The sequence below is a fragment of the Grampus griseus genome (assembly GCF_964374135.1).
Source record: "Grampus griseus genome assembly, chromosome: 3".
Lineage (NCBI taxonomy): Eukaryota > Metazoa > Chordata > Mammalia > Artiodactyla > Delphinidae > Grampus > Grampus griseus.
Window position 1 is genome coordinate 160661346 of NC_139019.1, and position 140251 is coordinate 160801596.

Sequence of the window (140251 nt, forward strand, 5' to 3'; positions counted from 1 at the left end):
TTCTTAGTCCAGGTCTCAAGATAGGTTACTGTTAATACATGAGGTCGTATCACCCTGATTTTTCATCTTGGCCAAACTGTTGAGTACATACAGGTGCTGCCTCCTTGTTCTCATTTCATTTCTTTCCAGGGAGATTTTCTTATATTTATTTTTAATTAGCTGGTTCACTTTTTTTTTATTAGACATTTGTCTTTTTCTCATTCATATATCATAATTCCTTTTTTTTTTAATAGGGACAACAAACTTGTTAAAAATTTTAATTGTAAACAAAAACACGTAACATAGGGACTTCCCTGGTGGTCCAGGTGGTAAAGAATCTGCCTTACAATGCAGGGGACGCAGGTTCAATCCCTTTTCAAGGAACTAAGATTCCACATGCCATGGGGCAACTAAGCCTGTGCGCCACAACTACTGAGCTCACACGCCTCAACTAGAAAGCCTGGTACCACAAACTACAGAGCCCATGCGCTCTGGAGCCCACGCATCACAACTAAAGAAGAGAAAACCTGCTGCCACAACTGGAGAGAAGCCCGTGCACCGCAACAAAAGATCCCGCGTGCCACAACTAAGACCTGATGCGGCCAAAAATAAATTAAATAAATAAATAATAAATCTTTTTTTTAAATCCTCAAGAAAATAATAATAAAAAAAACACGCATAACATAAAATTTACCATCTTAACAATTAATAAACTTTTGCATTGTACATTTTTTTCCAAATTTACCTTTCAGTTTTGTTTATGAGTAGTTTTGCTGTAAACATTTTATTTTTATGATTTTCAAACCACAGTTCTTTAAATGTCTCTCTTTTGTGCTTTTAGAGGCCCTTCCACAGTTGGCACAAATTCTCCCAGGGTTTTTTATTTCTGTTTATTTTTACCCACCTAGGACTTAATTTGGGGATGAAGAGAGAGGTAAGGATTGCCGCAACCTGGGCAATTCGATTGTTCAATGCTATGTACAGATTTGAAACACTCCTTCCTCCCTGAAAAACATCCCATGTGTGTCGTCGTTTGTTTCTAATTCTGTTCTAATCCATCGCCAACTTTTCTGGCCATCTCCTTGTTTTCGTTGGTATAGCTTTGTGTGCCTTAATAGCTCACCAGGCAGGTTCTTTCTCCTTAATTTTACTTTTTTCCTTCACAAAAAATTGTTTTTACATTCTGATTCTTCTTAGAGTTCTAGAATCTCCACGGAGGGGGCCCAAACACATGCGTAAGAAGCGCTGTCAACTTCTGCTTCTGACCAGATATCGGGCTAGAGTCCCAATAAAAACATCTAAAATTGCTGGGTAAAAATAAGTTACGTCTTGATTAACATAATGTAAGAGTTAAGTCTTAATTTCTGGTTGCTCAGTGAGCAACCAGAAAATAAGTAACAGTCAGAGGCCAGACCAGTGCAGACAGAAACCCCAGGAGGGAAGCGGCTTTTGTGTTAGACAAGGCAGGTTTGGTCTTCCGTTTTCATGGACCTTCAAGATGGTGTGTCTGATAAGTAAAGACCTCAAAGCATGAAGTAGAAATCAAATTAAGATCTTCCCAAGAATGGAAAGCAAACTTGGGCAGATGACGTGGTTTAAAGTAGTCCAGGATGAGTGGGTGTGAAGAAAAGGGAACCCTCTTGCACTGTTGGTGGGAATATAAATTGATACAGCCACTGTGGAGAACAGTATGGAGGTTCCTTAAAAAACTAAAAATAGAACTACCATACGACCCAGCAAATCCACTACTGGGCGTATACCCTGAGGAAACCATAATTCAAAAAGAGACATGAAATGCTGATGAAACTGCAGAACACTGTCAGGTGAAATGTGTAATGATTATGGCCAGTGCTTCTTTTTAAAACATTTTATTTATTTGGCTGCGCCAGACCTTAGTTGCGGCACACAGGATCTTTAGTTGCGGCATGTGGGACCTAGTTCCCTGACTAGGGATTGAACCTGGGCCCCCTGCATTGGAGCATGGAGTCTTAGCCACTGGACCACCAGGGAAGTCCCTAGGCCAGTGCTTCTTAAACTGAGAGCCACACAACACATTCTTCAGCATTTTTGAGTTCTGTAGGAGAATTTTTAGTTTTTAATTAGATGCTAATTTAAAAGTTAATACTAGCATATTTCAAATTATCTGATACACTTATTGTCTGTTGAGGAGACAGGCTGAAAAACTGCACTGACAAACAGATCAGAGGAGGGCTCCGTATTTATGATTGCATTTGTGCTGAGGATCTCCCAAAGAGTTTAGTTTTAAATGTGTTGGTAAGAATGTCCAGCCCTACTACACATCCTGACGGCAAGAAGGTAACACTTATCCCACAACTACTATTACACAACTCTTACTAGTTTCAAATACAGGAAAAAAATTTCACTCTTCTTTTTTACAGTGATAATTTGCAACTGAAAACCATTTTCATAGAATAAAATGTTGATTTCTTATTTAGTGACTATGATACTATCATTTGACAATGGTACATAAAAGACCCGTACTCAGAAAACTATAAGATACTGATGAAAGAAATCACAGATGACACAAACAGATGGAAAGATATACCACGTTCTTGGATTGGAAGAATCAATATTGTGAAAATGACTATACTACCCAAAGCAATCTACAGATTCAATGCAATCCCTATCAAATTACCAATGGCATTTTTTTACAGAACTAGAACAAAAGTTCTTAAAATTTGTATGGAGACATTAAGGACCCCGAGTAGCCAAAGCAGTCTTGAGGGGAAAAAACGGAGCTGGAGGAATCAGACTCCCCGACTTCAGACTATACTACAAAGTTACAGTCATCAAGACAATATGGTACTGGCACAAAAACAGAAATATAGATCAATGGAACAGGACAGAAAGCCCAGAGATAAACCCATGCACCTATGGTCAACTAATCTACGACAAAGGAGGCAAGGATATACAATGGAGAAAAGACAGTCTCTTCAATAAGTGGTGCTGGGAAAACTGGACAGCTACATGTAAAAGAATGAAATTAGAACACTCCCTAACACCATACACAAAAATAAACTCAAAATGGATTAAAGACCTAAGTGTAAGACCAGACACTATAAAACTCTTAGAGGAAAACATAGGAAGAACACTGACATAAATCACAGCAAGATCCTTTTTCACCCACCTCCTGGAGTAATGGAAATAAAACCAAAAATAAACAAATGGGACCTAATGAAACCAAAAATGTTTGCACAGCAAAGGAGACTATAAACAAAATGGAAAGACAACCCTCAGAATGGGAGAAAATATTTGCAAATGAATCAACGGACAAAGGATTCATCTCCAAAATATATAAACAGCTCATGCAGCTCAATATTAAAAAAAACAAACACAATCAAAAAAAGGGGAGAAGACCTAAATAGACATTTCTCCAAAGAAGACATACAGATGGCCAAGAGGCACATGAAAAGCTGCTCAACATCACTAATTATTAGAGAAATGAAATCAAAGCTAAATGAGGTATCATCTCACACAGGTTAGAATGGGCATCATCAGAAAATCTACAAACAACAAATGCTGGAGAGAGTGTGGAGAAAAGGGAACCCTCTTGCACTGTTGGTGGGAATGTAAGTTGATACAGCCACTATGGAGAACAGTATGGAGTTTCCTTAAGACACTAAAAATAGAGCTACCATGTGACCCAGCAATCCCACTCCTGGTCATATACCCAGAGAAAACCATAATTCAGAAAGATACATGCACCCCAATGTTCATTGCAGCACTATTTACAATAGCCGGGACATGGAAGCAACCTAAATGCCCATCGACAGCTGAATGGATAAACAAGATGTGGGACATACATACAATGGAATATTACTCAGCTGTAAAAAGGAATGAAATTGGGTCATTTGTAGAGACGTGGGTGGACATAGAGACAGCTGAATGGATAAACAAGATGTGGGACATACATACAATGGAATATTACTCAGCTGTAAAAAGGAATGAAATTGGGTCATTTGTAGAGACGTGGGTGGACATAGAGACTGTCATACACAGTGAAGTAAGTCGGAAAGGGAAAAACAAATATCGTATATTAACGCATATATGTGGAATCTATTAAAACAGTACAGATGAACAACTTTGCAAGGCAGAAATAGAGACACAGATGTAGAGAACAAACATATGGACACCAAGGGGGGAAAGTGGGAGGGGGTGGTGGTGGGATGAACTGGGAGGTTGTGATTGACATACATACATTAATATGTATAAAATAGATAACTAATAAGAACCTGTTGTATAAAAAACAAATAAAATTTTAAAAAGGGAGACATGTACCACAATGTTCACTGCAGCACTATTTACAATAGCCAGGACATGGAAGCAACCTAAGTGTCCATCGACAGATGAATGGATGAAGGAGATGTGGCACATATATACAATGGAATATTACTCAGCCATAAAAAGAAACAAAATTGAGTTATTGGTAGTGAGGTGGATGGACCTAGAGTCTGTCATACAGAGTGAAGTAAGTCAGAGAAAAATAAATACCATATGCTAACATATATGTGGAATCTAAAAGAAAAGGGGGGGTTCTGAAGAACCTAGGGGCAGGACAGGAATAAAGACGCAGACGTAGAAAATGGACTTGAGGACACGGGGAGGGGGAAGGCTAAGCTGAGACAAAGTGAGAGAGTGGCATTGACATATATACACTACCAAACGTAAAATAGATAGCTAGTGGGAAGCAGCCACATAGCACAGGGAGATCAGCTCGGTGCTTTGTGACCACCTAGAGGAGTGGGATAGGGAGGGTGGGAGGGAGACACAAGAGAGAGGGGATATGGGGATATATGTATAAATATAGCTGATTCACTTTGTTATACAGCAGAAACTAGCACCACATTGTAAAGCAATTATACTCTGGTAAAGATGCTTAAAAAAAATGTCTTAAGATTTATAGATTTTAAATAAATACTTATTGAACACATTAAAAAAAAAAGTAGTCCAGGATGGTGGTGACCCTGGGGGTCTACTGGCAGAAACTTCAACCCCAGTCTTAAAGAATCACCCCAGTCACATCCCAGGAAATTAGAGCCAGAATCAAAACTCACACCCTATCAATGCCAGCAGCAAAGACCTGGTATCTTTAATCCTGGTGTCTTTGCTCTGTTTAATCTTAAAAAGTGAACAAAGAGCAAGAGAGAGTAATATCTGTAGAAGAACCAAATAGAACTAAAAGAGAAATTAAAAAGCAAATAATCGGGTCAACCGTGGATTTGAGATAGCTGAAGAGAAAATTGGTGAACTAGAAGATGGAACTGAATGAATTCCCCAAACATGGGAAGAGAAAAAGATTAAGAGACAGAGGAGAGAGAGCAGAGGCAAACTGTGAAGGGGATAATGGTGGAGAATTGTCTAGAACTGATGAACAGTATCAATTCACCCGTATTCAGAAAGCCAACAAAATCCCAAGCAGGATATATAAAAAGACAAATGACAGTGCAGGATACCAAAGTCAACAAGAAAACAGACCAAGAGCCAGCTCCTCAGCCCCACAACGTGAAACTCAGGACACAGTGGGGCACCATCTAAATTGCTAATAGAAAATAGCAAGAAGTTCTCACGCAACAGAAACATCTTTGGGTGAGAGAAATGAATACCCTCATTGAAAGAAATTCTGAGGGAATATTTTTTCAGGCAGAAAGAAAATGATCCAGGTGGAAATGCTGACTTGCAGAAGGAAACAGCAAAAAAGCAGGAAAAACACTGGTGCAGCTAAAGAAACATCACCATCATTAACAAGAATTAGAATGTCCAATATGTAGGATGAAAACCTAAATGAAATTTAGGCAAAAATGGCCACTAATAAGAGCTGATTGGAGTAAGGTTTTAAAATCTTTATATTGTTTGAGGGGAGAGTAACATATTGCTTAGCTGAGCAGAGTACCAAATATTAATAGTTACAGTAAATACTAGGAGAATAGAACTAGTCTATAACTTCCAAATTAGTAGAGGGGGGAAAAATTAGAATGAAGAAGAAATAATCCAAAACAAGCCTTCCATAGGGAAGGAGGTACAAATAGCACAAAATAAGATAATGGAAATACATAAACATTTTCCAGTAATTAAAATAAATGCAAATGGACAAAAACCTCCAGTTAAAAGACAAGATTTTTTAGACTGTATTTTTTTAAAATTCGTGTTATGCTATTTACAAGAAACGTCTCAACATGAAGGTGCTGACTATTTACAATAACCAGGACATGGAAGCAACCTAAATGTCCATCAACAGACGAATGGATAAAGAAGATGTGACACATATGTACAGCGGAATATTACTCAGCCATAAAAGGAACAAAGTTGAGTTATTTGTAGTGAGATGGATAGACCTAGAGTCTGTCATACAGAGTGAAGTAAGTCAGAAAGAGAAAAACAAATACCGTATGCTAACGCATATATATGGGATTTTAAAAAGCGGTACTGATGAACCTAGTGGCAGGGCAGGAATAAAGACGCAGACATAAAGAATGGACTTGAGGGCACAGTGGGGGAAGGGGAAGCTGGGATGAAGTGAGCGAGTAGCACGGACATATATACACTACCAAATGTAAAATGGATGGCTAGTGGGAAGCTGCTGCATAGCACAGGGAGATCAGCTCGGTGCTTTGTACGACCTAGAGGGATGGGATGGGGGGGCGGGAGGCTCAAGAGGGAGGGTATATGGGGATATATGTATACGTATAGCTGATTCACTTTGTTGTACAGTAGAAACTAACACAACATTGTAAAGCATTTATACTCCAATAAAGATGTGAAAAATAAATAAATAATAAATAAATAAACATGAAGGTGCTGAAACTTTGAAACTAAAGGATGGAAAAAAATAAACCTGGCAAACACTAAAGAAAAAATTAAAGCTAATATACCCATACTAATAAAGTTATATGTTTGGTATAGTACTAGAAATAAGGACTATCAAATCGAAACTTTTAATTCACCAAGAAGATGTAACAGTTCTAAACTTGTATGCACGTGATAACAGGGCCTCAAAATAAAGTGAAGAACCACTGGAGGGAATAAGTTTATCTTAAAAAAAAAAAATCTATTAATAGGTTTTCTAACATTGATGCATCCTTACATTCCTAGAAAGAGCTCCACTCTGATTTTTATTTTAATAAGTTGTGTATGTGTTGTGGGGAGAGGGGGGTCTGGACTTTTGCACTCAACACTTGGTGGACCTTTTCCTGCCTTTCAGATTTCTGCTGGTGCTGTGTTTCTCATCACCCTCATTTAGCAGCCCAGCATGATGGAACTTCCACCATCTAGGACATCAGGTGGCAAGATGGGAAAGGGACCTGGCAAATCAGGCACCAGCTCCTAAGGGTTTCCACCATGCCACTTCCACTCTCCTTTCATTGACCAAAGCAAGTGACATGACTCTGCCTAATTCAGAAGATGAAAGGTATACTCCTCCCTTGTACGTGGAAGGAGGAGAATCAGAAATAGTGGTGAAAATCAATGAATAACCACTGACACGTCCCCCCAAAGAGATAGTTTTGTCCTGGCAGGAGGTTGGCAAACTCATTCTGTTAAAAAAAAAAAAAACACAGATGATTTTTTTTTTGGTGTTGTGGGCCATAGAGTCTGTCCAGACGTCAACTCTGCTGTTATAGCTGAACAAATGGAAGTAAATGGCTGAATTCCAATAAAACCTTGTTTACGGAAAGAACCCAGTGGGCTGGATTTGGCTTATGGGCTGTGGTTAGCCAACTCCTGGTCTAGGGCATTAACTCTGACTCTTTCCCATCTGCCTCCTAGAACAATTTGGGGCCTGAAGTTCCCCTCCCCCTCTTTCTCTTCTCTCTTTCTCTTTCCTCTCTGTGCCTCTCTTCTTCCTCTCCCAGTCCCTCCTGACAGCTGTCTGGCCCAGCCTCTGCGGAGCATGCGCTAAAAATATCCCGTCAGTAGCCGAAACACCTGGGGACCCTGGAGCATGCGGCAGGAGCCAGATGTGCGATCTTGACCTAGGCACCCACTCTCTGCGCTGCCTGCTCGTCGGCAGCCCCTCCCCGATACTCACCCAGAGCCCGATCCGCAACCGCCCCCTGATTTCTCTGTGTTGCTTCAACATCCACATCCTGCCTCCAGGCCTTTGCACCCGCGGTGTCCACTCCCTGGAATGCCACCATCCAGCCATTCATCAGTCAGCACATACTGGATGCTGCCCTCGCGGGGCAAACAGTGTCAAGTAGGGGAGTCAGACACATAGGTGGGGACAACAACCCACAATGACGGGTGTGATGGGTGGCACGGGGCGCCAGAGGAGCCCCCCAGGCCTGGGGGTCGGGGAAAGCTTCCTGAGGATACAAAGGATTAAGCCAATGTTAGGGAATGACAGAGAGCATGGCTGGCGGGGGGACCCGCAGAGGCAGAGGCTTGGTCTTTTAGAGGAACCGAGAGGAGACAGAAAATTGAAGCTCCCGGAACACTGGCAGGCCGGGGGCAGTGCCGGCCCTACAGCTGCGTGGACACCCCACCGAGCAGTTGGGACTTCCCCTTCAAAGGACTGGGAGTCAGGGAGAGAGGGGTCCAAGCTGGGGAGCTGTGAGCATGCCAGGGTTGGCACTTGGAGTTGGTAGTTCCCCCCCAAGGGGACAGAGATGGGGCTGGGGGGACCGGGTCCCTTGTGGGGCGTGGCCAGGGCACTTTTCTGGAAAGATGTGGACTCTTTGAAGGCCACGACGGAGGAGGAAGGGGTAGGCTTTCTCTGAAAGAGCAACGCAAAACCTCTATATCTTCCAAACCCCACCTGCTAGGGGCCCTTCTCCAGGAAGCCCTCTCTGTTCTTCTTCTGGTCCCCACCTCCAGCCCAGGCCCTTCTCTGGCTCTTCCTGACCCATTCCCTTTAAAATGCCACCCTATCCACCAGTGAGTCACCCTCTTGTGCTACCTTCTTGTCTGTAAGCTGTGTTGCTGCTGGGACAGGACAAGGTCGGCACCCACCTACACAGTATGTGCCGTTCCCCTCCCTGGCACATAGTAGGTGCTCAGGAAATGTTGGTTGTGTCCCAGCTTGGCATCACTGGGAATGTGACCTTGGAAACGTTACTTAACCTCTCTGGACCCCACCGACCCCCCACCCCACACACAATCTCAGAAAATTGGCCTGAACCTCCAGGGGCTGTATTGGAGGTGACTGGACACCTGAGTTTCCTTCCCCAACCCCAGACAGGCCTGTTCTGCATCCTGCCTTCCCCATCCTCACAGCGTCTTTTGGGATCCAAGGTCAGGACAGGTGAGAGCTTAGGCATCAGGGCACCTGGGTCAAGCCCTGCCTCTGACATGTCTTCACTCTCTGACTTCAGAGAGTAGTCTCTTGTCCACCAGCCTTGGTCCCTTCACCTGTAAAACAAGAATCAAAGCCCCCTTCCCAACCTTGCCCCTGGCCCAGGCTTGAGAGAGGCTTGTATGGGGGTATGAATGCAGTTCAGCCCCCACCTGGCTGGTGTGGATGGTGCCGGGCCTCCATGGATCTCCCAGCTTCTGGCACGGAGGGCGCCAAGCCTAACACAATGCCCCAGCCCTGGGGGTTATCACTGGGCTGAAATGAAGCCAGACCAGAGCTTCCATGCAGGAACTGAGAGCTAAGTTACCAGTCAGATGGGGAACTGGGAAGAGAGCACGCCAGCTGGAGGGAACAGCTGGAGGGAGCAGCAGGTGCAAAGGCCCTGAAGTGGGACTGATGGTGGTGGGACTGCCGCAAGGGATGTGTGGCCAGACTGGGCTGGCCTGGAGGGCTTGGTGCGGGGGCGGAGGGGGGGGCGGGGGTCTTTACTGAGGGTGCTGAGCACTCAGGCAGGGTTTGGAGCTGGAGAGGCAGGTGATCAGTTTCTGTTTGAAAACCCCTCTGTGGGTACAAGTTAACATCCTGAAGCCACTATACCTGTGCCCCTGAATGGAATAATTAAGCGAATGGAGAGCAGTTGGTGGGAGCTAGGTTTCTCACCACTGGAGTGGGAGGTTACAGACAGGCAAGGGAGGAGGCTAGGAGGATCCATTTGGTAATGGATTAGGTGTAGACATATCTGTATGAACTCATGTTTAACTTAATATAGATACAGTTACATATGGAAATATTTACAGATCTGTGTATATACACAGGTTAGTATACAAACATATATGTCCTTGCTCTGTCAGCCACCTAGAAGCAACTACACCCCAGTAGTGATGAGCAAACCTACTACCCAGATCTTGGTTTCTAAGAGTATTCTCCAATGAAAGGCACCAGGGCTGCTCCTTGGAGAAAGGCTGATTCTAGGACTGGGGCAGGAAATATACCAGATGAGCTTGGAGCATTTTGTAGTGACAACATAAGGGAAGTGCTAAAAAACAAACAAACCAAGGATGCGATGGATGGGGGCATGTCGAAGGGACATGAGAGCCAACTGAATGAGCTTCCGGGGGCCAAAGCTGAAACAATTTGAGTAGGAAAATCAATAAAGTAGTTTTGGATTATAACCCAAAATGTAGAATAAATATCCATGAGTCCGTACTGATATGAATGATTGAATAGATAAATAAATGGGGAGAAGAGACATATTTCCCATCAGAGGAATTCCAAATAATTTTTGCCCTCGAGGTGGGGGAGAGTGAATCCTTATCCCTTAGGTGTGGGCTGTAAATAGTGACTTCCTTCCAAAGGGTACAGCAGGGAAAGGGGGAAGAGACTAACTTGACAGTGGAGACACCTGACAGATGCTACCTCAGCCAGGTGAGCTCAACATCAGAGTGAAAATTCACGTTGATGGCATGTGCCCTGGAAGTTTCACCTCTGTGATCCTCTCCAAACCCATCCCCCCAGTCTAACCCAGAGAAAAACATCAGACAAATACCAATTGTGGCAAGCATATTATGGCATATAAATGTATCAAATCCATATGTTGTACACATGAAGTTTACACAATGTTATATGTCAAATATAGTTCAACTTAAAAAATTTTTTTTAAATCCTGATTGAGGGGCATCCTACAAAACACCTGACTAGTTCTCAAAACTGTCAAGGTCATCAATATCAAGAAATTCTGAGAAACTACTTAGCCCAGAGGAGCCTGAGAGACATGATGACATGATGATCCCTAACAGGATCCTGGGACAGAAAAAGGACGTTAGGGGAAACTGAGGAAATCTGAATAATGTATGTATTTTAGTTAATAATAATGTCTCAATATGGGTTCACTAACTGTGAAAAATGTACCATATTAATGTAAGATGTTAATAACAGGGAAAATTGGGTGTAGGACACACAGGAACTCTCTGTATTAGCTTCACAATAATTCTGTAAATCAAAAACTGCTCTAAAATTTAAAGTTTATTAAGAAAAAAACCCTATAGTTGCCATGGGGAACAGGGATTGTCGGGGGAAGAGGTGGAGGCAACAAGAGGCCCAAGTAGAAGCCCAGGCAGCAACCAGGCTGGAGATGACTGGGCCCAGGCCACTGCAGGGTACAGGAAAGTTAGCAAATTGGGGGTGTTTCAGAGACACAGGGCCAGCAGGACCAGTGTGGATGATGAAGGGAAGAGAAGGCTCTCAGGATCTCCCAGGCCTCTGGCCAGCCTCCTGAGCGGCCTTTCTAAGCTGGGGAGGCTGGTGGAGGAGCAGGCCTGTGGGCAGGCAGATCAACCAGGAGTGGAGGTTTGAATGGAGGACCGGCAGGTGCTGTATAAATCTCATTTTATGAGGACTCACTTGAGGGCGACCGGACCCTTTCAGACTTGTGACATGACAACATTCTTAAGGATGGTTCTCCCCACCTCTGGGACCAGATCCTGAGGCTGCCCTTATAAGGCTGTGGACTTGCTCTGTGGCCTGCAGGAGCCTTCTCTGAGCCTCAGTTTCCCCATCTGTAAAATGAGGATCAATAATGTCCCGCTCACAGGCTTGTAGAGGGAATCAAATGAGTCCTTCTCAATGCTTGGCACACATTGGGAGCTCAATAACTATAGTCACCCTTCCCACCCAATCTCAGGTGAAAGGAGCGGGACCTGTCGCTTTAAATTATGGAGATTTTTAAAAAAAGGAGCCGCTTCTCCGACTCAGCCAATCAGCGCGCTGGGCTGGCGGAGCTGGCCTCCTAAATGGTCCAATGGCTGGCCGCGCGCTCTCAGAGCCCGCCTCTGCCTCCAGGCCGCCGCGGAGGTGGGGACTCTCCAGGCCACGCCCCAAAGGCGGAGCCAGCTGGCGGCCGCGCCGCACCGCGGAGGGAGGGGAGGAGAGGGGAGGGGAGGGGCGGGGCGGGCTCGCGTGTCAGCGACCGAGCCGCAGGTGGCGGCGGGCGCGGGGCTCGGCCCGAGCTCGGGAGGTAAGTGCTGTCCACCGAGACACCCCCGAAACCCCCTGGCCCGCGCAGCCCCCCATGCGCACCGCGCCTGGCAGCCCGGCGGTCCCGGGGGTCAAAGGCGCGGCGGGGTGTGAGGGATGGAGAACAGGGGGTGGGGGGGGCTGCGCAGTGGGCTCCCCGTCCTTCCCCCCGCTCCCTCGTGATAATCGGGGATCCGCGGAGGGAGTTAGAGACCCCTCCCAAATCCTCCATCTCCTGGCCTAGAACTGGAGCGTGCAGCGGGGCAGCTATGAAGCGAGACCCCTCCCCAGATCCCTTTATTCTAAGCCTGGATCTGGGTCTAGGTTCCGGGGCAGAGATGGGGACGCCACTCTCCCTCCAGCCTGGGACCCAGGACAGCCGAAACGGGTCCCAATTTCCCTTTTCCCAGCTCTGGCCTGGGGACCAAGATGAGGAACCCCTTTTCTCTGCTATGAACCCCGATCATCAACCCCTAGATGAACCCCGATCTAGGCCGAGGAGCTGGGGGTCCCCTGGTCCCTCCTCTAGAGTGTCCTTTTCCAGCCCCCCCGAGCACAAGGATGGGCGGTGGTGGGGCCTTTCACTGGCGTCCCCTGCAGGGACCCCAAGTTTGGAATTCTAGCGAGGGGTCAGTGTGGGGTCCCTTGCCTGCCGGGCCAGGCTTAGAGAGACTTGGAGCATGGACTTGGTGGTGGTCCCTGCTTCAGTGGGGTTGGGCAGCGAGCATCTGTTCCCAGGGATTAAAATAAATCGTAAATTAGGATCTTGCTGGAGGCTGGCTGCAAGTGAAGTGCGGAGGAGTGTTGGGGGGTGGGTGGCCCCTCCATCTGCCTCAGATCCCAGAATTCGCCTGCCCCAGCCGCAGTGGGGACCTGGAGGTGGCTTTGGATGGACCTGACTCACTGGTGACCTTGGGCAGGTGACAGACCTCCCTGAGCCTTGATTTTTTTTTTTTTTTGAAAGTGGGCTTTGGAGCCTGTATTCTACAGATTCTGAAACCCACCCACCCCATCTTTTGCCAAATGTAACTCCACCCTTTTGCTAAAGATGTTGGTGGTTGGAGGAGAGAGAGCAATAGGTTTGGAGATCTCCCCATATGCCTTGCTGGCCTCTGAGCCTCAGTTTACTACACTGCAAAATGGGTTGATGTCACATTCTGGCATTGCTGGAAGGGTTGCTCTGCCAGACAGTAAAACATATTGCCAAGCTGCCATCATCAGAACAGGGGCTCCTCCACCCTGGTCGCACCCACTGGACTGCCCGGGGCACAGCCTGACCCACATACCTTCACCCACGCCAGGGGCAAAGCCGGTACCTGGGCAGGATCCTGGGCAGGAGGAGGTGGGAGGCACTAGGCCAGTCTAACCCCTATCCCTTGGGGCTCTTTCCCTGTGGTGGGGCTGGGAGTCCAACGCTCCCAGGTTCAAACCCAGCTCTCCTGTGCATGGCTTTGCCCCTCTGCACCTTGCTGTGTTCTTCTGTGAAATGGGCTGAATCGCCCTTGGAAGATCAGAGCAGACTGTGAGAATGGGAGTGCTGCAAGTGCAGACATGATCATTATAATACTACAATCATTATCATACAATATTATAATTATTATAATATTGTAATTATAATACTAATTACAATATTAGTGAGCATAAATGGGGTCAACAGCTGACTCGGGTTGGGGCAGGGGTAGGAGAGAGGGAAGTCTGCAAGGGTATTGCCTGCTGTGTCTCCAGAGCTCGGTAGTCAGGTACACAGTTGGTGCTCAATAAGTGTTTTCCAAGTGAAGTGATGGAGAGGGAGGAGACCAGGGCGGGAGGACTGAAAAGTTCCTGAGCATAAGCTCAGATGCCGTTCACAGCCCAGTCTGTGTGACATGGGGCCGGTGCCTTAGTTGTCTCATTGGGGTAATGGCTGAGATGAGACACTGCTTCCAAGTGCCATTGTGAGAATCAAGCCAGATTGTGTAAATGGGCACAGCCCTGGTGGTCAGCCTTAGAGGGGAGGAAGCACATGACAGAGCTGGTCCTTGAAACAGCATAGCCAAGCGGCCAATCACAGGAAAGGAAGAGAAAAACCCCAAACTGGCCCTACTGTGAGCAAATAAGAGTCCAAGGGGGAACAAAATGATATCCTGCTTCGCAGAACCTTAGAGGCCCAGAGAGGTCAGGGACAGCCCAGGGCCACCAAGTGAGAGGCCAGGAGCTCCAGACAACCCATCAGGAACCGGAGCCCTGCCTTCTTTGCTGACTTGGTTCCTGTCTTGTTTTATCTGCTCCGAGACCTGCTCTAATTCTGAACCGGCAAGAAGCCCCAAGGTTTTGGGAATTGGTGCTGGGGAGGGTAGATCTCTGGGCAGCACCCAGAGCCTGTGTCAGCCACCTCCCGGAAGGACTCTTCCCCACTTCCAGCAGCCAGAGGATGGGGACATCCAGGTCCACTGACAACCTGCTGTGTGACCTTGGGCAAGTCCCTGTCCATCTCTGGACTTTGCCCTGGCTCTCTGGAGGCTGGGAGACCTGGGTTCACGCAGGGCTGACTTCATCAGACACAGTGACCACCGTGTCTCAGGCACAATATTTTAGGGGTCTGTAAAGGTGTTTTAACTTCTTTTAAAATCAGAAGGGGGAAAAAAAAACAAGCTTTGGGGTCAAAGCAAACATTTAATATATGGTATTAATATATTCGTCTCTATGCCAAATGTAATTGTAAAATATAGTTTAAATTCTCTTTTTTTATTGGAGGAAGGGGCCCATGAAAGCAAAAGTGCCTCTGGCCTATGAGCGTCCTCAGGCGGCCCTGGGTTCGAGTTTTGGTGCTCCCATTCATGGGCTGTGCAACCTTGGGCAGGTGGACTCCCCTCTCTGAGTCTTGGGTTCTCCCCCAGTGAAGCAGGCATCATTGGTCCCCCTCAGAATGGTGAGGTGTGGAATGTTTAGCCCAGGGTTGGTGCTCAATTTGTGGGTACTATTATTTCACAATTGTTGTCAAGATTATTTGCTTGGTAATAATAGCCCCGGCTAGGGGCCTCAGTTTATCCGCCCAGGACCTGCACGGTGCCAGGGAGGTCCCATGGGTGCTGTCTGGAGGGGGAGGGGAGGTGGCTGTTGGGCCGTGGGCGGGGCAGGGTGAGCTTCCTGTCTCCGAGGCACAGGGGCCTCTGCTTGGTGCTAACGGAAGTGGCAGGGGCCACGTGGCTCTCTCCTGGTGCCTGCCCCAGCTGACAGGGGCTCTGGCCCCATTCACTGTCTGGTGAGTTTGAGCCCAGGCCAGGAGGCCCCCATTGCCCCTCCTTGCCCCGCTCAGGAGCAGAAGGGAGACCCTTCTACCTGGCCCGGGTTTCAGGAGAAACAGTAGGTGTCACTTCCTGGGCCGGGCTGGGGCCTGCGCAGGGCCACCCTTTGCTCTGCCACCCCGACCCCCATTACGGCCCTTGAGTGGCGGGAGGGATGGCAGGGTGGTCGGGGGAAGATGGAGATCCAGAGCCATGTGTGGAAGTTTCGAACAGGAGTTCTTTTGCAGACAGGTCAGGGACAAAATCATAGTGACCTGGGGCCAGTGAGTGACCTCTCTGTGGCTCAATTTCCTCATCTGTAAAGTTGGGATTGAGCCTTGCGGTGTGGTTGTGAAGGCTGAATGAATGTGTGGTACCTGTGAAGAGCTGGGCACAGCGCCACACACACACTCGTGCTCAGTGTATGTTGGGGGAGGGGCAATCTAATGGGAGTTGTAAAAACAGTAGCAAGATGCTTGGTTTCTGGGGAACTTGGGCCCGGTGGCTCCTAGGATCCTCCAGAGCAGCACTGTCTAGCAGGACTTTATCTGTGCTTTCCAGTTGGGTGGCCACCAGCCCCATGTGGCTCCTGAGCCCTGGGAACAAGACTGGCACAACTGAGGAACTAGGGGTTTAACTGTATATAATTTTATTTAGTTTAAAATTAAGTTGCCACATGGGACTAGTGGTTCCCTTATCAGTTAGCCTAACTCTAAGGGATTTGGAGATGCTCAGGGTCTAGGTCATGGCCAGGAACTAAGAAATGAGATGGGAATTTAGGGCTTTTCCCCCTTGGGATGTCAGCTTAGCATATCCCCAGCTGGACTGGGTTTCCTCAGGGGCTACACTAGGAGCTAGAGTTTCTCAGGGGCCCCAGCATCACCCAGCACAGGGTGGTGGTTGGGAATGTTTGTTGAATCAAATAATTGTTTGCCTGGTGAACACCTATTCATGCTTTAAAACCCCAACTTCCACGCCCCCTCCTTTAGTCCAGGTCCCCCAGTCCTTGTTCCTCCATTTGGTTCAGCTTTGACCCTGCAGGACTGGGGTATCTGTGTTCAGCTCTGTTTTCCTAGACTGAGGGCTCCTCAGGAAGCAGGCCCAGGGCTGAATCATCTCATGGACCCTGGTATTGTCCTGGCCAGGTAGGCACATGATGGGTGCTGAGTGACTTACAGAAGTCAAGTGACCAGGGGCTAGCTGATAATGGGTCGAATTAAACTCACTTTCAAGATTAGAAAACTGAGGCTCAGAAAGGGGCAGCCTTGTCCAAGGTCCTTGCTCAGTCCTTTCCTGGTGAGGCCCAGGGAGCTTTCCCATCCTGCAGTCACCAGCCCCGTCCCTGCTGCTACTGTGCCTCCTGGGCTCCCAGCTGCTGCTGAGCTGCCTGCGGGGTCATGAATTATGGATGAGGCTTGCGGGCTCCAGTGACAAGCCCAACCTCAAGTACATGCCAAGGACACCAAGTGTCCCTCCCTCTTCTGGTGGCTTGGCCCTGCCCCCTCTGCAGGGAGGCCTGGGGTCCTCCAGCAAGACCCCTTCTAGGCATTCCCTCTTGTTTTGCAGATGGGGAAACTGAGGCACAGAGCTGGACAGTGACTCAGATACCAGGTGAACATATTGGCTTCCAGGGGGTAAGGTTGGGACTCATAGGGGCACCAGTGTCAGCTGGGTCACCATGGCGAGGGATGAGCTGTCCATTACAGGAGTGTGCATGACATGGAGACTGTTGTAGAGGGATTCAGGAGACCCCGAGGGAACCTTAGGGGCACTTCAAGGACCCCGAGGCCGATCACAGTCCCAGTGTCCACCTCTCACCAGACCCTCTTCCCACAGGAGCTGCCCAGCGTGGGGCTGAGTGCTCAGGTTGGGACTCAGCTGGCACGAGTGCAAATCCACTGTCATTTCCTGGCTGTGTGACCTTGGCAAGTAGCTTCCCCTCTGGGCAGGGCTCAGTTTTTCCATATGTGAAATGGCCTAGAGCTTTTCCACCCATCCCTGACCATGAACTCCTATTCATGCTTTAAAATCCCAACCCCTATGCCCCTTCCTCTAGTCTAGGCTCCCCTAGCCCGTATCTCTTCATTTAGTCTGACCCAACAGGGCTTGGGCATCTGTATTCAGCTCTGTCCTCCTAGGCTGGGGGCTACTTGAGGACCATGCCCAGAGCTGTATCATTTCAGGGGCCCTGGCACACTCCCAGCCTTGGGGTTTTTGGTTCCTTCTCCATCCTCTTTCTCCCTCCTCCACAAGGAGAGCAGTTGGAATTTCCCTTCCTCAGGCCCGAGCTGGCTATGACTACAGCTCAAACTTGCCTCTCTCTTCAGACCACAGGCACCAGACGGGAGCCTTCGAGGGTCTCCATAGAGGCCATCAGAATGTCGTATTTTGGGGAGTATTTTTGGGTAAGTAAGATCCGCTGTTACTTTGGTGGGGGCTCCTGGAAGGGCTGTGGGGGCTTTTATGGAGATGGAGGGACCTGGGGGCTTGTGGGCAGAGTCTTGGGCAGATGGAGGATCTGCAAGGGATAGAAATTAAAGTGGGAAAAGTCAGGCTGGGTTTGAATCTATACCCCCAGATGTCATAGGCCTTATGATCTTGGGCAAGTCACAGGTTGAACAGGGAGACTGAGGCCCAGAGTAGGAATCTCTCACCCGAAGTTGCCCAGTGAGAAAGTGCAGAATCAGGGCTCAAACCCAGGGCCAGACTGAACTTTCAGGATCCAGGATCATTCCAGCCAGGGAATTTCCACATCTTCCCCATCCTGGAGAGTTGGGGGGTTTTCTTCACTTGACCCCTAGGGACCCGCTCACCTGTCTGCCCTCCAAGCTGGGGACCACATACTGTGACTCAAGGAGCCAAGTGAGACAGACTTGTTTTTATTCATTCACTCCCTCCCTCCCTCCCTGTCACCACTACCCCACACCCAGCCAACTCTGGGAGATGCTGGAGCTCCCAAGAGATTCCATCCAAGCCCTGACCCTGAGAAGCCTCCAGTCTGGGGGACACAGAGCCAGTAAGATACACCCAGCCCTGTAGGGTCAGAGCTGAACCCAGCCTTGGGTATGCCCACAGGAGGAGCAAGGACACAGAGCTGTGTTTGCCATGGGCTTTGAAGGCTGATTTTCCAGGATGTCAGAAAGGCATTCTGGGCAGGGGGAACAGCCTGGGCAGAAATCCAGAGATGTGACACTGGGTGGCCAGTTGAGGGCACAAGGACTCCTCCCGCAGAGCTAGGCTAATGGGGAGCCACAGAGGATGTGTGAACAGGAGAATCAGGCAAGGACCAGGGCAGAAAGCCCCTTCCTCAGTTGCAAGCCCAGAGCTTGCAGAGGAAGCTCAGTTGCTAGGCAACCCGTTGCCCATGGCAACAGGCCTTTCTCCCTCCCCAGCTGGGGCTCCTCTTACTAGCACTTGCTTTCTTAAAGGGGCTGCATCCCCTTGCCAATTGCGGAGTGGTGGCGGGGGAACGGACCTCCATCTCCTTCCCAAGGGTCAGAGTCCCTGGATTTGCCTCTGAATGGCTGTGTGACCCCATCAAAATGCTGCCACTCTCAGAGGCCCTGGTGATGATCTGTGTAAGGGGTGGGGGTTGACCGTTTTGAGGATCGGTGGTCGCCCAAGTATTGGAGCTCTGACAGCGGCACCTACATTTATTTTAAATTTCTCTTAATGGCATGCGGCACCTACATTTCTTTTAAATTCTTTTTCATTGTATGAGGCATGCAAGTTCGCTGCAGAAAATTCAGACCAGCAAAGAGAAAATAGAAGCCACCCCCAACTCCTCCTTCCAAAGATAGCCTGGTACACAGTGGATAAGAGCTTTGACTTTGGGATTTGAATTGGGCTCTTCTGGGAGCCCTTGGGCAGGTGGCTTTGCATCTCAAAGCCTCAGGTTCTGCATCTGGGAAAGAGGGATGAAACTCCTGCTTCCCCAGGACTAAGGTAGTACCCCTGGAATGTCTGTTTCTTTTTTAATCTATTGTTTGTATTGGTGACTCTTTGCTGGGTGACGCTGGGGCCCTGACTGGCCTGAAGGGGGCTCCAGTCAGGGGAAATCAAGCCACACAGGGATGCCCCAGTCTTGTTGGACCAAGTCAGGTCTAGAGGCATGGATGGCACTGGGGAGCCACGGGAGAAGTGTGAGCAGGAGAGGGACATGATCAAGCTGTATTAGAAAGATCTCTCTGGGGCTGGCGTGGGAGCAAGATTGGAGTCCAGAAGTTCTGAAAGAAGACACAGGCCCGAGACAGCCCCTCCCAGGACCCTCGGCTGCCAGCCCAGCCTGGGGGAGCCAGACACTGCTGGGGGCTTTGCCAGGTCTGGGAAACGGGCCAGCAGTTGGCTCTGAGTCAGCTCCAGATGCTGGCCTGGGCGGCGGTGCCTGGTGCAGCCTCACCCGAGGATCCCCTGGGCAGGGTGGGCGGAGGCCTGCTGGGGCTGTTTGCTGAGCCCTCAGCACTGTGCAGGAGGCCCTGTGTCTTGTACCAGCCTCAGCTCACCAAGACCTTTGGGAGGTGAGTGCTGTCATTGTCCCCATTTGTCAGATGAGGAAACTGAGACCCAGAGAGGCGAAGTCACTGGCTCAGAGTGACCCAGTGCATAAGAGGAGGATTTGACACTTGGGCCTTGAAAGTATGTTTCTAGGGAATTCCCTGGCCGTCCAGTGGTTAGGACTGTGTGCTTTCACTGCTGAGGGTGCAGGTTCAATCCCTGGTCAGGGAACTAAGATCCCGTAAGCCGAGGCCAAAGATAAAATTAAATTAAAAAAAAAAAAGAAGTATAAGAGAAAATGTATTCCTGGGGAGCTGGAGGGATCAACAATGCATGTTGGGAAGTGGGGGTCTGAGGAGGGTCTGAGAATGTTCCTGAAGGAGGAGGGCCTGGCAGTGATCCTTGAGAGGTGGAAGAATTTGGATGGGTTGAGAAAGTTGCAGGCTAGTGAGCCAGGTGACAGTAACAGCCCCAGCAAGGATACCGTGGTGGGAAAGAGCAGCATGTCTGCACCATTTGCTATTTGCTGGCGAGGCCAAGAGGCTGTCCTGGGTCTTCCCCAGTCTTGGCCTCCATTTTTCCATTTGCACAGCAAGAGGGATCATCTGGTGGTGACTTCTGGCTTTATCCTTCAAGCTTCCAGGTAACTGGGAGGGTGAACCCCTCAGGTTGGAGGAGGATGGAGGAAACCATCATTTCCAGAGGGTCTGTGAAGTGCTCCCAAAGGGATCACTTTAGAGATTTGTGTCGGGAATTAAATAACATTGGATCCCTCCATGAGCTTCCTCTTTCAGTCTAATTACAAGGCCCCACTTGGTGCTAAAATATCTCGACTTCCCTCCGACCACAGCTGATCACCCTTCTTAACTGACAGCTCAGTGTTCAGACATGTTGCCTTTCACGTGTGACAGGATCGGGCTGGCATTAAAACATAGTCGTTGCCTTATTTTTTCCCGTCCCCTTCATTATGGCAAGGGGTCCTGGCTTTCCACTTAGAATAGTGGTAGGGACTTCCCTGACAGTCCAGTGGTTAAGACTCCACACTTCCACTGCAGGGGGCATGGATTCGATCCCTGGTCGGGGAGCTAAGATCCCACATGTCGTGTGGTGTGGCCTAAACATAAGAAAACAATTTTTTAAAAAAAGAAAAAAGAGAATAGTGGTAAGCGTTGCCCTTTTAAATCAATATATTTGGAGAAGAAACAAGAGCCACCTTAAAGCAATGATAACTAAGTAATACCATGAATCAGCAGAAACTAGGGTTGCCTTTGGGGCTTTAGGGGACCGTGATGTGGATCATCTTGGTATTTACTTCATCCCCATATGAGAGGTAGGTGACTCCCTGCCCCCATCTTAATGAGGAGCCACTACAGGTTCAGAGAGAGACAGTGACTGATCTGGATCACACAGCACAGGCCTGGCCTCTCCCACCATGGTGACCCCAGAACTAGGAGGAAAGAGGTTTGGTGCAAGGCATCAGCAGGCACCAGGGTAGAGGCTCTGTTCCCACCAGTCCCAGGTAAGAGCAAAATAACTTTGTCCATCTATTCGACAAACTGAAATGCCCTTTCTGTGCCCCACCCTGTACTGGATATTGCTGAGTCCTGAGAGAGGTGTCAGACCTGCATCCTGCTTTGTGGGGTTCTCAGAGAGGGAGTTTTCATGTTGAAGGGAACAGAAAACACAACTACAGTGACTTAAGCAACAGGGGTCATATTAGTTCATAAAATGGAAAAGTTGTGCAGTAGTGTGGCTTTCAGGGTTGGTTTGATCCAGCAACTCTACTCAACACACTTTTTATTCAGACCCTCTCAGGTTCAGCTTCTTTCCAAAGTTCATGGTTTCCACTTGGTTTCCAGTATCTCCTGTGACCACACAATCATTTATGGAAAGAGAGAGAGAAAAACAGGGGAAGAGACTGTTAGAGAAAGGAACAAACAGAGGCAGAGGTACACACACACACAAAGACAGAAAGATAGTGACAGAGAGACAACCAGCGAGTGAGAATGTCTCTCCCTCAACTATGGGAGAAAAATCCCAGGATTCTTTCTTTTTTTGAATTTTTATTTAATTTATTTTTAAATTTTGTTATTTATGTATTTATTTGTCACGCCTCGTGGCTTGTGGGATCTTAGTTCCTTGACCAGGGTTGGAACCCGGGCCCCCTGACGTGGAAGCGCAGAGTCCTAACCACTGGACCACCAGGGAATTCTCCCAGGCTTCTTTCTGATTGGACCAAATTAAGGCCCATGAACCAATCCTTGTGATGAGGGGGAAATGCAACAGGTTGACTGGCTCAGGCCTGAACCAATCCCTACAACCAAGAGGATGGACTTCTTCTGGTTAGCTCCTCAGCCCAGCCCCTGTTGCTAGGTAACCTTGATGTCCTCTCCATCCCCTTTCTCAATCTCCACCCCCATTCCCTGCAGGGAGAGAAGAACCATGGCTTTGAGGTCCTGTACCACAGCGTGAAGCAGGGGCCCATCTCCACCAAGGAGCTGGCTGACTTCATCCGGGAGAGGTGAGGTCCCCAAGCCCCACCCACCCCATGGCCATTGTCCCACAGTCCACACAGCCATGCTCATCTTGTGCCCCAACCCTGGTGCCCCCCTTTTCCCTTGCCCATTCCATCCTTCCACCACACCACACCCTGCCAGAAAGGATCCAGGCCCCTGGGGTCTCCAGGAAGCAAATGGGCTTGAAGACCCTCCGAACCAATGGTTCTCAACACTATCAGCCCCATGCCCCATCTTAAATGACGATCACCAGGTTCTAACGCCTCCCCCTGAAGAGACGCTAATATGACCTACTTACAAGGAGAATTTTGAAAACTCAGTCTCGGGGCCCTGAGTATGATAAAAGAAAAATCATGTATAATGAAATAATCTGCATCTCAGCATGTCAATGCTCCGACGTCTGAGAAAACATAATAAACTCAAATGGCAAGGCAGCCTCTGCTCCCCAGCTTCTCAGCAGCTGAACGCCCGTTAAATCTGGGCAGAAAGTCCAAAGGATTATTAACCAGGTTTTTCTCTTTGTGGCTGTCACGTGGGACCTGTCGCAGCCATACAGGACAGGGGCCACTCTTTATTTTATGGGCCTTCAGACCCTGGATCCATCCACTGTTGCTTATGCTACCCCACGGGTGCCTCTCTCAGAAAATACCCCAATGGGTAACGGGTTTTAACTGGGCACACTGCTACCCCAAACAAAACTGAGGTTCTATTAGGATGAAAATGTGAGTGGATATTAGGTAGGCATTTAGCAGTGTCTAGAGGGAAAGAGGAAATACGAGTTTGTCTTCTGCAATTAAAGGAGACAAAGCATATAAAACATTTATATTATGTGCTTAAAAATTTGTTTATCTGCTGTTGCTACTGCTGCTACTACTACTGATGTTTTTACTTAAGGATTAAAACCTCTCCCATGAATTTCCAGAACACCTCCCCCTGTCAGGGGACTGTATCGTTCTCCTGGAGAGACACTGCTTAGATGCTTGAGATGGGGAAACTGAGGCCCAGGGGTGTGGGGCCTTTCCCAAGTGTGCTCAGAACCTTCCCCATCCTTACCTTGTCCTCCTACCCAGGGCCACCATCGAAGAGACCTACTCGAAGGCAATGGCAAAACTTTCCAAGCTGGCCAGCAACGGGACCTCGGTGGGGTGAGTGGGCTCTGGGTGGGGCAGGAGTGGCCAAGGGTGTGGTGCGCTGGGGGGGGCAACAGGAGCCTGCCCTTGGGTGGACATCTCTTCACGCTTGTGATATGTGGAACAGGGAGTCATCCCCCTGCTTACGGGGCTGATTGGACAGAGGAATATAGTTCATTCATTCACTAGTTCATTCATTCATTCACTGGATATTGACTGAGCACCTACTGTGTGCCAGGCATTGTTCAAGGCACCAGGGGGCCCGGGGCAATCAAGACAGATAAAGCCTCCAGTCACCTTCATGCCCTGTTCATAGGTGTACATCTGGGATGTGTGACGAGATGGTTGTTAACCACAAGCATGAACAAAGTCCTTTCCCAGGGAGAAAAGTGCTAGGAAGAGAACAGGAGCAGTAGAGGCTGGCCGCTATCTCTGGAGCCGAGACCTCAGTAATGCGAAGGAATCAGCCATGGGGGTGTCTGCAGGACAGAGACCCGGGCAGGTGGCTCAGCTAGTGCAAAGGCCCTGAGGCAGCAACGCACCGTACATGTTCAAGGAAGAGCAAAGAGGCTGGCATGGCTGCAGGGCCTGGACAAAGTGGAGATGAAGTAGGGGAGAAATAGAGGGAAGGGGCCACAGGGCCCCAATGCACAGGTGACTTTTAAACCAGGATGTGATGTGGTTCCATTGGCATTGCAAAGTTCCCTGCGGCTCCCGTGGGGCAAAGGTTCTGTCGGGGGCCGAAATGGCGGCAGCAGAGAGCAAAGGCAGGGGGGAGGCCAGAGGGGTCTTCTGTCGAGGTGGGAAAGCCCCTCAAACTTGATTTGGGCAGGTTGAGTCTCAGCTGCCTGTGAGTATCAGGCGGGGCCTGGAGTCCAGACAGAGGACTGCGGGGCCTCGGCCTGGGTTTAAATTCCAGCTCTGATATTCATTTGCTGAGGGCCCTTGGGTGAGTTATGGAGCCTCCCATGCCTCAGTTTCCCCATCTGCCACAGGCCCACCTCACACAACTGCAGTGGGGATTAAATGAATTCATATGTGTTCATGCTTAGCAGGGCCCGGCACACATTAGATGCCTGAGCCAATGCCAGCCATGCTGTATGAGGGGTCCCTGGGGGGCGGGGCCTGCTGGGCCCGGGATGTGTGACCCCACCTGTTTCCAGGACCTTCGCCCCACTCTGGGAGGTCTTCCGAGTCTCCTCAGACAAGCTGGCGCTCTGCCACCTGGAGCTGACACGGAAGCTGCAGGACCTCATCAAGGACGTGCTCCGCTACGGCGAGGAACAGCTTAAGGCACACAAGAAGGTGTGTGCTGTGGGTACCACAAGGCTGGTGGATGGGGGATGCCAGCGGCTCCCAGGATCCCAGGACTTCTGGGGCCTTGGAACCACCAGCCCCTGGTGTGTGCCTCTGAGAATTCTGTTAATTCCACGACATCAAACTCAGAATCTCACAGACCTGAGCATTGGTGAATTTCAGTCTCAAAATTCAAGAGCAGGGATCTGCAAACTACGGCCCACGGGCCACATCCAGCCCACCACCTGTTTTCGTGCAGCCCTCGAGCTAAGCATAGTTTTTCCATTTTTAAGTGGTTGAAAAAAAAACCAAAAGAAGAATATTTTGTGATGTGTGAAAATGACCCCTGATCTAGAGCATCAGGGGCTACAGATCTTGTTATTTGACGTTTCTAGACTCTGGAAGAGCCAGACCTTAGACTCTCAGGATCCCAAAATATTTGAAGCTTAGAATTCTAGAGTCATAAAGGCTTTGCATTTACAGATCCCTAGAATCTGCAGGGGTTTTTTTTGTTGTTTTGTTTTGTTTTGTTTTCTGGCCGTACCGTGCGGCATTCGGGATCCTAGTTCCCTGACCAGGGATCGAACCTGCGCTCCCTGCAGTGGAAGTGCAGAGTCTTGACCGCTGGACCGCCAGGGAAGTCTTGAGTCTGTGGTTTTTAACCCCCGTTAAAAAAGGGAGTTGGGGGCTTCCCTGGTGGCGCAGTGGTTGAGAGTCCGCCTGCCGATGCAGGGGACACGGGATCGTGCCCCGGTCCGGGAGGATCCCACATGCCGCGGAGCGGCTGGGCCCGTGAGCCATGGCCGCTGAGCCTGCGCGTCCGGAGCCTGTGCTCCGCAACGGGAGAGGCCACAACAGGGAGAGGCCTGCGTACCGCAAAAAAAAAAAAAAAAGGGAGTTGGTAGTACTTCATACTGTACAGTTAAAAATGGTTAAGATGGCCGCTTTTATTGTATATGTATTTTACCACAGTTTTTAAAAAATTGAGGAACAAGGAAGTTTTCTACAGGCTGATATGGAACAATCTTGGGAATGAATTATTAAGTGGAAAAAACTGAGTTTAACAGTACGGACTGTTGCCATTTTTCATAAAAAATGGGCACATTTGATGGTCCATGTGCCAGTTATTTCTGGAGAAGTATCATGGTAATAATGGGAGTTTTTTACCTGAACTCATCCCTTAAAACTTTCTGAAATGTGAATTATGTGTAAATATTACCTATTTAAAGAGTTAACATTTTTGAAATTCATAGAATACTCAGAAAAAGTATTCTCTAGGACCTGGAATCCCACAGAGTTTGGGAAGCTGGGAATTTCATGGCATACACCTGGGGTCTGCTCAGGTCCTGTACCCCAGCAGGGGCTTCAGGTGGAAGCCCCGCATGCTCTTCTCCGCTCCCACAGTGCAAAGAGGAAGCAGTGGGCACCCTGGACGCTGTGCAGGTCCTTGCAGGCGTCAGCCAGCTCCTGCCCAAGTCCCGCGAGAACTACCTGAACCGTTGCATGGACCAGGAGCGGCTGCGGAGGGAAAGCACCAGCCAGAAGGAGATGGACAAGGTGGGCACACAGCTGCAGGTCCCCAGCCACCGCTGGCCCACACAGGTCAGAGGAATTTGCCGGGGGTGACGGAGCTGCCTGCTGGGAGAGTGAAAACATATCACAGAGCGATGGTCATTGAACCTGCATGAACCACATACATGCTGGGCACCCCAAGGAGTCTACCTGCTGGGGGATGGGGCCGGGGGAAGTGCCCTGAGTGTCACCCTCTCAACTCTGTCCCCTCCCTGTGCCTCCTAGGCAGAGACCAAGACCAAGAAGGCAGCAGAGAGCCTGCGGCGTTCAGTGGAGAAGTACAACTCAGCCCGTGCCGACTTCGAGCAGAAGATGCTGGACTCAGCTCTGGTAAGAACCAGGCATCTGTACCTTAGAGACCTACACATTCCTGGGCCCAGGATGCTCTGGCCCTAGAAGTCCAGAACCTTCCAAACCCTCGACTCCAGAAGCCTTAGAATCACAGGCTTAAAGCCGTAGAATTCTAGAGCCACTTAGCTATTGTTACTGTTATTATTATTTCAAAAACCAAGTCAGTTTTGTGCCTTAGTTTCCCCACCTGTAAAATCGGGGCAGTAATAGTACCTGCCTCATAGAATTGTTGTGAAGATTAAATGAGTCACCATATGTGAAGTTTTCAGACAGTACCAGGTGCATAGAAACCACTCTATGAAGTATTAGTATTATTATTTTTATTATCACTGATGAGGTTTTTGAAGAAGACAGTGCAGAGTTTAGAAGCCAAGAGTCTCCTGACATGTCATGGTAGCTGAAAAGCCTGGATTCCTGGTCCAGCCTCCATCTCTCCCCAGCTCTGCCACCTTTGGCAAGGCACTGCACCTCTCTGGGTCTCTGTCTACCCAAATGTTTGAAAAGCAGATTGGGATCTCAGGATTAAGAATCAGATTTTTTTTTCTGATTTTGCAGTGATAGAAAGTTGCAAGTGATAGAAATCTTCATTCAAACTGACAAGGAGACGTATAGGCTCAGGGAACTGAAAAGTTCAGGGGGCAGAGCTTCAGGTACGGCTGGATCCAGGTGCTCCAATGGCATTGACAGGAAGTTGTGCCTCTCTGCTTCTCAAGTCTGTTTTTCTCCCTGAGGGCTTTACTCCCAGGCAGACATACCCTCCCGGATGTGTGTGTGTGTGTGTGTGTGTGTGTGTGTGTGTGTGTGTGTGTTGCAAAGTAGCCACCAGCAGCCCCCACATGCATCCACCAACACATTGACTTAGGGTATGAAAGTGTTTTCTTCCATGGTTCCAGCAGAAATCCCAGAGCTCTTCCCCAAACCAATCACTGAGGCCAGGGGATTGGAACATCTTTATTGGTCAGGCTGGGTCACATAGCCACTCCTTGTGGCCCCACCTTCCCATTTGCCCCTCCCCTCCTGCCTCAGCGCTTCCAAGCCATGGAGGAGACCCACCTGCGGCAAATGAAGGCCCTGCTGGGCTCTTATGCTCACTCAGTGGAGGACACCCATGTGCAGATTGGGCAGGTGAGTGGGGCCAGGGGTGGGGAATGAAGCTGGGGTTCTGGGAAAGAGGGCCTTGGCCCTGCCTGATTACACACTTCGTCCGCCTGGCCCAGGTACATGAGGAGTTTAAGCAGAACATAGAAAACATCAGCGTGGAGATGCTGCTGAGGAAGTTTGCAGAGAGCAAGGGCACAGGCCAGGAGAAGCCTGGTGAGTCTGGGTATCTGTGGGGGTTGGGCTGTGGAGCTGTAGGGAAGGAACAGGACTCAAGAGGGAAGAGAATGAACCTCTCTGGGCTTCGTTTTCCTCATCAGAAAAATGGGCTGATGACAAATCTAACTCAGCAGCCCACAGAGGAAGAGGATCTGCTGCCTGATCTTATGTGTAAATCTCTTACAACTGGATACCAGAGGGACCTTGAATGCCAAGCTCAGCCTTTCAGATTTTTCCCTGAGGGCCCAAGGGAGCCATTGAGGGTTGTTGAGCAAAAGACCAATTTGAAAATGTCCAGATACAGAGTTGAGGAGGAATTGAGAGCAAAAGTTTTGGGGTCACATCTGGGTTTGTGTCTTTTCTTTGTCGCTCATTGTGTGACCTTGGACGTCTGTCTTGCCTTCTCTGAGTCTCAGTTTCCTCACCTGTAAAGTGGGGATGATAATAACCGCCACCTAATGGTGTTGTGAATGTTCAGTAATTTGATGCAGATAAAGGGCAAAATGTGTACCTGGCACATAGTAGGCACTCAGTAGATGCTGGTACACAGTTTACGTCCCTAGCTCTAGTCAACCACTAGGGTCTGTCTTTTCTCCCTCCTGTCTCTATAGCCCAGCACCAGCTCAGGTCACCTCTCCTTGTGTGGGCCCCCACTCTTGCCCTTCACTGGCTCCAGGTTTGTCATGCCCTGCTCCTGCTTACATACCCTCTATGGCTCCCCAGCACCCTTGAGAGAGAGTCCCAGGTCATCATCCTGGCACCTGAGGCTCAGCCCATCTCATAGACTTATGGTCCATCCCCTGAACCACCCAACGCAGAAATGCTGGAGGTAGAAGAAGTAACTCAGGCAGTGCCCCCTCCGGTCCATCCCAAGGTGGCAACCATCCAAGGCAGGACCAGAACACTTGGCCCATCCCACTCATGACCATCTCTGGGGCTGGTTCAGCATCTTGGCTCAGGCCCTGGACCCTGACTGGTCTTGAGCTCAAATCCAGGTGCCATTGTGTGGCCAGAGGTATACTGCTACCCTTGCCAGGCCCAGTCTCCGCGCCCAGCTGAGTTTCTCAATCTTTTCTGTCTCAGGGCCTTTGGACTTTGAGGCGTACAGTGCAGCTGCCCTGCAGGAAGGCAAGTACGTCTGGGCCTGGATGCCCAGGCTGGACGACAGGGATGAGGGAGACAGAGCTGAATGGGAAGGGAACCCCCCCAGGGCTCAGCTGCATCCCCCTCATCTGTCCTCAGCAATGAAACGTTTGCGGGGAGCCAAGGCCTTTCGTCTCCCAGGACTGAGCCGGCGGGAGCGGGAGCCACCTGCAGCTGTGTGAGGAAGCACCCCAACCCAGCCCTGGCCCAGGCTAACCCAAGATCCCTCCCCCTGCCCAGGGTATCCCAGAAGGCCCCTGCTTAGGGTAGCCCAGGAGAATCGTATTCCAAGCTAGCCCAGGAGTCCCTCTACCCAGGCTAGGCCAGGAGCTCCTCTGTCCCAGACTGGCTCAATATTACCACTGCCCAAGCTAGTCCAGGATCCTCCTTTTGCCAAGACTAGACCAGGGCCTGCCTGTTCCCCCTTCCCGGCTGGCCCAGGATTTCTCCCTCTGTCAAGGCTAGGCTTACTGTTTCCCCACCTAATCTAGCCTGGCAATTCTTGCTCTGTTAAGATGAGCCCAAGAGTCTCCCTGCCCAGACGGGTATCACATTCCTCCCTATGCCCATGGTTTCCCTGGCTAGCCCAGGATTACCCTTGCCCAGGCTAGCCCAGGATTCTTTGCCAAGGCTAGCCCCATTATTTCCCTGCCAAGGTGAGCCCTACATTCAGACTAACTCCAGGGTTCCTCCGCTTCCAAGCTGACTGAGAACACCCCGTGCTCAGCTAACTCCAGATTCACTGCCCCGGCCCCAAGCAAGCCCCAAGTTCCCACCACCTGCAGGGCTAGTTCAGGACAACATAGCAGCCCAGGGGCTGGCCCCAGGTTCCGTGTCTGGTGTTGGGGGCGGAGGGGAGGGCCAGAGGAGGTGGGGGAGCTGACACTGACACCTCCTTCTGCATTCCCAGAGATTCCCTGGAGCCCGATTCAGGGGTGAGTGCCATGGGAGGGGCCAGGCCGGGCTGCAAGTGGGAGGGGTCCATCCCACCTTGGCCCCCCTGCCCAGACCTGGAAGCCAAGCCTGGAGCTCAAGGGGCAAGAGGTAGCACAGCTTAGGGACCAGGTTCAAATTCCACCGTGGCTGCAAACTCCCATGGACCACGTGGGAGGGACCAATGTCCCCTCTTAGCCTCGATTTGCCCCTCAGGACAGGTTGCGGCATGTTCTGTTCCTCCAAGAACCTGCCCACGAACTGCGAGAAGATCGTTATTGCCATTGGGGTTGTTTCTCGGTCTGAGTCAGGGCCCACAGGTGGAGGGGGGCATGGCAGGGTGAGATGGGAGGTTTGGTGCCAGAGAGACTAACTCACCACTTGTCCCCCCAGACATGTCCAGAGGTGGATGAAGAAGGTTTCACTGTCCGGCCTGATGTGACCCAGAACAATATCCTCCTGGCGCCTTCTGGGGGCAGTTGTTGGCACAGCAAGGACAGAGCTCTGTCCACAGTGATCCGCCCACCATTAGCAACCCTCTCTGTGTACATCCTGAGGGGAGCCTCCAGCTGTGAACCAAGCAGATTCAAATGCAGACACTCGCCCCTGCGGGGTCAGGGCTGAACAAGAGGGAGAGAGGGGAGCTTGGTTACCCCAGAGGGGGAGCCAAGGGGACTTCCTGGAGGAGGGGGTCACCGGTGTTGGGGTTTAGCAGCTGAATAGGAGTTTACTAGTTAGGACAGGGCATGCTTGTATGAAGGCTTGTGGGGGGAGGAGAATGGCAAATACATGGTGTCAAGGCAAGGGTGGCAAGTGGTGAGAGATGGAATTGTGCAGTGCCTCGAAGGGATGTGAGCAGGAAGAGATGGATCTGAGGGCTGACTGGAGGGAAACCCCGTGTTAGAATCCGCTTGGCCCCTTGACTGCAGTGCACGCACAGCGGAGCCCTCCCGCTTCTCATCCAGCGACTCCGATTTCGATGATGACGAGCCCCGCAAATTCTACGTGCACATCAAGCCCGCCCCGGCCCGGGCCCCAACCTGCAGCCCCGAGGCAGCCGCAGCACAGCTTAGGGCCACAGCTGGCAGCCTCATCCTCCCTCCTGGCCCAGGGGTGAGGCGTGGGGAGGTGCTGTGTGTGGGGCAGGTGGGGCTGGCTGGATGCCACCGACCTGATGCCACCCCTTTGTCCACAGGGCACCATGAAACGCCATTCTTCACGTGAGTAGCCTGTTAAGGGGTCTTCAGTTTGACGAGGAGCACGTGGAAGGGAGACTGGGCCTGGAGTGTGGGTGTGGGTTTGAATTCCAGCTCTGCTGTGTAACTTGGGGCAGGCTGCTTACCCACTCTGATCTCCTCTTATAAAATGGGGTCATTGTGAGAATTAAATGAGAGCCAAAAGGGATCGCTGGGGCTGGGAAAGAAGCCAGAAACTGGAGACAAGTGGGCTCAGGTTCGAACCCCTCTCTGCCTGATTTGCTGGTCACCTTGCGCAGCTGACTAGACAGCTCCAAACCTTGGTCTCCTTGGTGTGTGGAGTGGGAAGCAGTGCAGGCCTGGTGACAGAAAGGCTCAAGGAGGTGCATCTCTTGCAGGGGACACTGCTGGGAAACTACAGAGGCCTCGATCTGCCCCAAGGGCTGGCAGGTGGGTTCCATGGGAGATGGGGCACTGGGCCCACATGAGTGGGCAGGTGAGGGCCATCCCTGCCTCTCTCCTCCTCCCCTGCTGCCTCCCCATGTCTCCAACTCCCCTTCTCTTATCCTGGCAGGGAGTTAAGGGCGTGCCGTCTTTGAGGGACCACTCAGTCATTCACTTGATGAACATTTATTGAGCACCTTATGTGTACTTGTGCTATGCTGGGTTCTGGAGATAAATGACCAAGACAGGTGCTCCTCAGAGTCCCACTCTAGAGGCTCAGATTTTTTAAATACTAAATAAGTTAGAGCATATTCGATGCTTCCAAGTGCTGTGAAGAAACTGAAGCAGGCAATGTGATGGAAAACAGGAGTGGGTGGCTTTAGTTGGGGCCGTGGTGGAGGGGTAGCAGGGGAGGTGCGAGGACTCTGAGCTGAGCCCTGAAAAGGAGCAGGAGGTGGCCGCAGGGAGATCGTGGGGGACAGAGCTCAAGACCAAGAACAGCAAGTACAAAGGTCCCGAAGTGGGAGGAGGCATGGAAACGCCCCTCTTGTCCATTCCCTGTCCCCAGCTGTGCAGAGAAGCTGCAATCGGACGAGCAGGTTTCCAAGAACCTCTTTGGGCCTCCCCTAGAGTCCGCCTTTGACCATGAAGATTTTACAGGTGATGGGGTGGGGCTTCAGGGACACGGGCGGCCAGCAGGAGGAAGGGTGGGGCCACTGCAAGGACAGGAGGCTCAGGACCGTGGGCCAGGCCGGACGGAGGACTGTGGGGGTCCTTTGTGGGTCAAAGTGAGGGTGGGCGGGGCCATGGCACGAATGGGCGGAGCCGGCGAGAAGGTGTGGCCTTCGTGGGAGTGAGGATGACAATGAGTGGATAGGCAGGCATCAGTGGAGGTGAAAGTAGCCAGACAGCATGGCCTGGGGTGGAGGGGGGGTGGGGGAGACATCGAATGGGGGCGGACCTTCCTCGACATGGGCGTGGCCTGCGGGAGGATGGACGGGACTCCGTGTGAGTGGGGTCTGGAGCTGGCTGCCCCCTTCCCTCCCCCAGGCTCTAGCAGTCTCGGCTTCACCTCCAGCCCCTCGCCTTTCTCTTCCTCGTCGCCCGAGAACGTGGAGGACTCTGGCCTGGACTCACCGTCCCACGTGGCACCCGGCCCCTCCCCGGATTCCTGGGTTCCCCGCCCAGGCACCCCACAGAGCCCACCTACCTGTAGGGTGCCGCCCCCAGAGTCGAGGGGGACGCAGCCCCTGCTGCCATCAGACTCACCACAGCCCCTCGCACCATCCCCGGGTCCCTGGGGGGTGGAGGCTGTGGCTGGAGGAGGTGAGTTCCTCCACCCCTAGTCTGAGAGTTATCTGAGTCCTGGGGGAGGATTGAGCACCTAATGTGGCCAGGGTCTGAACAGGATGCTGGGGACACAGCCGGGACCCAGGCAGGCAGAAACCCTCACTCTTGCAGGGACAGTAGTGATACGGATATTTAACAAGGCAGGAGGTGGCAGGTGCCTGGTGAGGACTCAGAAGGGTAGGGCCTCCCTGAGGAGGGAACATCTGAGCTGGGATTTGATGGAGGTGAGGACGCAGCCATATGGACATGGCGGGGGAAGGGCATTCCCAGCAGAGGGTGCAGCCTGTGCAAAGGTCCTGGGGTGGAAGCAGGCAAGACCCTTTGAGGAACAGTTAGGAGGCCAGTGCAGGTGGAGCAGAGTGATGAAGGGAGAAGGAGGGAGTGGAGGGGGAGATGTCGGCAGGGAGATGGGATCAGGTGGGGGCTGGTGGTCCCAGGGAGGAATGTGAGTTTTACCCCTAGCAGGGTCAGAGCCACAGGAGGGAGGGCCGTGAGCAAAGAAGGGGTGGGACCTGCTCGGATTGAAGGCTCTCTCTGACCGCTTGGTAGGCAAGGATGAGAGCCAGAGACGAGGGAGGTGAGTCCAGGTAAGTGGTGATGGGGTAACAGTGGGGAGAAGGCCAGAAGACAGTCACGGGACCCGGAGAACAGAGGAATCAGGGCAGAGGGCCTGAGGGCAGCTGAAAGGAGAGGGAAGGGCCGAAAGAGCAGGGAAGATGGGGCGGAAGAAGCTGGGGTGGGGGCGTGTCAAGGCTGGGCCTTTAGACGGCAGGTGGATGGGGGAGGCCAGGCTGGAGCACCCTGTGGACAGCTGTATGAAGACATCAGCAAGCTGAAGTGGGATGGAAGGCTGCCCAGGGAGAGGGTAGGAGAGCGCCCAGGCTGGAGCAGGGGCAGGGCTAGAGGGGGGGAGGAAGGAGGGGATTGGCTACTGGTTGGCTCCTGGGGGCCTGAGTCAGAGAGACTGTGGGCTGTGACCACATGAGGTCCCCAGCAGTGGTGACGGGGTGGCGGGGGGTGGGGTGGGGGGCTTGGTACCATCCTTGGTTAAAGAAAGAGCCTGGTTGGAGCTGGTTCAAGGGAGGGCTCAGGGGAGTGAGTGTAGACCGTGAGTGTAGACAGATACAGTTGTCTGCGCTTTACTGTAGAACTAAGGTTCTCAACTGGGCCAGTTGTGCCCCTCAGGGGACACTTGGCAATGTCACCACTGTTACTTGATTGTCACCACTTGGGGGTGGGGTATACCTGACGTCTGAGGGGTGGAGGCCAGGGAGGCTGTTAACACCCTACAGTATGCAGGGCGGCCCCAGCATCATGAAGGATCCAACCCTGTTGAGAACCTTGGCACAGCCTGGGGTGTAGGTAGGAGGGGAGATGGGCGAGTAAGCGTTTGTAGATGGAGCAAAGCAGGGACACTAGTGAAGCAAGAGAGCGAGGGGAACCTAGGTGTTACACCATGATTAGTTAATTTAGAAGGGTGTGACTCAGACGCAAGCCAGGGTGGGAGACTACCCTTGGAACTGCCAAATGTTGGGTAAAATGCCTCTGCCAAATCCTCACCGCCCCCCCCCCCGTAGAGTGCCTACCTCCTGAGCATCCAGCCCTTGCTTGCATACCCCCAGTGATGGGGAGCTCACCCCTTATTGAGCCACCAGTGTAGTGTCTGGGAGACTCAGGGTTGCAGATGGTGTCTACAGTCCTGTCCAGCACCTTCTCTGTAGCCCTAGGACTCCCAACCATCAGGGGGTCTCCTCCTATAAGCCCAACTCCCAGTTTGGGGCTGAGTTCCTCCCCTGGGGAGGTTGGAGAGGCCCAGGCAGCAGCTCAGCCATGTCTGTTCTTATGCTCATTCCCCAGACTTGATGCCTGTACCTGCTGACCTTGCAGCCAGGGAGGGCCTGGCAGCCCCACCCCGGAGACCTCGCTCCAGGAAAGCATCCTGTCCCCTCATGCGCAGCAACGGGGACCTGGTAGGGTGAGGGGGGGTGGCAGGAGCCGGGCTGGGGGTCGCCTCCAGGGTCAGCATCGGGGCACTGCTGCTAGGGTGTTCACAGGCTGGCCTATCTTCTTCCCTTCCAGTCTCGTTCCCTGAGCCCCTCCCCACTGGGCTCTTCAGCCCCCAGCACCATCCCAGAACGGCCCAGCTTCTCATCCCAGACAGGACATGGTACGTGGGTCCTCTCTGGGCCTCAGTTTCACCTTCTCTGATCCGGGTGTGTGGCTTAGTGATACAATGGAGGCCGTGTCGGCAGAGGGCGGGTTCCGGAGCCTGGGACCTGTGCTCACTCTGCCTGTCCCTCGTTCCCTCCCTGCCACCCCCAGGAGTCTCCCGGGGCCCAAGCCCTGTGGTCCTGGGCTCCCAGGATGCCCTGCCCGTGGCCACTGCCTTCACTGAGTATGTCCACGCCTACTTCCGTGGCCACAACCCCAGGTACACAGTGGTGGGGCACAGTGCAGATGGTGACAGGCAAACATAGGGCTCCCTGGGGGCTGTGCATCTAGGTTCCGGCAGGGACAGCTTTCAGATGGGTTTCATGATCTGCTTTACCGTGGAACACTGAGCTAAACAACCAGACCCATCCTGAGGGCTGTAGGAACCATGGAAGGCATTTGAGCAGGGCTAGGCATTGATGTAGCCACGGTTTAGAGGAACTCCTCTGAGGCTGCTGTGGGCGTCAAACTGAAGGGAGCAAGACCAGAGGCCAGGCCCGTGGAGGGGGCAGGTTAAGGGTGAGTTGAGGGACCAGGGATAATCTGGGGGCGGTGCCCAGCCGAAAAGACCTTAAGATCAAGCCACAAAGAGGAGGAGAGTATTGGACCGGAAACCTAAGCTGAGGACAGTTACAAAACTGAATGTTTTGCTTTGAGCTTCCTGGTGGCCTGGGGAAAAGAGAACTGGAGAAGGGGGTGTTCCTGTCTCCTTCAGCCCAGTGTGGATTCTTCCTGGTGTCTGGATTGCTGTCCAGGCAGGGACACAAGAGGTGGAGGCTGGGGCTGGGAGGCTGGCCATGGTCAGAGCCTTGCTGATTCTGAGGGACCTGGTGAACCACAGGCTATAGTGAAACTAGGAGAGAGGGGAGCGTGAGGTGCCAGGCACAGCCCTGAGCCAACGCCCAGTGCCTTCACCACCCGCCCCCACCAGCTGCCTGGCTCGAGTAACTGGGGAGCTGACCATGACCTTCCCTGCTGGTATCGTGCGCGTGTTCAGCGGAACCCCACCCCCACCGGTCCTTAGCTTCCGCCTCGTGCACACGGCCCCCATTGAGCACTTCCACCCCAATGCTGACCTGCTCTTCAGGTACTGTTGAGGAAAGGGAGAAAAGTTAGGGGGTTCCAGGGACTGGTGGGGGCCAGGAGCACCCCGGCTCTGAATTCCTGTTCTGCCTCCCGGGATTTGCTGTGTGACCCTGGGCAAGCTGCTCTCTCTCTCTGAAACTCACTCTCCTTCTGTCTTTTGCTTCCCACCCTTGCCCTTCCCTGGGAGTTATGCTTTATTGGTCCCAAGGTTAGCCTGGGAATCTGCATCTTTAGGAAGCCCTTGGTGTAGGTTGGATGCTGGAGGCCCTTGGGACGGCATCTCCCGAGGGTTGGGGTGATTATTCCCGGTCTCTGCAGTGACCCCTCCCAGAGCGACCCTGAGACCAAAGACTTCTGGCTCAACATGGCGGCTCTGACTGAGGCCCTGCAGCGTCAGGCAGAACAGAATCCAGCTGCCTCCTACTACAACGTAGTGCTGCTGCGGTACCAGGTGGGCCAGGTGGATGGCGGGGGGCAGAGGGGGCAGGGAGGGGATGGTGGATGGGGACAGGGTGAGCAGGCAGCAGAAATGGAGGCTGATAGCAATGACCGTGGGGTGAGCTGTAGGCGGGGTGGGCAGTGTAGGGGGGCCTGGCCTCCACTAGTGCAGATGGCCCCATCGTGCAGATTAGAAGAGGTCCGATCCCAGGACCTGGCAGCTGGCACCTGTCCCCAAGACTTTGTTAGAATGGGGCACTCGTCTGCCCTCTGCTGGAGACGTGTTGTAACACAGCCTCTCATCAACAAAGAGCCCCTGGGGTGTCCTAGGCAGTGCAGTCAGGTCAGTTGAATGGCGGGTGGCATGGCAGGGGCAGTGTGGCTGAATAGTATGCGGTGTGGCAGGACAGGACGGCTCAAGCCGTGTCTTCTCTCCTGTTCTCCCTTCCCCTAGTTCTCCCGCCCCGGTCCCCAGTCCGTTCCTCTGCAGCTGAGCACCCACTGGCAGTGCGGGGCGACCCTCACTCAGGTCTCGGTGGAGTACTGCTACCGGCCTGGTGTCACAGCCGTGTCCACGCCACTCACCAATGTCCAGATCCTGCTGCCCATAGGGGAGCCTGTGACCAACGTCCGCCTGCAGCCGGCTGCCACCTGGTGAGGGCATGTGGGAGGCCTGGGGAAGCTCAGCAGTGCCCCCAGAACCTAGCAGAGCTCCCTTTGATACACCAACTGAAGGGTCCACCCTAGGCCTGACCATTCCCTGTGGGCTCACCTTGCTTGGAGCTAAGGGTGATGTTACTAGCAATAACAATGTCTGACACCGAGAGCTTCCTACATGTCAGGCTTGTTCCCTGTTTTCTGCACACACTGACAGGCTTGGGGCTTTTAGCAATCCCTCAAGGGGTTGGCCACCATCATCCCCACTTATGGAGGGGGAGCTGAGGCACACAGAGACTCAGTCACTTACCTAGGTTCCACCAGGATTTCAACCCAGCCACCCACTGGTGGTCCCTGGCTTTCAGTCACTGCACAATGTTGCCTTTGTTTTGTACAAAAGGTAGAACCTGCCACCAAGAAGCCAAATTTATAGGGCCAAACGCATCATCTAAAAGTGCTGCAAGGCTGTAGAGCCTTCAGGAACCAGCTGCTCCACACCCCACCCCCATTTCACACATGGGAAAACTGAGGCCAGGAAGGAGACCCGGCTTTCTCGGGTCATGTAGCCAAGGGGCAACTGAGCTGGGACCCTGGGCTCCCCATGTCCTTTCTGGTGGAGACCGGACCAAGCTTCTCTTGATGCCAGGAACCTGGAGGAGAAGAGGCTCCTATGGAAGCTTCCGGATGTGTCCGAGACAGGGGGTGAGTTATGATTGTGCTTAAGGTCTTGGGGGTCTCAAATGGGAGAGGCTTATTTCAGCTAGGGGAGAGGGAATTCCCTGGCAATCCAGTGGTTAGGACTCCACTTTCACTGCTGAGGGCGCAGGTTCGATCCCTGGTCGGTTAACTAAGGTCCCGCAAGCTGCGCGACACAGCTAAAAAGATTTTAAAAACGAACTAGGGGAGGATTGGGGATGTGCTAGAGCAGGGCAGTGTAGGCATCAAGGAAAGCTTGAAAGGGCTTTGACGAAGCTGGAGGAGAGGGCATCCCAAGGGGTGGGCACAAGAGGTGCAAAGGCCCTGAGGCAGGATTCCTTTGCAAACCACACACAGCCCCGTGGGGCCAAAGGAAAAGGGTGCAGGACACAAGAGGAAGTCAAACAGAACAGACAGAGCCACAGATCAAAGGGCTCGGGTGCAGGGCTGAGGAGGAGCCCAGGTCACAGCAGGACTGGGGTCGGGGAACAGGACACAGCTGACCTCAGACCTCCCCAGGCTCTGGCCGCCTGTCTGCCAGCTGGGAGCCACGCTCGGGGCCCAGCACACCCAGCCCTGTGGCTGCTCAGTTCACCAGCGAGGGGGCCACTCTGTCCGGCGTGGACCTGGAGCTGGTGGGGAGTGGCTACCGCATGTCACTGGTAAAGAGAAGGTTCGCCACAGGTACGCCCTCGCCCTGCCGCTGCGCATCTCCGGAGCCAAGACCAGGCCGGGCTCTGAGCCCCACTCCCTGCTTCTGCCAGGGTGCGGGGCTGGGGGAGGCATTTGGGGTGTTTGGAAAGGATAGGTGGGTGTTGGGGCCTGGAGACCCAAGATGGGAGGCACAGGTGGAGAGGGGTGGTCAGGGCCCCAATGACAGGGATCAAGAAGTGTCCCCTACAGGACTTCCCTGGCGGTCCAGTGGTTAAGACTCCGAGCTTCCACTGCAGGGGGCACGGGTTCGATCCCTGGTCGGGGAGCTAAGTTCCCATATGCCGCGGGTGCAGCCAATAATAGAAGAAGTGTCCCCTGGCCGGCATCCTTGCAAGAACCCAAGGCAGGGAGCCAGCAGCCCCTCTGTTGCACCCATCCCCACCCCCATTCTCCCGTCCCCACAAGGGGCTGCTGGGGTCCATGGGGCAGTGGGAACAGTGAGTTACAGGGGGGTGTTTTGAAGAGGATTGGGGGATCCCAGGGTAGGGGCAAGGGCCCCCCCCGCACCCCTCACAACCCTGCCTCCACAGGGATGTACTTGGTGAGCTGCTGAGCCTGCAGAGGCCGACCAGCACCACTGGCCCCAGCTCTGCACTGCGTCCTGGTGCTCGCTGACTGCTCCCTGGCCCTCCTGCTAGACCCGAGGGTCCCCCACCCTGGCCTCCCCTGAGGCCCTGACTCCATGGAGAGGATCCCAACACTCAGACTGGCTGAGCCTGAGATCCACTCCTGCTCATGCCAACTCTCATGCAGGTCCTTGGCCTTTTAATGTTCTTTAAATAAACACTCTATTTTCTAATAAAATAAATAACAAGCCTTTTCCTGCTCCAGGAAGTTTCCTTCACATCGCCAGAGAGGAGAGGAAGAAAAGACGGATGGGTGGGAGAAATCTAATCTCCTTAATAATCCTTAGCCCTGCCCCTCCACCCCCAACCTAGCCCGTGCGGGGCGATACTGGGGGAGAAAAAGCCAGACGTGAACACCCCCAGCCCCATGGACCCCTCCAGTCCCGTGGGCTGGTGGAAGAGAACGAGGGCCAGAGGAACCTAGAGGGGGATGCCAGAAAGACTTCCTAAGCAGAAGGCATTATAAATGGGGCTTTGAAGTTTGAGTAGGAGTTTGCAGGCTGGATATGGGCATGCCAGGCAGAAGGATGGTGAGTTGTGAGTTCTGTGAGAAAGCAATTAGTCCACAAACACTGATTGAGCACCTACTGTATGCCAGGCTGTAGAAACACAGCTATGAGCAGGAGAAAGCTCTTAGAAGCCGTGAGGCTGCAAAGTCAAAAGGTGTGGGTGTAGAGCCTGCCTGGCCCCCAGTGGCTGCGTGTCTGAATCAGTGACTTGACCTCCCCAGGCCTCATTTGTAACCCACCTCACTGGGTGGTTGTGAAGAGCTCACATACTTTGAAGAGTACCTGGTACAGAATAAGCACCCCAGAAGTGCTGGTATTCTTTTATTTATTGGGGGTCCTGGGGTGGAGGGTGGTCCTAAGTGCAGGTGTGCAAGGGGTAGCCCGAGGTGGGCCCAGGACAGGTGTGGTAATCCGCATGCTGTGGTGGAGAGCAGGTCTGAACTTGATGGAAAGTCCTGGGTCCCAGTGGACATGTGGGTATGCTGGGTGCCTGACCCTGAAGACCATGCAGATTCCAGGGACCAAGCCAGGGCCAGATGGAGCTCAGGAAGCAGAAAGCAGGATTTGGCCTGTGTGCTCTGATCCTCCCACCCTGTCCTCCAAAGTCAGGGTGTGTGTGGGGGGGAGGGGCCCGGCTGTACCTCAGTTTCCTCCTCTGCAAAATGGGGGGAAATTCTCTAGTTGGGAGAGGTCTGGGGAGCATCCTCCATTCAGAGCAAGTACACGATCAACACCGTCTGTATGAAGGGCAATTACACTGGTCTCTGCAGCAAATGGGGGCATTTCAGGCAGTGATGTCACCAGCACACACACTTCACTGCCTCCAACAGCTAGGACTTTGGAGCCACTGGAGGTGGGGCCTTTCCCTTTCCGGCCCTCAGCTCCTCAGCTGCAAGTTCATAGTCCACGCTCGCCCTATGGGGCTCTGCGGTTCCCTGAGCTCATGGGCCCCATAAAGCAGCTAGAATCAAACATCTGAGCCTATGGGATTGCCCCCTCCATCCAGGTCTTTGCACACACGGGTGCATGAGTGCATGCACGCGCAGTGGCTTTGAGCCCTCTAAGACGGTCCCTTTGCTGGTCCTGAGGCTGAGTGGCTAGGGTGCCGTATCCATGCTGTGGGCCACTGAGTGAGGAGACACTTTGCCACGCCTCTGAGCATGACCTGGGTTTGGGTTCTGGCCCATCTGATAAGAGACGGGAAAATGGCACCTCCTGGTGGCTTTCATTTGCTTCCTTTGGGTCACCAGCGAGGCTGGGCAACCTTTAAAACACAGAAGGCCTTTCTGGGTGAGGCCTCTTATGTGCCCGGACATTCAGAGCTGGTGTGACATGTGCCTACCTGGGAGGGTGAGTCCCAGGAGGGAAGGTGGTATCCCCATTTAACTGGCCAACCCCAGGCAGGTGGGTTGTCATTTGGTGGTTTACAACGCCCTGGTCTCCTACACCTGGGATGCCCCAAAACTTCGATTTGGGGCACAAAGCAATTAGGTGACCAGCCAGAGGCCACCCCCAGTGGGTGAATGGCCTAATTGAGATAATTTTTTAATTGAGGTGACATTCACATAATAGAAGATTAATTATTTGAAGTAAACAATTCAGTGGCCCAATCACAATGTTGTCAACCATCCCCTCTATCTAGTTCCAGAACATTCCCATCACCCCAAAAGGAAACCCATTCTCATTAGCTGTCACTCCCCATTCCCCATCTCCCTCCAGCCCGCGGGCCTCTCACTGCTGTGGTCTCTCCCGTTGCGGAGCACAGGCTCCGGACGCGCAGGCTCAGCGGCCACGGCTCACGGGTGGCATGTGGGATCTTCCCGGACTGGGGCACGAACCCGCGTCCCCTGCATCGGCAGGCGGACTCTCAACCACTGCGCCACCAGGGAAGCCCTCCTGACGCTTTTGAAGCCACTCTGGCAGTATAGCAGACTCAAACTTCTGACCGGGCAGATCTCAGTTTCCACGTTGCAAGCAGGGCTGGGTGTGACCCAGCTCCCAGGGCCCTCACGTTCCCCGGGAGATGACACAGGAAGGGGCCCTTGCCTGACGTGGAGGTAGATGGGCGGAGCCACGCCCACCAGATCCGGTGTTTGACTGCGGCTCTTTTATGGGGCTCATGAACGCAGGAAACCCAAGGGGACCCCGTAGGATAGGAGAAGACCTTAAGCCCAGGAAACGTCAATGGGCTCCAAAGTTCAAGGGTTTGCCGCCGCAAGAAAGTGTATGAGCCAGAGCCTCTGAGGCCTGAATGCCCCCATTTGATGCAGACATTTAATGTAATCGCCCTTCAACCGCTGTAGTGTACATCATGTAGTTGCTCTGTGCTGACCTTGTCCCCCAGACCTGTCCCAGCTAGAGGAACCGGGGTTTAGTTCCTCCACTTTACAGACGAGGAAACTGAGGCACAGCCAGAACCTGCCCCTTTTCCTCCACGGGAAGAAATCGCGATGGGAGAGGAAACGGGATGACTTGAACCATCACCTGGCTCACACCTGTGGACCTGGATCTTCCCCCTCCCCAGAGCTCCCAACTCTAACGTGTCAACACCAGAAACTTCTAGAGACTCACGCAGCACACAGCAGGGTTCGAATCTTCACCAGCCCCAATCCCAAGAATCTTCCAATCCGACTTCTGAAAATGCCAGCTCGCGGCATCCAGACGTCTGGGGTCTCAGGATAGCTTATCGGGTTCTGAAACATTCTAACCTCTTGAAGAGCCACTGGGTTCAACTTGCCTCCCTGCCCGTCTTTTTTTTTTCCTGCCCCTCTTTTAATCATTTCTTCATCCAACACACGTTGGACCAACCCTGCCCGGGGCCCTGTGCCGAAAAAGGCGCTGTTTGCACACCTCCAGCCGCGGGGAGCTCACTTCCTGACTGTGGGCGGGACTCAAGTGGGGTCATGAGCCGGAATAGGCGCGGGGGAGGCTAGAAGCGGCCTGGGTGGTGCCCTGCGGTCAGTGGAGGGGAAGGGGCGGGGCCGGGGAGGGAAGAAGGGAGGGGCCGGCAGGAGAACTTGTACTGGGCCCTGCAGAAACGGCCCAGCTGGGAGTGGGGGCTCCGGCGGAAGGCAGGCAGGAAGCAGCGAAGCCGGGAAGGGCGAGGACGAGCCAAGAGTTGCAGGGATAGGGGTCGGAGGCTGGACGGCTGTCTGGGGGTGAGTATTGGGGGCCCCGGAGGATCTAACGGAACCCTGGTGGGGGGCGGAGTTGGGGCTCTAGGGAAGCCCCTGCAGGTCCCTGGGGTCGGGTATCTGCCGCGTTTACCCTGAAGAGGCGGGGAGATCCTGGAGCCCCGGGTCTCAAGAACCCTGTTGCCTTCACCCATCGGTAATAGTATTCTCCTGCGGCCCAAGGCCGGCTCAGTCTTGGCCGGGAAGGAAGCCTTACCCACGCCTGGGGAATGGGGGGAGACCGAAGCCATGTGGAGCTGTGGCATCCCTGATCCTGGACAATGTCCCGTCGCAGTCGTGGACACAGTGAAGCAACCCTGGACCCCCACCTCCCATCCTCCTCCTAGGAGAGGGTGGGATCCGAACCCAGGAGTGGAGGGTACTTTGTATGCGCTGGCCGTTACTGTTACTGTTATCGTTATTGTTGAGGTTGTTAGCATACTGATTGAGAGCGTATAGGCAGGAGCAGCACCCGGGGTCCCAGGTTGGGTTTATTATTGTTGCTTGAGGGAACCACTGTTGAACCCCAGCGCTGCCAGGCGCCGGACCAGGTTCCAGCCTGGGCACCCCAGTTCACAGTTTCCTCTGGAATCCATTCCGGTCCCTGCTCAGCCAGTGCCTGGCTGTGTTGTTTGCTTTTGGTTGCTCCTGGTCTCTGAATGCACCTCAGTGTCCCCTCTGGAAGGTAGCAAAATGACCTGGCTTCCATGAGGATGCCTGAGGTGTTAGGCAGTGGAAGCTCTTATGGTGGGGGCGCTTCTGGTCACTGAAAGACCCCAAGTGAGTGATTGTAGGTCTCTGAGCCTCAGTTTTGCCATGTGTCAGCTGGGGCTCATGATACGGAACTGTGGTGAAGCTGAAATAAGTCAGTAAGTGCAATGGCCACTCAGTGGGGCCCACAGAATGTCAGCCATCACCGTAAGTATATTACAGTTACGTCATTAGCCACCTTTCCAGGTTCACGACCAACTTTCCCTCTGGGTCAGATTTTTTTATCATGGCCACTTTTCAGATGGGGAAACTGAGGACCCATCCTCCTCCCCTCAAACCCTCTATGCCAGCCCTCCCCTCCCCCCTCTCCCTCCCCCCCTCCCCTCGCCTCCCACCCCCTGGGGCCAGGGCCTCTCTGTTGTCCAGATCTGGAATTCAGGGCCCAGAGGAAGTTTGCTGGATTTGGGGCTGGCCCTGGGGCTACCACTTTCTCCCACTGCCCTTTCAGTTCCCAAGGTGGCCACCATGCCAGACAGGGCTGAAGAGTCCAGAGGAAGAGGTGTGGCCCCTGCGTCAGGTCACTGGGCCCCCACCTCTTAGCAGCCTAGGTGAGCAGTTCACGTTTGCCCAGCCCAGCCTGGACACCCTCCCTTCCCCTCTCCCTCGCCCCCAGGGTGCAGAGAGTGATTCCTGCCAGGTACTCTGGGTGTGGGGGAACTGAGAAGGGGCCTTAGAGCTTCTCTGCTCCAGGCCAGAGCTTGGGGAATCCAGACAAGCCTGTTGGCCCAGGGACCCTGGGGCTGGGCTGGGTTAGCCCAGGAGGAGGAGATAAGACATCACTGAGCGTCTTCTCTTCCTGCCAACAGCCTCTGAGGCCCAGAGTGGGGCAATAACTTGCCCCCCACCCCCCATGAGCCAGGGAGGATGCCCATTGTGGTCCCTCCACCTGATGGGAGTCTGGCTCAGCTTGATTGCCCCCCATGATAGGGGAGCTCACTACCAAGATAGCAGACTACAGGAGGTCCCACCGGGTGGTGGTTAAAGGCAGGGATTGGGCTACCACTTGACCTCCCTTGAATGGGTTCCTTGACCTCTCTGTGTCTCCGTTTCCCCATCAATAAAAATAAGGCTAACATAGCCCTACCTCCCAGCGCAAGTGTGGAGTGTCGATGAGCTGATGGTGGAAAGGCTGCATGCAGGATATCGCATGTTAACTCTAACCCTGATTGTGTGGCTCATTGGTGATATTTATCTTTGCATGAAAGAAATTGTGTCCGACAAAGCCTGGATGAGGGCCCTGACCAGGTGTGGAGGTCCTCCAGAAGGTTCCCAGAGGTTCAATTTGCACATCAGCCCTGGATCATGGGAAGATTCTGAGGTTGAACTGCGATGCACAGCCTGCCTCCCTAGCCTCAGTTTCCCCATCTAGGAAATGAGCCCAGAGATGCCGTTTGAGGCTCAGCTGGGGGCAGGGCTGGCATTTAATCAGGGGCCTATGTCCAGCCTCAGAATCCTTCCTATCCTAGGTACCCCGGGCAGTTCCTGCAGTGGGGGAGGGCAGGCTTATCCAATGAGTCATCCATTAGGAGCCCTGGGACCTGGAAACAGAGGACTCAAGGGTCTAAAGTGTGTGTGCGTCACCCTGCCCCCTCCCACCCTTTCTTCCACGCCCAGGGGTTCACCAGAGTGAATGTTGGATGTATATTTGCATAAAACCCACTTATACACATGGAAAGCAGAGTTGGCCCATAATGAGGCTTTCTTACGAATTATCTTTACTGGGCTTTCTCTTCTTTTTTCATCCTGTTTACAAAAGCAACTCATGGTCCTTGTAAAAAGGGACCAGCCCCTCATTACTGGAAGGCCAAACTGGTATGAACGGGAGAGGGATCGCCCACAGGTCCAGCTCGTCAGTGTTCAAATTCCAGCAGCCTGGTCTCTGGTAGTTGGGTGCCTTCTCTGTGCCTACCTTGCCCCCCTTGGGAACTGGAACAGGGGACCTCCTTGGGAGGCTCAGTGAGAGCCACGGGGGCCCATCCACAGGCCAGTGGTTCGCACCCTCTCCTGCAAGCACCCCTGGCTCCCGTCCTTGGGTCTTCATTCCTGGGACTTACGCTTTTCTGGAAAATTGTCTCCTTCGCTGCCTCTGTTCCCCATTAGCCCATTGGCTCCCCACACATGGTGGTTTGTCTCCATCAACTTGGTTGGGTGCCCAGAACCTAGACGAGGGTGTTCAGCTCAGAGCAGTGACCAGTGTGCAAGTGATAGCGGTAGCTGCTGCCGCCGATACTGATATGGTCGTTGTTGTCACTTCGTATATGTGTGACTTGGAGAAAAGGTGACCGCTGAGTCCTCTAGCCTTTCCCAGGACTCAGGGGGTTAGACACACAAATGGGGTTCTCCTGTCACCGCCCCCCACCCCTCACGTCTCCTTGTGGCAGCCCCAGAATGTTCCAGGCCCCCATCCCTATCCAGATCCCAGCGGAGCGTCAGTGGGGAGCGAAGGAGCACCTTAAGCCCCGGTGGAGCTCGTATTTATTTAGCACCTGCTGGGGGTGAACTGTGAGTGGGCAGCTGATGCCAGGCAGCCTCGCAGATGAGGCTGCTGAGGCCTGGAGCGGGCGGGGGGCAGCTGCTTGCCCCGAGTCCACAGATGACCAGTAGCCGGGTCGGGCCTTCCTTCCCCGGGGGCCACGGTGGCTGTCTTAGGAGCATCGGCTCTCTTGGTCCTCACGGCTGCTGGGTGAGGGCGGGGAACGAGCCGCCCTCACGTTCCTGCTTCAAGAACTGAGCCCCAGTGACTGGGCTGTTTGGGAGCACCCAGGCCTGGGGGGTCCCCGGAGCTGGGGTAAGGAGGGAGTCGCATGGGTGTGTGTCTGACAGGCCTGGAGAGGGACCCAAGATTCACCCTCTCCAAGCCTCAGTTTCCTCATCTGGAAATTGGGAGCATCGTGTGGGGAATCGCCTTGATGTGATGGAGGCCTCCAAGTCAGTGTCAGGCAAGCCCCCACTGTCCGTGAAATAATGCAGGGTGGGGACGGGGGGGGGCTGGTCCAGGCCCCCCAAGGGTGCTAACGGGTAGGGCCTCGCCACCTGGATTGTGTGACATTCTCACTTCCCCATGTGTCTCAGCTTCTCTGCCTTCCTGGCCTCCTCAGGGGAGGTGAGGGGGACAGAGGTGCCCGGAGCCATACGTGCCTGGGTCCTTGACAGACCTTGACTGTCACTTGGGGGTGTAGGCAGAGGCTGGGGGACTAGAGCCCTGTCACCAGCGGGGGTCCCTAATTAATTCTGCCAAGGGGTCAGCCCCTTCCGTACATCTAGTGTCTCATTAATATTCAGCGGGTTATTAATATTTAGTACTGTGTGTATATATATGCAACGAATCATGACTATTCAGTGACGGTGTCTCTTCAGGGCTGTTTAGTGCCTCATTCATATCATATTCATTGTGATAATATGCATATTCATTCATGCGTCACAAACGTGCCTTGCCACTATTCATTGTTGCCTTATAAGTATTTCATATATTATAAATGCTGGGTGCCTCCTGCATATTTAACAGATCATTAATATTCAGCACTTCACTAATATTCAGTGCTTCTTGCTCATTAAATGCATCCTGAATATTTTAGTGCCGTGAATATCTGGCCCTTTTAGCACATTAGGACTGTTCGGAGTCAGGAATATTCAGTGCCTCTTGGTCCTGCCCCCTTGGCTCCGAGGATGTGCTTGCTGACTTCTCAGGACTGAATCACCTGCATCCCCAAGGTCCCAGGTAGGGGACGGCGGCAGCTCCTGCCTAGAATGGGGTTAGCCTGAAGTGAGGCTCAAGGAAGTAGCCAATATGTGAGTCATCGTTAGCATTTTTCCTCATGCAATGAACAGCAGTGAGCACCAACTGGGGACAGAGCTGTGAGGGCCAAGATGCTGGGCCCCACCTCCGGAGCTCCAGGCAGGCTGGGGAGATGGACAGGAGGGAAGTGAGCAGTTTTGTCTAAGGGTGGTGAGAGCAGCAGAGGAAAGCAGAGCCGGGGTGGGGTGTTTTAGCTGGGAGATTGGGGCGTCTCTAAGGAGATGATGTTGGGCGGAAACCTGAAGATCAAGGAGAACCAGGGGGTAGAGCGGGAGAGAGGGGCGTCCGAGGTGGAAGGAAAGGCAGGTGCAAAGGTCCTGTGGCAGGGCTGAGCCCGGGTGTCTGAAGGAGCTGTGAAGAGGCTGGGGTGGCAAGAGTGGAGGAAAGGGGGCAGTGGACATGGGGCGGGAGGAGAAGGAGATTGAGAGCACCCCAAGGGGAGGCTTTGGGGTTGCAGCCAACGAAAACAAGTGGTTTTGCTGTGTGCGCTGCAGGAAGCAGGCTCTGAGTGATGGTGAAGTTGCAACAGTGCATGGAGGGCAAACAGCCCCGAGCAGGATTGGCCGGTATTGCAGTGGGGGGACTGGGTGATGGGCCCTGAGAGTCAGCCCGGACATCACTGCTGTGACTCTGTACGCCGTGGCACTACTGTCTGTAGGGAGGAGCATGGAGGGGGCCCTGCCACATGCAAGCAATATATGGATGTGTTCATCCGTCACATGCCTGATGGACCTTCCTGGTTTCCATGGCATCGTGTCCCGAAGGCTCTAGCCCAGACACCACGCCTGGGTCGCCTGCTGCCCCATAACGTCCCCTCGTGAAAGGCTCAGAGACTTCTCACATTTTGTCCTCCCTGGGCCATCCTTCTCTGTCCCCCACATCCGGGCTCTAAATGTTTTTTCTTTTGTTTTGGCCACGCCACACTGCATATGGGATCTTAGTTCCCCAACCAGGGGTCGAACCCGTGCTGCCTGCAGTGGAAGTGCGGAGTCTTAACCACTGGACCGCCAGGGAAGTCCCAGGCTCTAAATATTGATGACTCCCTTCATCTTATTTGCTGAACTCACCCACGTCCCTGTACCCCGCCAGCCAGCCCCTATCCAGGTCCCCAAATTCTTCTTCTTGGTTGCTGCCCTGGCCTCTAACTCCTGCCCTGATCGCGTTTTCCCCTTCAGTGGCCCCGCGGGGGACTTCTTCAAAGCATAACTCAATCTTGTCCTTCCCCTGCTCACACACCGTCCATGGCTCCCCATTGCGCCTCACCTGCAACATAACAGCTGCTTTGTGGTCTGCCCCATTTCCTGTTCCTCCCCCACCATCATCTGGCAACCCTGCCTGTATCTCCCTCCTCCTCCACTTCTCCAACCACACCGCCTCCTCTCTCTCCCTTTGATAACCTATATTTGTGCCCACCTCAGGGCCTTTGCACTTGCTGTGCCCTCTGCCTAGAATGCCTGTCCCCTGGGGCTCTGCCCAGGTGATTTCCCTTCATCTTTCAGGATGTCCCCAGGCTGGTAAGGTCCCTCCCCTGCCAGGGATCCCTCCTTCTTCAACAGCATTTATCGCAGCTGCGACTAAACAAATCACTTCCTCATGTATTAATATCATAAAAGAAGGGCTGGCTTGGCCATGGCTATATCCCCTGCACCCTGCATACAGTAGGTGCTTAGTAAATACTCTATGGCCCACAAGTCAGTGCAACAAGTAAAACGGTTGGATTCGTACATGTTCATAGACACTCCTGCTTTATGCTGAGCCTCAGTATCCCCATCTGTAAGTGGGGGCACTTAAAGGAGCCAGGACAATGAACCAAGGTCACTGAGGTTGTCATCGCATAGTCAACGTATGCCAAGCCCTTTAATACTCAATACAGAGTGACCCATTGTGTGTCTGTGGGGCAGGGAGTATTCTCAGCACTTCCATGTGCTAATGAGGAAATAGACTCCCAAGTCAAGGTCTTTACAGGGTCTGGCCCCACCTCTTAGCCTCAGAAATCAACCCCTCTCCAAATTCTGCTTTTCAGCAAAATAAACTACACATGATTCCTTCAATAGGCTTTGTTTTCTTTCCCTTCCTTGCTTTTGCATTTGCTCTCTTTGCTACCTGAACTCCCCTTGGTGAACTCATATGCATCCTTCAAAACCTCAGCTTCAATATCCTGATCCATTCTTCTGGCCCATCCCTGATCCCACAGGTGTCTGGACTTGTCTCCCCCAGATTGAGGGCTTCTGGGGGCCAGGCCCAGGGTTGAGGCTTCTCAATTCCTCCAGAACCTATTTGTTGAACGAATGAATAGTTTTCATATATGTGTTTTGAGATAAGAGCCACTGAGACCCTTCTCAGAGCTGAAGGACTTGGAGATAATGTGGATTTCTGTGGTAAGGTGAGTCACCCACTGGGCCACCTTGAGACGACTCTCTGAGCTTCATTTCTCCAGCTATGAAATGGGGGTGGGGATTCCTCCAGAGTTATTCAGACCCCACAAACTTCAGAGTGAGCAGCTATTTGGGCTTCCACAAGCCCAATCCTTCCAGAACTGGAGAGGGTAGACAGGAGAGTCTTGTGTGGGGTCAGGGAATCGAAAGCAGACCTGAGAGGAACTTCTCACCAGCCATACAGCCCCACCAGCAAAGTCCCCAGAGCTGCCGCACAGTCGCTTAGGAGGAAGTAATACCAAGAGGCTTCCCACTTCCTTGGCTAAGTGGAGCCCGTAAGCCTCAGCTTTTCCCACAGTAGGTGTGAGGTCCCAGCCCATTTAGAAAGTAAGGCCTGTGAGGAGAGGCTGGGGACTACCTGGGATACAGCCCACTGAGACACCCAGCAAGGTATCCTGGACCAGTAAATCCCCAGCACTTTCAGCCTGGCTGAAAGCGGGGCCTGGAGTTTCTTTTTTATGCCAGTCTGGATGTGGGATGTTGTGAGTTTGGAAACATTTGCCGCTTGAAGTTCTAAGGGGCCATGAGTTAGGGGTGGAGGTAGCCTTGGTGGCTGGAAAAGGGAAGGGGATCTGGGATGCATTAATAGAGGTCTAGTGTAAGGGGAAGGGGACGTGAGCCTCCATCCCCTCCACCCCCAACTTGAGCTCTCAGACCCCAGTCAGGAGCCTTATGGGGGTTGGGAGGGTGAAGTCGCTGTAAGATCCCTCCATTTAAAGAAACCAGAGACCTGGCAAGAAAAAGTTGGGAATGCAGGTAGCCAACAAAGATTAAGTGTTTCATATGCAAAGGGATCTTACAAATAAACAAGAAAGAAAATGCAAGGAAAAGAACAGGCGTTAATGGATTTAATTAAAACCAAATGACCACTCCCAAGAGCTTCTATTTCGCCCAGATACCCTGATCCCAGTGATATGACCCATTTAGTCATTTTACCGCTTCTCACACCTTCCCCCTCCCCAATGTCCAGGTTTGGCTGAGTTGTAAATATTCCTATTTGTTGAGGTATCTTTCTTTGTTTTGGAGCTCTTGTTTGGCAGTAAACACATTCCCAGCCAACAGATCCTTGGCCATTTAGGTTTGATTTTCTATTTAAATAGTAATAAACACTCCGTCTAATGAACTTAACTAAACCTATATCAGGCTTCTTTGTTCAGTCCCTCATTCTCCTCTCTGGATCCTTCCTCCTTTTGAGTTCTCTGTTCTGGTTTCTGTGTTTATTTAGACCAGGATTTCTCAGTCTTGAAAATGCTGGATCATCTTCTGTCATGGGGCCGTCCTGTGCCCTATAGGATGTTAATTTAAGCAGCATCTCTGGCCTCTACCTGCTCGATGCCATTAGCAGTCCCATATCTCCACCCTGCCCCAATCATGATAACCAGAAATGTCTCTAGACATTGCCCAGTAAGTATCCCGTGGGAGCAGAATAACCCCTGATTGAAAACTGATTTAGACTCTAAACTGCAGATGGGGTAGGGGGTGAATCACCCTCTAAATTTTCATGGGATTCTGAATGAGCGTGTCTCTTAGCCAGAAGTTAGGGTCCCAGGCACACCCTTGTCTTCCAGCATCTGTGGGTCTCTGGCCCCCAGTGTCACCGAAGAGAATGTTGTGACATCTCTGGTCTTATTTTTGGTGACTTGGGCTTTCTACCGCAGCTCTTGAGTTTTTTCCTGTCCTCGGAGCTCAGGGATCTGCCAGGTTCACCTGGGAACGCTCCTTTCTTGTGGTCCACTCTGGACTCAGCTCAGGAAAATGGCCTTCTAGGATTCAGTTCATTCTTGCATCATTTTTCAGTTCACAGTCTCCTCTCAAGATGATGATTTGCCTTTTTGGGTCTCCAAAAACCCTCCAGATGGTGAACCACCTGCTGAGGCTGGCAGCTAACCCAGGGACGCCATGGAAACAAGATAGGCTCTGTGCCACCCGCAGACAGGGTCCCCAGCTGCTCGGACTCCACCAGCTCATTCCCACCTCAGGGTTTTTGCACCTGCTGTTCCCTCCCTGGGGATCTTTCCCTCACAAGCTCAGCCATGATGGCTCCTCTGTGCCATTCACATCCCAGCTTAAGTGTCATCCAGACCTCAAAATCCATACCCGCCACCCAACCTCATTTCCTCCCGTGGCATTCATCCCCTTGTATCTCTTCACCGAGGTTTTTATTTAGTGTTTGTTCCCCCTCAAGCATGTGGGTCCCAGAGTGGCAGAGACATTGAGGTATCCCGTGCCTGTTCACCACTGTGTCCCCGCTCCCGGGAGGTGCCTGGCACACAGGAGAAGCACAGTAAATATTGGCTCGAATGAATGAATGTATAAATTCATTCTGCGAGTCAATATATATATATTTTGGCCACGCCATGCAACTTCCGGGATCTTAGTTCCCCGACCAGGGATCGAACCCGTGCCCCCTGCAATGGAAGCACGGAGTCCTAACCACCAGACCTCCAGGGAAGTCCCAAGAGTCAATATTTTTTCAGATGCTGTGGCATCCCAGCATTCGTTTGTTCATTCATTCATTCAACACACATTTACTGAGCGCCTACTCCGCACCAAGCACAGTTCTAGGGGCTGGGGATAAAATGATGAATAAGACTTATTGCATGGAGCCTGTATTCTGGTGAGGAAGGTAGATGAGAAGCAGTACATTTTTTAAGGTTTTTTAAATTTATTTATTTATTTATTTTTGGCTGCGTTGAGTCTTCGTTGCTGTGCGCGGGCTTTCTCTAGTTGCGGCGAGCGGGGGCTACTCTTTGCTGCGGTGTGCCGACTTCTCACTGCGGTGGCTTCTCTTATTGTGGAGCACGGGCTCTAGGCGCGCGGGCTTCAGTAGTTGTGGCACACAGGCTCAGTACTTGTGGCTCATGGGCTCTAGAGCGCAGGCTCAGTGGTTGTGGCACACGGGCTTAGTTGTTCCGCGGCATGTGGGATCTCCCCAGACCAAGGCTCGAACCCGTGTCCCCTGCACGGGCAGATGGGTTCCTAACCACTGCACCACCAGGGAAGCCCCAGTTTTTAAGTTTTTATTTTAGGAGGTGAAAAGTGCTGTGGAAGAAAGAAAAAGTAGGCTAGGGTGGGGGATCAGGGCTGCCAGTGCGATGGTGTGTCCTGAGGAGGTGTTCCTGAGAAGGGGACATTTGAGCAAAGACAAGAAGGGGGAGGAGGAGGGAGTTGTGTAGAAATCTGGAGAATCAGGCAGAGGAAACAACCTGTGCAAAGGTCCTGAGGCAGGACCGTGCTCAGCATGTTTGAGGTTAAAATCCCAACCACACTTTTACATAGGGTTAATTCCCATTTTACTTTGAAGCTCAGAGAGGTCAAGCTTCTTTCCCAAGGTCACACAGCAGAACCTGTGGAGTGGGATCTGAGCCCCATTTTGGGGAGACACCTGGCTGGAGAGACCTTGGCCAGGCAGTGTGCAAAGACAGTGATGGGCACGTTGGGGAAATGGCCTCATGGATCAGGGAAGGAGCCTCTGTCCCCAGCACCAGCACCCATTTGTGACTCTAGATAAAATGGGAAACTACTCTCTTCTTGCTCCCAGGCAATTGCTGGGTGGGGTTGCTTGGAGCTCGAGGGGCCTAATAGAATCCACTGACTACCCCACAGTGTTTCAGGTGCCAGAGGGGAGAGCGAGGAGACCCCAGATGAGCACAGACATCCTGAGGCAATCTTAGGTAAGTGCTGGGGTTCACATATTCATTCAACAAATACTTGTTGAATACCCACTAGGTACCAGGTGCCGAGAACTCCCTTCACACCTGCACAACCTAGTGAGTTGCTCAGATGCCCCCTTTATAACTGAGGAAACTGAGACCTTAGGTATGGAGGGCACACAGCCAGGGAGTGATGGAGTTGGGATTTAAACCCAGGAGTTGGACTCCAGAGGGCGCCTCTCTGAGGTGAGACAATAAGTGTTTACTGAATTGGTAAGTTCTGCCTTGGGTCTAATCTGGCATTTTCATGCTGCGCTGGAAGATAGATCTTCAAATGCAGGGCTGGAACACAGCACAGATACCACCTTTCCAGACAAAATGACATTGAGGGAGTCCAGGGAAGCCTGGGAAAGGGATCTGGACAGGAGACCAAAGGCTCTGCCTACATATGGGAAAGGAAATCTTCAGGCGGGGTGGGGGGTGGGGTTGATGGATAAATTAGAGTGTGCCAGGCTGCTCTCACCTTCTGAGATGGCCCACACTCTGTCGAGTGTGTTTCTCTCTAAATAAATCCACTTCTTACCTATCACTTTGTCTCTCACTGAATTCTTTGTGACGAGACATCAAGAACCTGAGCTTTGTTAAATCCTGAGACCAGAACTAAAACCCCCAACAAATGGAAAATGTTAGCATTCTTCACTCCAGAAAAGACCACCTGAGACCAGATTAAAGGAGGATTAATCCTTATCAGCAACCCTGCCCTTGAACCATTGCCAAACCCTCCTGGGTTGGGACACACAGTTTTGAGGGGCACGAGCCTGCTGCTTCCCCCTTTTCCCTGGCAAAGCAATAAAGCTCTTCTTTTCTACTTCACATCCCCCCCACCCAAAACAAGTGTGCCAGAGAGAAACTTAATGAATTTACTTTTATTCATAAATTCATTCATTCAGACACTCTCTGCTTCCCCCATGTGTTTGCCTCATGCTGGGCAATGCCAGGACCCTCAAGAAGCCCCCGGTCTTGGGACGAAAAAGTTAGAGATCATGATGAAACCGTACACCTCAGATTGGGACTTGAAACCACGTGCTGGGACTCGAACCCAGCCTAAACCCAGACTGACACTTGGACTCGAACCCGGCCAAAACCCACAGTCTTCCTACTGAGATCACACACCATATCAGGTGAGAAAGGCACCAGGGTATGGGGTTATCAGTTTTTATAGGGGTGGGTAATTTTATAGGCTAATGAGTGGGAGGAGTATTCAGCTATTAGAGGAAAGGGCGGGGATTTCCAAGAATTGGGCCACCGCCCACTTTTTGATCCTTATGGTAGGTCTTGGAACTGTCACGGTGCCTATAGTGTCATTTAGCTTGCTGATGTGTTAACAGTGAGTGTATACTGAGGCTCAAGGTCTAGTGGAAGTTGACTTGTCTGCCATCCTGGAGCCATCTGGTTCTAGTCAGTTTATGTCATGTCTGCGGGCTATGTCATTCTTTCAAAGGTTGTGCCCTGCCCCCTTCCCTGCTGTTTCAATGACTTAGCCAGAGAGGGAGACAGGGCTAAATAGGAGACCAGGACTCTTCCTGAGAGGTCCAAGAGGACTACCCAGAGAATGGATCATTTGAGATGGGTTTTAAAGGAGGAAGAGGAGTTTGCCAAGGAAGATAGCTTTGTTTGAGACATGCTGGGCCTGAGGGTTCTGTGAAGAGCCAGGGCCCACGCTCAGCTCACAGGACCATTAAAAATAGTCAAGACGAATGAGTGACGGTTATATCAGAATCCCAGAAGCTCAGAGCTTCCTGGAGGAGCAAGTGAAAAGGGAAGCAGGAAGGATCCCAGCAGCTCTCAACTGCTAAAAAGGGAGTTCTCTGCCTCTCTCGGGGAGGCTCCTGGGCCATCTCTGAGAGAGGGACATAAAGAGGACCAGCTTGGATGGGGGGGTGGGATTCTGGGCACACTGAATCTGGGAGGCTCACCTTGGCATCTCCATGCCTGTTTTCTCTGTAACTATTGATCCCTGGTGGGACCTGGGCAACAGTCAGAGCCAACATGGGGTACTGGAGGAGGTGGGAGCCGGGGGAATCTCGGGGGGTGAATTTCAGTATTTTTCCAACTTGAGCAACCGTAGGGCTGCAACCAGGTGTTGAGGTCCACAGGTAGCTCTGGAAAAGTGCTTGGCCCATCTGGCATCTTCAGGCATCTTCAGTGAGTGTTATTGTCTGCAGGAGCTGCCCAGGGGTCTCTTCAGACCAATCCCAAACTCAGGCGGACCAGAATGAGGTGTTCTCGGCACCTGCGGACAGAGTTGGGCCTGGCTGTGGCTCTGGGCACCTTCACCCTCCTCCTTCTCTTCAATCTGCAGGTCACCACCCACCTGCCCAGGCCTGAAGGAGCCACCGGGCACCCCCGTGGCTCTGGTCTGGCCCTCGCCACCCTCCCGCCCACTGCCCACCCCCTGCCTGGCCAACTCCTCCATGGCCGCCCTGCCGGACTTCGCCAGGCAGCCGCAGCACATCCGCAACTTCCTGCTGTACAAACACTGCCGCGATGTCGTGCTGCTCCAGGACGTGCCGCCTGACAAGTGCGTGCAGCCAGTCTTTCTGCTGCTGGTGATCAAGTCCTCGCCCAGCAATTACGAGCACCGGGAGCTGGTGTGGCTCAGGTGGGGCCGTGAGCGCCAGGTGCACGGCGTCCAGCTGCGCCGCCTCTTCCTCGTGGGCACGGACCCCAACCCGCCGGAGACGCGCAAGGTCAACCGGCTGTAGGCCATGGAGGCGCGGATGCACGGTGACATCCTGCAGTGGGATTTCTACGACTCATTCTTCAACCTCACGCTCAAACAGGTGGGCTGGGGGAGGGAGGGTGTCACGTGATTGGGGCCACCTCTCCTTCCTGTCCAAAGTTGCTACCACCTCCTCTGAGGAGCTCTGGGGACCAGAAACTCCCATCAACCTCGCCCCAACCTCGCCCCTGTCCTCATGGTGATCCGAAGTCTTCTTTGTCCAAGGGAGGCAGGGAGGAAGGACTTACAAGCCTGGCTTTCCAAGCCTTGATGACCTGGGCTCAAATCCAGACTCTGCTGCTTATCTGCTGTTTGCCATGGACGATCATTCACCTCTCTGGGCGTCAGTTTGCTCATCAGGGAAACGGGATATTAAGTGAACTCACCCACCTCTGAGGGCTGCTGTGAGGATTACATGAGATGATATTCATAAGGCACCTGGACCAGTGCCAGGTGCTCAGATAACACTGGCAATGGTGCATGGGGAGAGCTGGACAGAACACATCTTATTTCTTTGTTCTGGTTCTGTCTCCCCATGAGGCCCAGGTCTGTGTGGAAGATACTCAACAAAGACCTTTCTGATGGAAAAGAAACCATGAGAGGTAGACAGAAACCTGCCCATGCTCAGAGGAGGAATTGAAGGCTCCAAGGACCTACCCAGGATGTGGAGGGTGGGGATGGAGTAAGCTGAGTAGAGACACAAGTTGAAAGGGGCCCAGTGCAGGTTCCTGCTCATAGTAAGTACAGACAGGTCTGGGTTCAAGACTTTGAACAACAGACCTTCTCTGTTGTATGACCTTGCTCAAGGCACTTTCTCTGGAGAGCCTCTATTTCCTCATCTGTAAATGGGACTGAAGACCACACCTGCCTCTTAAAACTGTATGAAGGATTCAAGGTAGAGCAGGCACTGAGTACAGTGCCTAGCATGCAGCCAAAGTTATGGAGGTAACTGAAGCCGAGGTGGGTAGAGGGCCCAGAACCTCTTAACATGCCACGTTCTTTGGGTTTTTTTGGTTTTGTTTTGGTTTTTTTTGCCATACGCCTCTCACTGTTGTGGCCTCTCCCGTTGCAGAGCACAGGCTCCGGACGCGCAGGCTCAGCAGCCATGGCTCACGGGCCCAGCCGCTCAGTGGCATGTGGGATCTTCCCAGACCGGGGCACGAACCTGTGTCCCCTGAATCGGCAGGCGGACTCTCAACCACGGTGCCACCAGGGAAGCCCACATGCCACATTCTTAATGCAGAGCACAAAAGCATGTGATAAACATCAACCTGACAAACATGAATCCAGTGCCTACAAAGTATTGACCCCATAATGGGTGCCGAAGAGATGGCACATAGGAGAGACACAGCTCCCACCCAGGGGGACCCCAGAGTCTGGTGGGGGAGGTAGATGTTATATAACAATCATACAAGTAATTATTTAATGGTAGTGCTTGGCAAGGCAGAGTCAGAAGGAATAGCAATAAATGTAAATGTGACAATTTTCAAGCACTTCTTGCTGCTTTATGGAGCATCATCTCTGTAGATCCCCAACACTCCTGGAGGCAGTTCCCATGATGTGTCCTGTCTGGAAAGTTGGAAACTGAGGCACAGAGAGGGGCAGTTGGTTGCAAAGGACCACAGAGTGAGTCCTTTAACCCAGAATAGCCTGACTGGAAAACACATCCTTGCCTGGCCTCACTGGGCTGGGGTGGCCGACAGGGACCCAAAGCTGATGGCCCCAGGCATCAAGCCCGTGTGCCCTGTCCACCCCCCCCTTGCAGGTGCTCTTCCTACAGTGGCAGAAGACAAGGTGCACATGCCAGTTTTATGCTCAACTGAGATGATGATGTCTTTGCCCACCCAGACAACGTGGTCACCTACCTTCAGGGCGACAACCCTGACCACCACCTCTCTGTGGGGCAGTTGACCCACAGTGTGTGCCCCGTCCGCCTTTCCTGGAGCAAGTACTATGTGCCGAAGGTGGTGACAGAGGAAGAACACTACCCGCCCTACTGCAGGGGTGGTGGCTTCCTACTGTCCCGCTTCACAGCCACCACCCTGTGCCACACACCCCCGCCCTGGACTTCTTCCCCATTGATGATGTCTTCCTGGGCATGTGCCAAAAGCAGGAGGGCCTCACACAGTGGTATCCTCACGGCCGGTATTCAGGCCCCCTCCAGCCACCTGTCCTCCTTCGACCCCTGCTTCTACGGAGAGCTGCCGCTGGTGCACCGCTTCCTGCCCTACGAGATGCTGCTCATGTGGGACGTGCTGAACCAGCCCAACCTCACCTGTGACAAGTGGACACAGATCTACACAGAGGTGGAGTCAGGGCCCCCAGCCTCGAGGCTACTGTCTCCATCCCCATAGAAAGGGCAGCAGCTTCCTCCCCGGAAGCTGAGACCTTTGTCCTCCTAAGTGGGAAGGACCTAGGAGAGTACCAGGGAGGTTGGATGAGTCTGGCTGGTGAATTCCTACACATCCTTCAAAACTCACCTAGTACTGCCTAGACCGTGTTCCATCATCCTCCCTAGACTCTCAGCTGGAAGGACCATCTCTTTCCATATCAGCTAATGGCAGAAGCACTTCTGCTAGGGCCCCAGCTGCTGCTGCTGCATCCATCCCTTTTCCATGTCCCACTTCCTAGCCCTGACCTTGATCATGGGCTGAAGCCTAAGCAGTGACCAGCCTCTCCTTGGTTGTGAACCTGCGACGGTGGGTGAATTCCTGCAATGGTTCAAGGCCAATTGAGGACACCTGGGTCCACATGCAGCCGAAGCAAGAAGGATTTTTCAGCTGGGAAGAGGGTTTCTTTTCTCCACCCCTCCCTGGATCTTGGACCCCTCAGATGGTGGGAGGGGCCAGAGAGCCTGGGAATGGGACCGCCCCCTCCCTGCTCGTGGCTTCAAGCGCTCTAATGGTGGAAACATTGGGCAGAGGAGGGAGGGAGCTATCTGTCTCAGGCTATGGGAGCTCAGAGTTTCTGGAGTCCCTGACAGGACCCAGCCCCACACTGGTGCTCCCCAACAATACAGGAGAGAGTATTGGGGCAAGAGGGGTCTTCCCTGGGCCCAAGGCCAGCACACACACCTTAGTGCCCAGAGAAGGGCGATATTCAGGTCCTTGGGAAACCCTAAGTTCTCGGGACCCAGGACTGGCCCCCGCCCCTGTGTGTCTCTCAGACTGGGGAGATCCAAGTGAACTGGTGACCCCCCCCCAGCCCTGCCACCCTCGGACAGGTGTCTGAGACAGGCTTCACAGGGATTGGGGCAGTGGCAAAGGGGGCTTCACACAGCAGAGTGAGGACTGGAGACCAGGTACTCAGGGAATAAAATGTTTTGCAAAGACTTAGAGGTCTTTTTTTTTGTTTTTTTAAGTGATTTACAAGTTTTAACTCAGATCAGTCTGCATTCATCCTTAAAATCTCACTTCCAGAAGAAAATATACACCAGTAAAACAGGGCAAGGATGAAGTAGAGGCTATGGAAGCTTCTCTCAGGCAGATCTCACATCATCCTCCCCTGCCCCCCCCGACACCCTCCATGGCTCCCTATTGCCCTCAGCTTACATTCCCCCCTGCAGACTGATTCTCACTGCCAGCTTGATGGCAGGCTCCGGAGAGAGAGGCACAGCGGTGATACTGCTCCTAGCTGCATGGGATGCTGGACCCACCTGCTTCTGGCAAGGCTCCTTCTGAATCCCGCCCCGCCACCACACAGCCTCCCCTCTCTTCCCCGGGCTCACCTCCTCTCACTGGGACTACAGCTCTACTGTCCTCTGTCCCACCCTTGTGTCCCCTCTTTAAGTATTTATTGTGCACCTACTGTGTGCTACACACCTTGCCCTGTACTCCTCCTCCCAGCCCCATGGGAAAGGTCAGTGGGCACTGACCCACCTTATAGTGAGGACACAAACCTGTGAACAGTGAAACAGGAAGTTACCAGAAGTGGTAAGAACTTTGAGGAGAATTAAAATGAGGTAATTGGACACACGGTGTTGGGGACGGGCGCTAGCCAGGAAGGAAGTCGGGGTTGGGACTGCAGAGATGGGGCCTGAAGGAGGAGGTTATGGCCTTGGGAAGAATTGGGAGGAGGATGTTCCAGGCAGAGGATACAGCGTATGCAAAGGCCCTGAGGTGAGCCGATCTGAGAGCATTTAAATTGCAGCCAGGAAGCTGTGACTGGAGGTGGGTAAGGAGGAGATGGAGGGAGAGGGGACAGGAGATCACAGGGACTAGTCACATGGGGCCTTGTGGGTTTGGGTGAGGAGAGAGGGTGTTGTTTTGAGGGTTACGGCATCTTTGGAGCAAGGAAATGACATGATTAATTTTATTTATTTATTTATTTATGGCTGCGTTGGGTCTTCTTTGCTGCACACGGGCTTTCTTTAGTTGCGGTGAGCAGGGGCTACTCTTGGTTGTGGTGCACGGACGTCTCATAGTGGTGGCTTCTCTTGCTGCAGAGCATGGGCTCTAGGCGCACGGGCTTCAGTAGTTATGGCACGCGAGCTCAGTAGGTGTGGTGCACCGGCTTTGTTGCTCCACGGCATGTGGGATCTTCCCGGACCAGGGCTCAAACCCATGTCCCCTGCATTGGCAGGCGGATTCTTAACCACTGAGCCACCAGGGGAGCCCCGACATGATTGATTTTTAAGTTTTAAGAAACCCTGCAGCTGCCATGGAGACTGTTGAAAGGGAAGGTGGAGGCTGAGGCAGCCTCCAAGCCAGAGGAGGCAGGCCTGGATGAAGCAGGGGCTGCAGGGGTTTCTACCAGGTAGATGTGATCTCATCCTGCCCCTGCTCTAACACCTTCTGTGTCTCCCCATTGCCCTCAGGAAAGAGTGCTACTCCCCTGCTGCACCGGGTTGAATAGCATCTCACAAAAGTTCCCATCCACCTGGCACTTCAGAATATGGCCTTATTTGGAAATAGAGTCTTTGCAGATGTAATTAAGGTAAGGATCAAGCTAGGATCATCCTGGATTAGGGTGGGCTCTGAATCCAATGAGAGTGCTTTTAGAAGAGACAGAAATGAACACACAGAAAGACATGGAAAAGGAGACGATGTGAAAATGGGGGCAGAGCTTGGAGTGACGCACCTACAAGCCAAGAATTGCCAGTAGCCCCCCAGAGTTGAGAGAGGCAGGGGGACAGAATCTTCCTCAGAGCCCTTCAAAAAGAATCAACCCTGCCAACACCTTGATTTCTGACTTCTGACCTCTAAAACTGGGAGGGAATAAGTTTATACTGTTTTAACCCACCCAGTCTGTGGCTGTTCCAGCAGCCTTAGGAAACTAACACACATGTGAACAGATCACATAGTCAAATGCCCGAGCATTTTTTTCAAGAGGGTCAAATACAGTTCCTATCTCAGGATGAAAGGAGGATGCAAGTGAAAAGAATGGTGAGAGTTGGATCACTAAATAGCCACTGTGAGGGGAATTCCCCGGCAGTCCAGTGGTTAGGACTCCACGCTTCCATTGCAGGTGGCACGGGTTCAATCCCCGGTCGGGGAACTACGGTTCCACAAGCCCCACAGCACCACCAAAAAAAAAAAAAAAAAAAATCCACTGTGACTCATTCAGCCATTCACGTGTTGTGTTGGACGTTCAGTGAGGTTAAGGCCCCCCATGAGCCATGACAGAGACCTGGATTCGAATCCTGAACTTGACCATTCCCTCCCTGTCTGACCTTGGCAAACAGCCAGCTCCCTTGGCCTCAGTTTCCTCGCTTTTTATTGTGATGATTCTCCAATTGTTATTAAGTTTCTGGAAGTGTTGGTGGGTCCACGGCTGCTAGAGGACAATTCCACACAAAGGCTGACCCAGGCTTGTGCCTTTTTCTTGAGAAAATGCAAAAAGTTTCTTCAGATTCTGTAGGCATCTTATTTATTTACTATTGATAAGACAGCAAGAGGGGTGTCAAATGCAGGGAGCGGGGTAACTGGGGCTCCTCTGAGGTGAGAACATTTGAGAACAGGTGTCTGGCATCTCCACGAAACCAAGGATCCTCCAAGCCAAGTTTGGGATCTGGTGTTTTCCTCAGTTGGCCCCCCAGAGGACAGGTGGCCTCGGTGCGGTGGTGAGCGCCTTGTCCTAGGAGGTAATCAACAAAGTCCCCCCCAGACATGGGGCTTCATGGTGCTGTGTGGCATTAGGAGTTCACCAGACTGGACCCCTGTGGGTCTCGGGCTTCCCCAAGGCCACACCCCAGGAGGGTTCAGTGGGGACAGAGGGTCAGCAGGTCTTGCCGGGTGCAGCCACTGAGGCAGCAGTGACGGACAGGGTTGGTGGCAGCTGCCCGGTGGCGGCGGTGGTGGTGATGGCGAGAGGCCTGGGGCAGGGGCTGTGGGGCGAGTACCAGCACGGGGTCCTCACTAGCCATCAGCCCATGGAGGAGATGTTGTCCTTCCAGCCACTGTAGCAGCTCACCTGGGGACAGGGAGGAATTCAGCATAGAGGGGGGACCCCAGAGGACCCCACTCACACTGCACACACAGCCTCCACTCATCATGCACAGAAACAGAAAGTAAACATTTATTGAGTGCCCAGTGTATACCAGGCACAGATTGAATCCCCCATCCGGATGTGTGCAGTCTCGACCCACACCACACTTAAGTCCCCAGCTATGCGCACTCCCACGTGTCACCTATGGTAAGAAGGCACAGACACTTCACAGAGCAGATGACAGAAGGGGTGACATACGACGTATACATGTACACACAGATGCAGGCGCACAGCCTCCTAGCCCCTCCCACTTCCCTGCGCACCTCTGCACACCCATCTGTACCCGTGTCACACACACAGGACACACACGCATGTGACAGACGTTGTACACAAAGCTGTTTGATACTCCCTGCACCAGGGCCGGGACTAGGGCGAAGAGAGCCAGGCTGGGGCCTGGAGCCCACGATTTTAAGGGGGCGCCAAAAACCCTCAACAACCAAGATCAAACATACTGTCACGGAATATTTTAAAATTAAAAGGCATGCAGAAATTCCTGAAGATCAAAATATTGAAACTGTAAATAAAGACAGGATCTGATCTGGCTACGCACTTGTTCAGACTCGCTCATGTCGCTCGCCGCGCACTGATTCCCGCTCCTGGCGGGGGCGCATCCCCCGTGGACTTGCACACACCCGCGCAGCCGGCAGGTGGACCCCAGAACATGCATGCAAACCCGTCTGCATGCACCTGCCCCACGCCCGGCCCCAGAGACCTCACAGCACAGTCCTCGCCCGCCCCTACTCACGGTCGCCGCCGGCCACAGGTCGCCCATCCTCGGAGGACCAGCGCGGGCCCCCGCACAGCCGCACCAGCGCGCGCACGATGTGGTGGCCGCACAGCTTCTCGGGTGATTCCTGGGCGAGGGCAGGGCCTAGGGCGAGCGCCAAGGCCGGGCCCAGCAGCACCAGCGCCCAGGTGAGCCGACGGGGGTCCATGGCTGCGGGAGGCACCGGGCCCCAGCGGGGATCCCCCTTATAGGCGCTGGCCCGCCCCAGCTGGGAGCCTTGGAGGGGGAAAGAGCATTCCTGCAGGATGGTCCAGGGAGAAGGTCAAGGGCAGGGTCAGGGCAAGCATACTGGAGCCCCTGATAGTTGGGTTTCCTTTTTTTTATGATATGAGTGCCTGACAACGTTTGATTGCGGAGGCATTGGCTTCATAGATGGCTCCCCAATAAATGTGACTAGGTAAAGGGCCAGGCCACCTCCTCCCGCTGAGGCACCTTTGTTTTACACATCTCAGCTGATTGCAGTCACTGACCACTTGGGCCACTTGGTTGCTTGTTTTGTTTTCTCTTCTTATGCTTTAAATTCCAACCTATGTTAAATTCACCAATAAAGAGTGAGCCCACGAACTCTTAGGCTCCCACCCTTGACCCCAGGGAAAGCAGGACCCCAGATCCACACTGCTCTCTCTACCCAGGACCTTGTTCTGTGGCCCCGGGAGTGCTGTGTAATTTCCAGGTGTGCTGTGTAATTTATAAGTAATAAACCTTTATTTTCTCAAAGTTTCCTGATGGTTGTTGCTGAATGGCATCTTTCAGTCATAATAAGAACTCAAGGGCCGGTCCAGCCACAACATTGATTTTTTTTTAATTAATTAATTTTTAAATTTAATTTTATTTTTTGGCTGCATTGGGTCTCCATTGCTGCGCGCGGGCTTTCTCTAGTTGCGGTGAGCGGCAGCTTTCTCTTCATTGCGGTGCGCGAGCTTCTCACTGCAGTGGCTTCTCTTGTTGCAGAACACGGGCTCTAGGCGCGCGGGCTTCAGTAGTTGTGGCGCATGGACTCAGTAGTTGTGGCTCGCGAGCTGTAGAGGGCAGGCTCAGTAGCTGTGGTGCACGGGCTCAGTAGTTGTGGCGTGCGGGCTCTAGAGCGCAGGCTCAGTAGCTGTGGTGCACGGGCTTAGTTGCTCCGCGGCATGTGGGATCTTCCCGGACCAGGGCTCGAACCCGTGTCCCCTGCACTGGCCGGTGGATTCTTAACCACTGTGCCACCAGGGAAGCCCAACATTGATTATTGATAGGCCGAGATCCATACAAAACAGCCATGGTCTCTCTCCCTGGGCCAGGGCCTTGGGCGTATCTCTCCCAGGGGGACCACTGGTTGAGGAGTCTTTATTTTTTAACCATTTTAAAGAGGAGAAATAGATAAACTGAGAAATAATAATTCCATGGGATGGTGGCAGTGGGCATCCAACCAACTGAGACCAGGGCCATTCAGAACCTTGTTGTCCTTATTAGTGGACAAATAAGGAAACTGAGGCTCAGAGAGGGGACCCCCACACTTGCCCAAGGTCACAAGAGGATGGGCCCTGGGACTGCGAGTCTTGGTCGTTTCTGCCTCTCCCACACCAGGGTCTCCTTGGGTTGGGCAGGGGATGGAAGGCCTCTACCAGGTGCCAGTCTGGATGCCAGTTTTACCAAGGAGGGAAACTGGCAGAGAGGGAGGTTACTCAACCCAACGCGGGTGAGACCCTGAGCTGAAAACCCTGCCTTGCAGCCCCTCCCCCTTTTCACCAAAGCAGGCTACGACAGTAGGCACAGAGATCTCTGTCTCTGTCTCTCCCCTGCTCCCTCTGTCTCTCTCTTGAGTCTCTCTTGGCCTTTCTCTCTCTGTCTCTGTCACTCTCCAAATCTTTCCAGCAGTGCTGAGCAAACGAGGGACTGGTTTGGCCCCCACTAATGTTGGACCCCTCCCCATAGCCTAACCCTCCCAACCAGGCCTTGCTCTCTGGCCCCCACTAGAGCAGCCTGTTCCCTCCACCCACCAAGAGCCTGTAATCAGTTCCACAGGACAGTGCCAAGGCCAGCAGCTGGGGCTGGGGGGAGGGCTTCTGTCCTCGAGGGCCCCATCCTCCTGTCCCTCCTCCCCCAGCCTGCCCTGAGGCTCCCATTGTGGCCCCCAGGGGTCTTTATCCCCCAGCCCTAAGCACATTCCTCCCCAGCTCACACCCCCACAAGGATCCCCATTGCCCAAGTCCAGCAACAAACCATCCTTTTCACTGAACTTCTTTATTCATTCAACAAACACTCACAGAGTCCCCTCTGTGCCCAGCCCAGCCCCCAAGGAGCCTCCACGTCAGAAGAGATGGAGCTGGACGCAGACACCACCCCAGCCCTAGGGTCAGAAGTACAGGGCTGACTGGGAGTGGTGGGAGAACGTTCGCTAGGGAACGTTGCAAGGAGGTGATAGCTGGGGTTCTGAGAGATGAATAAGAGTTTTCCAGGGAGGCAAAAAGTGGCAGTAAAACCTTGCAGACTGGTGTGAAGGAGTGGTGGGGTAAGCTTAACCTGCACAAGATGCCTTCTCACAAGCCTCCAGAAGTTGATTCTGTATAGCCAAAGGGCCAACACTATTGCCCATTATACAGAGGATGGAACTGAGGCCCAGAGAGAGGAAGCAACTCTCCCACCATCACACAGCAAATAAGTGGCAGAACCATGGGCTCCAACACCTGCGCTCTTAACCTCTGTACTCTGAGCCTCCTCCTTTCACCATGCTGTTCCCTCTGCCAAGAGTGCCTTTCCTTCCTTCACCCGCTGAAAAACTCCTGTTAGGCTCCATTGTCATCAGTTGTGTGATCCTCTGGTCCAGACAGAAAGGGCCCCAGCGTACAGGGAGGAAAACTGAAGCCCTGGGACACTCAGGTTCAGTTAGGGTGGAGTGGGACATCAGCTTCTCCTGGTCTCTTACACAATTCTAAACAGTCACACAGGCTCCCCACAAAAAGTGAATTTTCAGCCAGGGCAGCTCTCTTGTCCTTGGCTTCCTCCAGCTAAAGAGGGAGGGGGGAATAGAAGCCTGAGATCACATATTTAAAGCTATATAATGTCTCCTCTGGAAATGAGACAGGAAGCTCCAGGCCAGGCCCTGAGAGGTTGGGAAGAACTCTGGTCCCTCAATTCTGGGGATGGGGGCTCAGTAGACCCCACCATTGCATCTGTCTTGAATCTTTACAAGTTCCCAATGCTACGAGGCTGCTGCTGCTCTACAAGCCAGGGGTGCTCCCCCAAGTGCAATGTCATTTGCCCCATGAGGGGGTCTCTGAAGCGGGAGGCCCAGAGAGGGGTAGGTCCCTGATCAAGGTCACACAGCCAGTCCATGGAGACCAGAACCCAGAGGTCTGTGTGCAGGAGATATAAAAAAGACAGAGAATGGGGTTCTCCCTCTAGACAAGCAGGTGAGGGTCTCATGCCTCTGGACACTATCCCTGGCTTCCACTCCACAGTGCATCCAGCTGGGGGCCCAGGACGCTGAATGGTGGCCGGTCTTGTGGGCTAGGGGCCCAGCACAGCTTCATGAGCTCATGAACCTGAGGGAGTGGGAAGAGACAACAGGGTCACATGTGAGTGGTAGGAAGGACATGACTCCTGTTCACAGTTTTAAAATGGAAATTAGACTCCATCCCTCCCTTGCTCCAAAGCCTCCCATGGCTCCCTATGGATCTTAGAACAAAATTTCATCACCTCCCCTGCCTCCCTCCCTCTACCATCACCTCCATCACCTCCTCTCTTGTTCCATGCAGCCACATCTGCCCCCATCTCATTTTGTAAATACACCAAACTCATTCCCACCTCAGGGCCTTTGCACCTGCTGTGTGCTCCGCTGAGAATGCCCTCTCCCAGCTTTCCCCATGGGTAAGGTCCTCTTCCTCCTTCACCCCCTCTAAGAGGCCATCCCTGACCACACACCCCCATCTCTTTCCAGACATTGATCACCACCAGAATGTTCTTGTTAGCTTCTGCTGGTTACAGGGAGGAGGGGTAGTATCTCTTCTGTCCCCTGCTGGGTCCCCAGCACCCAGCACAGAGCCGGCACACAGTCAGCGCTCAATAAATGTTTGTGGCCTGAACAGATTAATTTGTGAATGACCAACCACATGTCAGACACTTCCACAAAAGCTGTGATGAGAAACTGTAAGAGTCACCATCATTTATTGAGCACCGACTGTATGCCAGGCTCAGAGCTGAGCAATGGAGAGATGTTAGCTAATCTGATCCTCTCCCACCCTATAAGGCATTCTAATTCCCATTTTGGAGACAGGTAAACTGAGGCTCTGAAAGTGTTTGTGACTTGCCATACAGTGAGAGAGCAGCAAAGTAGAGGCCAGAAATCCCCTTCAGCCTGATGCTCTGGTCCCTGCTCTCAATCAAGAGATGTCTGTGGTGGAGAGACCCAGAGGGACCAGCAGGCTTGCCCAGGCCCCCTGGTGAACCTACAAAGTGGGAAACTGAGGCAGGCCCTCCAGTGCTCACCTCACCAGGACAGGCAGGAGGTGCGGGCAGCCTCTGGCCGTCGGCCAGCAGCTCCAGGAGGCGGCAGAGGGCTGGCACATCTCTCTCACATCCCATCATCCGCAGGAACTCCTGGAGCCAAGGGGGAGGGCCCGAGGTGGGGGAGGAGCCATCCATGAGGGAAGGGGGAGTGGCCGCCGTGATGTGGGGGTCAGCCACAGTGAAGGGAAGAAGGGAATCACCCACCCGTGGTGGGGGAAGGGGCCCTCCTTAATGGAGGAGGAGGAATTGTCTGTGATGCATGGGGGAGGGGCTGCCTGTGGTGGTGTGGGAGGTGGGGGTCTGCCATAGTGAAAAGGGGTCTTACTGGAGCCTCTAATGCTGGGACCAGGGGACCCTGAGCAAGAGAGGGACGCGGGCATAAACAGGACGGGTGTTGGCCAGGAAGGGGTTGGTGGGGAGGAGGGTCTTGGGGGTCCAGGGGTGCCGACTCACGGCTGAGGGGCTACAGCTCTTGTCACTGTAGGTGAAGAGCTCGTACAGGACGACCCCGAAGCTCCAGACATCCGACTGGCGCGAGAAGATGTTGTCCGAGAGGGACTCTGGGGCGTACCTGGAGGGGAACAGGGAGGCCTTGGGGGACGACAGTAAGGCATAGGACGGGAAAGGACGCAGCCTCGGACTGGGGTAGCTGGTCACGGTAGGTGGGAGTTATGAGAAAGTCTCCAACCCTGTGGCGCCCCAGGGCGGGGCCTGGGCGGGGTCAGGGCGGAGCCAGAACAAGAAAAGGAGCGTGGTCCGGAAGGGGCCGGGGCCGTGGGGGCGCGGCCAGGGCGGGTCCCAGACCCTGGGGAGGAGGGGCGGGGCCAGGATGGTGGGGGCAGGGGAGGGGCCTGGGTAGTGGCGAGGAAGGGTGGGGCAGGGGCGAGGTCTCTACCAGAAGATGGGGCTCTGGCCTGGCTCGCGGACCACGTAGTAGTCTTTGTCGAGCGGCAGCAGCTTGGCGAGGCCGAAGTCAGCGATTTTGACATGCGTCTCGCTCTCCACCAGGATGTTACGGGCTGCCAGGTCGCGGTGCACGCAGCGGCGGGAGCCCAGGTACTCCATGCCCTGCGGGAGGGCATGGAATATGGACCCCAGGATGACTCCGCAGGGGCCCCAGTCTGACATGGAATCCAACACCAGCCCCAACCCAGACCCCGAGCCTAACCCTACCTCTGACCCATCCTGCACTCCAGTCCTGACCTTAGCCCTAACTCAACCCCACTTCCAGCCTGACCTGGATCCCAAACTTCAACCCTCAGCCTTCCTGGCGAATCCACGCAGACCTTGCCCAGGTCGAGCCAGGTCAGTTCCCGCCGGTCTGACGGGAGCCTCGCCCTCTTCCGACCCGCACCTTGCAGATTTGCGAGGCGTAGAGGAGCAGGCGGCCAGCGTCAAGGCGCGCACGGTGCCGCTGCAGGAAGTCGCGCAGGCAGCCGCTGGGCAGGTACTCCATGACCAGCCGCAGGCTCAGGCGGCCTAGGGGAGGCGGGGGAGGCAGGGAGGAGTCACCACAGGGCCTAACTTTGTCTACTCCCCCTCCGCATTCTCCTTCCCGGTTCAGAGTAGGACCTAGTGTCCCTCCTGGCCTCAATATTGCTTTCTGTAAAATGGGAACGGCAACAGTGACGCTTATCGCTAATGTCTTTTTGAGTACTTTCAACAATATTCATGGATTCTTTTAAACCTCATAATGACCCATTTTTTCCGGTGAGGAAATTGTCGATCCCAAGGCAGTCTAGATCAGTAAACAAGACCAGTCAGGGGGATATATGTATGTGTATAACTGATTCACTTTGCTGTACAGCAGAAACTAACACAACATTGTAAAGCAACTCTACTCCGATAAAAATTAATTAAAAGAAAAAAAAAAGACCAGTCAGTAGCACCCGCACTGGCGTTCTCAGGCCACCCTAAAATGGTACTGCAGAAGGATGAGGATGTGTGATTTGAAGAGCATCCACTTGGGAGGTGGCTCACCTGGGCCATAGCTGACACCCCGGTACTTGACAATGAAGTCACTGTGCAGGGCTTTGAGGATCTGGATCTCCCGCTGGAAGTCCTTCTGCTGTTCTGGCCCGCTGTGCTGCAACTGCTTCACGGCCACCAGGGCGCCTGTGTTGTCGCCCAGCGGGTCATAGCGGCACAGTTCCACGCTGCCAAAGTTGCCCTGGGGGATGGCAGGGCTGGTGTCCACATGCATGGGTGCTACCCCACCCACCCCAGCCTAACCCTCCTCACCTTGCCCAGCTGTGAGATGTACTTGAGGTGTCTCTCCTCAAAGATGGTAGGGTCCTGGCAGGCATAGAGCTGGGCGCTATTCCAAAGCCCATCATGGGGAGCCAGGGCACCAGGTGTGGGGTCTGAGAGGAGCTCATAATCTGGGGGGCACAGGCAGTGAGTGAGCAGTGCATTGGGCCCTAAGCCCCCACTCCTAACTGACTTGCTGTGTGACCTCCATCTGAAGGCTTAGCTTCTCTGTGCATTATGGCAGGGCCTCTGCAAGCCAAGAAGTACTTTGTGGGGCTGGAAAAAGGTGCTCCTGGGCAAAGGCAGCCCTCTTATGCAGTGCACATGCTGTACACAGACCGAAGGGCATTTCTCAGACTCCACTGCCATGGGGTATGGTCAAATGACTGAGCTCAGGCTGATAGGGGACAGAGACATGCTGAATGCCCCCTTAGGCCCGGCCCATGGAAACCTAGGTGGGACCTTCTACACTCTCTCTTTTTTGCAGAGGATCCAGCAGGGGCCTGAGGCCATGGGATGGGGGGAACCTCAAAGGGAGAGTTTCTTGTTGACCTGGACACCCTCGTTGAATGAGAACTAAACATCCATCATGTTCAACCTTGAATTGAGGGGCCTGTTTGTTACAGCAGCTGTTGAAACTCGTGCTGACTGTCACAGTCACCAACCATTCCAACCTTGCCAGGCACACAGGGCAGGCTCTACAGGCAAACTTCGCTCTCCTACTGGGCCCAATATGACATGCCGGCCCTGCCCACCCTGCCTGGCCCAGTGGGCACCTGAAGTGATGAGGCTGTTCAGGTCACGGATGACAGCGCGGAAAGAGGGCCTCTGGCCTGGCTCGTAGGCCATGCACTGTTGGATCAGCAGGGCCAGCTCCATCCACTTGGGTGCAGGCAGTTGCTGCCGTTCCTGGTAAAACTGGAGCTTCTGAGGGCAGGAGGAGGGGCTGGTCACCCCCAGTGTACCTCAGAAGGCACCCCCAGACACCCCCATCCTCCCCAAGCTGGACTTCAGTCTACCCTTCTGTCCAATGAGAGCTCTAGAGGCCAATATGCGTGCTCTGACCTTGGCAGGATCCAGGGTGCTGATGGGCATTGTGACACCGCTGAACACCTCCCAGACTGTGGCACCAAATCCCCACTTGTCAGCTTCCAAGCCAAGTGTTCGGGCCTCCTGGAGACACTCAGGGGCCACCCAGGGGATCCTGTCAGTGAGCACTGGTGGAGGGGCAAGGATGGGATCAGAGATCTGCTTCCTTGCCTCACTAGGCCCCTCCCTCCTCTACCCCTCAGCACTCACTCTCCAGGCTTAGCACGGTGGGGCTGACACCGGGGTCACTCAGCTTGATGAAAGGCAGGTTCCCGTCAGCCCCCTCCCGAGCCAGGAGCACCTTCCGGGCTGAGACATTGCCGTGAGGGAGACCTTTGTCTTCCTAAGTGGACCAAGCATAGGAAAATGCCAAGAATGATGAATGAATATTCTGGCTGGCGAACTCCTGCACATCCTTCAAAGCCCACCTGGTACTGCTCATGCCGTACTTCAGCATGTTCCCTAGACTATTGGCAGTCCACCCCCCATGTCCCACCCTCTTCTCAAACACTGCTCCCCCATCCCATGGCTCCCCACTCCCTTCAGGATAAAGTCAAAGGTCCTCAGCCCCGCACTCAAGGCCCTTTGAGATCCAGCTCTTGTTCATTCTTCCCATGAGCTTCTCTCTCCCACATCTCCACCCTGTTCTCCTGCCAGGCAACCTGCCTGGTGCACCCCAGGACAGACAACACACCTTCCAAGCTGCAGCCTTTGCCCAGGCTGTTCCCTCAGCCTGACATGCCCTCCTTCCTTTCTCCTCTTAATGAACTTCTACTTAATCTTCAAGGTCCCAACTCTAATGTTCTTTCTTCTGGAAAGCCCCCTGCCCTGGCCAGCCTCATTGCTCACTACTCTCCTCAATTTCCATGAATTACAAGCTGTTCCCTTCTGCTCTTACACCTCTGAACCTGTTTATATGCTGTTCCCTCAGTCTAAAATGCCCTCCCCTTGCACCCTTGCCAAACTCCTGTCCACACGACAGAGCCCACTCTCAAAGCCCCGTACACTCTGTGAATGGAGGGTGGAGCAGCAGAGGAGCACTCACCAGATAGTTGAGGGCATAAGCCAGCTGTTTGATCACCTGTAGTTTCCAGCTGGCCGGCACCAGCTGGCCACACTTGCGCAGATATGTGTCCAGCGCTCCCAGGTATACAAATTCCTGCACCATTATGCCTGGTGGCAGTAGGGAGGGGCACGGTTGGGAGGTAGGACTGCACTTGTGTTCAACAGGCTGTGCCCCAGCTCCACCTTCAAGGGTCCCTTGAACTCTCAGCTCTGACTTCTCCCTCCCCCATTCCTCCATCCTTACCCTACTCACCTCTCTTCCTCCCCATTTCCCATCTCAGAACCATCTGTCTGAAATGCCTGGAAGGTGCCAAGCTCTCTCCATGACTCACTTCCAGCCCTTTGCATGTTCTGTGTTTCTGCCTGGAATATCCCTCTTCCTTCACTTCCCTAATGCCTATTTATCCTTGCCTTTCCAGCTTAGGACTTATCCTTGCCTACCCAGAATCATTGCTTGACCTCCAAGCTGGGTTAGCAGCCTCTGATCACCCACAATGACCTGCGCTGCCCCCATCACACAAAATCATTTATCATCCTGATCAGCTTATCGTGTTCTACGCTAGGCGCCCAGCTCCTGGCACAGACTGGGCTCCTAATAAATAGCTGATGAGCTGAACTGATGGAACCGAGGCTTGGAGAGGTAGCGTGGACCTTGGAAAGCTGCAACAGAGTGAGATTGGAACCCAGGTCTGCCTGATTTGAGATAATTTTGGGGGGCTGGTGTTGGTGGGAGCCTGGAGTTGCTTGCCCAAGGAGTGATGATTCAGGGAGATGGGTATAGGCTTGGAGATTTGAGGGGGAGGGTGATAGACCCTGGTGGAACGGAGCCCCAGCCAGGGCAGGCTCTGGATGTGTACGGCTATTGCTGCTGTAGATGGGCTCAATGAGGCAGGGCAGGGGTGGGGCGGGGAATGTCTCTCACTGTCTCCAGCCATGCACACGCCATGGAGCAACACGAGATGCTGGTACGACACTTGGCTCATCAAGGACGCTGCTTCCAGGAATGACTGGGGAGGAAAGAAGGGAGAGAAGATGCATGGGTTTCTTCCGCTTCAGGGTCAGACCAAGGACCCCAAACTTGCTGCTCTCACACCTGCTTAGGAGACCTGGCCGCCAGCATCCTTTGGCCCTGGAGTCCGCCATTAGTGCACACAGCACTCTGTATCATGATTTTCTGATGGAGGCAGGAAGTCCCCACTGTATTCTACCTTGAATCTCTCACACAAGTGGGAGATCTGGGGTTTGAGAAGGGCTCAAACCTTCCTCTGTGTTGCCCAGCCCCTGCTGATGCCTCCATCCGCATCATTCCTCTCTTCTACTTTGCTCGTTTCTCTCTGACCCACTGGCCTCCTTGCTGTTCCTTAAACATGCCAGGCTTGGCCCTGCCTCAGGACCTTTGCACTGGCTATTCCCTCTGTCTGGTGTACTCTTTCTGTTTGCATCTAACTTCCCCGACCCTTCTATATTTCATGGAGATGCTGTGGCTACATTTCTGTTGTTTTAAGACGCTGTGTGTTTCAAATTTCTCTGAATCCATGACTCTCTCTCCACCCAGGCCCTGACCCAGGAGGCCTGGTCCCACCCTGCTCACCTCCATGCAGTTCTTGTGCTTGGCATCCATCACTTTGAGCAGCACCTCTGTCTCTCGGGCCTCCCCATCCACAACCTCATGGCGACAGCCCCGGTAAATCTTGGTAAAGGACCCGTGACCCAGGTTCTCATGCTGGAGAGTGAGGGGACAACATGAGAGGCCAGTAAGGGGGCTCCCATGGATCCAGTCCCCTAGCCCTGGTCCAAGCAAGGCACAGGACTCATTTTACAGATGATGAAACAGAGGCATAGGGAGGTTACATCACATGCCTGAGGCCACACAGAAGAGATGGATGTAGACCTGGTCTCTCTGGATCTCAACTGAGGCATCCCCCCCATTTCCTGGGGCCCCTTACCCACTCCAGGCTGTCAGCAGGGATCTTGTGAAATGTCATCTGACTCAGCTGGCATTGGGATTGGGGCTGAACAGGGGATGATGTGGGTGGGTTGCAATCTCTCCGGACCACAATCAGATTGGACTTTTCTATGGGGAGTGGATGGAGGAAGAAAACCAGAGGTCAGAGGTGAAAGGTCCTCAAAGGTTTGCTCACTCCCTGTCTCAGTGTGGGGTCTTCTTCAGAAGCCAATACTAAGAGGAGGACTCGAGGGCACATAATTTATTTGAAAGGAGACTCCAGGAAGTCCCAGTGAGGGGTGGGAGAGTGAGACAGAGAGGGAAGGAACCCTGCAGTGGGTGCAAATGAGCAGGTGATGCTGTGGGCAGCCTGGTCTCAGTCCTGCTAGGGATTCTGGGAGACTCTGGAGAACTCACACCTCAAAGCTGTCCCATCGAAGGGGTTTGTCTGAGAGCAAAATTCACCCAGAGGAAGAGGCAAGAGATGGACAGAGGCTAAGTGCTAGTGACATCACTCAGATCCAGCTGTGCCCGGATCTAACCATGCCTGAAAGCACCCTCTATCCCACGAGTCCCGAATCACCGTTTTTTCCCTCCTAAACTACCTTGATCTGCAGTCTCTGCCACTTGCCATACAAGAGCTGGAACAGACACAGAAAGGCAGGGACCCAGACTGATCACTCAGCTCAGGGGAGAAAGCAGGCTCACCTTTGGGTCTGGGGGTGCAGCAGAAGGTGAGGTTCAGCTCAACCCCATCCACGTGCAACCCACCACCCCAATAGGCTGCCAGGAGCTCTCGAAGACTGCTGTGGGGCTGGCCAAGGCCAGCCAGGGAGAAGGTTCCTGTGGGGTCGCACCGGATGAGGCAGCCCTTGTAATCAGGGCCCAGGGGGGTCTGCAAAGAGGAGTGGTCCCTGAGTGGGAGTGGGCGGCACCCTCCCCCTCAAATCTCCAAGCCTTTGCCTATGCTGTTCCCTCCACTGGGAATGCCTTTTCCCTCCCCTTCTTCAGGAAGTAATGCTGACTCATCTTTCAGTTCTCAGCTCAAATATCATCTCCTCCAGGAAGCCCTCCTTGCCCTCCTGGCCCCTATGGTAGACTGACCGGGACACAGACAGTTAGGAGGTAGCTGTCGAAATCCTGGGGACTGCGGCGGAGAACGTAGGAGCCGGGAAGTGAACCCCCAGTCTTGAGTTTGTTGATGGCAAAATCCAAGCTGTGGGGAAAGGTGGGAGGGAACTGAGATTCGAAGATGGAGAGAAACAGAGAGATAGAGGCACAGAAACCAAACTAAACCTGAGTTCTAATTCTGGTTTCTCTGAAGCCCTGGGAAGGTCACCAGGCAACATTCCCTCACTCCCTCCCATTTATAAATTGAGCCAGAAGTTGGGCTTCTGCCTCAGGGATTAAAGAGGAGGCTGCAGGTGAAGCCGGGCACTGCGAGCATCCCCAGAAAATGGCTCTGGGGCCTCGAGGAGGGAAGCGGCTGCCCTGGCAGCAGAAAGGAGACCCCAGACTCGTTCAGCGCCAACTATGCACCTGGCGCTGTTCAAGCACTTGATCCCTTGTCCAGGGCTCCTGAAAGGCGAGGACACAGAGGCTCCAAGAAGGGGAGTGACCGAGATTCGGTCCCGGTGAGTCTGGCCACATGGGGGCGGGTCCTTACGTGATGGGGCCATGGCACTGCTCAGCCACCTGCTCCAGCAGCCGCGGCGGCGCCACCTCCTTGCAGAAGTAGTGCCCGGAGTCAGTGGTCAGCCGGAAGTAGCCATCCACGAGCGCCACGAAGGACAACGCTGCGGGCAGCCCCGGGAACTCGGCCTCCTGTGAGGATCCGCGTCAGCGCACGCTGCGGCCCGAGGGTGACAGTCCCGCATCCCTGCCCTCGGGTAAGGCAGGAGGGGAACGGGGTCCAGCACCCACCAGGATCTGGTTGTCTGTCCTGGTGATGGTGACCAGGCGGTGCTCCCCGGCGGGGCCAAAGCGTGGGGCCTGCTTGATGCTGATATCCACGATTTCTGGAAAGTCGCAGAAGGGCTGGAGGACCTGGGAAGAAGGGGGAGGACTGAAGCTGGGGATCCCTCCCACTCCGAGCCCCCAGTCCCTTTTGGAAGCCTGGACCCCACCAACCATACAACCCATACTCATGAGACCCGCCCCTCTCAGCCTCACCCAGTCACATCCCTCTCCCACCCCACCACTGCCAAACCCCGCCTCCTTCTCTCGGCAGGTCCCCCAGCCCACCTCACCCCGAGCCCCTCCCTCACTTAGCTCCACTTTATCTCACGGTGTCTCTTAGTACAGTCGGGAGCCCCACCCACCCTCAGTCCTGCCTCTTCCCTCAACTTGCAGTTAGCCCCACTCTGAACCCCGCCCACCCAACTAGCCCCTCCTTCTACGCCCCGCCCATTTCATTCCCGCCTCCTCGCTCAGCCCTACACCTCACTCAGCAGGGTGCCCTCCCCCACAAGCCCTCTCACAGTCCCTCCTCTCTTCGGCCCCGCCCCCTCAAGCCCCGCCCACTTCCTTGCCCCGCCCCTTGGCCCCGCCCCCGCCGTTGGCCCTGCCCAGAGCCCCAACCCACCCGACCTCGCACCTCGTGTTCTCCCGGGCTCCAGGCGATGCCACTGCCGCCAGCCACGCGGAGCTGCCCCGGCGCATCCTGACCACCAGCAGCTCCGGGGAGGGCCACGCGGAAGGTCTCGGTGGCCCTGTCTGGGTCCAGCCGCTCGAGATCCATGATGTACTTGGCCATGAGCGAGTGCTTATCAGCCTGGCAGGCGGCCAAGCGGCGCAAGGCCCGGCGCACTGTCCTTCGGATACGCCTCCGCGTCACGAAGTTCAGGCCCTGGATCAGGTCGCGCAGGCCCGGGGGCAGGCAGACCTTGTAGCTGCGAGCGGGGGGAGTGGGACCCTCAATGTGGAGAGGGGCCTCCGCAGGGAGGGCAGGGACGTACATCAACCCAGACTTTCGTTGAGGGGCTGGAGTGTCGCCTCACTAGGGGGGCACAGAGACACACTCAGGGACAGGCATGGGCGTAGGGCCTCTATAGGAAGGGCCATTGGGGCCCATAAGACAGACAGGGACACACATAGTCCTTTTAGCTGCCTGAAGCCCGACAATGGAGTCTCAGCGGGACTGTGTTGAAAGGAGGGGTGTGGGCTGGGTCACATGAACACACTGGTGGCTTGTAGGTGGGCAGCCCCAAGGTGGGCCTGGACTCTGGCAGTGCTCTGGTGGAGCCATGCTGGCTCACTCCCAGGTAGAGGCTGGGCGCCACAGCCTGGAAGCCCTCACCTGATGGTCTTCAGCAGCTCCTCGGGCCGCTGACCCTGCTCGAGGGCCATCTGGGCCAGGTCCAGCACAGCCAAGCTGAGACACTCACCCTGCTCCTTGAGGCTGAGGCCCATCGGGAGGCGGCCGCTGACCAGGTCATTGCGGTGCTGCAGGCCAGTCACAGCCCAACCATGAGCCCTGATGCTGTTCTGTAGACCCCCACACCTGGGCTGACCTCCACCCCTGGACTGCCACAGGGAGGGTCAGCCAAGGCTGCCCAACCACAAGCCCTGATGTTGCCCCAGGGACCCCACCCCTGGGCTGAGCCCCAGGCAGACCCCTACCTGGGCAAAGAGGTGCTCCAGGACTGGCAGGTCAAGGATGGCACTGGCTACGTCCTTTCGTAGCCCAAAGCGGTGGACCTTCTCTAGCCCAAACCAGTTGGGGAAGTAAAAGCTGTGCGAGAGGGGAGAACCCTGGAGTGGGGATACGATGGAGGGACAGTGCCAGGACCTCAAAGAGCCCAGGTTATGCCACTGACTTGCTGTGTGACCTTGGACAAGTGACCCACCCTCTCTGGCATTAGTTTCCTCACCTGTGAAATGAGCAGTGATCATGCCCTCCCTGGGGCATCCACCAGGAGGTACATGGAGATGATGATTGAGGGGTCACTGTTGTTTTAAACTCCCATTTCCAAAGCCCTCAGCCAAAGGCATGCCCTCTTGGTATCATTTAACCCATACCTGTGGCGGGGGGGGGGGGGGCAGGGGATACTTCCTACCGGAGCCTGTAGACAAGGACCTGGGTGCCCGCGTCCTCCACGGAGAAGATGTGGCTCGGGGGGAACCAACAGGACAGGTCCTCCAAGGCCAGAGCAAAGAGGGAGTGGTACACGGGCAGGATGCCTGAGGGGACGCCCCCATCAGTTCCCTCCAAGTCTCCCCATCTGTCCCCTGCAGGGCTGCCATGTTATCCCCATGCAGCCCCACAGGCTTTTTCTCACCTTCAGCTCTGACACCATGTCCCACCCCTGCTCGCACCCATTCTAGGGCTCCCCATTGCCCTTAGGAGAGAAGCCATGTGCTCAATCTGCTTCTCAGGGCTCCCTGCCCCTCTACCCAGAGCATCTCTTTCCATGTACAGTTTACCTCGAGGGATGACTAGCTGTTTCCCCTAGTATACCATCACGCCTCTGAGTCTTTGCCATGCCATTTCCTGTGCACCCTCCTCCCTTACCACACCCCTACTCATCCCTCTAACCCCAGCTCCAATGCTGACTCCACTTGGCAGTTCTTCCAGCTCCCAATCTGTGTTCCGCACAGTCCTACCCCTCCCTCTGGCCAAACATTCTAGGGACCCACTCACCACTGGCCTTAGCAGCCCAAACACATAGCTCTTCAGCTGAGTGGTCCCCAAAGGAGAAGGATAGGCACTGTGGGGGTCCAGGGCCCCGCGGGGGCAGCAGCACGTGCAGGGCACCAGCCTCTGAAGAGGAGAGGCTGCAGGAGCGCTGAGGGATCAGGGGCGTCTCCTCACTTGGAGGTGCCATGAGTGCAGCCTGCCTGGACACAAAAAGAGGCAGCCCCTCAGCTGTGATCAGGGGACAAGGCTACAAAGCTTCTGGGGTGGGGTTGGGGGCAGAGATGCTGATGGATGAGATAGGGATGAAGCCGGAGAAAGAGGGAGGAGACAGGGACAGAGAGAAACTCAGAGATGGAGAGAGACAGAGAGGGGGAGCTGAGTGTGCAAGGTGAGTGAGGAGCCATAACCCCCCAGGTGAGGGCTGTGCTGGGAGGCTGCAAGACGTTCACACAACTTTGTGTGAACTCACACTCCAGACTCTTGGTGCCCAGGACAGACATCTCTAGTCGAACTCCAGCCTCCACACATACCACTTCTCCAACCCTCCTCCAGACAGTCATGACCAATCAATCACAGATATAGGGATTTGCTAACCGGAAAGCAGATAGATACTGGCCTGTGCACATGGGTGGGGATAGAAGTGGCCATCCCTCCCTGTGAAGCTGGAGGATTCAAGCACTTCTGAGGCTGGGGCTAGAAGCTTTTGCAGCTGGTGTGGTGCATGCCTTGGGGGCAGATCCAGACTGATGACTCAGTCAACAGAGATCTCTGTGTCTGTCTCCCCTGCTCCCTGCATCTCAGTTCCTTTCATCACTCCCACCATTAGGTCCCCATAGTAGGAAGCCCTCCCTGGGATAGGCCCAGGAGGAAACCGTCCATCTTATTCTCAGGCGTTCTACACCAGCCAACTTCCAGATCTCTGTCGCCCTGGGGGACCCAGAGCTCAGGACCCCTGGCTGGGTAGAGGGAGGAGTAGGGATTCAAACCCAATGAGGAAAAGGGGGGAGACAGAGAAGATCCACGTAAATTGACCCAAATGAAGAAGATACAAAAAGAGAACGTTGGATAAAAACTATGTTCCAAAATAATAGCAGGACGGGGCTGATAGCATTAATTAGAGCTTAACACACCCAGAATATAAGCCTGGGACTGGGGATAGGTAAAAACCCCAGGCTCTGGGTTCAAATCCCAGCCCCACCGTATTCTGGTTTCATGACCCCAGCAGGGCTTCCGCTGCTGGGACGCAGCTTTCTCGGCTGTGGAATGTGCTGATTCCCACCTGCTTCAGTGAGGTGGCTTGCTGAGCCCAGCCTGAGCTGTCAACACGTTTAATCCACGCTAAGTGGCACAAATCCCTGGTGACATGCCCAGCAAGCCCTTGACAAATGCCAGATGAACCAGACAGGAAGGTCCCTTAGGACAGTGGTTTAGGGGTTACCATCAGGGAGGCAGGGCGTGGGGGAGAGAGAACTTTCCCCAAGGAACAGTCCATTGTCACCAGCTCCCAGACCAGGAATTGGAACGTTCCCGTCCCGTGAGCTCTGACCCTCCCCGCCACCACCCCATCTTGTCACTCCCCACAGAGGCGCCCACAGTCTTATTTCTACCAGTCGTCCTGATCTTGCCCAAATTTGCACCTTTATGTAAATGGAATCACACAGTGTGTCTTGTGTTTAAAATAAATCTTAAAGAAACATGATTTTTAGGGCTTCCCTGGTGGCGCAGTGGTTAGGAATCCACCTGCCAATGCAGGGGACACGGGTTCGAGCCCTGGTCCAGGAGGATCCCACATGTCGCGGAGTAACTGGGCCCGCAAGACGCAACTGCTGAGCCCGTGAGCCACAACTGCTGAGTCCACATGCCACAACTACTGAAGCCCACGCGCCTAGAGCCTGTGCCCCGCAGTGAGAGAAGCCACCGCAAGGAGAAGCCCACGCACAGCAACGAAGAGTAGCCCCCGCTCGCCACAACCACAGAAAAACCTCCTCACAGCAATGAAGACCCAACGCAACCAAAAATAAATAAATGAATTTATAAAAAAAAAAAGAAACATGATTTTTAAAATATCGAAAGTAAAAAAAGAAAGTCTGTCTGGAGCCCAGAAAAATGCCCCTGTTTTAACACCAAAAGTCCCGCATGCCGGGAAGGTTGGCTGGTCCCCCAGTGTTCTGGCCTGGGACCTGGGATTTTAGGGGCATCGAACTGTCCCCTCAGGGACCGGGAGCCCTGGGCGCATGCGTAATGATTCTTTCAGGTCCAGGAAGCTGGGAATTCGAGGCCTCCTATGCAGAACGAAACTGAGGCCCAGAGAGGGGAGCGCTTTGCCAGAGGCCACACACCCAGCTGTCCCAGCTCACATCTGGCAGCTGTCCTCAGAGGCCTGAAAGGCAAACTTGCCTTTGTCCCCAGCTGCGACCATCCACACAGTCTCCTCCCACGCCCATCCCCGACCAGAGCCCTGTGACACCACCAGCTCTTACCTGGAGGTGAGGACCTCTGGGCCAGCTACGGGAGGGCAGAGGCGAGCAACAGCCAGAGGAAAGTCCCACTCGCTCCTTCCTGTGTGGGCCCCTCAGCTTCCTGAGCTGCTGTCACTTACCGAAAGTCATGGCCATGTGGGCGACGGGGTGGGGGGGGGGGTGCGGGGAGGGGCAGAAAGTTCCGGAAGCCTCTGCAGCAGCAGTCCTGCTCAGACAGGCTGCTGGAGACCCCAGACCTAAGGGAAGGGGTGACAGCACAGAGAAGGGCCCAGGTCACACAGGGAGACCTCAGCAGGCTCCAGGACTCACTCTCTGTGGGGTCCTGGCAATACCCTCACTTCTCCAGCCTCAGTTTACCCATCTGTGGCATGTGTGGGTTGGGCACCTAGATTAACTAATTTCGCACATAAGGAAGGGAACTGGGCTGGATCTGCCCAGGAAGGAGGCAGGGAAGTTGCCCCAGACAAAAGTCAAGTTCTCCTTCCCGGTATTTCTCCCATGAGACCCTGGGAGGGATCACAGCCCACTATTGTGCTCTGTGCCCTAAGCCCAGCCCTAGAAACTGTGAAAACCAGACAGACCCGGACCTGCCCTCAGGCTCACTTCACTATCTGGTCTGGCAGGGAGGCAATTAATCATTATGGATAACAAAGAAAACCAAGGTGACAGGACAGGCACAGGCTGGGGCTCCGGTGCAGGGGTCGGAGGCTCTGTGTAGAGGCCAGGATGGATCAAGCAGGAATCTGAAGCGGGATGAAGAGGGCTCCTGGCAGAGAACACGACAAGCGCAAAGGCCCAGAGGTGGGAGTGAGTCCTCTGTTGGTGAGGTTTTATAAACATGAAAGCTGTTTATAAACATAAACATAAAAGCTGTTTTATGTTTTATAAACATAAAAGCTGTTTATAAACATAAACATAAAAGCTGTTTATGGCCCCAAGGGCGTGGCTGGTGCAGTGAGGAGGGAGGGGGATGGCGGGCAGTCAGCTGGGGTCAGATCACAGCGGAGTCTGATGGATACCTTTTAACACCCCTGAGGCTGTCATGAGTGGAGGAGTGGGGCAGTGTCCAGGTCAGACCCAGGCCAGTGTCCTTAGTAGGATACACACCCCAGAAGGTAGAGCTTTGGGGATAGATTTAAGAGGACACTTGCATCTCTGTAATCCCGTCACAAGCCCTGGCACAAAAATGGCTTTGGTACGATTTTGTTGACTTTAATTCAGTCACCCACAGACACTTCTTGGGCACTTCCTGTGTGCAGGGCATTGGGGACACAGCAGGGGAGGGAGCAGACCCAGTCTCTGCCTGGTGGAGCCAACAGTCTAGTGGGGGAGATGACAATAAATAAACTATTATCGAATCAGTGTTTCAGTGGCCCTCGGTGCCAGGCTGCTAGGAGAAACGCTGAGTCTGGGAGGGATGCGTGGAGGAAGTGACTTTGATACTGAAATCCAAGGACAAGTAGAATTAACCAGAGAGTGATCTGGAGGCGTGGGGAGTTCTGGCAGAGGAACAGCCCAGGCAAAGGCTGAGAAGCTGGGCAAGGTCACAGTGTTCCTGAGAAGGACAGGGTGGCAGGGAAAAGGTGTGCTGAGACGTTTGGAGGCATCAGTGGGGCCTTGTGGGTGGAGGGAAGAGGTATGAGGTGTGTCCTCAGCACAGTGGGAGCCAGAGCAGGCTTGTGGCAGGAAGTGCTGCATGGGAGCTTAGCCATAGTATTTTTCTTTCATTTCCTGGATGGCTTCAGCAGAGAAGAATGCAAACGTGTACTCCCATCCCTGGCCCTGAGAGGGAGGTTCCTGCCCTCCAGGAAGAACAGTGAGTCTCTAGGCCCCTGACAACTCTATGGTCACTGTGGTATGTTGAGAATGAGCAGGAGGGGAACAGAGTCAGGACAAAGGTGGCACCACCAGTCCCAGATAGGAGCATGTGACGTCTCCATGAGGAGATTCCAGGAAGCAGAGCCCAGAATTTGCCCAAGAATAAACTGGAGGGCTTCCCTGGTGGCGCAGTGGTTGAGAATCTGCCTGCCAATGCAGAGGACACGAGTTCGAGCCCTGGTCTGGGAAGATCCCACATGCTGCGGAGCAACTAGGCCCGTGGGCCACAACTACTGAGCCTGCGCGTCTGGAGCCTGTGCTCTGCAACAAAAGAGGCCGCGATAGTGAGAGGCCCGCGCACTGCGATGAAGAGTGGACCCCGCTTGCCGCAACTAGAGAAAGCCCTCGCACAGAAACGAAGACCCAACACAGCCAAAAATAAATAAATAAAATTTAAAAAAAAGAATAACTTGGAAACTTCAGTGATGCAAATATCCCAAATTTTCTCGAGGCAAAAAGCCATAAATACAAAGGATAAACAAATGGAACTGGAAACAAAGGTAAGCTCATGTCATGGATAAAATATCTTCATAATATAAGCAACTCCTAGAAGACAATAAGAAAATGCCAATGACTTAGCAGGATATGAATCCAGAAATCACAGAAAATGAAATACAAATGGCTGTTAAATCCAGAAAAAGATGCTCAGCCTCACTCATAATAAGAGAAATGCAAATTAAAAGCAGGATTGACCCTTGAATAACATGGGGTTGCACTGTGAGGGTCCACTGATACACAAATTTTTTTCAATAAATATGTACTACAGTACTACACATTCTGCAGTTGGTTAAATCAGTGGGCCCTCAGATAGGGAGGGCTGAATATAAAGTTATGCATGGATTTTTGAATGCATGGGGTCAGCACCCCTCACCCCCCAAGTTGTTCAAGGGTCAACTGTATAGTGAAACCATATGATTATTTTAATGGATGCAGGAAATGATAAAATTCAACACCTATTCATGATAAAAAGTCTTAGCAAACCATGTGCAAATGGGAACTTCCTCAATCTGGTAAGGAATACCTACCAAAAAAATCTACAGGTAATATTATACTTAATGTAAAAGACTGAATTGTGTCCTCCTGAGATTGGGAAAAAGACAAGGATGCCCATTCTCACCTCTTCTATTCAACATTGTTCTGGAGGTCATAACCATTGCAATGAGGCAAGAAAAATAAATAAAAGGTTTAAAGGTTGGAAAGGAGGAGGTAAATTTGTCCCTGTTTGCAGATGATATGATTGTTTATATAAAAATCCAAGGGAATCTATGACAACTACTAGAACTAATAAATGAATTTAGCAAGTTCACAAGTTAAAAAATTAATGTGTAAAGTTCAGTTGAATTTTTATATACTAGCAGGAAACAACTGAAAATGAAAACAATCTTAAATGCCATTTGCAGCAACACCAAAAAGATAAAATACCTAGGAATAAATCTAACAAAAGAAGTCTAAGATTGTTATACTAAAAGCTACAGATATTGCTGAGAGAAATTCATGAATACATAAATAAATGGAAAGAAATACCATGTTCATGGGTTGGAAGACTCAATGTTACTAAAACATCTGTTGTCCCCAAAATGGTCTACAGAGTCAATGTAATTCCAATCTAAATTCAGCAGAATTTTTTTTTATAGAAACTGGCACTGACTTTAAAATTCATATAGAATTGCAAAGGGCCAAGGTGACTTTTAAGAAGAAGATAAAATCAGAGGACTTATTCTACCTGACTTCTAGGCTTATTATAGAGCTAGAGTAATCAAGACAATTTGGTATTGGTGAAAAGATAGAGAGGTAGATCAATAAAACAGAATAGATTACACTAATGGACTCATATAAATATAACCAGTTGATTGTTGACACAGATACTAAGGCAACTAAATGGAGGAAAGGAAAGTTTTTTCAACAAACAGTACTGGAACAACTAGACATCATATGGGAAACAATTAACATCAACGCTTACCTCACACCATACATAAAATTAACTCAAAATGGATCACAGACCTGAATGTATAACCTAAAGGTATAAGACATCTAGAAAAAAACACAGAAGAAAAATTTTTGCAAACTGTGGTAGGCAAAGTTGTCTCAGCTAGAAAACATTGATAAGTTAGAATTCATAATTTTGCTCTTCAAAAGACACACAGAGGGACTTCCCTGGTGGCCCAGTGGTTAAGACTTCGCCTTCCAATGCAGGGGGTGTGGGTTCAATCCCTGGTCAGGGAGCTAAGATCCCACATGCCTCATGGCCAAAACACCAAAACATAAAACAGAAGCAATATTGTAACAAATTTAATAAAGACTTTAAAAATGGTCCACATCAAAAAAAAATCTTAAAAAGAAAAAAAAATCTTTTTAAAAGACACCACTGAGAAAACAGAAAGGCAAGACATAGATCAGGAGAAAATATTTGCAATGCATATATTAAATAAACAAAATACCTGTATCCACAATATATCAATAACTCTAACAACTCAATAATAAAAGACAAACAACTCAATAAGAAATTGGGCAACAGATTTGAACAGACACTTCACCAAAGAGGACGTATGAATGGCCAACAAGCACATGAAAAGATGCTCAACATTGCTAGCCATCAGGGAAACGCAAATCAAAACCACATGAAGATACCACCTCACACCCACTAGAATGGGAAAAATTTTAAAAGACAGACAATAACAAGTGTTGACAATGCATTGCTGGTGGGAACGCAAAATGATGCAGCCACTGTGGAAAAGAGTTTGGCGGTTTCTTAAAGCTGAACATAGAATTACACTCTGACCCAGTCATTCCACTCCTAGGTATTTAGAGAAAATAAAATGGATGTCCATGCAAGGCCTTGTATTCCACCACTCATCGAAGCTTTATTTGTAAGGTCTTAAACGGAAAACAACCTAAAAGTTCATCAGCAGGTGAGTGAATGAACAAGCTGTGGTCCAGCCATCCAGTGCAATACAACACAGCGAAAAAAGGGAATGAACTATTGATACAAACAATGACATGGAACAATCTCTGAATCGTGATGCTGTGTGAGAGAAGACAAGCACGAAGCTTCCATATAAAATTTTGGACTGTGCAAACTCATCTTAGTGACAGAAAGTAGATCAGGGTTGCCTGGGGATGAAAGTGGAGAAAAAGCACAGCAAAGGGGTGCAGGACACTGTGGGGGATGGCGTTCATGATTTTTTTTTTTAATAAATTTATTTTGGCTGCATTGGGTCTTCGTTGTTGGGTCTTCGTTGCTGCATGCGGGCTTTCTCTAGTTGCAGCGAGCGGGGGCTACTCTTCGTTGCAGGGTGCGGGCTTCTCATTGCAGTGGCTTCTCGTTGTGGAGCACGGGCTCTAGGCGCGCGGGCTTCAGTAGTTGTGGCACGTGGGTTCAGTAGTTGTGGCTTGCAGGCTCTAGAGCACAGGCTCAGTAGTTGTGGTGCACGGGCTTAGTTGCTCCGCACATGTGGGATCTTCCTGGACCAGGGCTCGAACCCGTGTCCCCTGCATTGGCAGGCCGATTCTCAACCACTGCACCACCTGGGAAGCCCAGTGTTCATGATCTTGATCGAAGTCATGATTTCATAGATTTACACACTTGTCAAAACTATGTAAAGTGTGCATTTTAAATAAGTGCAATTTTGTGGACTCCAATTATACTTCAGTCAAGCCGAAAAGATGGGTGGTAGGGAGGAAGGAATACCAAGGGGCCGTTTCCCACCTGTCAGACCATCACAGATGAAAAGTGTGAGAACTTGGTGTATTCTTGAGGGTCTGCAGGAACAAATTCTCGTTTGCTCTGTCAAGAGTGGAAATGAGGGAATTCCCTGGTGGTCCAGTGGTTAGGACTCCTCGTTTCCACTGCTGTGGGTTTGATCCCTGGTTGGGGAACTAAGATCCTACAAGCCGTGTAGCACAGCCAAAAAAAAAAAATGGAAATGACCCAGTCCAATGGAAGGGACCAGACGAAGCTGAAGAAATCGCCCTGAAACCCAGCAATTCTCCTTCTAGCAAATAAGCCTTCCAGGAATGATACCTATGCAGTGTTATTTATTCATCAAAGCACTCTTATAACAGCAATCAGTTGGAAACAACCTAGATGTCCAGCCACAGGGGATTCACTGAATAGAGAATGGCCATTCTCAGCATGAAATATTATGCAGATATGCAAAAGAATAAGGTAGCCCCAATGCTGACAGTGTGGGAAGACCTCCCAGATATTCTGTGAGGGAAAAAGCAAGGTGCAGGAAGTCTGGGCAGGAAGCTTCAGTTTGTATAGAAAGAGAAGAGACAATGAAGATTTCCTCGTATTGGTGAAGACTCTCTTTGCAGGGAAACATAAACAACTTGTTCCCATGGTGCGCGGGCTTCTCATTGTGGTGGCTTCTCTTGTTGCGGAGCACGGGCTCTAGGCGCGCGTGCTTCAGTAGTTGTCGCGTGCGGGCTTCAGTAGTTGTGGTGCACAGGCTCACTTGCTCCAAGCATGTGGGATCTTCCCGGACCAGGGATTGAACCCACGTCCCCTGCATTGGCAAGCAGATTCTTAACCACTGTGCCACTAGGGAAGCCCCCCACTGAGGCTTTTGACACATAATAATTCCTTTAATCCTCAAAACAACCTCAGAGGTGTGCACTGTGATTCCCATTTACAGATAGGAAAATTGAAGCTGGGGGAAGTGGAGCCTCCAGCTTGCTTTGCTTCCCCACCTCACAACGCCCTAGGACTCCCCCACCCCAAATTAGGCTGAGAAAGAGAAATGCGGGTTTGGTCCCTGGGCGTGGGTTGGGGGGTGTTAGCTGCACGGAGCCCACATAGAGCACCTTCCTCACTTAATTTTTCTCCCTAGCACACACCATGCTCTGCTGTGGCATGCATTTTTCTTATTTATCTTGTTTTTGTCCATTTCCCCCATTAGTGTGTCAGCTCCCCCAGGGCTGGAGTTTTTGGTTAACCTTGTCAGGGCTGTGTCCCAGCTCCCGATACACAGTAAGCACTGGTGAATGAATGAATGAATGAATGAATGAATTTGGCGGAGGAGCCTTAGGAAGTTGGGAGCAGGGACAATTGGGGACAGGAGAGGAGGGGGCAGGAGGCTAGGGCCAGGATGGGGTGGCACCTGGGGTACAAGGGAGCGGATGGCTTGGGGACGTTTTGGGGACAAAAAGAAAGGAGCAGAACTCCTGCCAGCCGGGCTCTGGAAGGATGGAGGTGCCAGTAGCCGAGATGGAGAAGTGGGTGGGCAAGATAGGGGAGCTCCGAAGGTGACCGTCAAGATAGGAGGGGCTACTTGGTGATGCAAGCCGCGGTGCACCCCAGAAGCCTGGATTAACAAACTGCTCCCAGGTGCTCAGGGGCCGCCTCTCGAACCAGGAACCTGGCTGCACCTAATTGAATGGTGATGACAGAAACGGAGGGACGCCTGGCTTGAGATCCTCGGTCCAGCACCAGCTTATCCGGCTCGGGTTCCTGCGTGGCGCGAGGTGGGGGAGCCGGGAGGGGTGCGCAGGCGCAAAAGGGTGGGTCGGGGCGCGGCGGAGACCATGGCAAAACTTGCCAGGCAGGACCAAAATGCCCCCCCAAAAAAAAAAGCTTTTTAGGCAGAACACACACACACACCCCACACGTTCGTTCCTCCTCCTAGCTGCAGGGGTCACCCTGACCCAGGCTTTGGAGATAGAAGCGCCAGGTCCCAAGGCCAGGGCTCTGCCTTTGACCCTCCCTCTCTACTTCATCCTCCTCCCCTTTCCCTTCTCCTCCCCTGTCCTTCTTACTTCCCTTTCTCTGGACCCTCTCCTGCCCTCCCAGGACTTGATTTGTGCCTCAGGCTCCAGGACCTCTTTCCACCGCCTGTTCCCTCCCCACAGCCTGGGGAAACCGAGGCCTAGAGTTCAGGCACAGTGGGAAGGGCACAGCCAGCAAAGGCAGAGCCCCTGCCACCCCAGTCCAAACAATTATATGCCATTTAAAACTCCTAACAATCCTAAGAGCTGGGGACTATTATTAACCTCACCTTACGGATAGGGAAACTGAGGCCCAGAGCAGTGATGCGCCAGGACACATTCGGTGGGATTCGAACCTGTGCCTATTCCACACAGATGTCCCCGGCTATGGGCCGCGACCCGGCAAAGACGGGCAAAGGCTCTGCTGCCACCTGGTGGACACTTGCGGCAGCGCTGTTCGGGTGGAGTCGCCTCTCGCCTGTCGGACGGCCCAAGCAAGGGGCCAGAGCCAGGAGGGTGTAGGACTGATGCCCTGACCGCCCTTCCTCCATCATGTTCTCCGGCCAAGTTTCCCAGTTTTCACAACCTAAGTATCCACCTGGAAGACATGGACTAACTAATCTCCTTCCCATGTTGGGCTCACGACTTCTTCAGCACAGAAAGATCCCAAAATGCAGGGGGGGGGGGGGGAAGCATTAATTGGAATATATACAAAAAAATTAAAGAGCACAGATAAAGGTAATTCTGTAATTATAAAACACACCATACAGGCATATTTCTTCTCCTTTTCTCTCATCTGATTTTAAAAAGCGGGTGTATAAAAATATATATTAATTTTATTTGTGGGCCTATAACATGTAGAAATGTAATATATTTGTCAATAATAGCGCAAAGGAGATGAGAGGAACAAAGCTGTATTGAAGTCAGGAAATGACACCAGGTAGTAATGTTACTGAAATTGCAGTCTGGCTGCTCGCTGCTCAAAAGCCAATAAAGAGGCAAGCTAGAGCTTCCCTGGTGGCACAGTGGTTAAGAATCCACCTGCCAATGCAGGGGACACGGGTTCGAGCTCAGGTCCTGGAAGATCCCACATGCGCGGAGCAACTAAGCCTGTGCGCCACAACTACTGAGCCTGCGCTCTAGAGCCCGCAAGCCACAACTACTGAGCCCGTGTGCCACAACTACTGAAGCCCACGCACCTAGAGCCCGTGCTCTGCAACAAGAGAAGCCACCGCAATGAGAAGCCCACTCACCTCAACGAAGAGTAGTCCCCGCTCACCGCAACTAGAGAAAGCCCACGCTTAGCAACGAAGACCCAACGCAGCCAAATTAATTAATTAATTATTTTAAAAAAGTGAAATACCACTTCACACCTGTTAAAATGGCTAGCATCAAAAAGACAAGAGTGGGACTTCTCTGGCAGTCTAGCGGTTAAAACTCCGTGCTTCCACTGCAGGGGGTGTGGGTTCGATCCATGGTCGGGGAACTAAGATAGCACATGCCTGCTGTGCGCCCCCCCCAAAAAAAGAAGACAAGAGATAACAATTGGAGGTGAGAATATGGAGAAAAAGGAACCCTCTTGCACTGTTGGTAGAAACGTAAATTGATGAAGTCACTATGGAAAACAGTATGGAGGTTCCTAAAAAAAATTAAAATTAGAACTACCATATGATCCAGCAGTTCCACCTCTGTATATTTAACTGACGGAAAACAATAACACTCACTCAAAAAGATATTTGCACTCCCATTTCATTGCAGCATTATTTACAATAGCTAGGACATGGAAGCAACCTATGTGTTCATCAACAGATGACTGTATAAACAAAATGTGGAATATGTATACAAGGGACTATTAGCCATTGAAAAGAAGGAAATCCTGCTATTTCCAACAACATGGATGGACCTTGAGGGTATTATGCTTAGTGAAATAAGTCACACAGAGAAAAACAAATACTGTATGATCCCCACTTACGTGTAGATACCACACATAGGTTCCATTTATATGTGGAATCTAAAAAAAATGAACTCATAGAAACAGAATAGATTGGTGGTTGCCAGAGGTGGGGGTGGGGTAGGGGAGATGGGCGAAGGGAGTCAAAAGGTACAAACTTCCAGTGACAAGATAAATAAGTTCTGGGGATGTAACGTACAGCATGATGACTATAGTTAACAATACTGTATTGTATATTTGAAATTTGCTGAGAGAATAGATCTTAAAAGTTCTCAACACAAGGGAAAAAAACTGTAACTATGTCAGGTAATGGATGTGTTAACGAAACTTATTGTAGTGATCATTTCACAATATATACGTATATCAAATCCTTATACTGTACACCTGAAACTAATACAGTGTTATGTGTCAACTATATCTCAATAAAACTGGGGAAAAAAAGAAGGAAAGCAGTAAAGGAAGAATAGAGGAAAGACAAAAAAGACGTAGGACACATAGAAAAACAAAAAGTAAAATGGCAGATGTACTATTGTTAAGGTGACAACACTCCCCCAATTGATCTACAGATTCAAAACAATCCCTGTCAAAATCCCAGCTGGCTTCTTTGCAGAAATTGATAAGTTAATCCTAAACTTCATATGAAAATCTAAGGGACCCCAAATAGCTTTTTTGATCTTGAAAAACAAGATCAAAACTGTAGAATTCACACTTCCCAGTTCAAAACTTACTACAAAGCTACAGCAATCAAAACAATGTGGTACCGGCATAAAGGTGGATATATAGATCAATGGAATAAAATTAAGAATCCAGAAATAAACACATTTATCTTTGACAAGACAATTCAAAGGGGAAAGAATAATCTTTTCAACAAATGGTGCTGGAACAACTGAATATCCACATGTGAAAGAATGAAGTTGGACCGTTGTTTCATATCACACATAAAATTAACTCAAAATGGATCAAAAGCCTAAATATAAGAGCTAAAATTATAAAAGTATTAGAAGAAAACATAGAAATAAACATAACTCTGTATTAGGCAGTAGTTTCTTAGACATAACATCACAAGCACAAGCAGCAAAAGAAAAAATAGATAAGTTGGACTTCAAAATTAAAAACTTTTGTGCTTCAAAGGACTCCATCAAGACAGTGAAACGTTAACCCACAGAATGAAAAAAAATTTGCAAATCATATATCTGATAAGAAACTATGAATCTCTAGAATATATGAAGAACCCTTACAACTCAATTATTTTTTTAAAAAACCACTCAATTTAAAAATGGGCAAAGAATTTGAATAGACATTTCTCCGAAGAAGATATACATATGGCCAATAAGCACAGGAAAAGATGCCCAATATCATTAGTCATCAGGGAAAAGCAAATAAAAAATACAATGAGATACCACTTCACACCCACTAGGATGGTTATAATAAAAGACAAATAATTAAAAGCGTCAGTGAGGAAGTGAACTTGGAGCCCTCACACATTACTGATGGGAATGTAAAATGATGCAGGAATTTTATAAAATACTCTGGCAGTTAAACATAGAATTACCATGTGACCCAGCAATTCCACCTCTAGCAATACCTGAGAGAAATTAAAACATACATTGACACAAAGATTTGCACGCAACTGTCATTATTTACAATAGCCAAAAAGTGGAAACCACGAAAATGTCCATCAACTGAAGAATGGATGAACAAAATATATCTACACAATAGAATATTATTCAGCCATAAAAAGAAATGAAGTACTGATCCATGGTATAATGTGAATGAACCTTGAAAATATATGCTAAGTGAAAGAAGCCAATCACAAAAGATCTCACTTTGTATGATTCCAATTATGTAAAATGTCTAGAATAGGGAAATCCATAGAGATAGAAAGTAGATTCTTAGTACCCCTGGGCTGGGGAAGGGGGAGAGAATGGAAAGTGACTGCTAAGGGTAAGGGGCTTCTTTGGGGGATTATGGAAATGTTCTAAATTTTACGGTGATGTTGCACAACTGTGTGCGTGTGTATATATATATATATATCCATATGTATCCATATGTATCCATATGTGTATATGTATATATATATATACATACACACATATATATCTGTAAATGCAATTTAAAAAACCATTGAATTGTACAATTTAAATGTGTGAATTGTATGGCATGTGAACTATATCTTAATTAAGCCATTATTAATTTTTTACTTAATAAAAAAAAATTCTAATTGGGCTCATTTGTCACCTCCTCCAAGAGCCCTCCCTCCTAAAATAAACCCTCCAATTTACCCTCTTTCCTCTTTGCTTTTCTTCACAGCCTGACATCGTGAGTTCTTTCCTTTTCCATTCTCCGTTTCCCCTCCAGGAGAGCCTCTTTTTGCCCCAACAAATTGCTAAGCCCGGAGCCCCTCAAAGGTGGGGCTGCACCTTGATCAGTTCTAGCGCCTCCCCCCGCCCCGCCCCACCCCCCCGTCCCCCGCTGCCCCAGGATCTGTACTGGAAGCAAGCAGATGGGGTTTGAATATCTGCTACTATGAAACACAAATCAGACACCCCTCCATAATAATAATAACTACCACTCCATCTCTTAATGAACGTTAGCGATTGTTAATCGCTCTGTCCCTGGCGTTTTACTTTTTTTTTAGTTTATCTAATTTTTCTTTTTTTTTTTTTTAGTTTATTTTTGGTTGTGTTGGATCTTCATTGCTGCGCGCGGGCTTTCTCTAGTTGTGGCGAGCAGGGGCTACTCTTCATTGAGGTGCGCAGCCTTCTAATTGCGGTGGCGTCTCTTGTTGCGGAGCACGGGCTCTAGGTACACGGGCTTCAGTAGTTGTGGCACGCGGGTTCAGTAGTCGTGGCTCGCAGGCTCTAGAGCGCAGGCTCAGTAGTTGTGGTGCACGGGCTTAGATGCTCCGCGGCATGTGGGATCTTCCCGGACCAGGGCTTGAACCCGTGTCTCCTGCATTGGCAGGTGGATTCTTAAACACTGCGCCACCAGAGAAGCCCTATTTTATCTCATTATTGTAACATTTCTAGGAGGAAAAACACCAGTATTATTCCCATTTAACAGAAGAGAACTCGAGAACTCCGTTAACACACCTCCGGGAGAAAAGAGACCCGGAGTGGGAAGAAGCGCCGCGACCTCATCATAGCCCCTGGACCACCCTAGGTCCGCTTCTACCTACATAAGGCTCCCCGATAAGTGGAACCCGGAACTGGCCACCGAGACCTCCCGGCGTATCTACAACGCCCGGCATGCGCGCGCGCCGACGCTCCCTTACGTCGCGTTTGAACAGGAGTGCTAATCTCCCCCGGTCTTGGGAGTTGTAGTCTCGCCGCAAACGGAGGCCGGGCTGAGAGAGTTTGGTGGATCTGGAGCCAATGAAGAAGCAGATCTTATTGAGCGCGGGGCCGACGAGCCAATGGGTTCGCGGCATCGAATGGGAGGGACTTCCGTCCACGAAGTCGAGATGAGCGGCTGCGCGAGGCCGGTCACTTCCTTTTCGAGGGTGGCGGCGAGGGTGTATAGGGCGCAATGAAGGCCTCGGGCACGGTAAGACAATCGCGGTGGGGCAGGGAGTTGGGAAACGCGAAGCGGACCGAATCGTGGGCCACGGGAGGAGGCATGGGGCACGCGGGAAGTGCTTGTTCCGGCTAGGTCCAGCGCGCCGCCGTCCCCAGTTGCAGCCAACATGGCGGCCACTGCGGGAGCCGCGTGGGGAGGCCGGCGCATGGCCCTGGCCGGCTCGGGGATCGGGGAGGCCGAGTCTCCTTTCCAGGGGAAGGGACAAGTTGCACGGCGTGGAAACACGCGCCGCGGGACCTCATCGAGCTTCCGAGCCTCAGTTTCCTCGTCAGCAAAGTGGACAGGGTGGTGGGAGGGCGGGGTGGGGGGGAGGGCAATAGAATTCTGTTTCTCCTGGCATGGCTGTGAGAGAAATAGAAGAAATTTATTATAAGTTCGAGCTGACATGGAGAGTGCGAGCCTTATCGCTGTGGAGAGTACTGGGCAAAATCAGAGAGTGTTAATAGCACAGAGATGGAAGAGTAGGCCCTGGGGAGAAACAGTATGGGTGGGTCATTTTCAGCTTTCCAGCCCCAGTTTCCACACTGGAAAAGGGACCGACCGCATCGGTATCCCTTCTTGAATGGGTGGTCCGCGAGGCCGATGAGTCAGGTTGACAGAAATAGGAACCGAGTTTGTGAGGTTTGGAGTTATTTTCTATTGATATTAGTAAAATGGTGACGGGTCATCTTATGGAGATGGTTCCTTTCTAGTATAGCACAGGATTTGGACCTGGCAGCCATCTTCACCTTTTGCATCTGTGTAAACAGGGAGCTTACACTTCGGAGTCCAAACCCCTTGGACAGCAGCTGGGAAAACTGAGGCAGCTGCAAGTCATGACAGCAGAGCAGGGAGCCCAGAGCTGGTCAGGGAACTGGATTCTTGTCCTGGTTCTGCCTGGAGTTGGCTGTGAGATCCCAGGCTGGTTACTGTCTCTGGGGTCTGGAATGAAAGAGGATCTTGGCAAGTTAATTGTGAGCTGCAGAGACGCTCTGGAGGAAGGAGACAGCTTGACTGTTCCAGGCCAGCCCATAGAAAGGGAGAGGAAGGGAGCGGTTGCGACGCTCACCCAGCTTTCCTGAGCCAGGGCCAAGGGCACACAGGCACCTTGGTTAATCCTCCCCACTCTCACTCCCTTTTATGTGGAAGGTTCAGACAGTGGCATGACCCACAGTCAGCCAGATTTCGCACGGAGGCCCTGGGGTGGGACTTGCCCTTCTCCGTCCCCTGATCCAGTTGTCAACGGGCTTGGGAAGGGGAGCAGAGTGAGTCTCCACAGTTACCTCTGGGCTTTGGGTGCCGGCCCCACCTCACCCCCGTTTCTCTTTCAGCTTCGAGAATACAAGGTGGTGGGGCGCTGCCTGCCGACCCCCAAGTGCCGCACGCCACCCCTCTATCGCATGCGGATCTTTGCGCCTAACCATGTTGTTGCCAAGTCCCGCTTCTGGTACTTTGTATCTCAGCTGAAGAAGATGAAGAAGTCTTTAGGGGAAATTGTCTACTGTGGACAGGTATGGGGTGTTTGAGGCTGGGTGGGATCCAGAGAGGATTTACACCCTCCCATGGGGCATCTGTCACCCCACAGAGTTAGCAGACTTTACAAACTCTGGCCTGTTCCCTTGTGCTCTTCAGGCCCTAGGTTGGGATGGAATAGATGGCTCGGTGCCCTTTTCCTAATGAGAAAGCCCAAGGCCCAGGGAAGGCCTGCTGGGACCCCTTGGTTGAGGCTGGGCCTCACCTGTAAAGGGGTGGGGGAGATGCTGGACTCTGCACTGTGAGGCTGCGTTGGGCAGCAGATGGTTTTTGGCCAGATGGTCCCAGGAGAGTTGTGTTGAGGGGTGGTCTAGAGCTGTGTTGGTCCCCATGGGGGAAGCATCTCAGCCTGGACTGCTCTGCACCCGTGCTGTTGCCATGGGAATTCCCCTTGCACGGCACATTTCCCCTCAGATGTCTGAAGGTGCGGGGACTGGGAAACAGGCAAGAGAGGCCTGGGGGCTGGGCTGTCCTTTGGAGCGGCAGGGCGGGGCGGGAGCAGAGGTTCGGGGATGGAGGGGGTCTGATTGAAGCTCACTTGCTGCTCTCGCCTCAGCTGGTCTCCTCTGTTTGGCAGGTATTCGAAAAATCTCCCCTGCGGGTGAAGAACTTCGGCATCTGGCTGCGCTATGACTCCCGCAGTGGCACCCACAACATGTACCGGGAGTACCGGGACCTGACCACAGCCGGCGCTGTCACCCAGTGCTGTAAGCCACCGGGTCCCTCCTTTAGGCTCACAGGGCAGGCACTTGCGGCTCAGTCTGGCATCCTTCCTGCCAGACTGAGGCAGGACAAACGCAAGAGCTTCCTTGGGGGCAGGTGGGAGTCCCAGGGATGGTGACGGGAGGCACAGGAGGTGTTGCTTTGGGGGCAGGAGGAGAGGATGCCCCAAGCACACCTTTTTCTGGAACCTTGGCAGCAAGGGGACTTAGGAGATTGGAGGGAGGGTACTCGAGTCGTTCCTGAGCTGGTTCAGTCGCCCACCACCAACTGCATCTGGAACCTCCTTGAGGTTTGAGGTCAGCCCCTTGTGTAGAGGCAACTGCCGCTCAGAACCTAATCCAGCCCCTCTCCAGTGTTGGGACCTGCCATTCGCAGACCCAGGTGCTCCCAGGGTGGGTCACCTACCAGGACCAGAGACCAAGCACCTAAACCCAAGAACTGCTGTTTCTTGTAACAGCAGTTTAAACAGAGGTGCTAACAGCAAGTGGATCTTGTCGCCTTTGGGGGCCTGCAGCCATGCCCCTCAAAGTGAATTTGGAGGTTCTACACACTCGGTAGCCAGTACCTGCTGGGACCAGGTGCTGTGGCCACTTGTTCCCCAAGTGCCCCCATTCCTGATCCTTGTAGACCGAGACATGGGCGCCCGGCACCGTGCCCGGGCCCACTCGATCCAGATCATGAAGGTAGAGGAGATCGCAGCCAGCAAGTGCCGCCGGCCAGCAGTCAAGCAGTTCCACGTGAGTGCCCTCGGGGCCCTGCTGGGCAGGCAGCTCCTCCAGACTTGGGAGATGCAGTAAAGCACCGGGTTTGACGCAGGAGCCCAGTGGGGGTGGCCACACCTCAGTGGTCCCTGGGAGACAAGGTTAAGAGCCTCCCCACAACCCCCTTGCCTGCCTTTTCTTATTACAGGACTCCAAGATCAAATTCCCACTGCCCCACCGGGTCCTCCGTCGCCAGCACAAGCCACGCTTCACCACCAAGAGGCCCAACACCTTCTTTTAGATGCAGGACCTCCCTGTCCCCAGGTCTGCCCAAATAAAACTCGCTGGGAAAACCGGGCGCTCAGATACAGTTGTTTTCTTTGCACACCCTGCAGAACTCAAAAGGGTGCAGCCAAGCTGTGAGTGCTCTGGGAGGAGTCCTCTCCTCGAGTAGGACCCTGACATTGGGTTCTCCAGAAGGGGAGCTCTAGGAATGGCCAGCCCCTGCCCCCCTCAGCTCTCTCGGTGCCAGCAGGCAGCTCTGTGCTGTGAGCTTCGGGGTATGCTGTATGGCCACAGGTTTGGCCCCCAGATCTTTCTTACCTGCCTTGTTAGACACAGTTCTCAGCTCTGTGCCTCCCCCCGCCACCCCCCATTTCTGTGGTGGTGAGATGACAGCTGCACCCTGGGGGAGATCAGGTTGATGGGGTTGGTTTCATTCTGTGTGTGGCCTTCCCCACCCAGCCTACAACCCTGGTCAGGATCCTCACAGCAGGCACAAGGGGGCGTCCAAGAGGGTCATGAGCCTGCTGTGCTAGCTTGTTTCCCCTTCGCCAGCTGGAGGCCCCTTGAATGAAGCTGTCCTAATCCTGCCCAAGGAGGTCAAGGTTTCACAGTGGGCATCTGTCTCCTGGAATTCCAGGCATGAAGCTAATCCCACCCTGGCCTGAGCTCCTCAGCCAGGAGGCTGAGGCACAGCTAAGCGCTCAGATGTTGGGAACATCTGTCCTTGGTGTGTCACCCTGGGCAACCCTGGCCCTTTGAACCTTGAGTGTCCTCTTCAGAAGGTCTGGACACTGACCCGATCTGCTCAGTTGACAGGCCTTAGGGAGTCACTACTCTGCAGGCGGTGGGTACACAGGTCAACGAGGACCTGCCTTGTGTTCCAGAGAGCCGTCGATTGGGAAGAAGCTGAGGCACAGAGAGGTAGTTGAGGGGGCGGGGAGAGCAACCAGTCCTGGAGGGTGGTCCTGGATAGGGGCACAGTCTCCCCTTCCCCACCTGTGGCGGTGGGGCTAGTTGGCAGGATGATCCTGGGTGGTTTCCAGAAAACCAGCTCACTTCAGACCCTACCTGTTCTTGGAGAGGTGCCCGAGGCAGGGCTCAGGCACAGCCAGCCATTCTCATGGGAAAGACAGGCCCTGGGTCCTTGCTGGCTGCTTTTCCTGTTCTGACACCGGTGCTTCTTTCCCACCTCCCGGGCCTTTGCACTTGCTGAGCGCTGTGCCTAGACTACTCTCCACAGATAATCACTGCCTCACTGAAGACTGTAAACCATTGCGTTTCTGTCCCCCACCAGACTGAGTCTGAGAGGGCAGGGACCATGTGTGTCACTGCGTCACCAGGAGGAGTTAAGTAAGTCTGAGAAGAGTGGTGATGACCTGTATCTGCACCACGTGGGGTAAAGTCCTGGGTCTGGCAATGCTGGGTCAAATTTTTGATGTTAACTCTGCCAAAATGTCTTCCACGGATGTACCAGTTCATTCTCAACAGCACTTAATAAGAAGGGGTCATGTTTTCCTCCAGCCTTGCCCACAACTTGGGTTAGCAAGCCGGTGGCTGAAAAAAACCACATCTTAGGATTTGAATTTGCTTTTCCTTATGCGAAAGCCTTCTGCCCTGATACAAAAGTCGTTTATATGAAAGAAAAAAATCTTACGAAGTTGAACCACTTTTTAAAAGCTCTGGCATCGTTATTCCCTGGCAGTCAGGTGGTTAGGACTCCGCACTTTCACCTCTGGGACCCGGGTTCAATCCCTGGTCGCGGAGCTAAGATGCTGCAAGCCATGTGGTGTGCACCCACCCCACTCCCCGAAAAAAAAGCTCAGGTATGTGGGGCAAAAGCCTGAAAAAAATCTACATATGTTGCAAATACTTTTTTCCTCAGGGTACTTTCTGATGTTTAAGGTGTATTTTGGGGGGCCAGGCCAAGTTTTTCTTTATGTTTCCCTAGTTGATTTCATTAACCCTGTGCTTTCTGGCAGAAATTCCTAAATATTCCTTCTCTCCTTCCTCAGTAAGAGGAATCTCCATATCTAGATGGTACCCAGAAGTTTCGCAGCCTCCTTTTAACCTAGGGATGGGCATGTGACACTAGCAGTAGTGAGGTGTGCCATTTCCAGGAACTACCATCTGGCTAGAATATAGGCACAAAGGCTGGTACTCCAGCAGCTGTTTTTACCCTGGGTCTGCATGACTAGAACATGAGAAGTAAACACTTCGTAGGCTTTCCAAAGCTGGCTGGAGGTGAGGACCGCTGAGCTGAACCCTCAATCTCCAGTGGGAGTTGAGATGCCAGGACCAACCAGCGCAAAGGCCCAGAGCTAGGAGGAAATGGGCCCATCCATGTGTGGTCTGTGAGGCAGGACTGGCCACTTGGATCACTGACTCCTCTCAGTGGTCAGCTGGGGCCCAGGAACAGGTCCTTGCCCGGACTCACCCGGCCAGCCCAAGGATGGGCAAGAATCTGGAACCCGAGAGGCCTGGTGGACCCCTCCCTCCTCAGGTGCTGAGACACTCCCAGGGCTTGTCAAGGTGCTGGCTGTCACAGACTGGTCAGAGCTGGGAGCCCTGGGGAAGAGCCGCCCATCCCTGACCCACCCTGCACCTCACTCCTGTGTCAGGACCAAGGGCAGGTGCCAGGGCAAGACGGTGGGGGTGGGGGGGGGGTGGCAGGAGACCTGTAGTAGATCCTGACACCCAGAGACTCTGAGAATCGTAGGATCAGAATCCTTAGGACTTGGAATCAGAGAATCTCACAATGACAATGACCATGACAGCCACCAGTGGTAATAAAGGTTTGCTTTTACTGAGCGCAGGGTTAGATGTTCAAGGACAGATACCCAGCAGGTCAAGCTAGGGCTAGAGTAGCTCGTGACCTCTCGTCTCCGCCCCTTGCCCTGTCACCAGGGAGACGTGGGAACGCTGGAACCCAGGCAGCAGGCAGGAGTGGGGGCAGCAGACACGCACCCAGCACCCCGACATTCCTGCCCCTTTTGCTTAGACTGCTGCTGCTGGGCCTTCAGGGATCGCCCTGCTCCTCTCCCCCCATCGACAGGGGGTCCTGGGGTCCTGCCTGCCCTCCTCCCATTCCATGAGGAATCACACAGTCGGGGAAGGTGTGACTGCTTCCCCTCCCTAATCCCTGCCCTCCTCCATACTTTCTCCTCTACCACGCCCCCTGCAGGGCCTCCAACTCTGGGCCTCCCGTGCAGGAAGTCCAGAACATGTCCTGAACCCACCCATTTCTCCCCACCCCTCAATCGCAGCCTTGGACATGGTGGGCTTTTCAGAACCTAGAACTCTCGTTAGGTCCCTCATTTGCTCCAGACTCTTTAATGGCGGTCCGCCCCCACTGACCAGCGCCCTCAGAATAAAACCCAGAACCCTCGCCAAGGCTCAAGGTCCACTGCGTCCCTCCCTGTCCTGCTCCTTCCCACCTCAGGGCCCTCCCCCCAGCTCTCTCGAAGCCTGGCTCATTCTCTGCCTGCAGGGCCCCTCCCTGAGACCCCACATTAAGTGGCCCCCCAGGCTGTCTCCATCTTTGACCTTGCTTCACTCTTGTCATCTATTAGCTTCTGAAATGGGTATTCATCTGCTGGCTTGGTCAGAGCCATGAGGCCGTGAGCGGGGTGGGTCCACCTGGATCCTGTTGTGTCCCCAGTGTCCTGTTCCTAGAACCTCCCTGGGGAGATACGACAGGTTTTGCCTGAGTTTGCATCAATTTGCATATATTTGCATTCGCTTGCTTGGCCCTGTGGGAATCCTGGATTTCCCCTTTCCCACCAGGTTTTCCAGGAGGATGCAGCGGGGGAGTAGAAGGAGGAGGAATTCGGTGTCCTCCCCATCCTCCTGGCACAGGTGAAAGGTGCACACCAGCAGGCAGCAGATGCAGGGAAGAGCAGGCTGGCTCTGCACCCTTGCGCGGAGAGAGTGAGAAGACGGTCCTGGGCGAAACATGAGGATGCCTGGGGGACGCTGGACCCAGCTTGGGTGACGTGTGTAGGCCAGAAGAGGCCACCAGGGGGCGGCAGAGGCTGGGGAGGGTTCCAGTGCGCTAGCATGAAACCGGGCAAATTCTTAGATCCCTCTCGCTTATGGAGGAGGGAACCCAGCTTTTGGAGGTCGAACTAGGACATGAACCCAGAGGTCAGAGCCTCCAGATGACAGTGTCTGAGTTTCTTGATGACATGACCCTAGACAAGGGACTTCCCCTTCCCCTGTACCTCTGGTCTCCTCATTTGTGCGATAGGGACATGACAGACACTACTTCCCCAGGTAGTCCTGTCTCCATTTATTCAGGTTCATGGCCACAGACAATCCGTCCCCCGTGACCTCCATTATACACTTAATGTCTGGCACAGCGTAGACACTCAGTGCATGTTTGGTGAAGGAACCAATGAATGGACAAAGAAATGAATGAATGAGGTACTTACTCTGTGCCAGGCTTTTGTTATGCAGGTTCAATTTACTCCTCTGAGGCAAGGGCTATTTTACCCCCATTTACAGTTGGGGAAACTGAGGCCCAGAGAGAAGCAAAGACTTCCTCAAATATGTATGCATTCAGGACTTGAATGCCTCCCACTCAACTTAGCCTGAGAGTGGGGTTTGGTTCTAGAGAAAGGGAGTGGGTCACGGTGCCAGTTGGGGGCGGTGTTTCAAGCAGAGCAAACTTTCCTTATGGGACCCTGCAACCTTGAAAGTAAACCCCACTCCTGTGGGTGAGTGAGCTCCCCGTAGCTCAAGGTGCAAAAAGCACAGTGGGGATTTGAATGGTGCAGCCACTGCTCCAGGCTGTGTGGCCTTGGGTGAGTGACATGCCATCTCAGAACCTCAGTTTCCCCACCTGTCAAAGGGAGGCATTAACAGCTTATGGTCAGCGGAAAGTGCCACACGAAGCAAGCGGGGGGCATTTGGGAGCCTCCCCAGCTCCGCCACCCCACTCCCCCCAGCAGCCACCTACGTGTCCTGTCCCGGCTTATCCGATCGAATCCAGGGAGGAAAGGGTGCGGGTCCTGCCCGCCCCCACGTCTGGGGGCGGAGTTTTGCTGACCCGGGAGCCCAATAAATCCACAGCCCGCCACCGCGAGCTGCCCCTTTGAGCCCCACCGAGACCTCCTGCAGTCAGCGCTGAGCACAGCTCCCAGGGAGACGGACGGACGTCTGGGTGGTGGACGCACAGCTGCACCGGGCAATCGGACCGAGTGGGAGGCCAGGTGGACGGACAGACAGACTGTGGAGACAGACACGAAGACGAAGAGGAGGAACAGGGAGACAGGCGACCGCAGCAAGGAGCCACAGATTCCTTGCCCAGGGAGCCCCGGCCCGCGGGGGACCAAAGGGGACAGGCTTGCCGTGCAGCTGCCGAGGCCGAGCATCCTCCCACCTCTGCGCAGTCCTGCCTCCTCTGCCACTGCCAACTTCCCTGACCCGAGACACGCGGGGTGGCTGGAAGGGCGGAGGACACGCCTGGTCCCCTCACCCACACCTCATGGCCGCCGTCGAGGCAGGGGCGCGGGCCACGTTCGGAGCCTGGGACTACGGGGTCTTCGCTCTCATGCTGCTGGTGTCCACCGGCATCGGGCTATGGGTCGGGCTAGCCCGGGGCGGGCAGCGCAGCGCCGAGGATTTCTTCACCGGGGGCCGGCGCCTGACTGCCTTGCCCGTTGGCCTCTCGCTGGCCGCCAGCTTCATGTCGGCGGTACAGGTGCTGGGCGTGCCGGCCGAGGCCTACCGCTACGGCCTCAAGTTCCTCTGGATGTGCCTGGGACAGCTGCTCAACTCTCTGCTCACTGCCCTGCTCTTCCTGCCGGTCTTCTACCGCCTGGGCCTCACCAGCACCTACCAGGTACCAGGCAGAGGCCCGGCAGCGTCAGGACCTGCCTGGCTGGGAACGCAGGGTCGCGGCGGGGGAGATCCTGAGGATTTGAACTGCTGTGCAGGGGGCCGCAGGGGGCCGCAGGCGGGCTCCTTAGTGCTTTAATGTGGGGGCCCCCCGGGCGGACAGGTGGCGAGGGCTCTGGGAAGAAGCCCCAGGCACTGGGGCCAGGGGCAGGAAGGAGGTAGACGAGCCGGCGTCCGGATTCCCTTTGGTGGAAACCCGGTCAGGGCGTGGCCAGGCTCGGCCAGGAGCGCACTCACGTGCGCACAGGCACACACTTGCAACCCACATGCCTGGGCTTGCGTACACCCGAGTGCTCGCCGGGCGGCGGGCTCAGGATTCGAAATCCGACATCCCCGCCTCCTCCTACCTTCGGCAAGGGGTTGCCTATCTGCTCGGGTTTCCCAAACGTCAAACTGGGCTAATTACAGGACCTCGCTCCAGGGCAGTGAGCAAAGTGATTAAAATCTTGACCAGTGTACGGTAGGCAGCCTGCTACAGGCACTGTCTGTATCTTGCCAAAGTTGACTCAGAGAGGCGGCAGCCCCGGGGGACGATCAGACATGAATGGGAGTGGGTGGGGCTGATGTGTACACACTCGATGGCTCAGTCCTCCTGGGCACGCGCCATGTGGACAGGCGCGGGGATGGCGCGTGTGCGCAGGTGTGTGCAGGTAGGTCGGAGTGTGTACTCCGGGCGGGACCCCCGTGGGCAAGAGTGAGGAGAGCGCAGTTGCCCTCCCGAGGGCGGGCAGAAGCCAAGAGGGCGAGTGAAGGACCCCAGACGCGTCGGACCCCTGGGTAAGGCCAGTCCAAGTGACCATGAGCCCTCGGCTCCTCCTTGCAGTATCTGGAGCTGCGCTTCAGCCGCGCTGTGCGGCTCTGCGGGACCCTGCAGTACCTGGTAGCTACAGTGAGTGGCCTCGGCCCCGCCCTCGCCCCCAGGTTCCAGCTCGGGTCAAATTTTGGTCGGTCCCGCCCAGAGCCCTATTCCTTCCCTCACGACCCCGCCCCGTGGGTCCCGCCCCCACCCCGCAAAGCCTTGCCTAGGCCCCGCCCACAATCCTTCTGACCCCGCCCCCAAGAGGCTTCATCTATAATACAACTTTGGCCCACAGGCCTCTCGCATACGCGCTACCCGAGCCCGCCGCGACCCTACATGGCCCTGCCCATCTGCCCCCAGTCACGTACCCCAACCACCCTTCTCCCCCTATCTCCTAATGCCTTCTTAACCCAGGAGCCCCCCAATCACCCCGCCCCTACTCACCTGCCCCTGCCCTCTACCTGCAGATGCTGTACACCGGAATCGTGATCTACGCCCCCGCGCTCATCCTGAACCAAGGTTTGACTCGGGGGAGGGTGACGAGGAGGGGACAGAAGCTTAGAGACTGGACCAGGGGAAGGAAGGGGCAGCCCTAGGAGAGACTTGGGAGGGAAGTATCCTCCTGGAGAGAAGAGGGCCCAAGAGAGTGGAGGCCAAGTTTACACCCTGCACAGCTGCCTAATGGGAGGGTCTCCTTGCAGTGACAGGGCTGGACATCTGGGCATCGCTCCTGTCTACTGGAGTCATCTGCACCTTCTACACTACTGTGGTGAATGTCCCCCTACCCCCACCCGACGTGGGGCTCCATGTCCACTGAGTGGGAGATACTGTGGGCAGGCCCATCCACTCCCTACCTTCCCTTCCTCCGGAGGAAGCCTGTGTCCCAACTGGGCCTACTTCCTCATCTTTATTATGAAAGGTGATTTGAAAGGTTTATTGCTGAAAGTCCAAGGACAATCTAGCTTCAGGCATGGGTGGATCCAGGGGCTACAACAGAGTCCTCTGGGTCCCTCTCCCATCTCTAGGGACCTCATTAGCTCCAGGCTTCCATCCCTTTTGGCTTCCTTCCAGCAGCAAGTGAGTTCCAATTTCAGAATGGGCTGGCTGAAGTCCCCGAAGGGCTCTGTTTGGCTGGCTCTGGTATTCTGTGAAGGATGAGCCATTCACAGATGTTCGGGTAGCTAGGATGTTCTGATTGGCTATTCCTGGAGCTGGGAGCAGGGTTAGCTTCACCCAAGTGACCTGGGTGGGGGAAGGGGCTTCTCCAAAGGAAAATCCAGGGGCTGCCGAGACAAAAACATGGAGAACATGCCAAAAACATGAAGGCTGGATGGGTAAAAACAACAGCTAATAATAACAGTAGTACTAATAATGATAATAAAGGTGGCAGCCATCACTCACTGAACACTCGTATGTGCCCGATGCTCTTCCAAATATTTTTCTTATAGTAACTAATTTAGTCCTCACAATGATACCCTGAGGAAGGTACTGTTATTACCCCCATTTTACAGATAAGGAAACCGAGGCAGAGAGGGGTATTGGTCCCAGCCACTGCTGGAGGCCAGGCCAGGTTGGCCCCAGCCAGGTCCGCCACCTGACTCCTTCTCCCTCCTACCTCTGCCCTGTCCTGTAGGCCCCAGACAGATTCCCGTCTGACACCCCGTCTCCCTCTCTGTCACATCTTGCAGGGCGGCATGAAGGCTGTGATCTGGACCGACGTGTTTCAGGTCTTAGTGATGCTGAGTGGTTTCTGGGTTGTCCTGGCTCGCGGAACTATGCTCGTGGGTGGACCTGGGCAAGTACTTGAGCTTGCCAAGAACCACTCCAGGATCAACCTGATGGAGTAAGTGAAAACATAAAGGGGGATACTGCCAAACGATGGAGCTGACATCTGTCTGCCCTGAGAGAAGCCAGCCAACGCCTCCTGCTCCAGGAAGCCCTCCTTGCTCCCCTCCCGAGACTCCCCACGGACAGAACCCTGGCTCCCCCTCTCTGTACTCCCACAGCCCCCATCCCTCCATCTGGCCCAGACTTCTGCACCACCCCACCCCCTAGCCCAGACTGGGGACTGCAGGCTCTCTGAGCTCCCAGCTGAACATAGACAAAATGTTTTCTGAATGCATACGTGGATGATTCAAACTCCTAGTCACACTTCAGAACCTACCCCAAATATCCCTTTAAGGCCCATAAGGTGCAGAATGACTATCTGGGGCACTTTGGGAGGGTGAAGTCAGTGTGGCATCCCCACATGGCTGACTGTCCCTGCCCTCATCCAGCTTTGACCTGGACCCAAGGAGCCGCTACACATTCTGGACTTTTGTTGTCGGTGGCACATTGGTATGGCTTTCAATGTATGGTGTGAACCAAGCACAGGTGCAGCGCTACATGGCCTGTCGCACGGAGAAACAGGCCAAGCTGTGAGTATTTGGGAGGGGCAAAGTGGATATACTTCGGGGACGTGCTGCTCCCCTGCCCTTCTGAGACCACCTCTCCCCCCAGGGCCGTGCTCGTCAACCAACTGGGCCTGTTCCTGATCGTGTCCAGTGCTGCTTTCTGTGGCATCATCATGTTCACGTTCTACCTTGACTGTGACCCTCTCCTGGCAGGGCGTATCTCTGCCCCAGACCAGGTGAGTCTGGTCCAGGCTCCTAGGCCACTTCTATCTACCCACCCCCACTGTGAACCTCTGGATGAGTCTCTGCGGGTGAGAGTGGAAAAGTAGAGACAGCCTGTGCAAAGGTCCAGAGGCAGGAAAGAGCTCAGCTCACAGGAGGATCTGGGAGGTGGTGGGAAGCCATGGGAGGGAGTAGGGGAGGGGCATTTCAGACTCCCTGAAGGCTATCAAGGAGGAGATGGGACCATGGTCCATCATGAAATGATGACATTAACCATAATGACCCTCTCTCATGTCCCAAGTGTCTACTCTGTGCCTTATGCTGTTCCCTTCACAAGCAGTTAATTTCCCATCAAATCTTTCAACATGTGATGAGGCCAAGGTTGCCATGGCCCTTGACTTACAGATGAGGAAACTGAGGCAGGAGGTCGTGGGTAGAGCAATTGCCTGAGGTCCACAGGCAAGTCAGGGGCAGCACCAGGGCCAAGACCTAGACCTGCACACTCTGGCGGGATCTCTGACCCTGGGGTTCAGAGCTGGCAGAGGCTGCAAGACCATCCCATCAGATCCTCCTCTGGGGTCAGATCCTGGACTGTCTGACTGTGTAACCTCAAGCAAGGTGTGTACCTCTTTGGTCTCACTGGCTCCATCAGTAAAGTGGGGATGACACAGGACCTTGCCTCACTCAGGTCCCAGGGCTCTTTGCATGGTATCGCAAAGTCGATCAACAAACACACACACGCTAAGTGCCCACTGTGAGCCTGGTCTGTACAGGGTGCTGGGGACGTGCAGTGTAAGGACAGACAGAAGCCCCTGCCCTTGGGGTGCTGCTGTCCTGGAGGTTGACCCCCGACTCCCCCCAGTACATGCCCTTGATGGTGCTGGACATCTTCGTGGACCTGCCTGGAGTCCCTGGACTCTTTCTGGCCTGTGCCTACAGTGGCACCCTCAGGTGAGTGGTACAGCTTGCTCACTTGGCCACATCTGAGCCCGTGGGTCCTCCTTGTCTCTACCAGCCACTCCCCTGTGAGATGGAATGTTCTGGGCATGTCCATCATTTACTGCTCAGTCCCCATCAGGTGGGCTCTGGCAAAGAGCACATCCTGGGCATCAGGACCCTAGCTCCAGAGTCTTTACCGTCTTCGTCCCTGGCAGGGCCACACGAGACTCCTTTCCCTTCTTTCTGTCCTCCATCCCCCAAACAAATGTTTGATAAGCATCTATGTGGCAGGTACTGCTGTTCTAAATACTGGGGCACAGCCATGGCCAAGCGGTCCCCCACTCTTGCCCTCAGGGGCCTCACACTCTGGTAGTTTCAAATCTTCTACAACTTGTGGCCTGCTCCTGCTGTGACCAGAGTTCCATGAGACTGCTCTCTGCACCCCATTATCGCTCTGTAATGAGAACTTGTGTCATTTGTGTCCTTGGTCATGGGTGTCCTTGCTCCTGCGAGGGTGTCTCAGGTCTATGGGGGAGTGTGGAGATGTGGACATCTCCACTCCTGAGGAATTCTGTCGCCCCTGCCTCTGCCCTCGGGCTGGCTGGGGGTCCTGGCAGGCCAGATAGTGTGGGCAGCTGGGGGCCTCCCCTAGCAGATAGGCCCCAGGGTGTGTGTGGCCAATCCCTTGATGTGGCCTGAGGACACCCCTCTCCCCTCCTGTGTACCCGCCAGCACTGCATCCACCAGCATCAATGCCATGGCTGCTGTCACTGTGGAGGACCTCATCAAACCTCGGCTGCCGAGTCTGACCCCCCGGAGACTTGTCATCATCTCCAAGGGGCTGTGTGAGTTGGGGGGACCCGGGTGGGGGGCCAGGGCAGCCTCTCCCCGCTGACAGTGCCATCCCCATCCACTACAGCGCTCATCTACGGCTCGGCCTGTCTCACTGTGGCAGCTCTGTCCTCCCTGCTGGGGGGCGGCGTTCTCGAGGTGAGCCCCGCTCCCCACCCTGCCCTAATCTCCCCAAGAGGTGAGGCAACATCCACGTTGAAATGAGGCTCCGAGAAGGTTACACGTGTCAGCGGCAGAACTGAGTTCTGACTGATGCCACAGGCAGGGTACTTCCTGCAGCCACCTGGCCAAAAGCGGGGGGGGGGGGGGGGGCAGCTAGGAGCGGGAGTGGTGGCCTGGGGGCAAGAAGGGCCTCCTTCTGGCCTGGAGGTGGAACCAAGTTTGTCAAGAGAGAGAATCAGCATCTTTGGCAGAGAGGCAGGCACAAGGAGTCGCCTCCCCTTTAGGGCACAGAGGAGTCTCAAGGTCCACAGTAGAATTCCCCAGGTCTTCCTTTCCCAGCGGGTAAACTGAGGACAGGAAAGGTGGGAGAGCTCTGCTCTCAGTCTCAACCCCACCCACTCTCCCAGGGCTCCTTCACCATCATGGGAGTCATCAGCGGCCCCCTCCTAGGAGCTTTCATCCTGGGAATGTTCCTCCCCGCCTGCAATACGCTGGTGAGTGGGGGTGAGCGAGGTGAGGGGCTGGGAGTACCCTCCACTGACACTGGGTCCCCCATCAGGGCGTCCTGTCCGGGCTGGCGGTGGGCTTGGCGCTGTCGCTGTGGGTGGCCGTGGGTGCCACTCTGTACCCGCCTAGCGCGCAGTCCATGGGGGTCCTGCCTTCATCGGCCGCCGGCTGTGCTGTGCCCTCGGCCAACGCCTCTGGCATCCTAGACCCGATTCTCGCCGCCAACGCCTCCAGCAGGGCCTCCAGGTGAGCGAGCTGGTGTGAGCGGGAGGCGTGGCCAGGGAGGGATCCTGGCCCGATTGAGAGGAGGAGCGGGGAGCAGGAAGAAGTGAGGGAAGGGCATTTCCAGCAGAGGGGAAAGAAAGTGCAAAGGCTCTGAGACCAGGGTTCAGTTTATTTATTTATTTACTTATTTATTTTGGCTGCGTTGGGTCTTCATTGCTGCGGGCAGGCTTTCTCTAGTTGCGGCGAGCGGGGGCTACTCTTCGTTGTGGTGCGCGGGCTTCTCATCGCGGTGGCTTCTCTTGTTGCGGAGCACGGGCTCTAGGTGCGCGGGCTTCAGCAGTTGTGGCTCGCGGGCTTAGTTGCTCCGCGGCATGTGGGATCTTCCTGGACCAGGCATCGAACCCGTGTCCCCTGCACTGGCAGGCGGATTCTTAACCACTGCGCCACCGGGGAAGTCCCCCAGTGTTCACTTTAGTGCATTCCAACTATGGTGAGGTTGGGGTGGATTTAATGCGAGGAGTAAGGATAGGAGAAGAGGTCCAGCCAGAGGAATCTGATTCTTTGCTTTCTAAATTGAGATATCATTTACAGACCATAAAATTAGCCGTTTAAAAGTGGCTTTTAGTATATTCCCCAGGTTATACAGTCATCACCACTAACTGAAGCATATTTTCATTACCTCAAAAACAAAACAAAAAAGACCAAAAAATAAAACTCTGTACGCTTTAGCAGTCACTCCCCGTTTCCACCTCCCTGTAGCCCCTGGCAACCACTAATCCAGTTTCTGTCACTGTGGATTTGCCTATTCTGTACATTTCATATGAATGAAATTGTACAACATACGGCCCGTTGTCTCTGGCTTCCTTCACTCCGCATGGTGTTTTTAAGGTTCATCCACATCGTAGCATGTATCAGTACTTCATTCCTTTCATGGCTGAGTAATATTTCACTGTATGGATGGATCAATTTTATCTATCCTTCATCAGTTGATGGACATTTAGTGATTGTGAACAGTGCTGCTGTGAACATTTGTGTACAAGTATTGGTGTAGACATATGTTTTCATTTCTCTGGATATATACCTAGGAGTGGAATTGCCGGATCATATGGTAATTCTATGTTTAACTTTCTGAGGAGCCACCAGACTGTTTTCCACAGTGACTACATCATTTTACATTCCCTCCAGCAATATATGAGTGTTCCAATTTCTCCACATCCTCTCCAATACTTGTTATTTTCCCCTTTTAAAAATTCTAGCCATCCTACTGGGTATGAAGTGATATCTCATTGTGGTTTTGATTTGTGTTTCCCTAATGACTAAGGATGTTGACCATCTTTTCACGTGCTTACTGGCCATATTTATATCTTCTTTGGAGAAATGTCTCCTCAGATCCCTTGCTCATTTTTAAACTGGGCCATTTGTCTTTTCATTGTTGAGTTGTAATTTATATATTCTTTATATCTTTATAATGCTGGATATTAGATCCTTATCAGATGTACGATTTGCAAACATTTTCTCTCATTCTGTGTGTTGTCGTTCATTCTGTTGACAGTATCCTTTGATATACAAAAGTTTTCCATTTTGATGAAGTCCTGTTTATCTATGTTTTCTTTGTTTTGTTTCGTTTGTCTGTGCTACGTGGTTTTTAGGATCTTAGTTCCCTGACCAGGGATTGAACCCACCCCCTCGGCAGTGAAAGCAAGGAGTCCTAACCACTGGACCGCCAGGGAATTCCCTCTATGTTTTCTTTGGCTGCTTGTGCTTTTGGTGTCATATCTAAGAAACTATTGCCAAATCCAAGGTCATAAATGTTCACAGCTGTTTTCTTCTTAGAGCTTACTTTGGTTTGATTCTGAGGGCAATAGGGATCCATGGAGGGTGATGAGAAGTAGCAGGAGGTGATCTGAGTTACATTTTAGTAATGCTCCCTCTGCTTGTGTGTACAGAATGCCTGAGGGTGTTGGTGGGATAGCAGCAGGGAAGGAGAACTGGCACATGGCCAGATGAGCAATAATGGAGGACTGGGCTGGGTCGTGGGAGTGGAGACAGGAAGAAGCAAATGGGCTGGGAGTGGATTTTAGACTCATGCTCAACTCTCCCTCCCCCAGCCTCGAAATGGACCCTGATCAACCCACCTTAACTGACAGCTTCTACGCCATTTCCTATCTCTATTATGGTGCCCTGGGCACAGTGAGCACCGTGCTATGTGGAGCTCTCGTCAGCTGCCTGACGGGTAAGGAGGGCATGTGGCATTCTTAGAAGTCATCCTGTCCATCCCTCTGCCTCTAGGACCCACCAGACAAGGAGGGAAGGAAGGATCCTTCTGCCAGCCAAGTGGCCACTGTGTGCTAGCCACATCTACACCCTTTGTGCTGTATCACCTTCAGGACAACCCTCCACCTCGTGGGACTTGTCCTATTTTGCAAAGGCAGAAACAGAGGCATCCCCTATCCACCTCTCTATTCCCTCTTCGCCCACCAAAATTAAGTCTTTGCTAGAGGAAGGCCGGTAGGGCCATGAGACGCTGTCCCTGGTGCTGATATATCTTCTCATCAAGACCTTAGCAACTCTGCGCTCCTCCAGGAATTCTGAATCCCATAGAGAAGTGGAAAGAGATCAAAAGAAATCAACAGAGATAATAGTACCTGTTCTCGCTTCCTGAGTCTCAGACTTCACATTCACCAGGCCTTTATTGAGTCTTTCTCTGTTGGGCAATATTCTAGACGATAGGGACATAGGAGTGAACAGAACCATGTGCCGGACCCTCCTGGCCATCCACTGTTGTTCTATTACAACCCCTCACTGTATAGATGAGACAACTGAAACCCAGAGTGGGGGCAGAGACTTGCCAGTGTCCCCAGTGGGTCACTATCAGATCTCGGATTGGAAACCATCAGAGCTCTCCCTTCCCCTCCCCAGGGCCTGGTCTCCAGTCCCCGCCCCCCACCCCTCGCTAAATAATTCCATTTTCTCTCTGCCCCCTCAGGCCCCACCAAGCGCAGTGCCCTGGGTCCTGGTCTGCTGTGGTGGGACCTCACACGGCAGACGGCATCTGTGGCCCCTAAGGAAGAAGTGGCCACCCTGGATGACAGCTTGATGAAGGTCAGTCTAGGGCTGTGCTCCCGGAGTTGGGGGAGGGGCAGTGAAGTGGCTTCGGGTGCTCTGTGTGTGGCCACAACTCAGGGAAGTGACAGGGTGAGTCAGCATGTTTGTCTTTCTCAACTTCTCCTTACCTCCAGTGGAAAGGCTCAGTTGGGAGCTAATGTGTCTTCAACACTTTCCCCTTTAACAAGCACTGAGCAGAATTCATTTTCATCTTATCTGTTTTTACAATTACTTCCAATCTATGGCAAGTGAAACTGGTTTGTCTTTTGGTGTTGATATAAAGTGTCTCCTGAAAAGAAAATGGCTTAATTCAAAAGTGAGTCAACTTAGGAAAACTCTTACATAAGAAACACCACAGGGAGTAGACCAACCTTGGCCAAAGCCGTGTGGCTGCTATTGGAATGTCCTGAGTTTAAGAAACATTGTCCCTGGGGGGTCTGATCCAGGCCTGCTCTTGCTTTGGAATCCCTGTTTCATTCCCTTATTTATTAAGCACTTGCTGTGTACCCAGACCTGTACTGGCAGGAGCAGAAGAAGGCTAAACCAAGAAAGGAATAGGATCTAAGCAGGTGGTGAATATTAGGAAGAAAATAAAGCAGAATGCTATGATGGGGATAGCCTCTTGGAAGAGGGGACATTAATAGAGTCCAGAATGAGCAGGAGACAGCCATAGGGAAATCTGAGGGAAGGGCATTCTTGGTGGAGGGCACAGCAGGTGCAAAGGGTCTGAGGCCAGAGCAGACTCGACGGTGAGGGCTGGGGAGTGAGGGGATTTGGCTTAAGTGTTTTAAAGCTCCCTCCAGCTGCTGTGGGAAAATATTTATTCTCTGGAAGAACAATAGGTAGAGTCAGAGAGAGGAGGTGGGCAGGCATCCATGGGAGCTCTGATGGCCTGGACTGTAGGTGACACGGGCATGGGGGAGAGAAGTGGATGGAGGTTTTGGAGGCAGAAGGGACAGGACTGACCTATGCACTGGACAAGGGGATATTGTGCAACTCTGCCCAGGTTCTGTCCTCCCAGGCCCTCTGTCCCCAACTGGAGGATATCTGAGCTGACACAGCAGAAGTGGTCTTTATGACAGGGTCTTTCTTCTCTCCTCCCCCCAGGGTGCTGAAGAATTGCCCCCAGGAACCAAGAGGCCTCCTGACTTCCTGCCCACTGACGAGGACCATCTGCTCTTCCTGGGTCAGAAGGAGATGAATGGAGCTGGCTCCAGGACCCCAGGCAGTGAACATGACAAAGGTCTTAATCTGCGAGAGACAGACCTCTGAGGCAGTCAGGGACTGACCGCCTGGGATGGAACCCCAGGGGAGCCAATCCCAGGCCATGAGCCGATGGTCTTGGGCTCCTATTGGCTAGACCACATCATATGCAAATAAGCTCGGGACTGCACGTCCCTACCCTATGGGAAGAGGTGAAGCCCCACCTCCAGAAAGTCATTTCATCCTGCCTCCTCCTTCCAGCTGGACCCAAGTCTTAGATGCTGCACCCCTGCCCACTCCCCCAAAACAAGGCCAGATATTTCTCTACCTACAAAAGTAAGATATTGGAGTCCCCTCTGGACAACATGGGAAATCCCCAGGCCCAACACTGGGGTCTGAGAAAGACCCCAGTTCTTCCCTGGGAATTATCTGAACCTTAGCAATGATTTTGGACGTCCTCAGGCCCAACCCCTTGTGCCCACTTCACAGGTAGGGAAACCAAGGCCTGGAAAGGGGCATTGACTTGGCCAAGGTCACAGAACAAACCAGAGACTCATCGAGAGTTGGACACCAGCTCCTTCATCCCTTCCCTATTTTCCTCCCTTTGGAGGGACAGACGTCACATGGCCTCTGATCTTGTGAGGAGGAGGGAAGGAGAAAGGAAGACTAATGTTTTCAGCCTTCCTTCTGGGCCTGGACACTTTACCCATCTCATCCATTAAGGACCATGAGCCCACTTTACAGAGGAAGAAACTGAGGCTCAGCGACGTTGCCTGAGGTCACACAGTGAGTCGGGTCAGGTCAGGGACAGACCCGGGTGCTGCATGACGCTGAGGCTCCGTTGACGATGTGTTGCTGGTATACAGGCGAGCTCACATACCAGAGACGCGTCTGACCCTTGGTTGGAGACTTCATCCATGCACATCAAATAAATGGACTCTTGATGTTCTGTCTTCTCTGAAAAATCATTTTGGCTGTCACCCTAGATCTCCTCAGTCAGATCTGAGTGCAAATCTCTTTATCACTATCCCCGAGCCTATGATGAATAAACCTGAGTATTTAAAGCATCAGAGCAAGGTGATCACTCCCATGCTACACTGCCTTCCCAGACACACAGCTTCTCTCCCCTCCTGACTCCCTCCCAAAGGATCCCCTCCTCACTGCCCTTTGTACACTGTCCCTGCACCAGCCCCTGGGGTTTCTGTGACACGGAGAGCTGGCTGTACCCACCTCTGCCCACACTGCCATGGCTCCCACGGCCTCCGGAGAAGCGTCCCCTGCTCACCTAGCACTTGGAGCCCTTATACTAGGTTCAATAAGGTAGCCCCAAAATTCACGTCTACCTGGAAATTCAGAATGTAAGCTTCTTTAAAAATAGGGTCTTGGCAGGTGTACTTGGTCAAGTTAAGATTAGGTCATACTGGGACTTCCCTGGTGGCGCAGTGGTTGAGAATCCGCCTGCCAGTGCAGGGGACACGGGTTCAAGCCCTGGTCCAGGAAGATCCCACATGCCACGGAGCACTACTACAAGCCTGTATGCCACAACTACTGAGCCTGCGCTCTAGTACCCGCGAGCCGCAACTACTGAGCCCAGTGCCACAAGTACTGAAGCCGGCACGCCTAGAGCCTGTGCTCCGCAACAGAGAAGCCACCGTAATGAGAAGCCCGCGCACCACAACGAAGAGTAGCCCCCGCTCGCCACAACTAGAGAAAGCCTGCATGCAGCAACGAAGACCCAATGCAGCCAAAAATAAACAAATTATTAAAACTAAAAATTAGGTCATACTGATTAGAATGGGCCCTGAATCTAATGACTGTGTCCTTATTAGAAGAGGAGAAAAGACACAGACACACAGGGAGAAAACTATGTGGACAAAGAGGCAGAGATGAGTAATGTACGTACAAGCCAAGGGATGCCAAGGATTGCTGGAGTCACCAGAAGCTGGGAGTGAGGCAGGGGAGGGATTCTATCCTAGGGCCTTCAGAGGAAACACGGCCCTGCCAACATCTTGATTTCGAACTTTGGGCCTCCAGTACTGAGAGAAAATTAATTTCTATTGTGTTAAGCTGTGGCAGCCTCAGGAAATGAATGTACCCCTCCTGATCTGGCCTCTCGTGACCACTCAGAGACCTGGCCCTCTGTGCAGGCTGTTTTATGGAGACCTTTAGATTTGGACTTAAAAATGACCATCACAAATTTTGTTTTTTTTTTCTTTGCGGTACGCAGACCTCTCACTGTTGTGGCCTCTCCCGTTGCAGAGCACAGGCTCCGGACGCGCAGGCTCAGCAGCCATGGCTCACGGGCCCAGCCGCTCCGCGGCATGTGGGATCTTCCCGGACCGGGGCACGAACCCGTGTCCTCTGCATCGGCAGGCGGACTCTCAACCACTGCGCCACCAGGGAAGCCCTAAAAATGACCATCACAAATTTTAAATCAATGACTGAGTAAAGTGGGAACCAGACTTTCAGCTGGTTGATGGTCCTTCCTCAAAGCACTGTTCGGGGTGGGGCAGGGAGCAGGGCTGAGGCTTCCCAGTGCAGGCAGAACAAGCTGGTCTGGCTGCTGTTCTAGAGATCCAGCCATGTTGTCGTGTGTATCGGTAGTTCATCACTTACTATTGCTGAGTAGTACTCCACTGTGTGGATGGACCACCGTCTGTTCATCCATTCACTAACATTTCCAGCTTTGGGCTATTACAAAGAAAGTTGCTAAAAACATTAGTGTACATGTTTTTGTGTGAATTTTCATTTCTCTTGGGTCAATTCTTAGGAATGAAATGGCTGGATCCAACGGGGTAGGTGTATGTTTATTTTAGAAATTGTCAAACTGTTTTCCAAAGTGGTTGACTCATTTTACATTGTCACAAACAATATATGAGTTCCAACTGCTCAACATCCTTGACAGAACTTACGTGGTCCATCCTTTTAATTTTGGCCATTCTCGTGTGTGGGGGGTAGTATCTCAATGTGGTATTGATTTATATTTCTCTGATAACTGAAGATTTTGAACATCTTTTCACATGCTTGTTATCTATCCATATAGTTTTGACCAAGTGTCATTCAAATCTTTTGCCCAATTCTTAATGGGGTTCTTTATTTTCTTATTGTTGCAAGAATTATTTCTGTATTCTGGATACAAGCTCTTCATTGGTTATAAGCATTGCCAATATTTTCTCCCAAATTGTGTCTTGCCTCTTTAGTTGCTTAATACTGCCTTTGAAATATCAGAATTGTAGTTTTGATTTCCGAAAAATTATAATTTTTTCTTTTCCTCTTTGTGGCAAAAATTACATAAAATAAAAGTCATGATTTTAACCATTTTAAAGTGTATAGTTCAGTGGCATTAAGTACATTCACATTGTTGTACAATCACCACCATCCATCTCCAGAACTTTTTACTCATCTGAGACTGAAATTCTATACCCGTAAATACTAATTCCCAGTTCTTCTCTCCCACCAGCCCCTGGTAGCCGTCATTCTATTTTATTTTTTGGCTGTGCCATGAAGCTTACAGGATCTTAGTTCCCCAACCAGGGATCAATCCCGGGCCCCCTGCAGTGGAAGTTTGGAGTTCTAACCACTGGACAGCCAGGGAATTTCCTCAGCATTTTATATTCTTTGTCTATGAATTTGACTATTCTATGGAGCTCATATAAGTGAATCATACATTATTTGTCTTTTTGTGTCTGGCTTATTTCATTTAGCATAATGTCTTCAAAGTTCATTCATGCTGAAGCAGCTGTCAGAATTTCCTTCCATTTAGAGGCTGACTAATATTCCACTGTATGTATATACCACGTTTTGTTTATCCATTCATCCACCAATAGACTTTTGGATTGTTTCCACCTTTTGGCTATTGTGAATGATACTGCTGTGACTATTGATGTCAAAATATCTGTTCTATATTTGCTTTCAATTCTTTTGGGATTATACCCAGAAGTGGAAAACTGGATCATATGGTAATTCGGTTTAATTTTTTAAATATTGTTTTACATTCCTGTTTTAAATACTATTTAATTTTTAAAATACTGTTTTACATTTCCACCAAATATTAACAGACATAAAGAGAGAAATTGGCAGCAACACAATAATAGTAGGGGTTTTGACACCCCACTTACATCGCTGGAAAGGTTATCCAGATAGAAAATTAATAAGGAAACACTGGCCTTAAATGATACACTAGATCAAATGTGTGTCACACACTAGGACTCCATAAATATATATGGAACTTTCCATCCAAAAGCAGCAGAATACACATTTTTTCCAAGTTTGCAGAAAATTCTCCAGGATAGATTACGTGTTAGGCCACAAAACAAGTCCCAGTAAATTTAAGAAAACTGAAATCATGTCAGGCATCTTTTCTGACCACAACACTGTGAGATTAGAAAGCAACTACAAGAAAAAAAAACTGCAGAAAAACACAAACACATGGAGGCTAAACAATATGTTACTAAACAACCAATGGGTCACTGAGGAAATCAAAGAAGAAATTTTAAAATACCTGACAAATAAAAATGAAAACACAGTGATCCAAATCTACAGGATGCAGGAAAAACAGTTCTAAGAGGGGAGTTTATAGAGATAAAAGCCTATCTCAGGAAACAAGAAAAAGTCAAATAAACAATCTAAATTTACATGTGAAGGAACTAGAAAAAGAAGAACAAACAAAACCCAAAGTTAGAAGACGGAAAGAAATTGTAAAGATCAGAGCAGAAATAAATGAAATAGAGACCAAAAAAGCAATAGAAAAGATCAATGAAATTAAGAGCTTGATTTTGAAAATATAAGCAAAATCAATAAAACTTTAGCCAGACTCATGAAGAAAAGAAGAGAGAGGGCCCAAATCAATAAAATCAGAGATGAAAAAGAAGCTATAACTGACACCACAGAAATACAAAGGATCATAAGATTACTACAAACAATTATACCTCAATAAAATGGACAACCTAGAAGACATGGGTAAACTCCTAGAAATGTAAAATCTCCCAAAACTGAACAAGGAAGAAACAGAAAACATCAACAGATCAATTACCAGTAATGAAATTGAATCAGTAATAATAATAATAATAATAAAAACTCCAACAAACAAAAGTGTAGGACCAGATGCCTTCACAGGTGAATTCTACCAAACATTTAGAGAAGAGTTAACACCTATCCTTCTCAAAATATTCTGAAAAATTGCAGAGGAAGGAATGCTTCCGAACTCATTCTATGAGGTTGACATCATCCTAATACCCAAACCAGATTAAGATATCACACAAAAAAAGAAAATTACAGGCCAATATCACTGATGAACATAGATGCAAAAATCCTCAACAAAAAAATAGTAAGCCAGGGCTTCCCTGGTGGTGCAGTGGTTGAGAACCTGCTTGTTAATGCAGGGGACACAGGTTCGAGCCCTGGTCTGGGAAGATCACACATGCTGCAGAGCAACTAGGCCCGTGAGCCACAACTACTGAGCCTGCGCGTCTGGAGCCTGTGCTCCGCAGCAAGAGAGACCGCGATAGTGAGAGGCCCATGCACCACGATGAAGAGTGGCCCCCGCTTGCCACAACTAGAGAAAGCCCTCGCACAGAAACGAAGACCCAACACAGCAAAAATAAATAAATTAATTAATAAACTCCTACCCCCAACATCTTCAAATATATATATATAGTAAACCAAATTCAACGATATGTTAAAAGGATCATATACAATGATCAAGTGGGATTTATCCCAGGGATGCAAGTTTGGTTCAATATCTATCAATCAATCAATGTAATACACCATATTAACAAACTGAAGAATAAAAATCATATGATCATCTCAATAGATGAAGAAAAAGCTTTTGACAAAATTCAACATCCATTTATAATAAAAATTCTCCATGAAGTGAGTATAGAGAGAATATATCTCAACATAATAAAAGCCATATATGATAAGCCCACAGCTAACAACATACTCAATGGTAAAAAGCTGAAAGCACTAAGATCAAGAACAAGACAAGGATGTCCATTCTCGCTACTTTTATTCTACATAGTATTGGAAGTCCTAGCCACAGCAATCAGACAAGAAAAAGAAATAAAAGAAATCCAAGTTGGAAAGGAAGAAGCAAAAACTGTCACCGTTTGCAGATGACGTAATACTCTACATAGAAAATCCTAAAGATGCAAACCAAAAAACTGCTGGAGCTAATCAATGAATTAGGTAAAGTTGCAGGATACAAAATTAATATACAGAAATCTGTTGCATTTCTATACACTAATAACAAACTATCCAAAAAAGAAATTAAGAAAACAATTCTATTTACCATCACATCAAAAAGAATAAAATAACTAGGAATAAATCTAACTAAGGCTATAAAAGACCTGTACTCAAAAAACTATGACACTGATGGAAGACATTGAAGATGACAAAAACAGATGGAAAGATACACTGTGTTCATGGATTGGAAGAAATTATATTGTTAAAATGACCATACTACCCAAGGCTATCTACAGATTCAATACAATCCCTATCAAAATACCAATAGCATTTTTCATAGAACTAAAACAAATAATTCTAAAATTTGTATAAAAACGCAAAAGACCCTGAATAACCAAAGCAATCTTGAGTAAGAAGAACAGAGCTGGAGGTATCACACTTCCTGACTTCAGGCTATACTACAAAGCTGCAGTAATAAAAACTGTATGGTACTGGCCACAAAAACAGATACATAGATCAATGGAACAGAATAAAGAGCCCAGAAAAAACCCACACATTTATGATCAATTAATCTACAACAAAGGAAGCAAGAATATACAATGGGGAAAAGACAGTCTCTTCAATGAGTGGTGCTTGGAATATTGGACAGCTACATGTGAAAGAATGAAATTAGGGGCTTCTCTGGTGGTACAGTGGTTAAGAATTTGCCTGCCAATGCAGGGGACAGGGGTTCGAGCCCTGGTCCAGGAAGATCCCACATGCTGCGGAGCACCACAACAACTGAGCCTGTGCTCTAGAGCCTGCGAGCCACAACTGCTGAGCCCACATGCCACAGCTACAGAAGCCTGCACTCCTAGAGCCCATGCTCCGCAACAAGAGAAGCCACTGTAATGAGAAGCCTGCGCACCGCAATGAAGAGTAGCCCCCGCTCGCTGTAACTAGAGAAAAGTCCGTGTGCAGCTACCAAGACCCAACACAGCCAAAAATAATAATAATAATTAATAAAGAATGAAATTAGAACATTTTCTTATGCCATATACAAAAGTAAACTCAAAATAGATTAAAGACCTAAATTTAAGACTGGAAGCCACAAAATTCCTAGAAGAAAACACAGACAGGACACTCTTTGACTTAAATCATAGCAATACTTTTTTGGATCTGTCTCCTAAGGCAAAAGAAACAAAAGCAAAAATAGACAAATGGGACCTAATTAAACTTAAAAGCTTTTGCACAGCAAAAGAAACCATTGACAAAATGAAATGACAACCTACTGCATGAGAGAAAATATTTGCAAATGATATGACTGATAAGGGGTTAGTATCCAAAATATACAAACAGCTCGTAAAACTCAATATCAAAAAAAAAGACCCAAGCAAAACATGGGCAGCTGACCTGAATAGACATTTTTCCACAGAAGACATACAGATGGCCCCAACAGGAACACAAAAAGATGCTCAAGATGGCTAATCATCAGAGAAATGCAAAGCCAAGCCCACAATGAGATATCACCTCATACCTGTCAGAATGGCTAACATCAAAAAGAACACAAATAACAAATGTTGGAGAGGATGTGAAGAAAAGGGAACCCTTGTACACCATTGGTGGAATGTAAATTTGTGCAGCCACTATGAAAAACAGTGTGGAGGTTTCTCAAAAAACTAAAAATATAACTACCATATGACCCAGCAATTCCACTGCTGGGTATATATCCAAAGAAGACACAAACACTAATTCAAAAAGATACATGCACCCCAATGTTCATAGTAGCACTATTTACAATAGCTAAGACATGGAAGCAACCTAAATGTCCATCAATAGATGAATGGATAAAGAAGATGTGGTGTATATATACAATGGAATATACTCAGCCATTAAAAAGAATGAAAGTTTGCCATTTGCAATAACATGGATGGACCTGGAGGGTATTATGCTTAGTGAAGTAAGTTAGACAGAGATAGACAAATACTGTATGCTATCACTTATATGTAGAATCTAAAAAATAAAACAAGTGAATGAATATAATGAAACAGAAAGATAGTCACAGATATAGAGAATAAACTAGTGGTTACCACTGGGGGGAGGGAAGGGGGAGGGGCAAGATAGGGGTAGGCAATTAAGAGGCACAAACTAATACGTATAAAATAAAATAAACTACAAGTATATATTGTATCACAGGGAATATAGCAATATTTTATAGTAATTTAAATGGAGTATAATCTGTAAAAATTTTGAATCACTACATTGTACACCTGAAACCAATATAATATCGTAAATCAACTATACCCCAATAAGAAAAAAAGAAATGCAACTGATTTTTGGGTGTTGATTGCGTCCTGCAAAGTTGTGTTCTGAAACTTCGATAAAATGGTTTATTAGTTCTAACAGTTTTTTACGGAATCTTCAGGGTTTTCTACATATGAGATCATGTCATCTGACAAAAAAGATAATTTTATTTCTTCCTTTTCAATTTGGATAACTTTGATTTATTTTTCATGCCTAATTGCTTTGGCTAGAACTTCCAATACTATGTTGATAAAAGTGGCAAAAGCAGACATCCTTGTCTTATTCCTGATAGTAGAGGAAAAGTTTCAGTCTCTCACCATTGAGTATGATGTGAGCTGTGGGTTTTTCATACATGGTCTTTATTATATTAATGTAGTTTCCTTCTATTCTTGGTTTATTGAGTGTTTTTATAACAAAAGTGTGTTGAATTTCATCAAATGCTTTTTTTTTCTACATCATTTGAGGCAATCATGGTTTTTTTTCGTTCAGTTTGTTAATATGGGGTTTCCCTGGTGGTGCAGTGGTTGAGAATCTGCCTGCCAGTGCAGGGGACATGGGTTCGAGCCCTGGTCCAGGAGGATCCCACATGCCGCAGAGTAGCTGGGCCCATGCACCACAACTGCTGGGCCTGCGCTCCGGGAACTGTGAGCCACAACTCCTGAAACCCAGGTGCCTAGAGCCCGTGCTCTGCAGCAAGAGGGGCCACTGTGATGGGAGGCCCAGGCACCGCAATGAAGAGTGGTCCCCACTCGCTGCAGCTGGAGAGGGCCCGAGCACAGCAACAAAGACCCAATGCAGCCAAAAATAAATAAATAAAATAAATAAATTTTAAAAGAAATTTGTTAATGTGATATATTACATTGATATTTTTGTATGTTGAACTATCCTTGTATTCCAGGAGTAAATCCTGCTTGGTCATGGTGTTTAATCTTTTAATGTGCTGTTGAAATCAATTTGGTAGTATATTGTTGAGAATTTTTGCATCAATGTTCATAAGAGATATTGGTGTGTAGTGTTCTTTTTTTCTATAGTGTCTTTGTCTGGCTTTGGTATCAGGGTAATATAATTTTTTTTTATGTTGATGCCTTTTATGTTCACTCTAAGAAATTTTTGCTCAATTTAAGATCACTAAGGCATTCTCTTTTGTTTCCTTCTAGAAACTACATTGTTTTAAGAGTTAAACTTTTTGTATGAAAAGTTTTCCCATTTCTAATCCCTAGTGAACTACCTTGGCATCTTTTTTTTTTTTTTTTTTTGGCCATGCCCTTCAGCATGTGGGATCTTAGTTCCCCCACTGGGGATCAAACCCGCACCCCCTGCAGTGGAAGCACGGAGTCTTATACACTGGACCATCAGGGAAGTCCCATTGGCATCTTTTTCAAAAAAAAAAAAAAAAAATCAAGGAGCCAAAACATGTGTGGGGTTATTTCTGGACTCTATTTTGGCCAACTGGTCTATTTCTCTATCCCACAGTTTTGCATCCTCAGCATTACAGGTATTTGGGACTGGATCATTCTTTGTGGCAAGGACTGTCCTGTGCATTGTCAGATATTTAACAGTATCCCTGCCCTTAACTCACCAGATGCCAGGAGCACATCCCCACCCCACCCCCCCCTCAGTCTTGACAACCAGAAAAACTGCCCTGGGTGAGAACTTCTGGTGTATGCCTATACCAGTACTACCTGTCTTTTTTTTTTTTTTTTTGGCTGCACCGCGCAGCGTGCAAGATCTTAGTTCCCCGACCAGGGATCGAACCCGTGCCTCCTGCAGTGGAAGCGCTGAATCTTAACCACTGGACCGCCAGGGAAGTCTCCCAGTCCCACCTGTCTTGATTACCATAACTTTATATATAGTAAGCCTCAGCAAGGCTCAGGGCCTCTGAGCCTTTGAATGATGCTACTCAACCCTTGTCCAGGGAAATGGGCCAGTGTATGTGGGGAACACAACAGGGTTCAGAAAAGCCATTGAGATTAAAGGAAAAAAAAAAAAAACGTAAGAAAATCCAGGTGGCCATCTTGAGAACCTGGAATCCAGGACATGGTGCTTTCAGGCGACAGAAAACTAGGCAGGTGATTAAAAAGATCAGGGTGGGGCTGCCCAGGACTCCAGGTGACAGGAAGATAAAGCAAGTTGCCCAGCGATACCAATAGTCAGGTCTCACTTAGATTAAAAAATAAAAAGAGAGAGAGAGAGTTAGTCTGTGCCAGAATTTCTCAGCCTTGGCACTGTTGACATTTTGGGCTGAATCCTCCTATAGATTGTAGAGTGTTGAGCAGATTCCCTGGCCTCCACTCACTAGAAATCAATAACACCTCCTCTCCCCACCCCCGCTCCCGGCCGCCCAGTTGTGACAATCAAAGATGTCTCCAGATGTTGCCAGTGTCTGGGGGGAGCACAGAATCATCTCTGGTTAAGCATGACTATTCTATGCCCACAAAGAGTCAAGATGATATATGTAAGATTTCCTTTCCCATATTGTATATTAGATTTTTAAAGTGATTAATTTTTATAACCAGAATATTTTGAAATGGTTCACATTTCTTGAGCATACACTATGTGCCAAGCAGTTTACTCATGTTAGAATATTGCTGTTTATTTAGCAATGACTCAGTAGTAAGCACATTTTTTTGGTAATTATTTTATTGATTTTTTTTTAATCAATAGACTATATTTTAGAGCAGCTTTAGGTTTAAGAAAAATTGAGCAGAAAGTTCAGAGAGCTTCCATACATCCCTCTCTCCCCCAGTTTCCCCTATATTTAACTTTTTTTTTTTTTTGGCCGTGCCGCACGGCTTGTAGGGTATTACTTCCCCGACCAGTGATTGAACCTGGGCCCTTGGCAGTGACAGTGAGGAATCCTAACCACTGGACCGCCAGGGAATTCCCTATTTAACTTTCATCAGAACAACTGATTGTGCCAATGTTACAATTGCTGAGTGAATATTGATACATTATTATTAACTCTGAAGTCCACAGTTTACATTAGAGTTGACTCTGTGTTTTGCATTTCATGGGTTTGATAAAAGCATCATGTCCTCTCTCCATCATTACAGTATCAGACAGAATAGTTTTACTGCACTAAAAATCCTCTGTGTTCCACCTATATTGGACTTGCCTTTAGTCTCTTCATTAGGTTCTAACCATTTTTGTTTGCTTATTCTTTTTGATTTTCTCTAGACGATCGTATCATCTGGTCTCAGTTCTTTTTCTTCTCTTATTGCATTAATCAGCACTTCTGCATCAGTATTAAATATTAGCCATGACTGTTAGCAGCCATACCTTGTTCTGGAATATGTTACCTCTTCTGTTTCACCATCCAACACAATGCACGTTTCCTTTCTAATGACAACCTTTGATCAGACTAATTTCTTCCTATTCCCCATTTACTAAAACCTTTTTCAAGGATTAGAAGTGGTTGCTGAATGTTACCAAATGTTTTTCCAGCACGGTGAGATGATCATTTGATATTTTTCTCCTTTCATCTCTTCATTGAGTAAATGAGGTTTTCTGAGGCTGAATTTTTCTTGCCTCCTTGGAATAATACCTTGCACGCCCCTGGTATGTTGTCCTTTAAAAAGCAGCTGAACTCAATTTGCTAATATTTTATTTAGCATTTTTGCATGCACCCAGGCTCCTGACCCCTTCCTGGCATCTCCATAGCCTGCAGCTGAGCTGAGTCCCACAGGGTACATGGGAGGAGGTACATTGTACATGCTCGGAACATCTGCATGAGTTCCACCCGATGACTTCAAGCCAGCAGGTCCCTAGCCTCCCTCCCAGCGACCCTGATGCACCCTGGCGCCCTAGGAAGCAACCTAGCCTTCTGCCTCTCCTCACCATCTACACCCCCACTCCTGTTGACTTGTTCTCCTAAATGGGGGAAGGGACAGGCCACACAGCTCCCTGCCCCCCAACACACACCCCAGGGCTGAAGGCGTGTCTCAGTCTCCCCTGCTGATCTTGGCATCTGCAGCTGAGGCCAAGACAGAGGCCCCAAATTCTTATTTGTTCTGGTGCGGTTGGAGAGTTGTCAAGAAGCCAGACTGAGCGGAAGACAGGACCTGGGACAGGAAGCAGGTAAGTTTCCACTGGCGTGGTCACACCTACCTCTTCGTCAGGTCCACTACTTGTGTTACCTTCAGGTTCAGCTGGTTTCAGGTACACCTGGGGCACAACAGTGCAAGGATGGAGGATCCACCCTTAATTCTGTCCTCCCCAGGGCCAGGTTTCAGATTGGGTCTGGGACCTGGGATGCCCGCTAAACCAGAAACTCCTCAGGAGGCAGCTCACCTCACAGGTCACCACCCACCAGTATAGAATCCTGATGACATTTGCTGTGCAGTCTGCTGCCGCTCTCTGGGTCATCCACATCACTTCCTCCAAATCCTGACCTGACAATGAGTCACTCAAGGAACAGGTCAAACTCACAGTAGCCCAGCAACACAGAGCCCCTACATAATGAAAAAAGAAAAAAGATCTAAAGAGGGAAAGATTTCCTTTTCCTTTTAAAAAAAACTGAATACTGGATCACATTATTCACATTACCATGAAATCTACTTTTTTCCTTTAAGAGTAAATCATAGGGGCTTCCCTGGTGGCACAGCGGTTAAGAATCTGCCTGCCAATGCAGGGGACACAGGATTGAGCTCTGGCCCGGGAAGATCCCACATGCCGCGGAGCAACTAAGTCTGTGCGCCACAACTACTGAGCCTGAGCTCTGGAGCCCGCGAGCCACAACTACTGAAGCCTGCATGCCCTAGAGCCTGTGCTCTGCAACAAGAGAAGCCACTGCAATGAGATGCCAACGCACCACAATGGACAGTAGCCCCCACTCGTCACAACTAGAGAAAAGCCCGTGTGCAGCAACGAAGACCCAATGCAGGCAAAAATAAATAAATAAAAATAATAGGGCTTCCCTGGTGGCGCAGTGGTTGAGAGTCCGCCTGCCAATGCAAGGGACACGGGTTCGTGCCCTGGTCGGGGAGGATCCCACATGCCGCGGAGCGGCTGGGCCCGTGAGCCATGGCCGCTGAGCCTGCGCGTCTGGAGCCTGTGCTCCGCAACGGGAGAGGCCGCAACAGTGAGAGGCCCGCGTACTACAAAATAATAATAATAATAAATTAGTTTTTTTAAAAAAGAGTAAATCAGGCTTCCCTGGTGGCGCAGTGGTTGAGAGTCCGCCTGCCGATGCAGGGGACACGGGTTCGTGCCCCAGTCCGGGAAGATCCCACATGCCACGGAGCGGCTGGGCCCAAGTCATGGCCGCTGAGCCTGCGCGTCCGGAGCCTGTGCTCCGCAACGGGAGAGGCCACAACAGTGAGAGGCCCACGTACCGAAAAAAAAAATAATAATAAAAAATATAAAAAAAGAGTAAATCATAGACATGTTTCCTGAGCAGTAATTGTAAATCTTATTCATCTTTTGATTTATAAAACTTGGGCTTTTTTGGTTACCTTTTATCACACACATTAGATTTAGAGAGCCAGATTGTTCTGGAAGCCTTGTTACAACAATTTATAGCCCCTCACAGTTACCATGTTTGATGAAATCAAGAAAAACACAATCAGGGGAGAAATATGAACTTCTCTCTCACCCACTCCCAGCACCCATTGGTCCCCTGATCCCTGTCATTCAGACTCTGAACCAGCCCCTCTGTCTCTCCTCCCAGCACTCTGGCCTTTACCCTGCCCTCCCCCCCACTCCGGAGGGATTTAACACCTACTTCTCTCCCCAACTCACACACCCTCCATAGATCTTTATTGCCTTGGAACAAAATCTGTCCAACACCCTGCTCTCCCTCCTTCCTCCCCTATTCATCCCGGCCCACAGAGAGATGGTGAGGACTCTGAATGTAAGGCCAGGGTAGCGTTCAAATCCTGACTTTGCTGTTCACTAGCTAAAGTGACTGGGCAGCTCAGTTTTCCAGAAGCTTCAGTTTTCTGGTGCATAAAAATGGGCGCATGTTCGAAGGGCAGTGTAAAAGCACTGCCCTTGACCAGAGGCATTGCCAGGGTGACCACAGGGTCTGAGGGGACCTCAGCCCAGGGTTGTTGGTAAGGACCCATGTTTGATGTAGGGAAAGAGGCACCAGATTGGCCATTATCGGGGCAAAGTGAAAACACACCCGAGGTGTGCAAGGACAGCAGGGAGCCCACAGATTACATCTATCAGGGAGAAGGGTCAACCCCAGAAAGCAAACAGTGACTTTGTGTCCTCGAGGGGCCTGGTCACATGTTAACACCTGATCCCCACCCCAGCCCATTTGGTCGTTGAAATCCACACGAAGGTGCAGCATATTTGCTGAATTCAGCCCTTGTTCAAACATTTGTTTTCAAGACAAGACGCCTGCGGAGGCCTCATGCCCTTTAGCCAGGGTCGGAGCCCACAGCCGAGCTGGAGGAGGAGCAAGGCACAGGGCCGGGGCTTCACGAGGCTGCACGTGGCTGGACCCATGGGCTTCTCTCCAGGCCTGAGTCTTAGGGCCAGTAGTCCTGTGGTGGGTGAACACGCACCATTCAGAGCCACAGACTCAGGATCTAGAGCCCTGGCCATAAAAAGGAATGAAGTACTGATAGACACTACAACATGGATGAACCTTTAAACGTCATGCTCAGTGAAAGAGGCCAATCACAAAAAACCACAGGGTGTGTGATTCCATTCATAAGAAATGTCCAGAACAGGCAAATCTATACAAACAGAAAGCAGATTGGTGGTTGCCAGGGGCTGCAGAAGTGGGTACAGGGAGAGACTCCTAATGGGGCCTGGGTTTCTTTTGGGGTTGTGAAAATATTCTGGAATTAGATAGAGGTGAGGGTTGCACAACATCATGAATGTATTAAATGTCACTGAATTTTCTAGTGCAATTGGTGAATTTGATGTCATGTGAATTTCACCTCAATAAACAAAAATACACAAAATAATTTGATTAAAAAAAAAGAATCACAGGGACTTCCCTGGTGGTCCAGTGGCTAAGGCTCCATGCTCCCAATGCAAGGGGCCCAGGTTCAACCCCTGGTCAGGGAACTAGATCCCACATGCTGCAACTAAGATCCACCGCAGCCAAATAAAAAGAATTACAGCCAGCATGGAGCACAGTTTGGGTGAGCCTCAAAACATTAGACATAGAACTATCACATGGTCCAGAAACACATTTCTGGGTACATACCCGAAAGAATTAAAAGCAAATATCAAACAGATTCTTGCACATTCTTGTTCATAGCAGCATTATTCAGAAGAGCCAAAAGGGGGAAGCAACCCAGGTGTCCACAGACAGGTGAATGGATAAACAAAATGCAGGATATCATACAGTGGAATATTAGTCACCCTTAAAAAGCAAGGAAATTCTAGGGGTTTCCCTGGTGGCGCGGTGGTTGAGAGTCCGCCTGCCGATGCAGGGGACGCGGGTTCGTGCCCCGGTCTGGGAAGATCCCACATGCCACGGAGCGGCTGGGCCTGTGAGCCATGGCCGCTGAGCCTGCGCATCCGGAGCCTGTGCTCCGCAACGAGAGAGGCCACAGCGGTGAGAGGCCTGCGTACAGCACACACACAAAAGAAAGAATTATAGGAAAAAAAAAGGAAGGAAATTCTGACACATGCTACAATATGGATGAACCTTGAGGACATTATGCTAAGTATAATAAGCCAATACCAAAAGGACAAATACTCTAAGATTCCACTAATATGAGGTCCCTAGAGTAATCAGATCTATAGAGACAGAAAGTAGAATAGGGGTTGCCAGGGGCTGTAGGGGAGGAAATGGGGAGTTAGCGTTTAACGGGGGCGCAGTTGCAGTTTGGGATGCTTCAAAATATCTGTGGATGGATAGTGGTGCTGGTTTTGCACAACAGTGTGAATGTACTTAATGTGCCACTGAACTGTACACTTAAAAATGGTTAAAATGATACATTTTTGTTATGTATACTTTAGCCCAATGTAAGAAAAAAAAGAATCTAGAGTTTTTAAGTGTCAGATTCCTAGAATTTGGGGACTTTAGGGGTAAAAACCTTTCCTTCTAACCACACTCCAGGCTCTGACCATGGCAGGCAGCACCAGCTGTCTGTTGCACCCTCTCCCAGTGGCCTGGGCAGACCTGTCAGGAACTCTGGTTGAACGATGCTAGGTATGTTGTGTTACTGGCTCCTCGTAACCAGGCAGACACATATCACGGGGACCTGTGAGCATCTCAGCCAGAGTTCGAGAAGGGCCTTGTTCTTATATTGGGGTTCAAGGAGGTACAGTTTTGGGATTTCCCTGGTTGTCCAGTGGTTAAGACTCCACGCTTCCAGTGCAGGGGGCATGGGTTTGATCCCTGGTTGGGGAACTAAGATCCCACACTCCGTGTGGCACAATCAAAAAAAAAAAAATTATAACAAGGAGGTGTAGCTTTGCTCTGGATTAGGCACAAACAGAAAGTGGAACAATTCCCTATTTGGGCCTCTTGATTTTTTTAAAAATAAATTTATTTATTTAATTTTATTTTTCGCTGCGCTGGGTCTTCGTTGCTGCGTGCGGGCTTTTCTCTGGTTGAGGAGAGTGGGGCCACATCTCGTTGCGGTGCACGGGCTTCTCTTACTGTGGAGCACAGGCTCTAGGCACGTGGGCTTCAGTAGTTGTGGCTCGCAGGCTCTAGAGCACAGGCTCAGTAGTTGTGGCGCACGGGATTAGTTGCTCCGCGGCATGTGGGATCTTCCCAGACCAGGGATCGAACGCCTGTCCCCTGCATTGGCAGGCGGATTCTTAACCACTGCGCCACGAGGGAAGCCCATGGGCCTCTTGAATTTTATCTAGGAGACAGGACGAAGGGCACGAAGCTACTGCTCGTAAGTGTGAGACATGATGGGTGCTCCTGGTAGCCAGGGTGTGTGACTTCTCGTCATAGTTTTGGTTTGCTCAGACATGATGATGAAGAGGTATTTTTTTAATAGATCTTTATTGGAGTATAATTGCTTCACAATACTGTGTTAGTTTCTGTTGTACAACAATGTAAATCAGCCATATGCATACATATGTCCCCATATCCCCTCCCTCCCACCCTCCCTACCCCATCCATCTAGGTGGTCACAGAGCACCGAGCTGATCTCCCTGTGCTACGCTGCTGCTTCCCACTAGCTATCTATTTTACATTTGGTAGTGTATGTATGTCGCTGCTACTCTCACTTTGCCCCAGCTTCCCCCTCCCCATCGCCCTCCCTTCCCCCCCACCCCCATGTCCTCAAGTCCATTCTCTAAGTCTAGGTCTTTAATATGACTACAGGTCACAACAAGTTGCAAAATAGTACAGAGTTGAGTACCCACCCCCCAGCTACCTCCAATAGTAACATCTCAGGTAACTTGAGTACATTATCCAAACCAGGAAACTGAGGTTGGCACAGCACAATTAACTAGACTTCAGGCGGTGGGACTTGATTTCAGGCCTCTTGTTTCTATCTTGCTGCTCACAGAGTGGCCTCACTTGAGGTTCTGCAACGTTGTTGAATAGCCAAGCTGGTAGAGCCAGATCAACTTCCAGCTAGCAGCAGTCAGGCCGTTTTTTTCTCAGTCCCTCCTTTTGACTAATCCACATGAAGTCAGGGTGTGGGACAGTAATCCATGATATCCAGCACCTCACCCTGCCGAGATCTTGCTGTTCATGAGGTTATCCAGAAAACGTTGTTCGATGGAGTTAACCCTTCCTGCTCTTTTGGTTGCAGTTGTTGGATCATCTGACAAGACAATTAATTGGCTCTGCAGCAGAATTTAAGACTCTGGACGGGCTGCGTTGGCTAATTGCACCATAGCAACACCCAGAAACAAACCCTTTATTAGTCCTTCTTTTTTTAAATTAATTAATTTATTTTTGGCTGCGTTGCATTTTCATTGCTGCACGCGGGCTTTCTGTAGTTGTGGCGAGCGGGGGCTACTCTTCGTTGCAGTGCGTGGGCTTCTCATTGCGGTGGCTTCTCTTGTTGCGGAACACGGGCTCTAGCCACGTGTGCTTCAGTAGTTGTGGCACACAAGCTTAGTTGCTCTGCGGCATGTGGGATCTTCCTGGACCAGGGCTCGAACCCGTGTCCCCTGCATTGGCAGGTGGATTCCCAACCACGGCGCCACCAGGGAAGTCCTCTTTAATAGTCCTTATATTAGTCCTATTTTAGCTTATCAGGCCCTATATTAGCTATCTACTGATGCGTAACAAATGACCCTAAAACTTAGCAGCAGAAAACAACATTTATCTCACGGTTTCTGTGGGTCAGGAATCTGGGAGTGGCTTAGCTGGCATTGACCTTAAAAATAAAACAGCCGGGGGCTTCCCTGGTGGCGCAGTGGTTGAGAGTCCGCCTGCCGATGCAGGGGACGCGGGTTCGTGCCCCGGTCTGGGAAGATCCCACATGCCGCGGAGCGGCTGGGCCCGTGACCCATGGCCGCTGAGCCTGGGCGTCCGGAGCCTGTGCTCTGCAACGGGAGAGGCCGCAACAGTGAGAGGCCCGCGTACCACAAAAATAAATAAATAAATAAATAAAAATAAAACAGCCAGTTATTTTACCAGCAAAATAGGTTTATGCAGGAATAGCAGAGAATTGCAATTCGGGGCAAGCATGCCATAGCAAAAACTGTGGGCAAGTCCAGCAAACAAAGGAGAGGAATGTTATGTTTAGAGAAAAGGGGGAAGTTGAGAGGGGTTGCTTTGAAGGAAAGTCCATTGGAGGACAGTAAGAGTTCAGGGCAGAGATGGCTTCTGGTTGGCTAAGTTGTAACAGTTCCCACTGGCTGGGCTATTGCTGGGCAAGACGAAAACTCCCTTCTTCCTGCTGGGGCAGTAAAGGACAGACACTTTCCTGCTGGGAACGCAAGGTAGGTCTCTTCCTGTTGGGATGTGTAATTGACATCAAGTGATAGTGCATGAGAGCTCCCCCTTCTGGCCTCCTGACTCCATTTTAAATGAAGTTTCCTTTACTCAGTTTCACACTGGGTACTTGTGGCTTATGGTTTCTTATGAGAGGCTGCAGCCAGGGTTGAGGTCAGTTCAAGGCTCCACTGGGGTTAGAGGATCCCCTTCCATGCTCACTCGCTCCACAGGGCTGCCTCATGACACAGAAGCTGGCTTCCACTAGGATAAGTGTTCCAAGAGAGAACACCCAAGATGGAAGGCATGTTCTGGTCTTTTTTTTTCTTTTTTTTCTTAAACACATGGACGTATTTTTATTATGTAACAAGAAGTCCAGAATCCAGAACTAGGTAGCTCCAGGTGCCCTTTCACCTACTCCACGATACCACAGACTTTTTCTTTTTTGGCTGCCCCATCTTTAGTGTGTCCTCTTTATCCCCAGGCTTGTTGCCTTCTGATTGCAAAATGGCTGCTGCACGTCCAGGTATCACATTTACATTCAAGACAAAAATGCATCTCCCTGGGACTTCCCTAGTGGTCCAGTGGTTAAGAATCCACCTTCCAATGCAGAGGATGTGGGTTTGATCCCTGGTCGGGGAACTAAGATCCCACATGCTGTGGAGCAACTAAGCCCACAAGCTGCAACTACTGAGCCTGCATGCTCTGGAGCCCGTGGGCCACAACTAGAGAGAAGCCCAGGCGCCACAACGAAAGATCCCATGTGTCGCAATGAAGATCCCACATGCCACAACTAAGACCCGATGCAGCCAAATATAAATAAATATTTATAAATAAATATATATTTTTAAATGCATCTCCCTTTTATCAGGATAGAAAAAGCTTTCCTAGAAATCCCTACAGCATACTTCCATACATGGCCACCCTTACTGCAAAAGAGGCTAGGAATTTGGGGCATAGGAACCCATAGTCTACGAAACGTAATCTTGGAAGTGACATCTCATTACTTTTGCTGTGTGATATTCATTGACTGCAAGTAAAGGGGCTTCCCTGGTGGCGCAGTGGTTGAGAGTCCGCCTGCCGATGCAGGGGACACGGGTTCGTGCCCCGGTCCGGGAAGATCCCACATGTCACGGAGTGGCTAGGCCCGCTGATCCTGTGCGTCCAGAGCCTGTGCTCCGCAACGGGAGAGGCCACAACAGTGAGAGGCCCGCGTACCGCAAAAAAAAAAAAAAAAAAAATGCAAGTAAGGGAATTCCCTGGTGGTCCAGTGGTTAGGACTCTGCGCTTCCACTGCAGGGGGTCCGGGTTCGATCCCTGGTGAGGGAACTAAGATCCTGCAAACCGTGCAGTATGGCCAAAAAAAAAAAAAAAAAAAAAAAAGCAAGTTAATAAGTCCGACCCGCTCCAAAGGGAGGGATTTACACAAAGCCATAAAATACCAGATGGTGGGGGATCACTGGGGACAATCTTGAAAGCCTCCCCTTACAGAACCCAAAGCCAGGAGCCTAGATGACCAAATCCAGGCAAAGGAAACATGCCCCCAATTCAACCTGGGGTCTGTTCTAGAGATCCAAGCCGCTTTTTCCTTTTTCTGGTCACAGACGGTTCTGCTTGACCTGCAGTATTATCTTGTGTAGCAGGAAGTGTTTGTAGCAGGAAGTGGTGTAGACTGCCCTGGGCTGGCTACGACGAAGAAATTGACACTGGCGAAGGAATTTAAACGGGTTTGTGGGACTTCTAGCGCAGAAGCTGGACCTCCTAAGAAGCAGTAATACAGAACAGGAGAGGTTGAATGGGAACACATTCTGCTTTTCTGAGCAGAATGGGGTGTCTCTAATAGGAACACATTATTATACGTGAGATAACCCAAATATTTGTCTCTACTCCTGATGGGCTGGGTTTGCTGATACAGTTGTAATGACCTCAGCAGAAGCCTTTTGTTGACCTTAGATCAACATCCAATTTTTACAAAATGCCTTTTGGGATTAAGTAGGTGAGGAAAGTGTACATAGTAGGAGCGGCCTATAGAAGGAAATCTACTATGTTAGTTTCCTGAGCCTGCTGTAACAAAGTTCCACAAGTTGGGTGGCTTAAACTGACAGATATTTATTTTGACTTTCTCAGTTTGAAATCAAGGCATCGGCAAGTTGGACCCTTCTGGAGACTGAGAGAGAAAACTGTTCCGTGCCTCTCTCCTGGCTTCTGGTGGCTGCCTGCAGTCCTTGGAGTTCCTTGGCTTCGAGCAGCATCACTCCAGTCTCTGCCTCTGTCCTCACGTGGCCTTCTCCCTCTGTACGTCTGTGTCCAAATTTTCCTCTTCTCATAAGGACACCATCATTGCCTTACAGCCCACCTTAATCAAATATGACCTCATTGTAACTTGATTGTATCTGCAAAGAGCCTATTTCCAAATAAGGTCGCATTCACAGGTACCAGGGGCTAGGATCTGAATAGGTAGTTTGGGGAGACACAAGTCAACCCTCAACATCTATCTTCTGAATTGTTTAGAGGCATAGCTATTACGTTTTTGTCAGCAGGATCAGGTGGGGAATGAAGACGCAGCAATCAGCTATTATCCAGAAGAGTAGCTGCAGTCTGTGAAACACACACACGAGAGATTTTTTCTTGTTTAAGCGGCAGAAGGAAATCATAGGAGGTCTCTAGTCCAGGATGAAGATGAGAAAGAGCATACTGAGAAAACTTTCAGCCATTTAATAGAGGGTGCCAACATACGATAATACGCAAGATGAACAGGGGGAAAGCAAAGTTAAAAAATGACTGTGGAATCAGAAAATTAATCTTGGGAGGAAGTCGTCCACAGCTGATGCTTTATGTGGGGGGGGGGGGTAGGGGGTGTCAACCTTTAAAATAGCCAGTTATTTTACTAGTGAAATGAGTTTACTAGGGAATGGCAGAGGAATTGCAATTCAGCCCATGCAAGCTACGGCAAATCATGTGCAAGTCCAGAGAACAAAGGAGAACATTTCTTTACAGAGGAAAGTGGGAAGTGGGGCGGGGGGGCGCTGCTATGAAGGGAAGTCCACCGGAGGAAAGCAAGAATTCAGGGTGGTGACAGTGGTGAGTTGTGGTAGTTTCTCATTGGCTGGGCTGTTGCTGGGCAAAGAAAAAACCTTTCTCCTGTAGGGGTAGCAGTCTTCTTCCTGCCCAGGAGTGTAAAGTAAGCTGCAACAGAAGGTATATCTGTGAGAGGGAGAGCTCCCCCTTCAGGGCTTCCTGACTCCATTTTAAATGAGATTTCCCTCTGTTAATTTTCACAGGGACTTGTCTATCTACTGCAGCTGTAGGTTTCTAGAGCGTGCCAAGAATCCTCAGTTTAAGGTCTCCCAATGGAAGGGATATCCAGGGGTCAGGATAAGATGAACTAACTGTTTTTAATTGGGAAACACAGATCACAGAGCCTGATGAAACTCTTTCCATCAATACTCAATGGCAGGGACTTCCCTGGCAGTCCAGTGGTTAAGACTCCGTGCTCCCAGTGCAGAGGGCACGGGTTCGATCCCTGGTTGGGGAACTAAGATCCTGCATGCCGTGCTGCACGGCCAGAAAATAAATTAAAAAAAAAAAAAAGATTCGGGCTTCCCTGGTGGCGCAGTGGTTGAGAGTCTGCCTGCCAATGCAGGGGACACGGGTTCGTGCCCCGGTCCGGGAAGACCCCACATGCCGTGTGAGTGGCTGGGCCCGTGAGCCATGGCCACTGAGCCTGCGCGTCCGGAGCCTGCGCTCCGCAGCAGGAGAGGCCACAACAGTGAGAGGCCCGCGTACCGCAAAAAAAAAAAGATTCAAGGGCAGATTTCCTCTGATGACTTTTTCAGAACACTGTCTCTTGAGGTTTCAGGTGATGCTGGGATTGCTTACGTGGACAATGTGGAAAAGCAGCTTGCACGTGTCAGTGATACTGTGTGGGCAACCTCCGAGTCTCCTGCAGTATTTAGTCACGTCAGCCTGTGATAGACTTCAGGATTGGGAGTGGAACCATCAAATGCATGTCAGACTACTATTTACTCACAATGAGATAAATTGAGGTGTTTGATTTTTAGTGCCAACAAGGCTATCGGCAAGTTTAGACCTTGGAAGATGGGAGATTTCTGAGATCTTTGCTATGTCTTGTTTTAGAATTCTATTAGTTGTTGAAGTCACAATATCCTGGCTCCATTGGGCTAAGTGAAATTTATCAGGAAATGAATTCCATCTGTTTCTTTTCCTTTTTAATGTGGTGCCTAGGAAGTATTAAACCCAATCAGTGGCCCACCTTACCTTTATTTCTAATGGACAGCACAGCTCTATAAGATCACCCCTGAGTCAGGATAATTCTTTTATTTTTTATTTTTTGGTTGCATCAGGTCTTTGTTGTGGCACGCGGGATCTTCATTGTGGAGCATGGGCTTCTCTCTAGTTGTGGCATGTGTGTTTTCTCTCTCTAGTTGAGGCGCTCAGGCTCAGTAGTTGTGGCGCACGGGCTTAATTGCCCCACAGCATGTGGGATCTTAGTTCCCCGCCCAGGGATCGAACCCACGTCCCCTGCCCTGAAAGGCGGATTCTGTACCACTGGACCACCAGGGGTGTCCTGAGTTGGGATAATTCTTTAACATGGGGAGGCAACTGTGGATTCCCCTTCTTTGAGGAGGAAAGGAGGGTGGCAGGGTTTAGAGTGTTACGGTGATGGAGAGTGACACGTGAAAGGGAAAACAGGAATATCTCGCAGGAGCTGAGAATGCTGAGTGTTTTCTATCTGAAGCGCAGTCTGCAGGCAGGCATGGGGTCCAATTAGTTGAGCAGAGACCCCAGAACCCAGTCACTGAAGCTTCCACAAATTCTGCTGCTGCTGCCCTAGTTCTTACACAAGGTTACTGAATCCTGGCTACTGAATCCAATGAAAGATTGAAATAAACAATGGTGCTGGACGACTCCCATGTGACTGAGTCAAGATCCCTACTGCCTCTCCATCCCTTTCACTGAACAAAAAGAAAAGAATTTGTGGATCTAGAATCCAAGAAACAAATACTTTTGCAGTTGCTTTTCGTAGCAATCTTTGTGCTTCTGCATGGCCATGCTTCTAGTAACCTGAAAAGTATACAATCATTAAAAGATACTTATCTTAGCAAATTTTACATCAGTACAACCAACGGAGGAATATGGCTCTCTTTTTGTCACTTTTAAAAAAAAAATCCTAAATTTGGTAAATGAAAAAGCTCTCCTAACAGTTTGGAGTTAATTAAAATTTGGAGAATTCTAGACAAACTTTTTTTTTTAATATTTATTTATTTATTTATGGCTGCGTCGGGTCCTAGTTTCGGCATGTGGGATCTTTCGTTGCAGCGCACAGGCTTCTCTCTAATTGTGGGGGGCTTCTCTGTAGTTCTGGTGCACAGGCTCAGTAGTTGCAGCACAGGCTTAGTTGCCCTGCATGGGCTCCTCTCTAGCTGTGGTGCACAGGCTTAGTTGCCCTGCGGCCTGTGGGATCTTAGCTCCCCAACCAGGGATCGTACCTGCGTCCCCTGCATTGGAAGACGGATTCTTAACCACCGGGCCACCAAGTCCCCAAGAATTCTAGACAAACTTGATGATACTTTTGTCCTTGCTTCTATAGGTGAAGGAACAAATATCTGTGTTAACCAATGGCAATCTCAGGATGCCCAACGAGAGTTGAGGCATAAAAGACATCTTCAGAGTTGTCTTATTCTGAATTTGGAGACTGAATTTGGGAAAGGTAAAATCATGATGGCTGCTGGAGAAAAGATTTAAGTCATAAAGACAAGAAATATTTTCCCGGCAATAAACAATGGTTATGAGGGACTTAATTTTTTTCAAAAGTAAGGGATCTTTTCAAAAAACAAGTTGGGAACATTTCAAAAAGCATAAGAGTTAACAATATTTGGGGGACAAAAGGCAATGTCTGTGCATCTTAACATGAAGTAACAGCCACTTTACAGGGAAAAAAAGACCCAAATTTGAATTTTCCTCATTGTGTACATTATTCATGTAACAATTTGCAGTGCAGTATGTTAATATAGCTCTCTATGTGTGTATTTAGGCATACAGGGGTATATGAATATACAAATATATAATAGAGAAATAAAATTTATCATTGTATCAGATAAAACCGTGTGTGTCACATAAAATCTGCCTGCAGGCTTCTATAGCCCACTCTCAATACGGCGCACATCTTCCGGCCAAGGTTAGGATCATAATTTTTTGTATGATTTCCTGACTGTGAGCC

At 51.4% G+C, this 140251-nt stretch overlaps 6 protein-coding genes and 1 long non-coding RNA gene across 15 annotated transcripts; 5 read left to right on the forward strand and 2 right to left on the reverse strand.

Moving 5' to 3' along the window:
• The first annotated feature begins 17912 nt into the window (after positions 1-17912).
• FCHO1 (FCH and mu domain containing endocytic adaptor 1) lies at positions 17913-39753 on the forward strand. Of its 9 annotated transcripts, none has more exons than XM_082652144.1 (26): positions 17913-17969; positions 22488-22579; positions 23645-23719; positions 24868-25009; positions 26405-26557; positions 26798-26902; positions 27950-28048; positions 28141-28237; positions 29324-29368; positions 29483-29561; positions 30294-30318; positions 30710-30797; positions 31257-31429; positions 31512-31536; positions 31911-31962; positions 32525-32616; positions 33007-33282; positions 35164-35276; positions 35386-35473; positions 35629-35737; positions 36449-36604; positions 36922-37054; positions 37496-37695; positions 38345-38400; positions 38914-39078; positions 39639-39753. In XM_082652144.1, exons 1-26 carry the CDS (start codon positions 17943-17945, stop codon positions 39659-39661), a joined length of 2688 nt encoding a protein of 895 aa, XP_082508270.1. In that variant the 5' UTR covers positions 17913-17942; the 3' UTR covers positions 39662-39753. The 9 variants fall into 9 exon arrangements, with proteins under 9 accessions (XP_082508270.1, XP_082508272.1, XP_082508275.1 ...); XM_082652146.1 differs by having other exon boundaries at positions 37517-37695; XM_082652149.1 differs by having other exon boundaries at positions 33124-33282.
• A 3549-nt stretch (positions 39754-43302) lies between these two features.
• LOC309820876 lies at positions 43303-55214 on the forward strand. The gene is made up of 3 exons (XR_014296554.1): positions 43303-43401; positions 54025-54092; positions 55070-55214. It is a non-coding gene; the product is annotated as an uncharacterized lncRNA (long non-coding RNA).
• Positions 55215-56346: 1132 nt separating this feature from the next.
• On the forward strand, positions 56347-60112 carry B3GNT3 (UDP-GlcNAc:betaGal beta-1,3-N-acetylglucosaminyltransferase 3; the record flags this gene model as incomplete). The annotated part of the gene is given in 8 exon segments (XM_082651930.1): positions 56347-56432; positions 56434-56833; positions 56837-56914; positions 58619-58653; positions 58655-58673; positions 58677-58902; positions 58905-58971; positions 58973-60112. Coding segments are annotated over 8 exon segments (1146 nt in total). The 3' UTR covers positions 59208-60112.
• A 2940-nt stretch (positions 60113-63052) lies between these two features.
• Positions 63053-64274, reverse strand: INSL3 (insulin like 3; the record flags this gene model as incomplete). Its single annotated transcript, XM_082650975.1, has 2 exons — positions 63053-63264; positions 64085-64274. The coding sequence occupies 2 exons, from the start codon at positions 64272-64274 to the stop codon at positions 63053-63055; spliced, it is 402 nt and encodes a 133-aa protein (XP_082507101.1).
• Positions 64275-66370: 2096 nt separating this feature from the next.
• JAK3 (Janus kinase 3) lies at positions 66371-79802 on the reverse strand. The gene is made up of 23 exons (XM_082652333.1): positions 79606-79802; positions 79022-79145; positions 78585-78696; positions 78262-78407; positions 77560-77854; positions 76887-77009; positions 76630-76787; positions 76068-76179; positions 75672-75858; positions 74965-75092; positions 74610-74741; positions 73941-74025; positions 72999-73126; positions 72164-72296; positions 71930-72081; positions 71641-71791; positions 70856-70995; positions 70595-70784; positions 69969-70093; positions 69510-69682; positions 69068-69185; positions 68594-68704; positions 66371-67650 (listed from the first exon to the last, which is right to left on the reverse strand). Exons 1-23 carry the CDS (start codon positions 79787-79789, stop codon positions 67543-67545), a joined length of 3315 nt encoding a protein of 1104 aa, XP_082508459.1. The 5' UTR covers positions 79790-79802; the 3' UTR covers positions 66371-67542.
• Positions 79803-95074: 15272 nt separating this feature from the next.
• RPL18A (ribosomal protein L18a) lies at positions 95075-98487 on the forward strand. The gene is made up of 5 exons (XM_082652353.1): positions 95075-95163; positions 96507-96686; positions 97286-97415; positions 98059-98168; positions 98341-98487. Exons 1-5 carry the CDS (start codon positions 95146-95148, stop codon positions 98431-98433), a joined length of 531 nt encoding a protein of 176 aa, XP_082508479.1. The 5' UTR covers positions 95075-95145; the 3' UTR covers positions 98434-98487.
• A 5415-nt stretch (positions 98488-103902) lies between these two features.
• On the forward strand, positions 103903-114791 carry SLC5A5 (solute carrier family 5 member 5; the record flags this gene model as incomplete). Its single annotated transcript, XM_082650959.1, has 15 exons — positions 103903-104259; positions 105139-105204; positions 105582-105633; positions 105816-105883; positions 106803-106957; positions 107391-107531; positions 107614-107743; positions 108592-108680; positions 109401-109513; positions 109588-109658; positions 110090-110176; positions 110242-110435; positions 112523-112647; positions 113401-113516; positions 114627-114791. The coding sequence occupies 15 exons, from the start codon at positions 103903-103905 to the stop codon at positions 114789-114791; spliced, it is 1929 nt and encodes a 642-aa protein (XP_082507085.1).
• Positions 114792-140251: the final 25460 nt, after the last annotated feature.

Coding starts and splice junctions, on each gene's coding strand:
- FCHO1 (XM_082652144.1), top strand. CDS start 17,943: ATGTCGTATTTTGGGGAGTATTTTTGG. Junction 35,738..36,448: donor TTCCGTGGCCACAACCCCAG/GTACACAGTGGT, acceptor CGCCCCCACCAG/CTGCCTGGCTCGAGTAACTG. Junction 39,079..39,638: donor AAAGAGAAGGTTCGCCACAG/GTACGCCCTCGC, acceptor CTGCCTCCACAG/GGATGTACTTGGTGAGCTGC.
- JAK3 (XM_082652333.1), bottom strand. CDS start 79,789: ATGGCACCTCCAAGTGAGGAGACGCCCCTGATCCCTCAGCGCTCCTGC. Junction 75,093..75,671: donor CTGCACCCCCAGACCCAAAG/GTGAGCCTGCTT, acceptor CACTCCCCATAG/AAAAGTCCAATCTGATTGTG. Junction 74,026..74,609: donor AGCACAAGAACTGCATGGAG/GTGAGCAGGGTG, acceptor TTTCCTCCCCAG/TCATTCCTGGAAGCAGCGTC.
- RPL18A (XM_082652353.1), top strand. Junction 97,416..98,058: donor CGGCGCTGTCACCCAGTGCT/GTAAGCCACCGG, acceptor TGATCCTTGTAG/ACCGAGACATGGGCGCCCGG. Junction 98,169..98,340: donor CAGCAGTCAAGCAGTTCCAC/GTGAGTGCCCTC, acceptor TTCTTATTACAG/GACTCCAAGATCAAATTCCC.